General features: G+C 44.7%; 2 protein-coding genes and 2 long non-coding RNA genes across 11 annotated transcripts; 2 read left to right on the top strand and 2 right to left on the bottom strand.

Moving 5' to 3' along the window:
* Nucleotides 1-4427: 4427 nt before the first annotated feature.
* LOC121650974 lies at nt 4428-5732 on the bottom strand. The gene is made up of 2 exons (XR_006012371.1): nt 5660-5732; nt 4428-4530 (listed from the first exon to the last, which is right to left on the bottom strand). It is a non-coding gene; the product is annotated as an uncharacterized LOC121650974 (long non-coding RNA).
* Nucleotides 5733-15159: 9427 nt separating this feature from the next.
* On the top strand, nt 15160-19108 carry LOC121650973. The gene is made up of 3 exons (XR_006012370.1): nt 15160-15557; nt 15633-16374; nt 18318-19108. It is a non-coding gene; the product is annotated as an uncharacterized LOC121650973 (long non-coding RNA).
* A 13113-nt stretch (nt 19109-32221) lies between these two features.
* Nucleotides 32222-89794, bottom strand: LOC121651190 (tumor necrosis factor receptor superfamily member 14-like). Of its 8 annotated transcripts, none has more exons than XM_042003171.1 (10): nt 89647-89794; nt 86253-86368; nt 85415-85508; nt 85041-85166; nt 34753-34908; nt 34569-34656; nt 34294-34478; nt 34180-34211; nt 33987-34073; nt 32222-33844 (listed from the first exon to the last, which is right to left on the bottom strand). In XM_042003171.1, exons 2-9 carry the CDS (start codon nt 86292-86294, stop codon nt 34005-34007), a joined length of 792 nt encoding a protein of 263 aa, XP_041859105.1. In that variant the 5' UTR covers nt 86295-86368; nt 89647-89794; the 3' UTR covers nt 32222-33844; nt 33987-34004. The 8 variants fall into 8 exon arrangements, with proteins under 8 accessions (XP_041859105.1, XP_041859106.1, XP_041859107.1 ...); XM_042003172.1 differs by lacking the exons at nt 85041-85166; nt 85415-85508 and adding exons at nt 35097-35204; nt 35281-35374; XM_042003173.1 differs by lacking the exons at nt 85041-85166; nt 85415-85508; nt 86253-86368; nt 89647-89794 and adding exons at nt 35097-35204; nt 35281-35374; nt 36622-36710.
* LOC121651189 (interferon-induced protein 44-like) lies at nt 41745-44593 on the top strand. The gene is made up of 9 exons (XM_042003166.1): nt 41745-42014; nt 42308-42325; nt 42487-42513; nt 42622-42655; nt 42835-43033; nt 43247-43396; nt 43528-43699; nt 43834-43934; nt 44378-44593. Exons 1-9 carry the CDS (start codon nt 41894-41896, stop codon nt 44543-44545), a joined length of 990 nt encoding a protein of 329 aa, XP_041859100.1. The 5' UTR covers nt 41745-41893; the 3' UTR covers nt 44546-44593.
* Nucleotides 89795-130613: the final 40819 nt, after the last annotated feature.

The following is a 130613-nucleotide window of genomic DNA, read 5'->3' as shown; positions in this document are numbered from 1 at the left end:
ATCTGTTGGATTAATCTGTGATTCATATAATGTTTTATAGAAGCTTCTAAACGTGTCATTTATCTTGTCTGGGTCATGGCTGATGTTTCCGTCTTGATCTTTAACAGAGGAGATTGTTGTTTTCTCCTTGTTTGTTTTTAGTTGATTTGCTAAAAACTTTCCAGATTTGTTACTATGTTCAAAGTTCTCCAAGCGAAGTCTTTGCACTAAAAACTGTGTTTTTTTATCTATAATTTCTTTAAGCTGCAATTTAGTTTTCCTTATATTATTCATTGTGTGCTCTTCGGGGGAAATGCGGTAAGCCTCCTCCAATGATTTAATCCTGAGTTCTAATTCTAAAACTCTTGCTGTTTCCTTCTTCTTCTTATGTGAGGAGAAGGAAATTATTTTCCCTCGCATTACTGCTTTTCCTGCTTCCCAAAGAAGACACGCTGAAGTTTCAGGCATGTCATTTTTTTCTATATAAATTGACCATTCTTTTTTAAAATAATCAATAAACTCAGGATCTTTCAATAAAGAGGTGTTAAATCTCCAGCTTTTACCAATCGGTTTATTATTTTTGTTTCTCAGACTGAATGAAACTGGTGCGTGATCGCTGATGCTGCTTGGATGTATCTGAGTCTCTGAAATGTCGCCCATTAGTGAGTTACTATTTAAAATATAATCTATTCTAGAGAAGGAGTGGTGAACTGAAGAGAAGAAGGTGTATTCTCTTAGTTTAGGATGGTGAGAGCGCCAAGCATCGCAAAGACCAAAATCCTTCATGTACTGTTTGATAGTTTCTGACGACTGCCAGACTCGATGACTACCTGATGTGCTGCAGCGATCTTGTTCAGTCAAGACTACATTAAAATCACCAGCTAGCACTATTCTGTTATCTGAATAATTCTGGAGTGTAGCAAACAGGGAGTGGAAAAAGGAGGGATCATCTGCATTGGGGCCGTACACATTGGTAATACATAATTTGATATTACAAATAGATAATAAAGTTATCAGAAATCTGCCTTCCGGATCCACTACTGTGCTATCTATGTCAAAATTTAGTCTCTTATTAATAAGAGTAGCTACTCCTCTCTGCCTAGAATTATAACAAGCTGAGTAAACATGAGGAAACTGAACTGTTTGAAGAAGGTCTATGGTTGAGTTTGTTAAATGAGTCTCTTGTAGTAAGACAATGTCAGCCTGCAGCTCCTGTAATTTATTAAAGATCTTCAACCTCTTCTTCCTGGAACCGGCTCCATGTACATTCCAACAGACGATTTTTAACATGGTTATTGTGAACGGTTTAATGCTTCATGCGTGTTACTGACGCGTGTGTCTTTGTGCGCCCCTCTTGCGTATTCGCGCGTGTTTGCATGCAGCCTGATTGCGCGCGTTTGTCCGTATGTTAAATGTCCGTATATGTAGTCTACCTTAATGCGTGTTCTCTCATACATAAAACGCGAGTGTTTATATGTATCATGTATGGTGCGGCTGTGCGTCCTGACGGTGTTGCGTGCGCTGCTGATATTACGAGCTGGATTACAATTAACAGTGAAGACGTGAAATAGAAAGATAGTGAAAAGTGAAAAGTGAGAAGAGTGGTAAAACAGAAAAAAATACATCGATCTAGGTGTCGAGGCTGTGGTGAGACGAGCAGTGTGTTCTACTGTCAGTGATCTATAATGGCGAGTTAAGAGTGATCATTTGAAGAGATTGACTTACAGCACCTGGGATCAGAAGAGCCACGGAGTGATGTCCGGGTCGCGGTACAGTTGTCCATTAATAAACAGTTTATCCACCGCGATGACAGCGCGAGCGCCATTGGCGATCGATTTCCTCCTGATGGGAAACAGGACTCTCCGTCGGTCCAGAATCTCTCTCGGATATTGGTCGTTTACTCCGAAGTTGGTCCCCTTCAGTTCGCGGCCCTGGTTCTTCACCTGCTCCTTCTGTTTGAAGCTGACAAACTTCACTACTATGGGTCTTGGTCTGCTGGACCCGGGTTTCCTCCCGCCGAGCCGATGGACTCTGTGAAAGGAGATGTTTTTCACCGTTTCCTCCGGGAGCTTCAGGTGGGTTTTGATGAAGTTTTTCACCGTGGTCTCGGGGTCCTCCGCCGTCTGCTCTGGAATCCCTGCAAATACCAGGTTCTCTCTCATGCTCCGCGCCTGCAGATCGATCACCGTTTCCTTAATCTTCTTATTTTCATCCGAGAGACGGGTCAAGCCCTCGGTGAGGGATTTTACCGTCTCTCTGAGACCGGCATTTTCTGCAGCCAGACTTTCCACCTGCTTCTGGCTGAATTCTAATGATTCACGTAGCGCCTGGAACTCCTTGTGGAGAATTTCTACCAGACTCAAACGCGCATCAAAACTACTGAGTTTCTTATCTATAGAGATCAGAACATCTGTTGAGTCGTTCCCCGGTGGTGAAATAGCTCCAGGTGAATCCTCATTTCGCTGTCTCTTGGACTTGGATGAGGTGGAGGGGGTGGACGTGTTGTTCGGTTTCCCCATGACGATTCTGTCGTAACAACGATCTATAAAATCTGTCAGGCTGGCCAAATCCTCCCCGCTGTGCTCCAGAGTGTACCTTTTAAAGACACTATAGTCCTACTTTAAAGAATATTTTGATTAAGTTGGCACAAAATACAATCGAATGAAAGTAGAAATGTTTGGGCGCGCCTAGTTTGAATCTGCCGTCTCCCCCGGAACTACGTCACCTACAGCATTAGCGTCACTTACCTGCCACCTCAGCATTGTTTATTTAAGAGAGAGTTTTTTTTAAATCAGCTCTACAAACTAAAATCCAGTCATGCTTTTGACCATGGGTCTGTCTCTGGACAGACACCATAAATCAATGCATACCATGTCATGAATGGCGGGCGGCTGAGGTGGTGAGGACCCAAATGCAGGCAGTCAAGGCAGGAGGCAGAACTATGCTGGTGACAAGGTTTATTTTACAGAACACAGGACAGGGAACCACGCACGACAGGGGAATGAACCACATGTAAGGATCCGACAAGGAGTAACAGAAAACTAGGAGTACTTATACACAGAGGGAACAACAAGACACAGGTGAAGTGGATGACTAATCAGACCAGGTGAACTAACGAGGCAGGAACAGAAAACCACAGAACATCAGGGAAAAAACTAACTGAATATAACCAGAAAACCAAGAACATGAACATAACACACACCCACACCCAGAAACCGTGACATACCATGTGATTAGAGCACAAACTTGTTTGTTGTAAAAAAATTCAACAAAACAGTGAGACATTTTTACATATTAAGACTAAACATCATCAATATATTAAAACCTCTCAGGTGTCCATGTATGCATTTTCATCCTAATGTATGTTATACTTGTTAATTCTGAGTTAATCCTAGATTCATTATGGATTAGGTAAAAATATGAGATACATGTTTCTCTTATTACCGTTAAGAAGACTTTAATAAATTTTCTTCATGGTATCAAGATCATCCTTCATGTCCTCGGTGTTAATTAACCATGGACACATGCACTCTGCCATAAATCCTCCTTCCCTTCTCCTGGCCAGGAAGAGGATGGGATGCCTCTCCAAAAGCTGCAATTTATGAAGCTGAAAAAGAAGTTAACACAAAAAATAGAAGTTAAACTTTAGTTGTGAAAGTCTAGTATTTTAAAGAGTTTATGAACTGCAATGTGCTTGTCACCTTTGCCTAATAGAAACCTTTATACTATCACTTATTTAGCAAAGGCCTGAACTGTTGTGAGTGGGAATAATGCAAAAATAGAATTCTGTTATTGGTCAAGCAGATTTGTTTCTAGTTATTGTGAATACCACAGTATCATTAAATTTATATACTGTAAAAACTATCATTTTGTTATCACTGATTTATCTGCCATTTACTTCACCTGTTTAATATTGAACCAGTAGTTGAGGCAGTCAGCTGATATTACATGAAAACAAAACAATGTGGAAAAAATGGGAATATATGGGAGTAGACTTCTACCTACACCCTGTCCATCTTTGTTGTTACTGTTCCCTTTGTTGTGATTTGGTTTTAATTGTTTTTGTTTTTAGATGTTTTAAACAATCTTGAAAATACTAATTAAAAAAAGCCAAAGGAGGAGCAGGCCAGCATGTTTTTCTGCACTGTTCAAGTGATTCAGATCAATATAGCATAAAGTTTTTGTTTGTTTGTTTTCTAGGATAAATGCAGCATCACTTCAGCAGCAATGATGTTAAAAAAGATCTATTTTTACAATGAGGCAATTCTCTCTTGTCTGTTCATCATAAACAATTAATCTGTACTTCTGCAGGGATTATTAGATACTATTTTATGATAACCATTGGGTAGAGAAAAACGTACCAGCAAACTTGTTGAACCGTAGACTTTATTGACACTGCTGTTCTTCTTTTGACGCTCTTTCCATTCCTTGGAAAATTTTTCTTTTTGTTTTTGCAGCCTCTCTTTGTGGTGCTGTTTGCTGCCACAGTGTTGGCATGTTTTAGAAGCCACCCCAATCATCTTCTGGCACTCTGGCACTTTGAGTAGGCATCTGGAAAAGGAAACATGTGTGACACATTTTCTTACCATATACCCAGGATACAGAAAAGCTGTATTAACTGCAACTGATTAGATATCGCTGACTCGAATGGAGAATAAATGTTTATAATAGAAATCATTACATTAAATATGGATTCATTCTGAAAATGTGAATATAAAATATGTGCATCATCTGTTTTTAGCCATACTGCTTTTGGTCATCTAATATTAACCGTGCTGTCTACAGATTTCATCACATACTGACAATTGTGGATTACACAGGGGACAGACATATTTGTTTACCTACAAGGCTCACCTGTTATATTTCCTATAGCTCTCATAATGCCTTCATTTGGCATGATTTTTAAATACAAAAAGTACTTATCTAATGCTGTTCAGCTCTGCGGGCAATTTTTATTTTAATCATTTATTTATTTTTTATCGCATTATTGAGAATATGCAAAATGGCAACGTCACGGTCCATGAAATTAAAAACACCTGTTTTGTCTGTGTTCCCACACCTGTTTAATGTCATCTAAAATATATGTCTTTATGGAAAACAATTTTGTGTAATTTGAAGGGTATCAACTAAATTTGCGGTGCAAACGTCCCTGCACTAGCTAGCAAAAACGTTTTAGCACAATGTCATATACCAATACTTCTTGGCAAACATTAAATAAACAAAATTAGCATACATTTTACTAGGGAATATGACTTTAAATAATAAGAATACTTATCTAATTCTGTACAGCTGTATGATCAACATTTTCTCGATCTGTCATGTTATATTGAGGTGATAATTTGCAACATCGTGGTTGATGGAATTTAAAACACTGTCTGTCCCTTATTCTTTCCTGTTTGGGCAACCAAATGACGTCTTAGTGTCATGTAAAATTCCCGTCTTTATTGGAAAACCATTTTGTCTAATATGCAGGGTATAAACATTACGGTGCTAACATACCCGCACTAGCTAGCAAAAACTTTTTAGCATGATGTCATATACTGATACTCCATGGTGAACATTAAATAAGCAACATTTACATACACTGTACTAAGCTATTCTAAGTTAAACATCATTACACAATTAAATTGTCAAAATATTCTATGGTACACAAATTTAATCCTTTTTAGACACTACTTACCTTTTCTTGCTCATCTAAAATGCTTCCAAAAACCCACACGATGACACAAGGCGCCATGTTTGAGCGAAGTAAATAGTGACCTGGAATTAACAGGGACACAGCATTCGCCACTTCGTCAACCTCCGTAAATTTCCGATGAGTGACGAAAGACGAAGGGTCTCTCGGACTTTGCTTTAGCATACGTTCTTATGTGTCGTAATTTGGTGTATGAATTTACGACCTAATAGCTCGTATTGAATTGGAGGATATGTTGCATTTTTTATATAATACATTGTTAACTATGGGCTTTCATCCACAATTTGTTGAATGGATTAAGATAATATATACAAATCCTAAATCATGTGTCAGGGTTAATGGATGTTGTTCTGAGTTCTTTTATCTTGAGAGAGGTGTTTGTCAGGGTGACTGCCTTAGTCCCTTACTCTTTCCTATAAATATTGAACCTTTGGCAGCATCAATCAGGATGAATAATGACATTAAAGGTATTAGGGATGAAAATAAGAAGGAACACAAGATTTCACTTTTTGCGGATGACATTCTCACATACATCAGTAACCCTGTTACATCTGTACCTTCACTTATAGAAACTTTAGAAGAATATGGCAAACTCTCCGGCTATCAAATTAATCAATCAAAATCAGAAGCATTGTTATTAAATGGCAATTTACCCACGGATTTAACTGGTAGATTTAAACTTCGAATGACTAATCAGGGATTCAGATATCTGGGAATTATTGTGACCCCTCTGACATCACAGCTGTTTAAAGCTAATAATGGGAAGTTAATGGATGAGCTTAAAAAAGATCTTGCAAGATGGGAAATCCTACCTCTTTCACTTACAGGAAGAATAGAAACTATAAGAATGAACATTCTACCGAGATTGCTCTTTCTCTTCCAATCCTTACCTATAAAAATCCCCATGTCCACATTCACTATACTTAACAAATGGCTCTCAAAATTTATTTGGCATAACAAACGCCCGAGAATTAGATTGAAATCTCTTATGTGTCCTAAAGAGCTGGGGGGACTGAATATACCAAATTATTACTGGGCTGCTCAACTTAGGTCAGTGATCGCATGGATTTGCCAGGATGAAGATGCAGTTTGGTATAAGATGGAACAGGGTGATTGCCAAGAAACATTCCTTGATACTCTACCATTTGTAAACCAAGATATATGGTCCAAGAATAAAATGAATAATGAGTGGGTTAAAACTACTCTATCAGTTTGGTTAATAATCAGAAAGACACTGAAACTCCCCAGCTCTTTATGTAGAATAATTCAAATTAATCACAATGCTGAATTTCTTCCCGCTTCTGGATTTAATAATTGGATTGAAAACGGCTTAATTCTGTTAGGTCAGATGTTTGAAGATGGATATCTAATGTCCTTTCAGCAACTTCAACAAAAATATAATATCCCAACTCACGACTTCTTTAAATATCTGCAAGTGAGACATTATTTACATAAACATAAGGACTGGAACACTTTACAGAGGCCACCCTCTAACATGGAGCAATTTTTTCTCTCAGTAATAAAGGGGACGATAACTACTAGGTACGTATCTCATATTTATAAAATACTACAAGAGGAAGCAACAGAACATACAAAAGACATTAAGGAGAAATGGGAATTAGAAATGAATGTAATAATTAAGGATGAAGACTGGGAACGGTTGTTTCAGGAGGGACATAAAATATCAAGCAGTCCAACATTAAGGGAATTTGAGTGGAAAACTAAAATAAGATTCTTTAGGACCCCTTTTGTCACATCTAAGTTTGGTAGGACCTCTGATAAATGTTGGAGGGGCTGTGGCTCTATAGGGGACCATACTCATATATTTTGGGATTGCCCAAAATTACTGAACTATTTCAAAGACATACAAAGTGAAATTCTTACATGTCTGGGTATTAAAATTCCTTTAGAGCCATCTCTTATTATATTAGGAATTTTCCAAGACAAATTCCGAACTAACTGCCATTTTCATCTCTTAAAGATTTTACTTGTACTTGCTAAGAAAATGATTACAGTCTCCTGGCTGAAATCGCAACCCCCCCACAATCTCTCAATGGAAGAATAAGGTGAAGGAAGTGTATTATATGGAGCAAATTACAGCAAGATTGCAAATGAAAACTGATTCATTTATGAATAAATGGTCCCCCATCCAAACATATTTTTCAATTGATGAAGTCTTCGTGCAGTATTATTGTTACGCTGGCTAATGCTTCATTTGTTTCCTTTTCTCATACTGTATGGACAAATAATAGTTTACTATGTACATGGCTGTATCTGTACCGTAAGCATGATTATGATATTACATTTGTTAAATGTGATTTGCACTGATGATTCTGAATAAAAACAAGTTCCAAAAAAAAAAGAAAAATGAGTTCAGGATGAAACTGGATGAGAAGTTACTAAACCTGATTTAATGGCATGATGTGGACAGAATGGTAACAAGGATGAAAGCTAAGCAGCCTGTACAGAAACACCCGTTTTACTGTTGCTTCTTTTCACTTTGCTTTCTTTATTATGTCTTTTTGGTCTAACCAGCTCCATGTGACCTGAGATCCACAACAGATCTGTTTCTGTTTATTAAACAAAGAGGGAAGTTAGTGAGTCTCACTTCTGTGTTTGTACAGCAGATGGTTTTTAGTTTAGTTAATTAGCATCTTCTTACAGCAGGAGTAACCTGCTGAGTCATGGTTTGAATATCAGATAAACCATTTTCCTGCATCACATGCTTAGTCACCTCTGTAGACGTGGAGAATTTTACTACCCAAATTAAATTCCTAGGTGAATTTTCATCTCTAAAACTATAAACCCAGACACTGACTCATTAAAATAAAAACTCGTTTAGGTGGAGTCTGGTGCTGCCTGCCTTCCTTCCTCTGTAAACATCCCTTTATTTTATCTCCAGCCCGTCTTAGCTCCCGGCTCTGTTCAGATCGGCCCGTCTTGTTTCAGTGGTTAACTTTGTTTTCTGACTAGCTGACTGGAAAGTGTCTTCAGATATAAACTGATTTATTTCTGCTGTTTATTTAAATAAAACATATGAGATTTTAATCTCTTGACAAATAAACGAGCCTCTGCTCAGACGTCCTCACTGCAGCCATTTTGTTTGCTTCCTGGTTGCTCGCCTGCTTCACTTCTAGTTCTCAAACTCTTCCCTCTTTTCACAGAGCAGTGAATCTAAAATCATGAACGAAGGTAATAATTCTAAATCTCTTAATATCAGGAATGAATAAATTACTAAAAGAAAAGACGGTTCAGGGGTATTAGCTGTGTTTAGCTAACTGTCATGATATAAAAGCCAAGTTTGTACTTAAAGCAGCTTGAAAAGCTTTATGTGTATTTATGTTGTGGTTTTAGATGTAAAACCTCCAAGCTTTACTATAAGAGAAGTGACCACCTCCTCCTGGAGCAGAACCTGAGTTATACAGCTACATATCTGACTAATACATGAGAAACTATTTTAACAGAAGTCATGATGTGTGGGTTGAGGTGTGTTTTACTTTTTATACTGTGGTCTGTTTAGTTTCTACTCTGTCAACTCTGTCATTTTCTAAACCCTGTCCTGTTTTATTTGCTAGAGTTTTCCTCTTGTTTAGACGTGTTTAGAGACGGGACCCTGATGCAGGAGGTAGGCGGATGAAGGAATCCGTTTATTAATCCACAACAAAAGGCACTGCTGCAGCAGCTTACACCAACAAACCAAAAGAATAAACAGAAACGAAACCAGACGGAGGGAAAACTACAAGGTAAACAAAAGAAAGACGAAGCAACAATGATGATCTGGCAGTGACTAAAGGAAAACCAGGAAGCAGGAAACAGGAAGTAAAGCACAGAATACAGAAGAAAAACAGCTCTACAAAATAAACACTAGAAACTAAAAACACCCCAGAATAAGAACTAAACCTCCTAAACCCACAGATCATGGCAAGTAGAGAAGTTTTGTTATTACTTGTGGTTTCATCACAAATTAGGAAACATTTCATGTTTTTACTACGTGACGTTTTCATTTCATGTTCATCTATAACAGCAGACTGATGCTACATGATACTGGAAATTATTGTAATATGAAAAGAAATAATAAACTCGAGCCTAAACGGAGGGTAAAAAGAAAGAAAGACACATTCAGATGGGAGGGGGTGAAAGTTAAACTCATCACATTCAACATGAAAACGTGACATTTCTGTCCATAAAGTGTGACTTTGCACATCATGAGCAGGCACATATATATTAGTGCACGTAGTGCGGTCAAAAATATGGTTACTAGAAAATTGTTACGGTGAGTCCGACAGGCAAGGGCTTCTGGACCCACGGTGCAGACACTGAGCAACCAGGAGACAGAGGATGATCAATTAAGAAAGGGGTTTTAATGTTGACAAGAAAATTAACAGGATGATCCATGTTCCAAATCCAAGATCCTCAGAGGTTTGCTGCTGACTGGACTGGCAAGCAAGCTGGCAGAATCGGACGGGCGGTTGGTTGGAGCCAGAGACAAGGAAGTGGATTGTATGGAGGAAAATAGTCCAGGAGGTTGCAGGCAGACAGGACAGGCAGGATCCACGACACCAGGAGTCTAAACACAAGAATGACGTTATAGACATGAACTTGTTGAGACAGAGACGCAAGAAAGGCCACGATATACCAGATGGGTAACTGGACGATCCGGCGAGGAATGCAGAAAGGTCCGGTGTTTAAATACTGTGGTAGTTGATTGGTGGATGAGTTCCTGGTGTGATGATCTGCCCAGGTGGGATGATTGCTGCTGCTGAACTTCTCCAGGTAGAAAACAGACAGACAGAGGGAGCCAAAAGATAACTGAAAGTGTCCCAAAACCACGGGGTCAACGCCCACAGCGGCGAATACATCTGAATCAAAACAAAACTCAAAGAGATCACCTCAGGCAGGGATATAATGTCATGTCAAACTTTTATACTTAGCACTAAATCCCAAATCTCCAATCCACACAGGATATCAAAACAGTACACACAAGCGAAAGCTCCCAAACAGGAAATCTGTGTCCCACTGTCCACTGTGTCCCACTGTCCACAGCTGCCCCGAATGACGGGTGATCGTCTCTTTTGAGGTTGGCACTGCTTTCTAGTTGGACAGCTGATCCCGGAACTGGAGAAGTCGCTGGCCAATCAGCATGACGGAGAGGAAGAGTCCTGGAAAAATCCCTGCAGACAATCAATCTGCCAATAATTCAATCAGTCTGCAGGCTGAAAGGCCTGAGGGCCGTAACAACAACTATTTATCATATTACAGAAAAGATGAATTATTGGAGAGAGAGAACCCATGTATACGAGCGGGAAACATTCTGGAGTCTCTGCAAGAATTCAAAGCAATGCCAGATTTGCATTTTGCATTCACTGTAATGCACATTGCTTGAATTTAGTTCTTGTTGATGCTACAAAAGAAGTGCCTGAGGCTGTTGACTTTTTTGCACTTCTGCAGCAGCTGTATAACTTTGTATCTGGCTCCTATGTGCATCTGAAGTGAACTGCAAGCCTGCTCTTTGCCCAGGGAGCTACAGGCACTTACAGACACAAGGTGGGCATGCAGATACACAGCGTACCGTAATCTGAGAGACAGACTTCCAGCAGTTCTGTGACTATTGCAGGATCGTGCACTTGAAAGACATGGAGAAAGGTCAGTGGAGGCAAGAGGTCTTCTTTCTCAGATAGATTTACAGTTCATAGGGCTTTTGGTTACCTTTTGTAAAGTGCTTGGTGATGCCAAATGTCTTTCTGACATGCTCCAGTCCAGCACTCTTGATCTAGCAAGGGCTGTGGATCTAGTAGGTGCCCTTACAGACACTCTTCAGGACTACAGAACTGAGAATTACTTTGGTGAACTATGGAAAGAGGTTGAGGAGCTTGCTGAGCAGTGCAAAATTGGTGTACAAACACATTCTAAAATACATCCTAGAGTCAGCTCAAGATTTCTTGACTCTGGTGTTGAGCACTGTAGGACAGAGGAACTGTGATGATGAGGGCTTCCCCAGATCACTCTTTTATCAGGTGATTGACTGTCTCATAACTGAGCTGAAGAGGTGTTTTTCAAAGAAAAGTTGTGAGATCATGCAAGGTGTGCAGTCTCTAAACCAAAAGAGTGCAACTTTTTTAAATGAGGAGCCTCTTTTTGCCGTTGCACAGACTTTTGAATCAGATTTAGGTGACCTCAAACATGAGGTTCACCAAACCAATCGACTTCTTGACAGGAAAGTGAAAAGTGGATTAGACAGACCATCTACTTTGCTTGATTTTATTGTGTTTCTGTATTCTGTTTAATTTTGTAGCCATGCAATCGTATGACCACGCACAAACCATGGTGGTAAAAAAGCACACCTGAGTCTCATTGCCATGGTCCTCCAGCAGCTGCTATTTAAGGACAGGGCCTCCTCCTACACAGTAGAATCTAACAACACAGTATTACTTAATTGTGATGAAAATCAAATATGCTGTTGAAAAAATTTGTATTTTTTAAAGTTTATTTTAAAGTTTATTTTAAAAACAGGATTTTGTGGGTTAAAGAAAGCCCTCTACAGGGTAAAACCACATTAAGTTTTTCATGATAGAGAGGTTCTACATCACAAGAAAATTTAAAAAACCCCACAGCCAGGTGCAGGTAGGCGGGGCCTTGCCTTGCAGACAGAAAACCACGCCTACAAACGCATATGAAGGGATGTGAACTTATCTGGTGTAGATCTGCTAGTTTCAGACTGCTATTCTTTCACAGAGTTTCTGATAAAATGTTCCTGCATTGGGACAGATTTGTGCTTCTGTGGGTGTAAACGTAACACCGGAGTTTATTCTTTACCTGCTGATCCTCACCTGGCGACAGACAACTTCCAGCAGCTCTTCCTACAGCTGACACAACATGCCGCGAGTCTCCACAGCTTTCCAGAGCTGCTGACAGGCAGCTAACAGCGCTAACGGCTCAGATTGATACATGCAGGACCACCTGGTTCATGTGTAGCTGAGATTCAGGAGGGAAAGTCTTCCTCCTCAAAGATGCTCTGTGGCGTAGCTGCTTTGTGAATCTGGCTTTGCATCTTGCCAGTGAGCTGAGCTGCTGTCTGTCAATCATTTCTGCCTGTGTAAATTCAGGTTGTTAATATGGCATGTCTACTAACTTTGTTGTTTATACATTAACATGTTAAATGTGTGACTTTCATAGACCTTTTCAGTGTTTTTTAAATGCTGCATAAGCTAATCAGATGACTACACATTTTCTATGGAGGAGTAAAATAGCGTTAGCTACCAACTATCACAAACTATGAAAACCCAAGATTTTTTGGTAGCTTGTCTGTTTACATAATATCTATAAATAAATAAATAAATAAAAACTCTGATGTTACTTTTAAAGACAGACAACATTTTACTTTAAAAAGATCTTTTTAAGAAATGTTGCTCTTATCTAAGTAAAGTTATTGCTAGTTTTCTCTCCTCTCCTCTCCTCGGTCAAGTAGGCCAAAGTGGAAAAAGCTTTTATGTCAAGGTTGGTGTGACAGTGTAGTCTTTTGAAAACCAATGAGTCTAAGTATTAAAAATAAGTATTTTTGAATGAGAAATGCTGAAATAACTTATATTGTATCCATGATTTCTATCACAGAAAGTAGTAAAAACCAAGACCCAAGCACAGGTTCTGCCATGGAGACTGTAGGATATGGAAGGAAAAAAAAAACTGAATTTAATTAGTTGATTTGTTGTATGATATCCAAATGATGTGCGATGTCAACTTTACATACTTAGCATGGAAACGTGGCTGCAGGACAACATACCTGATGTCTGCATACAGCTGGAGGGGCTGATGTTCCAGGCGGACAGAGAGACAGTGGTGTACTATTACCTTGCTAGCCATCAGCCGGTGCTTACAGTTGGCAGTTTGTCATTGTAAAATGCCAGATTGTCTCTCTGCTGAGAAAATTCACCAATCACAGCTGTGTTTACACAACTGATGCTAAAGCTACTGACAATGAGGCACTTGGAGGGCTGCATGACACCACCAGTGAGTTTCTGACCAAACAACTGGACAGTTTTGTAGTGATTGCAGGGGATTCTGACCCCACCGGTTTACAGACTGTGCTCCCAAATTCAAGTGATGCATGGACTTTAAAACTTTAACGACACAGGAGGTAACTCTTTTCCAGAGCTGCTGAATATCAGAAAAAACCCTGCAGAGGATAGTTAGAAGACCTTTTCCAGAGCTGCTGCAAGGCAGGGCACCGAACATCAAGGATCCTTCACACCCTCTCCAGAAATTCTTTTAATTGTTGCCATCAGGAAAACCGCTTAAAAGCCTCCAGACTGTCCAATAACCTCCTCCCACAAGCTGTTAGAAGACTGAAATGTAAAGTACTACTCCCAGACTGAGTCTTTGGTCTTTAATTAGCATGTGTGTGGTAAAATAGTTTTAAACTTTTTGTTTTGATTGTTTTTGTTTGTTACATTTAGGACCCCTCAGAGACAGGAGAAGGTTTAACAAACTTTATTCAACAAGGAATAAGAGGAGTAATGGTCTCAATACTTGTAGACACGAAGCAGTAGACAGATCATCCTGGAGCCACGGCACTGGGAAGGGAAAGAGGACAAGTCCAAGCATGTGTAAATGAGGTCTAACAGGGAATGAGTGTGGTGCTGGAGTATAAGTAGCCGGGTGAGGACACACAGGTGTGGATGGTTAGTATGCCGGGGATAAATAGCTGGAAAGGGATTGGACAATCAGTAATCCAGAGCTGGTGTAACAGTGTTTACCCTCGAGAAACACCTTTGATTTTGCTGTCACTGTGGTTGATGTGCAGCATATTGACAATAAAGCTTGATTTGAAATGATGTTCAGTGCTGTTCATTATGTTTCACAACTTGGAATTTCTTCTTTCACAACCTGTTTTAACTACTTTATCTACTGAGTCACAAAATAAACTGAAGGCACCGCTGTGACGGGTTGAGAGGCAGAAACCAGGTTAGACGTGGGAGTGATGAAAAAGGCTGAGATCAAAGGGAAGAGCAGGAAGAAAGCTGGACAAAATTCAAACCAAAGAAAATATTTAAATAAATTCAACAGAAAACAAAGCAGCTGTGTTTGTGTTCATGTATGTAAAAACCAAATATAAGTTTATGGAACAACCACACCCTTTACACTTCTTCCTTTCCCGGTAAGAGTTAAATCTCCGGAAGAATCCTCCCTGTCCTCTTTTTCTTCAGTCTGTTATTAAGTGTGTGGCTGTGATTGCAGCAGTGATTACAGCTTCGTACACGTTTCCACTTGTTAGATTTCATCAGACGACGCTCACATTTCATTAACTCCAGTCTCATTGGAGAATGTAAAATTAGAGGAAACTAAAGTCACTGTAATGATGTGCAGAAATTCTTTGTAATCTGATCTCTCATGCTATGTGTGTGTGTGTATATAGAAACACACAGATTCACACACACTCACATTTAATAAAAGAAAGTATTTCCTCTGGCTCAGATTGCTTTGCACTGATTGCTAGTGCTCTCCACATGTGTTGCTCCCTGGATCAGCTGTAGTCTCTCTGCTGCTCACTACCAGATCATCAGAGTATTCTCTTGAATGTTTCCATCCATTCTCATTGGTCTGTTGACCTGTTTTCTTCCTTCCTGGAGTTTTTGTATCTGCCTGCGCCAGCCTGGTAACACGGGTTTTAAACTTCGGACTGTTATAACGGATTGGATTTGGATTCTGGACCAAACTTGTTATTTCCTTATTGGGTGGATTGACCACTTAACCTCCTGGAGATCCCTGTTTGGATCACAGTAACCGAGCCCTGTTAATCCTCTAGTTCTCATTGCAGCAATTTCCTGTTCAGCAGTTGCTCGCAGCTCCCTGGAGGAGATCCCTGATCAGGATCCCATCACCTCTGCTGGTACGTTATTTCATTGCCTGAGTCATTCTACTACGGTTGTTCATTTCGCAACTCTGTTCTCTTTTATATCCACAGAAGAACCGACTGCCAAGGACCGGATATAACTTTTCATTCACCTGAACACATTAAATTCTTATTCATCCCATCCTAAGGTCTCTGGTCTTTTGTGGGTCCTATCTGCTGAACCATTACACCTATCCCAGCCGCTTCAAACCTGGCTGCGAATTGCTCCAGTGAGAGCTGAAGATCATGACCCGATGAAGCCAGCAGAACCACATCATCTGCAAAGAGTAGAGACCCAATCCTGAGGCCACCAAACAGGATCCCCTCAAGACCTCGGCTGCACCTAGAAATTCTGACCATAAAAGTTATGAACAAAGTCCATAAAGCGCATATAGACTGGTTGGGTGAACTCCAATCGATTTCTCCTGTACAGAACGAACCATCACCCACCCGATCGCTGATGGGTAGGTGCATTCGCTCCAACCTGCCAGTAAATGAGGACTTAGTGAAGCAAAGTGCACACAAGTCGAAAAAGCAAAAGAGGAACAAACAGCTGTATGACCGAACGGCGAAACACCTGCCTAAGCTGAAGCCTGGAGACATGGTGCATCTCAGGGACATCTCTACGAGTACATGGAGGCGACAGGGCAGGTGGAGGAAGAAGTTGCTCCTCACTCCTACAGGATCCAGATGGAGAATGGATCGTCTTCGAGGAGGAACAACATTCATCTTCAACTACAGCAGACTGAAAAGGACCCAGCAGCTCAGGAGACGGTTCAGCAGGACTCGGCTGAATCTGCATCGCTACCTAACGGTGGGCCTGAACACACTGACTGTGGTCTGAGAGCAAGTCATGTTTCACCAGCTGCTGTCAGACTTTCCCAGCTGTTTAAATCACCAGCTGTTGAAAGACTGTCTACACTTAAGAGACATGTTCAGACACCTGATTGAGAGTTGCTAAACCCCAGTAGTACGATTACATTAATAGTATCAGACATAGACAAGATGGTCCATATAAAAATAATATCATATAATTCAAATGGTGGTATATCATTCATTTTTAAAGAAATCCAATTCTTTATGTCAAACCAAAAACGTTGTGAAATAGGACAAAGGAAAAAAGCTCCAGAGTTTACATTACAACATTACATTACAAAAAGAACACTGATCCATCTCAAAACTAAATCTTTTTTTGAGGAATTCAGCCAGAGGATAAATTTTGTTAATGACTTTAAAGTGTGTTTCTTTGACTTTGGTAAGGATAGGCCATTTATTAAATTTAGAGTAAACTTTGTCTAAAGTGTTGGGAAATAACACTTCCAGAAATATTGAAACTGTCTAATGTGTCCCAATGGAGGTATGTGAGTACGTCAAACAACCCTGCAAATCTAGCTTCCAGAGGTGTTAAAGTCCAGTCATTGATAAAGACAGACGCATGGCTCTGTGGTCCTGATTTTCTTTGTGAGCCTGAGAGCAGGTGGCCTGAGAACCCTGAGACTTTAGAAGACTATTACTGGAGATCCAGAGATCAAGGCTGTGGTGGTGAATGCCTCTCAAGTTAGCCAGGTGAATCCATTGGAGAAGTTTATTGAACCCCATGGTTCTGTCTTAAAAGGGCTGTTGGTTGGCTTCTCAAAACCTTCCTGCTGTCATTGGTACGTCACAGGAAGCAGCTGAGACATAACCATAACACTTCAGATCTGAGTGCTGAGCACCTTGAGAAGGAACTACAAGTCTGAATGAAAGACTTTAAAGCTGAAATGCCAAAGAGTTTTCTGTCTGTGGAGGATATAATTGTGGCAGAATCAGCTGTTATCCGTTTTTGTCAGAGAATGAGGTTTCCTGAAGAACTGGCCAACTTGGAAGGAGATAAGTGTAAGGAGACCAAGTCATCTTTACAAGCTAAACCCAATCCTGGATGGTGATCTTATTGGGGTTGGAGAGGCTTAGCAGAGCAGTTATGCCCATCGAGGCAAAACATCCAGTTATATTGGCTAAGGACTCACACATCTCTGGTTTGATTCTTCGTCATGTACATCAGGAAACAGGACGTGGTGGTCCATATTTTTTCTCACCTGCGTCAGAAATATTGGATTCCTGGTGATGTGGTGCTATCAGAAAGGCTTTGGCTAAATGCTTTACTTGTCAGAGACTGTCTGTCACACCGGGACATCAGAAACTGGCTGACCTTCCTCATAGTAGAATAACTCCTGATGAACCTCCTTTTAGTCGTGTTGGTTTGGATTGTTTTGGACCATTTGAGGTTAAGCGTGGAAGAGCTGTGGTCAAGAGGTATGGGCTCATATTAACATGTCTGGCGATATGAGCCATACATCTTGAAGTTTTATCATCCTTGGACACAGATTCCTTCATTAGTGGTCTCAGAAGATTTATTGCACAACGTGGTTAAGTCCTGGAAATCCATTTAGATAATTTGTGGGTGCTGAACGGGAATTAAGGGAAGCTGTTGAGAAGCTAAACTACAATTTCATAAATGACATGTTGCTACAAAAAAAAAGTGAAATGGCTTTTCAACCCTCCAGCAGCTTCACATCATGGAGGTGTTTGGAAGAGGTCGATTCGATCAGTCTGTAACGTCCTGAACTCTGTTCTGAAAACTCAGACCCTAGATGAAGAAGGTTTGAAGACATTATTATGTGAGGCTGAAGCAATCGTTAATAGCCGTCCAATAACAAAGTCATCCACAGATCCTCAAGATTTGGAGGCATTAACCCCTAACTATCTGCTTCTACATAGGTCCCAGCCATTGTTGCCACCTGAAGTGTTTGAGAAGGATGATGTCTACCCTCGTCGTCGTAGGAAACAAGTTCAATATATGTCTGTTTTGGAAGCGATAGGTGAAGGAATATTCCTGGTCTTCAGAAACTTTGTTGCAGGAGACCTCGTGATTCTTGTGGATGATATGGCCCTTCACGATTCTTGGATTACTGGAAGAATCATGGATACTGTTATGGACAAAAATGGACTAGTGTGTAGCGTGCGGATTAAAGCCAATCTTCCATGAAGATCCTTGGATATGTTCCATATGGACATGAACTTTGAACTTTTACTTTGTTTGGATGTTTACTTACAGGAACTGATTTGACTCTATTGGACTGGTTTTACAAAGCCTAATTTGAAGGACTTTTGGTGATGGTTCTATTGATTGTTGTTTGTGTATGTCTCCTACAAGGTAATGGTGGTGGTGAAATTATTTTATTGAAATAATTTGGGGTCGGAATTTCGGAGCCATATGTACATACGTGGTGACATCACCAGTGATTGTAGGTGGCGCCGTGGGTGTGTTGGCTTCATTAATGGGTACACTCACCTGTGTCGGGTTTGGTTCTGGAGCATGGAGGCAGGGTGAGCTTGGGGAGAAATTTTCTATTGCCCGTCATCTAAATGCATGGTTTTTATATATCTTTGCACACTTTGAAGATCATCAATCGAAGTTAAGTGCTTGCTTCTAAAGATTGTGATGTTGGATATAAAACAATAAAACATTGTGACATGTGCACTGGTTTAGAATGACGTGTCTTTGATGCAAATCCTCATGTCTTAGCCTGCTGTGGCGTTAGGTTTAAAATTTAGGTTGGTCTGCCACAATATGTAGAAAAATATATGGTTATACAGTTATTACCTTACTTACCTTTCATAGCCTACCTGTGGGGATAAATTGGTATACAGTTTCCTCTTCTTCAACTTTCGGTCGTACAAAGATTTGATTATTTTATAATAACTTGCCTTTGTTTCAATTACAGGAACAAGGAGATGGTGTAATAATAAATATCGGATATGTTTCTGTTGGTAAATGGATTGCATATATGACTCTATGCTGTGGTTTGAGTGAATGTCAATGATGTATTTTGGGATGATTGTTTGTCCACGTCTTTCTTTATTAAAGCGGGTTGCTATGGCAACGAAGACTTAGTTCTAGAAACCGGACAGTAAGCTGGTTTTGAACTCTTCTCGGGTTGCTGACCTTGGCAGGCACCGCTACTTCTGTCTGTCTCACTCCACCGTCTCTTGTTTGACATCGTCTCCCTTTTTCTCCTCCTCGCTCCCTCACTCCTCTGCCCCTCCCTTCACATTCTCTGCTGTGCATGCTGATGACTCTCTACCTCCTCCTGACCTACATGAGGATGTGTAACTGGACAAGGTTGCACCAGTGTTGTTTTCATCAACGATGACAATGACTAATTTATTTAGTTGACAAACCTTTTTTTCATGACGATAACAAGACGGTGACGATCTAAAAATGGCTCTCTGATGACAAAAACATGACGAGATGTTTGTGAGATTTTATTGCCAAGACGAAAATATGTTCAGGGTTTAGTGAAAATTCTAAGAAAATTCTCAGAAATAAAGCCACAGTTACCAAAGTAAGGCTGTTGTTGCTCTTTGCTTTTTTGGAGTAATTGATTCCACAGTTAGAACTTTATCTGTGCGATGCATAACCCTAAGTAGATCCAAAAATATCTGCTGTTGGTTGGAAAACTTTTAAGTCTAAAATTTTAAAACATTTTAATTTAGTAATTATTGATTAAAATAACCAAACAACAAGCTCACAATGTGTTGCTATATGTTGAACTTATAGAGCTGCTATTCTCTTGTGTGACATGTTTGTATGATGGCATGAAAAAGGTGAAATATAGAAATAAAGATTTCTGTCCAACAGCAGTTAAGTAAAACACGGCAGCATTTCATCCCTGTTGATGGGAAAGTCTCAACTAAAGCTATCAGTCTGGTAAAGGATCTGGTTATTATGTAAAAGCATTAAGGTTAACTTGTTTTATGAATTACTTGTTATAACCTGTCAACCTTGATTCCACTTTTTAATACATATTATTGACCTAAATTAATTTGTTACAAGACTAATACTTTTTTTTTTATTTGACTGAAACTAGACTAAAACCTTTTTGAGTTTTCTTCAACTAAAACTGGACTAAAACTATAAAACTTAGACATGACAAAAACTAATCAGCATTTTCGTCCTGAAGACTAAAAATGAGACTAAAACTGAGATCCCTGCCAAAAACAACACTGGGTTGCACCTCAGTCCTTTTCAGGTTCTCTCTGGCAGGCCTCCTGGTCTTGGAATTGGCTATTGGCCTCTACCTGAAATCTACATTGGTGAGGACTCAGTGGTGGTTTATGCTGAAACCTTGTCCCATGTGGTTTCTGAGGCTTTACAGGTAGTGACAGCAGCTCTCCCAAAACCAGCTAAGATGGGTTTTACACACTGAAGCAGGGTGATTGGATCATGGTGAAGAAACTCTGGAAAAAAACATTGGAAAGCTCAAAGGTTCACCGGTCCATACCAGATGCTCCTGACTACCAACACTACAGTTACAATTGCTGAGAGGGCTTCTTGGGTTCACGCCAGTCAGTGCAAATGTGTCCCAGCGGGAGATCGTGAATGTTCACCGCCCCCTCCATCTCCATCTCCTGGGGGAGATCTGGACTCATCTGGTTCACAGGGGTGAATCAACGTGGGTTTATTGTGTCCCCTTGTGGACGTTTGATGTTTAACAACAACCATGGCCGGCAGATGACTCCAGGAGATCAAATGCAGATGTTGTGGCTCATTCCTCATCGGGCTCATCTTTTCACTCATCATATTGTGGTTTTGCTGCCACATTCCCTATCCTAGGAGCAAGTGAAATGTCACCTAACAGACCAACACAACATCAATGATAATTTGTGGTATCAGAGGGCTAAGCACATTCCAGAGGCTCACACATTCCAGCTGTTACATCTGTCCCCTGATCTCCTTTGCTACACCTGAGTCGCCTCTGCTGCGACCTTGGCCAGCAGATGTGTTCAGCTGTTGTCAGTCACAACAGTGAACACTTCCTGAATCTGAGCATTATAAGGAGACATTTTCCAACACTCCATGATCTCTCATCCACTCCATCTCGTTCTCCTTCCAACTTCTTTGCACACACCAACAAGACTGTTTCTAGTAGTACCTACTTCACGCTCATTTCACACTCCTGAGGCTACAGTATGTTTCATCTTCCATGTGGAGCATCATCTGTTTACTACTTGGGGACTGTTTCACATTGTAATTATACTGTACCGGCATCTTGTGGTTTTGTTTGTGAAGAAAGGCTTCCTTTTAACATTTCTGTTCCACGTCCTGTGATGTCTAATTTAATTTTGAACAAATGGGTTTTTAAGGTCCTGGTTTACCATCAGCTTATTTGTTTACACACCTTCTCCTCAGGGTAATGGATGTCCTACCAGCATGGTGTTGGTTTGTGGACACAAATCCTACCTCTACCTGCCATAGAACTGGTGCAGTATATGCTATATGGCCTACCTCGTTCCTCATGTACGTGTGACCTCTACTTTAACTTTCTTTCCTCGCAGGCTCAGGTCGGCTCACTGGTCTAAGTTTCTAGGTGGTTTTTTACTCCTTATGGTACTGTTCATAATGCTATTAACATAGATCGATTAGCTGTGGAACTTGAGAATCTGACTGCATCAGTTTCATCTGGTTTTTAGTCCCTGAATCCTAAACTTAAAGTCCTGAGAGAACTATGTCCATCCAGAATAGGATGGAACTGGATTTCCTCCTGGCCAAAAGAGGAGAACCATATCAGGTATTTGGTACTGAGTGTTGAACTTGGGTTCCTGATGCTACTGATAATCTCACATCCGTCCAACATAATTTAAGGGAACTCCTTGAGAACATGACATCTCATGAGGTCCTGGGATTTGTGGTCTTGGATTTCATCAGGTCCCTGGTGGCTAATCCCTTTAAAGGCTTTCACTCTCCTGATCTCTATCTTGCTCCTCTTCTGTCTGTTTACATCATGTTTCCTCCCCTGCTTTGGGTCTCTGGTAACAAAGACTGTTTCTTCCTCTATGGTTTCTGTGTTTACTTTACCATCTTTCCCTCCCTCCCCGCCCCGTCTACTGAATCCCCCAGTTTGACTTTTACTATGATGATACTGGTTTACCTTTGGATTTCTCTAGTGATGAAGAAGACTGCTGTACCTTGGTGTGATATGTTATGGTATATACTGTATACATTTTATGAGTTTTTACTTTTGCTAAAACTTCATGGGTGTCTTTGCTTTTACAAAAACAGCAGCTCTTATTCTTTCTTTATTCCCACTTGTTTTGATGATGGGTTGTTTGAATCTGTGTGATTTGTTGCCCTTGAAGTGATTATAACTGTGGGTGGGCGGTCTTTTGTGTGAAGGTGTGATAATGAAATTTCTTTCTGTGATTAATAAAAAACATGATTTTGTTTTAATCAAAAGAGGGGAGTTGTGGTAGAAATTGTACTTATTATGCTTTATATAAATTATAATCACACCTGTAATAAATTTCCTTTTATTATTCATTATATTATTTATTCATTCATTTATTACTTGTATTCACTCTGATCCTATTTATACTTATTTTTCAACATCCTATCCATTTGTGCATGCAGTGTGTTTCTGATTTGATGCTGTCTTGTAAGAGAGACAGAGTGACCTTGTCTCCTCAGGCTTTTTATAGTGGCTACAGTCTGAGGGTGCCAGCCTTCAGACTCATGCATCCAACTTGAAGGTCTGTAGAGAGGAAACTCCACTCTGTCTGGGCCTTATCAGCTTAGGATGGCTTTCAAAGGTTAACAGAAAGGCATAAAACTCTTGTTTTTTTTCGTTTGTTTATTTCCCTTTGATAAACTTTTTTTTTTTTACACTTTTACTCATTCCAGATTCTTGGTAATTCATTTTTCTACAACACAAGCCATAATTTGAACCAAATCTAACAGGATTTATATACAAAAAGTTAAAAGCAAGGTCAACGGATGGTCATGTAGTGCCCCCTGCTGGACTACATGATTATTATTGTAGACCACACTCAGCTAAAACTACAGTTCATTAAAGAATATTGAAAAGGAACTGAAAGCTTCTTTCATCCTTTATCGGATGCCCGTGGCGTCTGTAGACTGGAACCTCAAATGTTCATAAACATCAGAACACATAAATAAATACAGAAATATAAAAATGTCTCAATAAAAATTGATTTGTCAATAAATTATTAAAAAATATCAAGAAAATAGTTGCCATAAATTTATATTGTCAGTTTCATCTGTTTCAAATTTCTTTTTATATTATTACTCCTATTTACGTTTCCATGTAATTCTCAGTTTTATTTGCTTTTGTTATTTATTTATGCCTGTATTATTTCCTTTTGCATTTTCTTATCCCCAAAATGATTTATTTCTATATTTTGTGCAGCATGGTGACAGCAAACCATAGCAGGTCTGACTATACAGTTTTTGTTAAATACAATATTTTTTTTTTCCATTTAGTCACTTTCAAGCTAATTTTGTTTCACGCTGGTTCTGAGGCTGTGCTGCTCAAAGGGATGAGGATGCAGGGCAGCGAGCCAGAGAGAAAAACTGAGGAAATTCAAACCGTTTCCTCCAACCGCTCTGATGAGTAATGTCAGATCACTAGCTCAGAAAATGGATGAGCTCGAGGTGCAAACAAGATCTCAAAAAACACATACAGAGTGCAGTTCTTTTGTGCTTCACCAAGACATGGCTGCATGAACACATCCCAGACTGTAATATGTCTGTACACTGCTTTAAGACTGTACGAACGTATCGTAGCAAGTCAGCAGAAAGCTAAAGGGAGGTGGAATTTCAGAGCTTTTTAACCACTGCAGGTGCCATCGTGGACATGTTAATGTAAAGGATAAGATCTGTACAAGGGACATCAAACTGTTAGCCATGAGTTTTCATCCATGTTTACCCAGAAAGGTTACCTGTGTTATTTTGCTAGTGGTTTATATCATACCTGGTACCACTGGAGACAAAGCTTGAAGAGACTGAACCTGAACAAGGCTGCAGGTCCAGATGGTTTCAGCTGCAGGATTCTGAAAACCTGCTCAGAACAACTGTGGTGGATTCTTCAGCACCTTTTCAACACCAGCCCGAGTCAGAAAAGACTTCCTGTGCTGTGGAAAACATCCTGCTTTGTTCCAGGACCTAAAAAATCACAACCATCTGAACCAAATAACAACAGACCAGTTGTTCTAAGATCTCACATTGTGAAAGTCCTGCAGAGACTGTTATTGGCTGACCTGAATAAGCAGGTCACCACCTTTCAGGACCTGTTATACTTTCCTTATCTTAATGTTTTTAGTGTTGAAGATGCCATCATCTACCTGCTTTATGCTCTTTGATATCTCAAGTCCATAAACACATGCAACAAGAAAAAAGCCGATCAGCTGATCAGCCATCATGATTCAGGAAACAATATGAGAGGAGACGGAGGCGGCAGCTGCTGCACAAACAGAGACGACCAGAGATCCTCTAGAGCAGCCATGTTGTGGGAAAAGTGTGGGTGTGGAATCCTCAAAGCAGAAAAGATTGGTTGTTAAAACACCCTCATATTCTATGGAAGCGATTTCCATGGGTTGCTCCATAAATGTTTTTATTACCAAATCTATTCATGGAGCCGGCCAATGTCATGCAGAAAAAAACAAGCCCAAGCAAACAGTCCAGGAAACAGAGTGCTGGAGGGTGGCCGGGAGGCCGCTACAACAAGATCTGAACCTCTGGGAGTCCAGCAGAATCCGCTCAAAGACAGGTCCTGGCCTTAAAGGTGGAGAAAGTCTCACCCGATCGGAGATGTGAACCACTGGAGACGGAGGAGCGTCCTGACCTGGGACCCCTGAGACCTCTCGGACATGGACTCAAGCTGGATGAGGAGTGTCCCATCCTGGGACCACCTCAGGAGACAGCGTGGACCTGGGCACCTGCGCTATGCATGCATATTCGCTATGTTCAATAACATAATGACTTATATAATGGGTGATGAATCAACTCATTTAAAGGAAGAAATCACAAACCTGATGGAATAATCTGACTTATCCTCTGAAACATATTACTGTATAGAGTTTAGTTTTCCAGGGTTTCCACCTTTGTCATGTTTTAGACAAAACTTTTCCATTTCCTCAAAGTTTAGCTCACTGCTGCATCAGAGACAGAAATAAAATCAGCTGTACATATCAACACTGAACTGGGTCCAGTTACAGAGTCAGACCTCCTCAGATCCCCCTATAAAGTTTTTTCCTGAAGATTTAAAAGCCACATCCCTCTGCCTACATTACAACAGGGGCTGGATATATTTCTGTACTCTGGATTTGTGGAAGTCATATATGCTCATTCTGTTCATGTTGTTTTTCTGTTCTGTGTTGAGAGTTCTTATATCCTTGACATGCTGGTTAGGTTCGCACAAGTGGTTTGGGTAAACATGTTGGTAAGGTCAATTATTTTATGCAGAGATGAAGTCTGGGAAAGTAAAGTGATAACAGGGATTGTCCATTTATGTCTGATTTAGGGGTTATCAGCTATAATGTAAAAGGGATAAATAATCATATAAAAAGAAAGAAGATTCTAACTCAGTTGAAAGAACTTAAGTGTTCAATAGAAATGTTGCAGGAGACTCATTTAAATGATGTAGAACATAAGAAATTAAGAAGAAAATGGGTCACACAGGTGTTTTATGCATATTGTTCAAATAGCAGAAAGAGGGGAGGAGCAACTTTGATTAATCATCAATTAGTTTGCATGTCAGAAGGAAGCAAGATAAAGAAGGTAGATACATACTTATTATAGGAGCTTTAGGTGGAACAGAATTAACCATAATGAATATTAATGCTCCCAATGAGGATGACCCTACTTTCTTTAAAGAAGTAGCGTGTGTGATGTTAAGGGAAGCCAGAGGAACCATAATTCAGGCAGGTGACTTTAACTGTGTTTTAAATGTGAAAACAGATAAATTTCTTTCTGATTATGGACCCCCTAGTAGGAAATCTAAAGCAGCAAAACACGTTAGAAGAATTAGGGCTGGTTGACAGTTGGAGAGCCAAAAATCCAACAACTAAAGATTTCACCTTTATGTCCACGGTGCATGGGTCTTATTCTAGGATTGATCTGATTTGCATTTCAAAACACAACCTGCACAAAATAAGGGAGTGTGTTACTGAACCAAGACTTTTATCTGATCATGGCCCTGTAAGGCTAAAATTAAACGTAAGCTTGAGCTGGTGCTTCAAATACTGGAGAATGAATATTTCATTGCTGACAGACCCAAGTATTAAAGATCAAATAAAGCAAACAATAACCGAATACTTCACGATTATGGATCAGTATCCACCTCAACTCTTTGGGATGGAGCAAAGGTGGTGCTGAGAGGGAAGTGTGTTGAGATTTCTGTCAAACTAAACAGAGGATGGAAAGGGAGAAACAGTTGGAGAATGATATAAAATGATTAGAACATGAATATAAAATGACCAGAGACAAGAGACAAATTGCAGAACCTCCTTAGACAAACATCTCACATGCACAGGCTGTGCAGAATTATTAGGCAAGTTGTATTTTTGAGGATTAATTTTATTATAGAACAACTACTATGTTCGCAATGAACACAAAAGACTCATAAATATCAAAGCTGAATATTTTTGAAAGTTGGCGTGGGGCTTTTTTAGTTTTAGTATCTTAGGAGGATATCTGTGTGTGCAGGTGACTATTACTGTGCATAATTATTAGGCAACTTAACAAAAACCAAATATATACCCATTTCACTTATTTATTTTCACCAGGGAAACCGATATAACAACTCAAAATTTACAAATATACATTTCTGGCATTCAAAAACAAAACAAAAACAAATCAGTGACCAATATAACCACCTTTCTTTGCGAGGACACTCAAAAGCCTGCCATCCATAGATTCTGTCAGTGTCTTGATCTGTTCACGATCAACATTGCGTGCAGCAGCAACCACAGCCTCCCAGACACTGTTCAGAGAGGTGTACTGTTTTCCCTCCCTGTAGATCTCACATTTGATGAGGGACCACAGGTTCTCTATGGGGTTAAGATCAGGTGAACAAGGAGGCCATGTCATTATTTTTCTTCTTTTAGACCTTTTCTGGCCAGCCACGCAGTGAGGTACTTGGATGCGTGTGATGGAGCATTGTCCTGCATGAAAATCATGTTTTTCTTGAACGATGCTGACTTCTTCCTGTACCACTGCGTGAAGAAGGTGTCTTCCAGAAATTGGCAGTGTCATGATCAGCAGGAGGACCCAAGGAGAGGAATACACGGTAGGTTAGTGATGAGTGTTTATTTACAGTAGTGAAATGTGCAGGCAGGTGAATCCAGTGTCAGGTGAGGCAGGCAGGCAGGCAGGCAGCACAAGTCCGGTGGTTGGTTCAGAGTGAAGAGCTTTGAACAGAACAAGATACCGGTTAATATACAGGATACGGGTTTTCAGGCTTGGATCTGTGCCGAGCTGGTTACCACATGAGAAGTACGATCCAGCGAAGACTAGATGTGATCCAGGAGTCTTTATGCTGTCATCTGTTAAACGGAATGAGCCTCAGCTGTGCAGCCTAGATTGAAGACGCCGCCTCTCCTCTGAATTAGGGAAGGAGCGGAAGCCTGGCAGGATGCTGACAGGCAGTAGGACTGGGAGTTGAGTATTACTCCATCCTCAACCCGAAAAGGTCCCACAAGCTCATCTTTGATGATACCAGCCCATACCAGTATCCCACCTCCACCTTGCTGGCGTCTGAGTCGGAGTGGAGCTCTCTGCCCTGTACTGATCCAGCCACGGGCCCATCCATCTGGCCCATCAAGACTCACTCTCATTTCATCAGTCCATAAAACCTTAGAAAAATCAGTCTTATGATATTTCTTGGCCCAGTCTTGATGTTTTATCTTGTGTGTCTTGTTCAGTGGTGGTCGTTTTTCAGCCTTCCTTACCTTGGCCATGTCCCTGAGTATTGCACACCTTGTGCTTCTTGGCACTCTAGTGATGTTGCAGCTCTGAAATACGGCAAAACTGGTGGCCAATGGCATCTTGGCAGCTTCACACTTGATTTTCCTCAGTTCATGGGCTGTTATTTTGCGCCTTGTTTTTTCAACACGCTTCTTGCGACCCTGTTGACTGTTTTGAATGAAACGCTATATTGTTCGATGATCACGCCTCAAAAGCTTGGCAATTTTAAGAGTGCTGCATCCCTCTGCAAGACATCTCACTATTTCTGACTTTTCAGAGTCCGTCAAATCTCTCTTCTGACCCATTTTTCCAAAGGAATGGAAGTTGCCTAAAAATTATGCACACCTAATATAGGGTGTTGATGTCATTAGACCACACCCCTTCTCATTACAGAGATGCACATCACCTGATATGCTTAATTGGTAGTAGGCTTTCAAGCCTGTACCGGTTGGAGTAGAACAACATGCATAAAGAGGATGATGTGATCAAAATACTCATTTGCCTAATAATTCTGCACACACTGTAAAGCTGAGGGAGCGCTTCGATATACAAGCCAGAGATACTATGAGATGGGAAACTGACCGAGTCGACTACTTGCCTTTCAGTTTAGAAAAGAACAGTCAAACTGTGTTGTTCCTAAAATAAAACATCCAACATCGTTGGCTGAGGTCTCACGCCCAGAAGAAGTAGCCAAAGCATTTCAAATTTTCTATAAAAAGCTTTATGACACACCAAAAGAAACACAAAGTAAGAAGAAACTGGAAGCTCTGATTAAGAATCTTAATTTAGCTAAACTCTCCAAGTCTGAAGCAAATGAATTAGTAGCACCAATTAGAGAAAGTGAGATACGAGATAATCCCCTGGCACAGATGGCATACCGGTGAATTCTATAAAACCTTTATGGAGGAGCTTGTCCCAAAACTTTGTCAGGTCTTCATTTATGTCTTACAGAAAAATGACCCACCACAAAGCTGGTCAGAAGCCATAATAGCGGTAATACATAAGGAAGAGAAGGATCCACTGGACTGTGGTGCCTATAGGCCAATCAGCCTGCTGGGGAATGACATAAAAATGATTTGTTCCATATTAGCAAATAGGATGCAGAGATAGTTGGGTAAATTGATTAACCCAGATCAGACCGGTTTTATACCAGGTCGTCTTGGAACAAACAATATAAGAAGAGCTTTAAATATTCAATCAATAGCAAGACATTCAACCCACCCGTCAATGCTTCTCAGTCTTGATGCTGAGAAAGCGTTTGACAAGGTGGCCTGGTCGTATTTGAACTATACTATAGAACAAACAGGATTCAATTTGACATTTATAAGATGGATTAAAACCCTAAACAAAGACCCAATATCAAGGGTTAGAGTCAACGGTTACTGCTCTAAATTTCTTGAGCTTAAAGGCGTCAGGCAGGGGACCCCGATCTCTCCTTCTCTGGTTGCTTTATCTATAGAGCCACTTGCAGAGTTAATAAGGAGAAATGACCAGATTGAAGGAATATTGGATGATGGAGGTGAAATGTATAAAATTTTGTTGTTCGCAGATGACATTCTTCTGTTTATAGGAAATCCACAGTCATCGATACCGGCTCTCATGTAATGCCCGGGAGATTATGGAAGGTTTCAGGTTTCAAGGTCAATGAGGGGAAATCAGAGGCAACGACGAAAACAGGATGCTGGCCTGTGTGCCTGGACAGACAGGGGAAATTCAAGTGGTCAAAAGGGGGCTTTAGATATCTAGGAGTCATTCTGACTCACACCTCCAATCCGTTATATAAAGTAAATTATGATAAACTTATTTCTCAAATTAAAAATGACACGGAAAGATGGGAGATGCTTCCTTTGTCTTTAATTGGCAGGATACAAAACTATTAAGATGAATGTTCTACCTAGACTGTAATTTCTCTTTAACACATTACATATCACTGTCCCTGTATCTACATTTAAATTCTTGGATAAACTCACTTCCAGATTCATATGGCAGAACAGAAGGCCTGGAGTAAGACTCTGTGCCTGCAAGGATAAGGGTGGATTAGCCTTACCGCAGTTTAGAAGCTACTACTGGGTAGCTCAACTTGGAAAATTGGTTTTACGGATGAGATTAGATTTAGACACAAAATGGGTGCATATAGAGCAGAGTATAGTAAAAACCCTCCCCTTTCTAAATAAAAAAACAACAACAAGGAAACTTAAGATATAAAACGAGTGGGTTAATTATATTTATCTCTGTCTTCATCTAGAGCGACAAAAATAGATACTGCCTGTGACTTCCTGCCAGGAAGAATGGACGGTGGTTTCACCAGACGGGTGGATATTTTCAAATTCAACACTACCTAATGACAAACAGAGTGGGATAAAATTAAAGACGTCCAATCCCATTTTGAACAATACTGGATTGAGATAGTTGAGAATAATATGAACACTAAAAACGCAGTATCTTGTATTTATTGTAGGATCCATAGGGATACATCCGTAGATAGACTGGAGGTTAAAGGCAAATGGGAATTGGAAGCTAATATAATTACTGATGAGGACTGGGAGAGTTCCTGGGTGCCCTGACAAAAATGTTTAAGCAGCCCAACCTGGAGTGAATTTAGCTGGAAGCTAAGAATGAGATATTTTAAAATGCCCTTAGTTATAGCTAAATGACATTAAACACTCCCCCCTTTGTTGGAGGTGGTGTGAAACGGTAGGGAATTTTTCTCACATCTTCTGGGAATGCCCTAACCTAATAGACTTTTGGGAAAATGTGAAGCGACAAATAAGACTCTGAAGGTAAATAGAGTAATTGAGCCACAGCAGCTCATTTTGGGCACCGTATCATTCACAGGTTTGGGGAAAAAAAGGAGTCATTGCTCAGAGTGCTATTGTGTATTGTACATAAAATGATCACAGTAAACTGGCTTAAACCCCATCCACCTGCGCTGGATCATCCACCTGCGCTGGATCATTCACCTGCACTGGATCTTTGGACTCAAAGGCTTTAAGATGTAAATTTAATGGAATGCATAACGTCAAACCTTCGACTCCAAACAGACCTGTATTTTAAAAAAATGGACACCTGTTATAATGTATTTAGAAAAGTGAGAATGTGAGATTATTATTTGTTCAAATGGGTCAGATTAATCTTCTTATATATATTTTTTTCTTCCTTTTTTAAATTACGATTGTGGAATTAAGCCATTCAAAGTGCATCTCCTAATCTTGATGCTATTTGATTGTTCTCATGTTTTGTCAGTCTGACATGAATCTGGGTTTTTTGTACCTGCCATATTATATAAGACTTTGTTCAAATAAAAGTAAAAAAAATAAAATAAAAATAATCTCCACCACCACATCTTCATCACCACACATACACTTGGATTAATATGTGGCCGAGCACAGAGGAGCCAGGTAAGGAAACACCATCACAGGAACCATCTGCACAAGGAGTCCACCGTACCACAGTGAGCAGGGCACCGACACGGGCACCAGCCAAAAGACCAATACCACGGAAGATGCCCCTGCAGGGTGTAAATATCCTCATTTATCAGTATCCTAGATGGGTTTAAAACTAAAACAAACAAAGTTCCTGAAAGCTACTTAACTCAATTTAGGAGAAGTTGTCAACACCCCCCAACTGCAGGAAGTGATGCCCCTCATTGGTCTGCAAGATGTAAATATCCTCATTTATCTGTATCTAAGAGGGGGTTAAAAAAAAAGGTTCCTGAAAGCAACTTCAGTTTTGTGTGCAGCTTCCACTGAGGAGAAGTTGTCGATAAGATTTATCAATCCCCAAAAAGCAAAAATAAATACAAAGAAAATCCTGCAAGGATACACAAAAGATAGTTTTTTGTTGTTTGTCCATCATGGAACTGCCCATCTCTTTAATGTCCATATTAAAAATCATCCTCTAGCACACACACAGATCTGTGGAAACAGGAACGAACAAACTTCCTGATGGTTGCTGACTTTAAACGCCTTTAAATCAGCTCCTCATTGGTAGTTAAAATAAAACAAACCATCCACTGATGAAAATATTGTGAACCAAAACTGTAAAAATGTCCAGTCTACGGTCGTGTTCAGTTCTCAGAGCTGCAGGAAGCAAGATATACAAACTATACATACTTCATACGCACACGGGACAACGTCAGAGACAAAACATACAAACCTCACATGAAAACATCCCATTCAGTCCATAAAATCTGTTTAGTCATTAAATTCTTTATACATTTATACAAATATTATTTTAAATGCTTGAATCATGTCCAGAGATCAACAGATCGACATCATTTTAAATGCAGCTGTAATGCGTGTCCCTCCTGATGTCCAGGTCGGTCTTTTCTCTTCATACAAGCCAAGCAGTCTGTGGTCTTTTGTCTCTCCGTCTGGATCTTGGAGCACGTTGCATGTCATGCTTTTACCAAACAGTTTTTACAGCCTGTAGTTTTTTCTCTCTGGTCTCTGGGACATTTTCTAACTGTGTGAATGGATTTTTCAAAACATCTGCTGAGCCATTAAAGGCTGTAGGAGACTGGGTCGCCATCTTTCTGTGGAACCTACATTGTTCTGCTGCTGTGAGATGCTTTAGCCATCTTTACTTTGTGTAGATGTCCTAGTAGCTTCCACACCTGAGTCTGCAGGTCCTGTGACAACGAATATCTCCCTGTTGCAGGTCTTCAGCTCCAACAAAGAGGCATCCCCATCTGTAAGTGGTTGTTGTAGCTCTTCTTCTTCTCCTCAAGTGCTGATGGGGGTCATCAAGTCCAACAACATCCAGCACCTCCTCAAGATATTCTGTGATGGTGCACTTCACCATAATTATGTTCATAAATAAAACAGGATTTAGGTCCTCTCATTGTCCTAAGTTCCATACTGCAGTGAAGGGTACGGTCTGTTCATTTAGGGAGGTGTGAATGTGCAACCAAACTGATGCAGATCAATAAAACGAACTCTTGTCTGCCTAAAAATGTTAAGTCTCACTTCACTTCAAGTCCATCAAATGCAGGAAGTTGTGCTGCATCAACCAATCGATGAGCAAGTTTTCTTCTTCATGGTTTTTGTCTTCTCCTTCAGTAATTCCTGATCCAGTGCCACTGCTGCCAAGAACATGCTTAAAGGTTTGTTTGACTGCAGTGTGACAGCAAACTGTGCTGACAGAGTAAAGCTGGATTCATCCTTGCGTGGTGCCTGCGTACGGTCGGGCCGGTCCAGCTGATGCTGGTGAAATGTGCTCTCACACTCGATGGCGTCGTGTTGAAGTTTCTCTTCGTGTTTAACACCCAGATTCAGAGAGAAGCTCCAGAAATCAGGAAACATGGAAACACAAACCGACCAATCACAAGGAAGTACTGTGTGTTAATGTGCTGCAGGCAGGTCTGGAAGACGTGCTCGTCCCCGTGGTGGAGATGGAAAAGCTGCTTCTGTGGTTCAGTTCTGTGCAGCACAAAGTACCAGCATCCAGCTGCAGTGTAACTGGATTCTGGAACACATGAACTCTGCAGTGAACAGACACGCTGGGTTTAAAAACATGCTGTTTAATCCTGTGGAAGGAAATAAACGGACTTCATAATGAAGCATTAGAAGATCTGCAGAGACGTCACAGCCTGACTGAGACAGTGAAGAACACACCTGACTCACCTGCTGGGGTCAAACGTTTCATCCATCCTCCCTGCTTTGAGATAATGACATCTCTGTTTGGTCTGTTGTCCCTCCAGGTCTTCTGTCCTGTTTGGTGACATTAAAAAGCAAAAAAAGCACAAAATTTAATTTAGAACTAGATGTTCCCATGAACAACTGTCACCATGAAAGTATAAAAAGTAAAAAATCATACGTCTCTGTGATTTGCTGCATTCCTTTGTTTACCTGTAAAGAGAAATAAAACAGTAAATAAACATCTTCATCATGTTCATAACTGTGTAAACAAACAAACATCCATTGTCCTCACCACTTATTAGAGATAATTTCTTCTTTCTGTGGAGAATTAAAAGTACAACTGTCGCTATTAATAATAAAACAACCAAGATGATCCCAACAACTGCTGCTGGTGTCAAACTGGAACTTTTTTCTCCACATTCAGCATCAGATGAAGACGTTCCTGCTTTTATCTGCTGAAGGTTTTTAGATTCACATCTGAAATGACAGAGGGAGATTTTTACAGAAGAATGTAGAAATACAACAGATTCCTGCTGTTCTTAGAGATGAAATGTGTTCATGTCTTACTGTGTGTGTGGCTGACAAGATGAAGATGCTCCATCTGAAAATGTTCCATCTCTGCAGTCGGAGCACTCAGTGTCTGAGGAGGATGTTCCTGCACACATACAAGGATACCATCAAGCTGCTTCATTCAGCTGCACAGAAACTTTCATCTAACTGGCCTCTAATGTGAACGTGGAGAAAAACTCACCGTTTGTACTGATGTACTGTCCTGGTTCACAGCTGCTGTGTGTCTGTGCTGCTGCACAGCTGCTCTTTGTAGAGTGGATACAGAAGAATCCCTCTACTGGTTCACACACAGTATCTGATGCTGCTGTACACGGCTGCTCCACCTTCAGACCACCACCTGTCAGCACCAGAGGTTACACTTTATTCTGTTATATGATGCAGAACAACATCATTTTATTTAACTTTAAACCTTTTAAACGAGAGAAACTCCAACAAAATAACTTATTTAACATGATTTAAAATTACCTTTATATTTCACACAGTTTACATTTGGTTTCCTCGTCGGAGAGAAAAAGTAAAATGTACCTGAATCACAGATACGACATGGAGAACATTGTTTAAGTCCATTAAGTTTGTCTGTATATGATCCATCTGTGCAGGGCAGACATGTGCAGCCAATTTCAACTCGACTTCCTGTTGAAAAAACAGATATTTAATTCCAGATATTCTTTTTTTACTGAAGGTAAATATATAGTTAATAGACTCTTACCAGCGGGACACATGGGACAGCATTCATTCCCTATTTTAATAGCAGATGGATGGCAGGTTAGAGTATGGACAGAAAAGGCTCTCATCACAATCACCTGTAAAAGTAAGAAAAGAAAATTCCTCAAAATGACAGAATTTCTATTAATGAAACCAGAATGTTCCACAGTTAAACACATGACACCATGCACTGATTGATAAAGTGTTTTTAATTTATTTTAATTAAACATCATACGCTGTTTGTGTTTATTATTCTCCTAAAGTTGTTGTTTTTAGGTCTACCGCCCCCGACCCTCATAGACCTTCTTGTTAAAGATGCTCCAGGTTGTCAACAAGGTTGAGGTCAGGAGATGATGGTGGCCACACCATCAGTTTTTCTCCTTTTATACCCACAGCAGCCAAAGATTCTGCAGGTATTCCTGCGTCATGGATGGAGCGCTGGCTTTACTGCAGCAGAAATGCTCCTCTGTTCCTACTGTCCGCTGGAAACTGCACATGTTTACCAGAGGTCATTCTGACACCCTCACACACCCTAGAGCAGTGGTCTCCAACCCTGGTCCTCCAGGACCACTATCCTGCAGGTCTTAGATGTCTCCCTGCTGCAACACACCCAATTCTAATTAAATGGACTCTGACAAGTTCTGCACAAGTCTGCTAATGACCATTAATAGTTTGAGTCAGGCGTGTTGCAGCAGGGAAACATTGAAAGTCTGCAGGACAACAGGCCTTAAGGACCAGAGTTGGGGATCTTTGTCCTAAAGGCTCCTAGCATCTCACTAACCATCATTCCAGCCCCAGAAGAATCCCTCCACCACCCCCTTGTTGACGTGGCAGCCTTGTTGGGACATAATGTCCATCCACCAACATCCAGACCTCCATCCATCTGGACCATCCAGAGTAGCGTTCATCAGTAAATAAAACTCTTTGGAAATGAGTCTTCTAGATTTATAGAAATTTATGGAAGCCTTTCTTAATGTGGACACCCTCCTTCACTAGTTCCCCTGGAAAACCATCGATCAGACCTGTTTGAGACTGTTATCAGTGATCTGAACAACCTTTCCTGCTCGCCTTCCTGCTGCTGGACCAGTCCTGTAAACATGAAGCAGCTCCATTTTTATTAATAAACTATAGAATATTTTTCTCTGAAAACTGAAACTTTTCCTCATCAGAGAGAATCAGAGAGAAAACTAAACTCAGAAGTGTTTGTTAGATTAATGATTCTGTCAAATACACAGTCTGTAATAAATATTTGACTCATCAGAGCAGGAAAAGCTCGGCTTGTATTAATAACATGGTCAGTGAGTGTTGCTGTGAGGAGGTTTATTTACTACAACAGATCTTTTACCAGCACAGATGCAGCTGCCTGAAGTTTTCCTCTTAAAATCATGTTGTAAAGCAGCTGGAAGGTCACGGAGATTTTGGGACGAGATGAATGTAAAATCCAAATTTTGCTGGTCGATGTCTGCAAACACACAGAAATGATCAGAGGAAGACGGTCACAGTAAATCTATTTCAGTACCGGTACTTCACTTCAGTGTTATGTTTGGGAAAGTACTTTTACTCTACTACATATGAAATACAATATAGTACTTTTGACTGCCAGTTTTTTTTTTATCATCACTACTGATTATTTTCTTTTTTAAACCCAAAAACAGCCGGTGTTTGTCTTTCTGTGCAGTTTCTGCTTGTTTTGGTTCATGTGACAGTGATGCTGTCGTACGTGAACGTCATGTCCACCAGGCTGAATGCAGAGGAAACATCTCTCAGATCAGGTAGTTCATGAAGAGCTGCTGTACAAGCATCATGTTTATAACAGAGAAAGATAACGTTCTCCATCACTGGTGGTCATCTTAACACCATGTTTGAGCCTTTTTAATGAAGAGTGATTAGTTGTGTTTTAAATATTTGCTGTGCACGTAGCTAAGAAAGAGTGGAGGTTTGTTTTATTCCTGATTTGACTCCCTGTGTGGCTGGTAGAGAGATTCTGATGCTACTTTAGAATAAAATACTTGTTTCCTCAGACCACCGTGTTCTTTATCCAACAGCATTAAGGTTCATTTATACTCGACACAGCAGACAGACAGTTGTGTCGTACGTCACCGCCCTCATACTTCTATGTGTCTTTTATGTTTCTATGGGTAATAAGTCAGTTCATCCACAAGGGGGCAGTGTCGAGTTCAGAGTTCATGTCCACATTTTGACCCTGGTTGGTAAAGTTGTTTCCAACAGCCCAACACGCCCTAAATACTCACATATAGTCTTTTTTAAAAAGTGTGTAAATTCTACAGATGTTGTCCTCGTCTTCATTCTTCTTCTGCTTTTTCTTCCCTTCCTCTTCCTCTTCTTCTTCTCTGGTTTGTTCCCTGGTCACATGTCAGCTATTCTGCTCAGCACAGCATTAGAGTGTGAAAGGTCTTCAGAACAAAATAAAACCTTTGGCCTTGTATTTACTGTTGTAAGTAATGAACTTGTGTACTTTGTTCACCATTAGAAATTATACACAAACTACATAAACCAGCAGAGGTTCTATTACTGCAAGTAAAAGTAAAATAATCTGGTTTACAGTCAGATTTCTGAGAGCAGTTTAAAGTGAAAACATGCAGCAGCAGCTTTTTACCTTTGACTTGCTTTCTTTAGAAAATCATTCAGCCATGAAGGTTGTAACTAACTGACCTGTTCACAGTTCACATTCATTTCACACAATCTGCTTCTTTTCATTCTAGTTTCCTACATCATCAACAGACTCTAAGACATGAGTTTAAGTTGTGTTAGTTCTTGTTACCATACATTATTTTAACAAGTCTGACCTTTGGAAAACCCCTTATCAAGTCAGGTTTGTTATCATGGAGGAAAAAACCTGCTGAGCAGATTTTTATGTTCCAACACGAAAGATCACAAGACTGGAGAATTATCTAGAAAACCAGGTCATTAAATACATGAACTGAAGGTTTTACAAAGCTGAACAGGCTGAAATTGAGAGAGCCCTCCCATTTTAAAAACACAAAAACTAAATCAAGTCAAACACACACACACACACACACACACACACACACACACACACACACACACAGAATCATAGTGTTTCTCTCCTTTTTGAACAGACTATCTTGCAGAGTAAAATATGTAAAAATGAAAACAATATTAATGCATTCTGCTGTCTTGTTGAAAAACGACTGATAGTTTTATGACCTTTGGCATCAGTAAAAGCAACGAGAGGCATGTTCTTCCTGTGGGTGGATTGTTGGTGGTCAGACTTAATTCTTTCACTTCTTCTCATTGACTGGATCTGAACTTATGTTCGTGACGCATCCCAACATGGTGGAACATTGTTTACACTATCAGCAGTAAGTACCGACACATTTATTCTGTTTGTTCGTACATGTTCAGTTCCAGAAAGGTTTTTTTTTTTTGTTTTTTTTTAACTTGTCCTGTCCAGCATCGTAGCAGCAAAATGATAATCTGGTTGCTGTATCGTGCTGAACAAATTTGCTCTACCAAGGGGAGGCCTATGGGTAAGGCTCCTCTTGATAATGTGATTAATTTATTTATTTATTTACTTTGAATCACAGAATCTATGTAATCTTGCTGGACCTGACCGGAGGGGACAGAAAAAGATGGAAAATAGCAAAAAAAGAGCAAAAGGGAAAGGAGAAAGGAGACAAAAAGATCACAGACAGAAGGAAACGACCCTTCAATCCACACCATCACCAGACAACAAACTGTTACACCTGTACATGAACACACCAGAAAATTTCCTACAACTTTTACAAAAGCAGAAACACACACACAGAAAAAAACAGAGCTGCTAGTCATTAAGAGTTTTTAAATAATAATCAAATCAAATCAAAAAGACATAACAGCGACCAGATACTAACTCAGAGGAAAAATACAATTTTTTTTTTTTTTTTTTTTTTTCCTTTCCTTTTAATAATTATCGCTTAATATTAAAAACCCACTGGACAACTCAGTGACTGTGTCAGCATGCAGAGCATGAGAAACAAGGAGTGATCAGTGATGAAGAGTGGCGAGTGAGATCATGCAAATGCGACCTCACCTCCACGGAGGCCAGAGGCAGACCAGGGCCTGGGCCGGGCCCTCAGCAGCAGACCCGGAGCACCAACCCAAGCCACCCCACCACGAAGACGACTCCAGCCCCACCCGAAGGGCGGCAGAGGAGAGCCCCAGCAAGAGCCCCCCACGGTCCTGGGGCACAGGCCCCAGTGGGCCAAGATCAGCAGCCGCCGGCCCCGCCAGGGACCGGCCCACCAAGGGCAGCCCAAGCAAAGGGCCCAGGGCCCCAGGAGCCCAGAGGCGGCTGCCCCAACCCCCAAAGGCAGAGGGCCCGCAACATGCCCAGGAGGACCAGGCCCCCCCAGACAGCCACCCGGCGTAGGCCAGCACACACCCCGATGTTCCAGCCGCACACCCCGGGAACCAGGGTGCTATCGGCCCCCTCCCCCCACTCCCCATCTACTTGCCTGCAACCTGCATCCCATATAACCCCACACTCACACCCTCCCCCGTGCCACACCCACAATCGCTCACCACCACACAATCACGCCACACCCAACCCTCCCACCATGCCCCGTGGGGGACACCCCAGGCGGACCAGCGGACAGCGGGCCCCAACCCCCATAGAGCCAGCAGCCCACCAGCGCAGCCATCCCAGGGCCCGGGGCAAACTTCCCTCTGGATGATGAGCCTTTAGTGGCATTAGGCACACCTGCTCCCCAGGAGGCCCCCAGGGCAAGACAGGCCAGGAGAGGCCGCCCCCCACGACCGGGGCATTCAGCCAGTGAGCCTCCACCCACCCCAGAAAGTTCCCACACCCCTAACGGGGAATGAGAGGATGGGGACAGCGGCAGACGTTACACTTACATGAAAGAATAAATAAATGAAATAAGATAAGCCGTATTTGTTTAGTTTTAGTTTGAGACTGGAGAGATTATTTGCCCTGGAGCGTCCAGCACTGGTGTTAGGGACAGTCAGCAAATGACTGGTTTTCTCTAACTTTTAAATTAACTGACCATATGACCCAGTGTCTCCAAAGAAAAGCAAATAACACATATTTTGGGAGCCAAATCTTTTTAATTGCTTCATATTATATTAGAAATTTATATAATACACTGGGAAAAAAATTTTAAAAATCGAGGTGTCCCTGAGCAAGACACCGAACCCCAAATTGCTTCTGATGGGTCGTGGTTGAACGCCTTGCATGGCAGCTTCCACCATCTGTGTGTGAATGTGTGTAAAAGTAGTTCTTGTCTTTTAAACAGGACACAAACCAGTTAATTACAGAGCCAGAAAGTCCAGCCCAGTTTAGACATCAGAACAGGTATTTAGTGTCAGGAAGTTGTGTAGCTGCTGGAAGACAGTTTTTCTAGAATCTGACTAAGAAAGGGGAGGTTTGATATCGGCCTGTAGTTGCTCATGAGGGACGAGTCCAGGTTTTTCTTTTTCAGTAGTGGCTTGATGACGTCTGTTTTTAGGTCTGAGGGAAGACACCTGAAAGCAGAGACGTGTTTACAACCTGGAAGATATCTAAGGCCATGCATCCTGAAACAGTCTTAAAAACCCGGTTGGCAGGGCGTCAAGATAGCAAGTGGTGGTTTTCAGATGGTCAATGATCTCATCCAGGTTTTTAGGACTGACTGGAGAAAAGTGTGTCATGGTGTTCATGTCTCTGAGAGGACACAGGGACATATGTCCTGCCCTGGCATGGAAGGACTGACTGTCTGGTTTTCTGAATTTAATCAGTTAGGAAAGAATCAAACTCACCCAGCCTGCCCCACACGTGGATGGAAAACTCGTTCTAGATGAACTTTGCTCGAACCACAAAATCTCTGCAGGAAGCATGAAGGTGTTTGAAATGCACCTTCATGTTTTTCTTTTATTAATATTTTCTGACAAGTTTAGCCTTTAAGGAAAACAATTACTGTAAATAAAACATGTAAAATGCTTAAATACAGACTTTATGTGAAAATGTTTTTCATTCAAACTATTATTTTATTAACCAAACATCACATTTGCAACTAATCATGTTACTTCGTCTTTACAGCAGTAAAAGAAAAGTTTTCTTTTTTGTTTCTGGTTTCATTTTAAACATCATTAAACATGTTCCTGTCTACACCAAAGTTAAACAGTTTTATGTTTTTATTTGTTCCATTAAAAGTAACGTACGTTATGACGTACCTTTACAGCCCTACATAATACGGTATAAACAGCAAATACCCAGAGCTCTGCTGTCCTGGTGTTAAATTACAACGAGTCTTTTGTTTGAGATAAAATGTCAGACGCGTGTGTGTGTGTGTGTGTGTGTGTGTGTGTGTGTGTGTGTGTGTGTGTGTGTGTGTATACACTACTCAGACAAAGTTGGGGATATTCGGCTGGTGAATGATGTCAGAATAAAAATAAAATGCACTAAAACCTTTACAGATTAACTTGATTAGCCTTTCTCTAAATGTCTGAATGCAGGTACAACTGTGTACTAATTGTATGACATGCAATTCTGCTACGTGGTGATGAACCACAAAAAGACCCAGAAGTGTTTGAACTATGAATCGAACACTAAATGTTATGATTCAGTTACAGCTTATATCTAAACAGTCCTCTTCATCATGCTGCTCTCATTAAGACGTCATCAGACCCAGACCAGACCGGACACATACGTTACTGAGACGTTGTCCTTTTCATGTGGTGGTTTACCCCCCAATGTACATTCATGGTATAATATTAAGTGTGAGTGTATGTTGTGTATGTGGGTATATGTGTGGCTCAGAGTATTATGGTCTGTAGGACTTGATGGGCAATGATGAGTTTTATTATTTTTTAAGCCCTTTTTGTTGTAATGAAAGAGTGATTTATAAATAAACTGAAGGATTATTTCATTTTCCTTCAGACTTCTTGGGATTCTTTTTTCTGTGTTTATGTTGCTTAAATACATACAAAAGTCAGTTGGATACTTTAAAAGGTAGAATATTATGTACAGTATGTTATTCATGGACCCTTACATGAACTTGTCTTTTCTACAGATATGGGAGGAAAATCATGTAAGTGCTGATTTATTTTAGATGTTTCTTTTCAAGATGATGAATGTTTGTTTCACCTTGTTCATTTCATTTTGTTCATACTGTAAATAACATACAAAGATGCTTTAAAAAAATTTTTATCTATACATTTAATGCAAATTTATGTCTAATTTACTCTTTAGCATTTTTACATTGGATGCAAAATCCAGGTAGGTCCTATTTTAAGACATATGCATATACCATCTTTTGTATTTTGACTGTAAATAATGTATGAAGATGATTTTAAACAGTTTTATATTTGTATTATTTTCTTTCAGCATTACTCAGTGAGCCATGGAGGAAATTACCAGAGTGAGTACAGACATGAACTCAGTGTGATGTCATTGTTGTTTCTGTGGATCTGCTTCAGTTGAAATGGGACGGTGTATTAGCTAAACATAAATATAATGCTGTACTGTCTTTCACTCTCAGCTATTATTATTATTATTATTATTATTGTTGTTGTTGTTATTATTATCTTTAATGGACAGGAACGATCAGGAAATTCTTGAGTTCATCAAATCATATAAACCTCGGAATGATCGTGCCGGCCATCTCAGAATCCTGCTTCATGGACCAGTCGGTGCTGGCAAATCCAGTTTCATTAACTCAGTGGAGAGTGTTGTACTGGGCAGAATATCTGGTCAGGTTATGACAGCTGCAGCTTCAGAATCCTGCTTTACTACAAAGGTATGAACATTTGTTAATTTCCAGGTAAATTGAGCTCATAAACGTCACATGTAACTTTTCTTTAAACCTCGGATGCTGAATGTTCAGACAGGACAGGCTAACTCCCACCTCCCCACCAAAACACATCCTGCTGCTTTATTAGAAGATTCCACCTCAGTTACATCTGTCATTGCAAATAATGTTGATGTAAATAACTCCACCCTCTTCCTTTAGTACAAAACATTCAGGATCTACAAGGATGAAAATAAAACACATTGCAGTTTTGTTTTCAACGACATGATGGGGTTGGAGCCACAGAAACAAGGTGTCCCTGAGGAAGATCTCAAACTTGCTCTGAGGGGACATATAGCAGAGGGTTACAAGGTCTGAACTTTCCTTACAATTAACACATTTACTTTTTTAAAATAAATGTACCATTTATGAAAATACTTTGTCATCATTAAAGCTGATTTTTAATGTTTGGTGGTGGTATCATCGTTTTAATTATTTTCTAGTTCATTCCTGGCCGCCCTTTGATGGAGGAGGATCCATTCTACAACAAACATCCTTCTCTGGATAATAAAATCCACGTTCTGGTTTCTGTTGTTTCTGCTACAACTCTAAATATAATAAATGATGAAGTAGTGGAGAAGATGAGAGAGGTCAGACTGGAAGCCAGCAGACTGGGTAGGAAAAGACATCAAACTAGTTTATGTAATACCTGGTATGGACAATCACATCCAATCTACCAGAAATATTTAGATAAATGAAAGCAAACGAAGAGTTTACTTCAAATACTGATGATGCTTCTGTATCAACAGAGATGCCTCAACTGACCATCATCACCCACGTTGATGAGGCTTGTTCTGAAGTAAAAAAAGATATCAAGAATATCTACAAGAGCACGTACCTGAAGAACCTGGTAAGTTTCTACCTGTAAAGTTTTATGTGTTTTTGGATTTCAAACCATTAAAGTTTATTTTGGTGTTTCAATAACTACTCAGTAATGAACAAAAGCCCCCTGTGGTCATAGAGGGAAAAACATCCCAACATTGTAATGTAATACATGGAGCGATTATTTAATTCTTATTTGTAAATTTTATTCCTTTTTTAACATCTAATCCAAAGCTGGACAAACTTATAATTAGACTTGCTGAGATTTTGTTTAGCTTAATGAAAAAATAATCAGTAGAGGGAAGTACACAAAGATAAATGTTAAGTTCTGTACTTTTTGTTTCCAGGGTAAATTTGTGTTCAGTTCATTTGTATAACATCTCAGTTAGTGAGTGTCTTCATCAGAGCAGCCTCTCTGTAACTTTGAGTAAGACACCCTTTGGCTCAACTCCATTAAATTTGTAATTTCAGGTTGAAAGATTCCACCAGGTGCTGGGCATCCCACTGAACTGCATCTTTCTTGTGAAGAACTACAGTTCAGAAGTAGAAACAAGTTCTGAAATGGATGTTCAGATCCTGCAACCACTGAAACAGATGATCCTCTTTGGAGAAGACTTCCTCAAAGACCAGGAAGATTAATCCTGCTGAGACAGTTTGAAAGACCACAGCATGAAAATCTGGACACGTTACTGAGCAGTTTGTTGTTATTCTCTGTCCTGTTATTGTCCTGGAAATATACCTTTCTGCTTGTTACCTTACTTAATGTGGAATGTAAAAAGGGTAAATGTTTTACAATGGGTCATTTCTGTTGTCATCTTTCATGAAAATGCTTTTGTTGGTCTTCCAGACAAATGGGAAGGACCCCTATGTCACATATTTTATGGAAAATATGGTGTGTATTTGTGTTTAATCCCCCTCAGGTGTGTAGCACTAAATTCTGGGCCCTATGTACAAACCATCTTGGTGGGCTTCTATGTGGACTTGATCGATAGTTCTCATACATATTTCACCATGGTATAAGACTAAGATAATAAATTTAATCTTTGTTTAACCTTTAAACGGCTTCTCTGGCCATTTTCCTGGTTCATCTGGCAGAACCAGCCTCTCACTGTCTTCCTGTTCCTCTCCTCACTACCTTCAGAATAACCTTCAGAATAACCTTCAATTCCCATTTCTTCACTTACATTCTCTATCTCTCTTTCTCTGCCACAAGGAGGACAGACTCCATATAAGCTAGAAATATACCAGATTATCTTAACCTGCTTATAGCATGAAATACAGTAGAATAAAAGCTACTTGATGTTGTTGTTTTAAAGATTCTTTCATCTGAACCAGCTGCAGATTGTAAACCAAATAACTTTCCTGCCTCCATGAGCTCATCTTGTCTCACATCTTCAGGGATCATCTGGACATGATGATGATCCTGCTGCTGTGTCTGGAGGACCATGTGGTTCACGATGTTCAGCTTTACTAATACTGCTCTTACAATGTTAAAATGGTGCTGGAAGGTTCCATTTAGCCTGTATATGATTGTTGTGTAATAAACCATTTGCTAGGCTACATTGACAAACATGGGTCATGTTTTGTATTGTATCTCCAATAGATGGTGATATAATAATCAGACTCTGAGTTATTCTTCAGTCATTGTGGCTTTAAAGTTGGACAATTCTGCTCTTTTATTTTATTATTTTAAAAGATGATGGTGATAATTTCTTATAATCATTACAGACATCTGGGTGCATTCAGTTTATCAGACGATTTGATGCCATGTGGCATTTTCACAATCCTGAAATTACAAGAAATTTATTGATACCAAATATGTCATGACTGATCACTGGAAAAGGACTAAAACATGGACACAAAGTGGAACTGGTTTTTATCGCGAGGTCTGTAAACAAACAACTTTCATGAATTTCTGATAGTAATCAATCTTCATTTTTCTCTCCTTTTTCTGGTATCCAGACTTCACTTTCTTTAAGAAATAAATGACTTTCTCTTCTGGCTGTCTGGCTGTGATCAGTGTTTAACTGGGTTGAACCAACGGGTGTTGGTGTGGATTAAACCATTCACCTCAATTCTAAACAGGTGATCGGGCCCTCAAAGAACATCCATCATTACTCAAATTCAGTCTCTCTGCACCTTTGTAGTGGACTACTTGAAGCAGGCAATGTGGAAAAATAGCTGAGATGTAAAAAAAAAAAAAAAGCTACAGACACCAACTTGATGTAAAATAAAAAGATGCTTTATTACAAAAAGTGGCATCTTAAACAGATCTGCAGCTCTGTGAAGTATCTTAAAGCCAGACATGGAATATTATATCTACTTTCATTTCTTGCAAACGATTAAAAATGTTTAACCTCTTTTTCCTTGTGCCAGCTCCACGCACATTCCAAGTGACAAATGTGAGTTCGTTCATGAACAAACCATAGAAATGAGGCTAAATGCATATTACTGAAGCGTGTGTGCGTGCATCCCACTGCTTCTCCACGTGCATGTGTATCTGCCGGCTTGTTGTGACAGGGATGTATGTGCGCTTGTGCTGTTCTGTGTGTGTTCCTGTGAATCATTAAAAGTGCTGATGTGTATATAATATAATGACAAGTGTTACCGTTAACCGTTAAAGGGTCGGAGAGAAGAAGTGTAAAGAGTGAAAAGAGCGACAGTGCCAAAGGAAAAAAGTAATTTTAAAAACTCACCTGTGCTGAGAACAGTGTAGTGGAGACGGGCAGTGGATTTACTGTTAACTAAATGATCTTTTATGGCAGTTTTATGGATATAACATGATCTAGTGAGAAAACAGGAAAATTAAAGCACATACCAAGTCAGTGGAGCCACGGAGTGATGTCCGGGTCGCGGTACAGCTGTCCATTAATAAATAATTTATCCACCGCGATGACAGCGTGAGCGCCTTCAGTGATGGATTTCCTCCTGATGGGAAACAGGACTCTCCGTCAGTCCAGGATCTCTCTCGGATATTGGTCGTTTACTCCAAAGTTCGTTCCCTTTAGTTCGCGGCCCTGGTTCTTCACCTGCTCCTTCTGTTTGAAGCTGACGAACTTCACTACAATAGGTCTTGGTCTGCTGGACCCGGGTTTCCTCCCGCCGAGCCGATGGACTCTGTGAAAGGAGATGTTTTTCACCGTTTCTTCTGGGAGCTTCAGGTGGGTTTTGATGAAGTTTTTCACCGTGGTCTCGGGGTCCTCCTCCGTCTGCTCTGGAATCCCTGCAAATACCAGGTTCTCTCTCATACTCCGCACCTGCAGATCGATCACCGTTTCCTTCATCTTCTTATTTTCCTCCGAGAGACGGGTCAAGCCCTCGGTGAGGGATTTTACCGACTCTCTGAGACCAGCATTTTCTACAGCCAGACTTTCCACCTGCTTCTGGCTGAATTCTAATGATTCACGTAGCGCCTGGAACTCCTTGTGGAGAATTTCTACTAGGCTCAAACGTGCATCAAAACTACTGAGTTTCTTATCTATAGAGATCAGAACATCCGTTTAGTCATTCCCCGGTGGTGAAATAGCTCCAGGTGAATCCTCATTTCGCTGTCTCTTGGCCTTGGATGAGGTGGAGGGGGTGGACGTGTTGTTTGGTTTCCCCATGACGATTCTGTCGTAACAACAATCTATAAAATCTGTCAGGCTGGCCAAATCCTCCCCGCTGTGCTCCAGAGTGTACCTTTTAAAGACACAATTTTCCTACTTTAAAGAATATTTTGATTAGGCTGGCACAAAATACAACTGAATGAAAGCATTAATGTTTGGGCGCGCCTAGTTTGACTCTGCTGTCTCCCCAGAACTACGTCACGTACAGCATTAGCGTCACTTACCTGCCTCCCGTCACTTATCTGCAGCGTCTCCCCTAGTTTTACCAGTTTCAATGTTAATGTAACATAATGATAAATATAGTTGTAACATGTTGGCTATATTTCCTTTGTATAAAATGTAAAAGCGTAAAAGACCATGTTAAAATGTTTATGAAGTACACAGAACAGAGATACATAGCAAAAGCACTCTGAATAGAGATTGTTAGGATTTACTAATTGTATTTTGTTTATCTTGTAGCTCTTACGGTGTGTTTACATACACGGTTGTTCAATAAAAATTGTGAACCATCAGTTTGAGAGACCATCTTACCAATCGGGGATGCTACACTCCCAGAGGCTGAGAGTAGGACCGCATCTGGGAAAATTCCCCAGGCAAATAATATGGTCTGAGTCCAGCAGCACAGAGTACAATGTCCAGTCCACAGCTTTACTCTTTGATGGTCATGTGGGCGGGGTTACACCACCGGTTATTGAAAAGAACAGCAAGCCCCCCTCCTCTCTGCTTTCTGCTCGTGGTGCAGTTTGTCGGCCTGGACAGTGTGAAAGCCTGCGATGGAAACGTCATCAGGAATATTCTGATGCAGAATATTCTGTACGGGTCCCCACAGGGCTGTATGATGAGCTTCTGTACACCCTCTATACCCACGACTGCACCCACATCCACGCAAACAACACAATAATTAAGTTTGCGGACGACACCATTTTTGCAGGACTCATCCCAGTAGGAGATGAGTCGGCATACAAGGAGGTCGTGGACAGGTTGTAAACATGGTGCTCTACGAACAACCTCATCCTCAACACCTCCAAGACAAAGGAGCTGGTTATTGATTCCAGGAGGAAGAAACCAGACATTCAGCCCATTTTCATGAAAGGGGTGTAGGTGGAGAGGGTCTCTGGTTTCAGGTTCCTGGGAAAGTACATGGAGGAGGAAAATTAACTTAAAACTTCCTAAAAACTCATCAGCTGTTCGCTTCCTTCTCTTGAGGACATTTACAACACAAGCAGCCTCAGGAGAGACCACAGTATCCTCAGAGACTCCTCCCACTCTGGTAACCATCTTGCCCTGTGTTGCCCTCAGGGCGGTGTTTTAGAGCCATAAAAACAAAAACAAACAGACTGAAAAACAGCTTTTATCCCAGAGCTTCACATCCCTGAACTCTGCTTCCATGAAGCTCTGAGTCATTTCTGTCAAATAGAGCCTGAGCATTAATTCTTGCTGTCTGTGAAATGTTACATGTATTTTATTTATTTTATTCTATTATTATTTTATCAGGAGTGTGTGTGTGTTTTATTGTGTTGCATATTGCTTTTATTTTATTTTTATTTTATTATGTTAATGTTGATTTAACTTATGATCAACTCATGTTTGACAACAGATTAAATAAGTGTAACCAGCACAATAATTTCATTTTTGGAGGGAAATATTCATCTCAACCAACAAGTTAGCATTTATTAAAGATCAGACATGATGGTCCTCATTAGCCTCTATATTTCTTATTGATAACCGTCCTTATAATTCACTTTAGTAAGGTTAAATGGTCAACTTGTTAGGGCTTACTTTCATCTATTAAAGCCAGCATGTGGTAGCAGGTAATGTCCCAGCAGTTTGGACTTAGAGTCAAAGACACAATGAAGACAACACTGAAGATCCTCTGCAGACAGAACTCTGTCTCTCAGCTGCTTTTCAGTGGGTTGTACTTAAAAGACCAAATTTCCCTCTTTATGGCAGCATCCATTACAACTATATGTACCAGGCTGGTTATGCTAATTAGATGATGATGTCATTAGCTACTTTTCTCATTGGGGAGTTGGCAGCAGTGGCAGGACTAATTCCTTTAGTTTTGCTTAAAAGTAAATTAAAAGACTTGATTCCACCCAAAGATTGTATGTTGTAGCCTAACTCAGAAAAATTACATGCATAAGCAGATGTTCATTAAGAACTCAGCTCAGGTGAAGTTTCACACAGGTGCTGCCAGACTGGAGCATCTGTACAATCATTCAGAGGTTTCCACAAACTGTCAGCCTGGGACGGTTTCACTCAGTGTAACAGTACAGTTTTTAATTTAATTTGTTTCTTATATTGACACACAACATTGAATAATACATTCTAGTTGCAGTAAGACCTTTTGTGCAAAAATTGAGCACAAAAAGTCTGAATGTGTTCAATCGTGATGCATGACTGTGTTACATCACTGTTACACAACAGCAGATCTCAGCTTGAAACACAGAAGCGAAGGTCTGCAGGTTTTATAGCAGGCGGTACGATTACAGACAGGATGCTGGAGGTTCAGAAAATGTGAAATGTCAATGCTGGAGCATCGACTTCTACATTTAAGTAGAATCGTATGATGGTAAGTCCTTCATCCCAAACTATTTATTGAAACAAATTCTAGCAGTAGTGGTTTTCTCTGGTTAGGGTCAGATGATGTGTTAATTTGAAGATGATGATGAAGAGGACTGTTTAGACACCAGTCATTGAACCAGAACATGTTGTGCTTTATTCATAGTTCAGATGCTTTTTAATTTAATTTAATTTAATTTTTTGTGTAGTTAATCATCTTGTTATTGTACAGCATGTTCTGCAGTAAATACTTCAACACTGAACAGTTAGACATGTGCATTCAGGAGTTTAGACAAAGTCTCATAAAGTCCACCTGTAAAGGTAAAAGTGGGTTTTAGGTTCATTCTGACATACAAGAAGCAGAATATCTAACTTTATGTGAGTAGTGTAGAGTCAGCGACAGGGGCGTTTCCTGGACCTGGGAACATTTAGGGGCTAAGCCCACACCCTCAAAAAGAAATCTCAGTAAACCAGCGCAGTAAAAACAGCTTTTTATTTAAGCTTTCTTGAGCATTGTGTCACCTTGTTTAAAGCCAAATACTGTAATATGTTCTTCGATATGTATTTATTTTCAATCTTAAACGTGACCATGTAAACAAGATCTCTAAAATCAGTATTAAACTTTTACTTTTCCAGAAAGAAGGAAGAGACAGATGAGACATCATCTCATCTGTCTCTTCCTTCTTTCCCTACAGGCTTCATCACTTGTTTTCCTTCCAACATTTCCCTTTTTTCCTTCTTTCACTTGCTGTTTTCCATCTTTACCATTACTACTTTTTCAGTAGTATAGCCGAGTTTAAACTAGTGGTATACTCTGGTTTTTCCTCCCAGTCTCGAACACGCCTGTCCTGGAGCAACACACACATACAAGAACCACCAACCTCATTAATACATAAAGTGAACACACACACAAAGGTGAGACCATGAAAGATTGGTTTTATATTCCAAAAATAAATGTATAATAAGCAACATAAAATGTAAAACACTCTTTAAAACTCTTTAACTACTGACCAGCCAGTAACCTGGAGGTGAACAAAAACATTAGCAAATAAATTTATAATAAAGCTGTTCTTAATTTATCTATATTTAAACTAAAGCAGCATCTAGAAACCAAACATCCAACACTAATGGGAAAGCCGTTTCCATCCATTACAACACAAACGCATGCACACACTCACACCTGTGGGTAAACCAGCGAAATACGTAAACGTAAAATGTGTAGAACAGAAAAGGGCAGGGCTAATGGTTGAGTACAGCTAGCTCAACCTTCGAAGTACCAAGTACTGTCATGAATGATCTGCCTAACGTTCATTTAATTTTAAGACAAACAGGGTTTTAATTATTTGTGGTTTACCTGTTTCGTGTGTTGGCCAGAGTCTTGCTGCCCATCGGCAGCGACCACAACTGAAGAGTTTCTGTCTTTTTGAAATAAAAAAAACCCTCTGATGTCCATTGTTGACCGCTAATAATGATGCTCGAAATAACACCAGAGTTCAGATTGGGGATAAAACGCTGGGCTGTTTACCAACACGGAGGATTCCCGCTTCCATAAAATTCCTTTGTGATTGGTCATATTGTACCTGTGTTGCATTCACATAAGCCAGGAAATTACAAAACTACCATCTTCTTTAATGTCATAAGGCGGCTGAGAGAATGTAAACTTATTCCTTCTGTGATGAAAAAACATTCGGGGCTTGATGTGAAATGTTCGGGGCTAGAGCCAGGAACGCCCAGGCCAGCAAGTTCTTCAACCATGGATCTGATCAGCTGCTGCAGAAGCTTCTCCTGGTCTCTCCTTGGAAGGTCTTAGGGAAACTGTCATGTTTTGGTTGTGTTGATTTCTCACTTGGCTTTGCTAGAAGATGGAGAGGAGGACAGATACAAGCTGAGAAACAGCTGAACTGGTCACATAACAGAAAAACTAGTGAAAACATAGTTTGGAACAGTTATGGTTGTTGACATTGGCCTAGAGGGGATTTTTTTTTTTTTGTTAATTTTGGAATTTAACCTTAACAATAGGCCTAAAACACACAAAATACTAAAAGTCTCTTTCCATTACCTCTCACCCAAAAAGTCCCAAACATCCATATTAAAGCAAACATAATAATTAGGATTAATAGAAATTCTTATTTGATGAGAAGTTTTCCTTTAAATGCGCCTTACAGTAAAATGTCTACTTTCCTCATTCGTTCTCATTCAGATGTAACTTCCTAAACCACGTGAACCATCTGGAGATGTTTGGTGATGGATCAGATTTTATCCTTTCACTGTGTGATGGCTGCATCTACAGCCACACAGGAGTGGTAATTTGCAGTAGACAGTACTACACACACATTTAAATATTTCATATTAGATTTGATTTACAGAGCAGTATAGGATTTGGTTGGACATTAGTTTAATTTCATAAGTGACAGCACGTATATTCTAGAACTGGCGCGCAGTCTTGATTATGTTGTGGTGTTACAATTTATGTTCTTTAGTTGTTTCAGTGGCTCCAGTCCTTTGGCATGGGAACCAGCAGGTGGCCACAGGGTGGAGCCAACTAATTGGACCAGATCACACACCAGCATCAAGAGGGGGGGAAATTGGGTTTTCCTTTGTTAGCTTAGTTAGGTTTTTGTGTGTTACCCCTTCTGTGTCTTTTGTTTGGGCTGATCAGCCACTTTAAGTTTACCCTTGTGTCTCAGTTGTCAGGTCAGTTTGTTACATTTGTTTGGTCGGTTTGTTTGAGTTATTTTTGCGACAAGTTCTTTAAGTAGAGTTATGTTATGTTGACCTCTTTTATGGGTTAGATTATTCATTGATTTAATAATTGTTTGGATGACTTTTTTTTGGGGTGAAAATAAAACCCTCTTTTTTTGAACTTTAAATCTGTGCCTGATTGTCCTTCACTGCTCGGTCCATCACACACTGTCTGTAGTCTTGCATGTATTCTTGTCTCTAACTTTCTTCTTCCACATCTTGCAGATCCTCTCCCTCTTTATTTACTTCACCACTGTGGTCTACCTCCTCCTCCTCCTGCCCTTCATCACCTGTCCTTGCATTATCTAACTGTCACATTTTTGTTGCTCTTCTTTCTCTCTATCAGTTGTTTTTGTCTGATTCTCTCACATTACTCTGGTGACAACCTATAAATCATATTAGCTTTTCTACCTTAGAGAAACCTAACTTTAGACCTACTGTTTGGCCTCATGTACAGGCAGGGAAGTATCAGTCTTTTTGGTCTACTCTAAATCTGCATCACAAATATAAACATGAGAACCGAGCTGTCTTTATTATTTCATTTCTTACTATTATGTAGTTATCTGGTGTTACCTCCTTCTTCCATACTGCTGCCTCCTGTCCTTGCAGTTCCCTCCTCTCAGGTTCAAAACAAAGCTGTTTCAGGTGCTGTCACGTTACCTTGTGCTGCTTTTAATGCAAACATCAGATTTATGCTCATAAATGTCAGATTTGGCATAATTATAATTCAGTGCTGACAGCTGGGGTGGCAAGGCTTTGATTTAGTGTAGCAATTGGTACCCTGTGCCACCCCAGTAGATCCTCCCATGCTGTCATTTCTTCTACATTTTGCCTCCCCTGACTCACACCATGTGTGCACATGCTGTATCCTGCAACCTGAGAACAATATTTTCAAACCTCATTTCATAAAACAAGTAAATTGGTAATAAATTGAGACGTATAATTTATATTTCTCTGAAACCTACAGCTTGGAAGCCAGAAAACATCCCTAGTTCCTGATAATACACAGACCTGGCAACCTCCAACCCCTCACAAAGTCACATGAGGGAACGTCGCAGGGAGTAAAACTGCTGTTTAGACTGATAATTTATACTTAAATGTATTGCATCTATATATGGCAATAAAGTGTCATGTTATATAGTACACTTTAAAAACTAAAGCCACAGCAACAATTACCTTTAGCCACCGATTACCGAGACTAAACATGTGAAAGCTCCGGAGGAAGAAATCTGAGAAGAGTTAGACACCAGGAAGAAAAACCAGAAAAAGAGAGACTGTGGAAAGAGATGTGGATTGTCAGCGGTCACAAAAACAGCAACAGCTGAACTAAAAACATGCATGTCCTGCATGAGTTAATAACACCAAATTTCTGGCAGTTTGACACATTTTCCTTTAAAAAAATGTAAATATCCTCATTTATCCAAGATGGTGAAAAAAAAGTTTCTGAATTTAACATCAGTTCTGTACACAACCTTCTTTGGTGAGAGGTTGTTTGAATATTTGTTATCCACAATTAAAAATGAAAAAACTTTACAAAGACATACAAAGACATCTTATTCAGACATTCTTGAGGTCCAGCCATGGAACTGCATGCCAGCACGTCATCAGTAAAAATCAGTCCGTAAGGTACACACTGAAACTATCAACTAGATCAGTATGTACAGAAAAACACTGGATTCCTGATGTCTGTTTCTTTTAGGATGGTCCTGTCCTGTCTGTAAATCAACTTCTTATTGGTGGTTTTAATAAACTCATTTACTGCTCATAATACTGCAACCTGAAACATCCTGTATCATAGAGTGAACATTTTCTGTTTTCATTTATTCTCACAAAGCTGCAGGGAGAGAAAAATGCATGTTATACACATTCTGTCACAAAGTCAAGATGGCGGACCCAAAAGAGCAGATCAAGGACTGGAGCTGAGAAGAAAAAGGATTTATTAGATGAGCAATAGTCGTGGTGAGCTGATGAACGGGCAGATGGATGAGAGTGGAATCCGAGGCAGCGATGTGCTGGTGGGGACTCTGGAGCGGAAGTGGTGGTCTGTCCAACTGGCCTGAAACTGAGAGAAACCAGATTCTCTGGAAGGACAATGCAGGTTAACCTGGAGCATGAGCAAGACGGGATTCTTTGACAAATACAAAGGCCAAATACCGCGTGTAGAAAGACCAACGCTCTGGTTCCAAACAAAGAAAAGAATGTGGGGCAGCTGCAACTCATGAACCTGTCAGGAGAAAACAACTATGCCCACACACACACACACACACACACACACACACACACACAGAGGAAGAGTCCAGAGTCCCATGACACATTTAGCTTGAAGAAGTGCAGGACGTGTCTAGACTGCAAAAACATTTATATATAAAAACATCAGACTACTACAGCTGGTACGTGATCTCCATTCGTTCTGTAACACCACCTCATTCATCCTGCCTCCTACCTCTTGTTCTCGTGTGTCCGCAGACTACTGACCGAATGAGAGACCAGAACGCATATCTCATATATTCGCTTTGTAAAATAAAGATCTTTATACCTATCCCTGGGATTCTGATTATTTTATGAGTCCACATTCCTGGTACATGACACGGACTACATCAACTTCTCGCTGGACGTAGTCTCCCCCAGTAAGACTGTCCGTTGTTATTCAAATAACAAATGTTGGATAACACAAGATGTCAAAGCTGCCCTCAACAGGAAGAAGGTGGCTTTCATGAACCATGACAGGGAGGCAATGCAATTAGATAGATAGATAGATAGATAGATAGATAGATAGATAGATAGATAGATAGATAGATAGATAGATAGATAGATAGATAGATAGATAGATAGATAGATAGATAGATAGATAGATAGATAGATAGAAGTACTTTATTCATCCCAAGCTGGGAAATTTGGGTGTTGCAGCGGTACAGTCATTGAGCAGTTGTGCTTCTAAAGGTAGTAAAATAAAAAACAGTATAAAAAATTTCATTTAGCACAGCGGGGGTTAAAACAATGCCTGAAGGTGGCGAGGGACACCTACAGAAGGAAGGTGGATAAACTAAGTGAGAGCCATATGAAGGAGGTCTGGGATGGTGTCAACACCATCACAGGCTTCAGATCAAAGGCCATAACGGCGGCGGGGAAGGGGGGGGGGGGGTTTGTGGAAGATGCAAACAGGCTTACCATTTTCTTTCATCTGCTTTGACCAGCCCACGGTCCCCCCTCCCCCACTGCAGTACACATCCTCCCTGACTTCATCCCATGTGCAGCCCCCCTGCCAACCTTTACCCCTCCCCCCATCTAAACACCCTCCACACATAACAGCAGAACAGGTGAGGGGAGAATTGACGAAGCTCCACCCATGGAAAGCAGCTGGCCCTGACGGAGTGCCTCCTCGTCTGCTTAGGACCTGTGCTGCTGAACTGGGGGAACCACTCCAGCATGTCTTCAACCACAGTCTACAGCTGGGGAAAGTGCCTACCCTGTGGAAAACATCCTGTATTGTTCCAGTTCCAAAGAAAAACCACCTTGGTGAATTGAACGATTACAGACCGGTGGCACTTACATCCCAGCTGATGAAGACGATGGAGCGGCTCATCCTCAATCTCCTCAAGCCCCAAGTGCAACAGGCCCAGGACCCCCTACAGTTTGCCTATTGCATAGGTTTGGGTGTGGAGGATGCTATTCTCTACCTCCTACACCGTGTCCAAGTACATCTGGATAAGGGGAGGGGCACAGTGAGGATCCTCTTCTTGGATTTTTCAAGTGCCTTCAACACAATCCAGCCCCTGATGCTTCTGGACAAACTGAAGGAGATGCTTGGTGTCCTGGATTGGTAACTACCTCACAGAGAGACCGTAGTATGTCAGGCTAAAGGACATCACATCTGACACTGTTATTAGCAGCACAGGAGCACCCCAGGGGACGGTGCTGGTCCCCCTCCTCTTCACACTCTACACCTCAGACTTCTGTTACAACTCAGAGCTGTGTCACATCCAGAAGTTAGCAGATGACACAGCCATCGTGGGGTGTATCAGGGATGATGGAGAGGACGAGTACAGGAATCTGGTCAGTGACTTTTTCACCTGGAGTCAGATGAACCATCTCCAGCTTAACACCTCAAAGACTAAGGAGCTTGTTATTGATTTCAGGAAGTCCAGCCCACAACCACGTCCAGTGACCATCAGGGACGACAAGGGGTACCTCGGGTTGTGGCTGGATAACAAGCTGGACTGGACATGCTGTACAGATCACCTGTACAAGAAGGGCCAAAGCCGTCTGTACTTCCTGCGAAGACTGAGATCTTTTAACATCTGCAGGAAACTCCTGTGGATGTTCTATCAGTCTGTGGTGGCTAGTACGCTTTTTTATGCTGTTGTCTGCTGGGGGGGTAACATGACAAAAAGGTGTGCTAACAGGCTGGAAAAACTCATCCGGGTGGGCGGGCCCTGTGGTTGGCATGAAGCTGGACTCCCTGGTGACAGTGGCAGAGAGGAGAACACTAAAAAAAACTACTGGCTATTGTGAATGATGCCAGTCACCCTCTGCACACTGTCATCAGTGCACAGAGAAGCCTGACCAGTAACAGGCTGCTCCTCCCCAAGAGTAGGACCAACCGGATCAGAGACTCCTTTGTCCCCCGAGCCATCAAACTGTACAACTCTGCATTAGGCAGGAGGGGGAGAAGGAGGGGGGAGAGGAAGGTGTGCAGTCCGCCTGATACATCCATCCATCCATCCATCCATCCATTTTTTTCCGCTTATCTGGAGTCGGGTCGCAAGGGCAGCTGCCTAAGCAGGGAAACCCAGACTTCCCTCTCCCCGGCCACATTCACTAGCTCATCCGAAGGGATCCCAAGGCGTTCCCAGGCCAGCCGAGAGATGTAGTCTGTCCAGCGTGTCCTGGGTCTGCCCCGGGGCCTCCTTCCGGTGGGACGTGCCCAGAACACCTCACCAGGGAGGCATCCAGGAGGCATCCTAACCAGATGCCCGAGCCACCTCATCTGGCTCCTCTCGATGTGGAGGAGAAGCGGCTCTACTCTGAGCCCCTCCCGGATCACCGAGCTTCTCACCCTATCTCTAAGGGAGAGCCCGGCCACCCTACGGAGGAAACTCATTTCGGCTGCTTGTATTCGAGATCTCGTTCTTTCGACCCACAGCTCATGACCATAGGTGAGGGTAGGAACGTAGATCGACAGGTAAATCGAGAGCTTTGCCTTTTGGCTCAGCTCTCTCTTCACCACGACAGACCGATGCAGAGCCCGCATCACTGCAGACGCCGCACCGATCCGCCTGTCTCCCTTTCGGGCTGAGCCCGACCAGGCCCCATGGGCCTCCCGGCCACCAGGCGCTCGCCTCCGTGCCCCACCTCCAGGCCTGGGTCCAGAGGGGGGCCCGGTGACCCACGTCCGGCAAGGGAAACCTTGGTCCTTGTTTTTTCATCATCATAAGGGTTGTGTGAGCCACGCTTCGTCTGGTCCCTCCTCTAGACACCTGTTTGCCATGGGTGACCCTACCAGTGTCATGGCCCATGCTCATCTTCAATCAGTGCTTCCTGTTGCCCATATTCGGACTGCCAATTGACACCGCTGTTAGGACGGCGCAGCTGGAGGAGATCAGATCATCACCTCAAACCCCCCTAGCGCCTACGGGGTCGGAACGCCGTCCACGTCCCTATACCTTTGACTGGGGAAAAAGTGCCGTTTTCGGCCGTTTTCGGGAGCCCTGCGCGGGCTCCCCCGGAGACGCACGGCGGCGTGCCTGGTATCCACGCGTTCGTCCGGGTCTCCTCTACGCTACGGGAAGGCAGGGCGCGCGTACCCCCGGGCGGTGACCCCGAAATAAATCCTCAAAGAGGGGAACGCAAACGCAGTTGCGCGCTGCGTCCACCGGAGGGCGGGATTCCCAACACCCATTCAGCCCGGAAAGTGGGTTTCCCCTGAACTGGCGTGTGTGAAATTCACAGGACGGGTTCTTTGGACGGGTCAGAACCGGTCCGGAGAGTTTCGTGTCTGTGGGGCAACGCCGTTCTTAGAACCGAGCTTTTAAGTACCGTGTCCTCGGTCCTATACCTGAACATGGGCCGGACGTACCGAGCCGCGGACAGCGGCCTCTGGCGGGGCCGTTTCGGAACCGATCGGGCCGAAACTCGCAGGACACGTGCGGGGGTCCTCTGCGCACACGCCCTGTAAATTTCAGCCCTCTAGAGCAAGGCGTTCGCCAGTAATGGTCCGAAAACCTCTCGGCGGCCATCTTGAAAAGTTCGGCCGTTCCGAGACATTGACGGAAGGAAAGGGGCTATGGCGAGCTCATTTCTGGACAGATTGGTCTGAAATCAGTGTGGCCGTGTGACTGGACCTCCTGGACCCCGTGTGTGGAGTTTCAGCTTTCTACGTGACCGCAGGACTACGCTAGGTCCGTGTACACGAAGTGGACCTAAGGCTGCCATTGTAAAGTCTCAGCCGTGGACACCAGTTTCTGTTGGACATAACGGTGGACATATGTGAACGGATCGATCTGAAATTAAAGTCACACAAGCACGGGGGGATGCTGAACACATATCTGGAGTTTCATCCATTTCTGTCCGGGAGAAATTTATTTATTTGCTCCAACGTGACGGCCGCCATCTTGCGTCAAAGTCATCTCCAAAGTGCATTTAGCGATCTTTTTCTACAGGTCTGATCCTCACCAAACTTCACACACCTGTTTGGAATAGTTCAAGGACCCCAAATATTAATTCCCATCCATTTCGGAGCATATTTGGGGAAGTTATGACCTCTTGTACACGGGTGAGACTTGACATTAAAAAGCCAGGTCGACTTCGTGGACAGCGGCTATAACTCGGTAATTTCTGGACAGATCGGTATGAAATCAGTGTGGCCGTGTGAGTGGACCTCCAGGAGTCTGAATCTGGAGTTTCAGCTTTCTACGTGCACGTACGGCCGAGTTATAATCGTGTCCTTGAACTCGACCTGAGTTTGAATGGCAAGTATCAGACGTGTACACCTGTTTCAAAGTGTCATAACCGGACTGTACTTTGTCCGATTTGTTTCAAACTTGGAGCACTTGTTTGGCCTTCAACAAGGACCTTAAATATTAATTCCCATCCATTTCGGAGCATATTTGGGGAAGTTATGACCTCTTGTACACGGGTGAGACTTGACATTAAAAAGCCAGGTCGACTTCGTGGACAGCGGCTATAACTCGGTAATTTCTGGACAGATCGGTATGAAATCAGTGTGGCCGTGTGAGTGGACCTCCAGGAGTCTGAATCTGGAGTTTCAGCTTTCTACGTGCACGTACGGCCGAGTTATAATCGTGTCCTTGAACTCGACCTGAGTTTGAATGGCAAGTATCAGACGTGTACACCTGTTTCAAAGTGTCATAACTGGACTGTACTTTGTCCGATTTGTTTCAAACTTGGAGCACTTGTTTGGCCTTCAACAAGGACCTTAAATATGAATTCCCATCCATTTTGGAGCATATTTGGGGAAGTTATGGCCTCTTGTACACGAGTAGGAATTTATTATGGGGCCGTCAGTTGCGGTTCGTGGACAGAGGCTGTTACTCGGTCATTTCTGGACAGATCGGTATGAAATCGGTGTGACAGACTCTTTCGAGGTTGGGAAAGATCTGTGAATTTTTTCAGAATTTTCTGGCAAGCTTTTTTGCCGTTACAAGCCCCAGTTGTTAGACCGGGGACCAGCGGAAAACGCTGGCCGGCATCAGAGCACTGTGCAGCGGGTAGAAGGCTGAGTAACGTCGGGGCCGCGTCCGGAGGCCACAGCGCAGGCATTTCTGCACGGATCGAGCTGAAATCGGTGTGACAGACTCTTTGGATGTTGGGAAAGATCTGTGAATTTTTTCATAATTTTCTGTCCAGAGGTTTTGCCGTTACAAGCCCCAGTTGTTAGACCGGGGACCAGCGGAAGACGCTGCCCGGGATAGTAGCGCTCTGCAGCGGGTAGAAGGCTGAGTAACGTCGGGACCGCGTCCGGAGGCCACAGCGCAGGCATTTCCGAACGGATCGAGCTGAAATCGGTGTGACAGACTCTTTGGATGTTGGGAAAGATCTGTGAATTTTTTCATAATTTTCCGGCCAGCGGTTTTGCCGTTACAAGCCCCAGTTGTTAGACCGGGGACCAGCAGAAAACGCTGGCCGGCATCAGAGCACTGTGCAGCGGGTAGAAGGCTGAGTAACGTCGGGGCCGCGTCCGGAGGCCACAGCGCAGGCATTTCTGCACGGATCGAGCTGAAATCGGTGTGACAGACTCTTTGGATGTTGGGAAAGATCTGTGAATTTTTTCACAATTTTCTGGCCAGCGGTTTTTCCGTTATTAGCCCGAGTTGTTAGACCGGGGACCAGCGGAAAACGCAGCCCGGAACGGCAGCGCTGAGCTGGGTGTAGAAGGCTGAGTAACGTCGGGGCCGCGTCCGGAGGCCACAGCGCAGGCATTTCTGCACGGATCGAGCTGGAATCGGTGTGACAGACTCGTTGGATGTTGGGGAACATGTGTAAATTTTTTCAGAATTTTCTGACTGGCGGTTTTTCCGTTATTAGCCCGACTTGGTCGACCGGGGACCAGCGGAAGACGCTGGCCGGCATCAGAGCACTGTGCAGCGGGTAGAAGGCTTAGGAACGTCCGGGCCCGCTTCAGAGGCCACAGCGCAGGCATTTCTGCACGGATCGAGCTGAAATCGGTGTGACAGACTCTTTGGATGTTGGGAAAGATCTGTGAATTTTTTCACAATTTTCTGGCCAGCGGTTTTTCCGTTATTAGCCCGAGTTGTTAGACCGGGGACCAGCGGAAAACGCAGCCCGGAACGGCAGCGCTGAGCTGTGTGTAGAAGGCTGAGTAACGTCGGGGCCGCGTCCGGAGGCCACAGCGCAGGCATTTCTGCACGGATCGAGCTGGAATCGGTGTGACAGACTCGTTGGATGTTGGGGAACATGTGTAAATTTTTTCAGAATTTTCTGACTGGCGGTTTTTCCGTTATTAGCCCGACTTGGTCGACCGGGGACCAGCGGAAGACGCTGGCCGGCATCAGAGCACTGTGCAGCGGGTAGAAGGCTTAGGAACGTCCGGGCCCGCTTCAGAGGCCACAGCGCAGGCATTTCTGCATGGATCGAGCTGAGAATCGCAGGGTCTACTTTTGGGACATTTGGGGACATGTGTTATACTTCTCAGCCCGGTCCCGTCCACCAAATTGGAGAAAAGCACCGGGGGAAGTCCGTGACGGACACGCGGCCAGAACCGGCTCATATCTCCACGGATCGAGCTGAAATCAGTGTCACACAAGCACGGGGGGTTTGGGAACATAAATCTGGAGTTTCATCCATTTCTGTCCAGTATAAGTCCAGTTCTGAGCTCAAACGTGACGGACACCATGTTTAAATAAAGACATGTTCCAAAGTGCATTTAACGATCTTTTTCTGCTGGTCTGATCCTCACCAAACTTCACACACCTGTTGGGAATAGTTCAAGGACCCCAAATATTAATTTTCATCCATTTTGGTTAAGATTTGGGGAAGTTATGGCCTCTTGTACACGAGTAGGAATTTATTATGGGGCCGTCAGGTGAGGTTTGTGGACAGAGGCTGTAACTAAGTCATTTTTAGAGATAGCGATGTGATATTGATAACACACACTCAGGGGGCCCTTCTGAGCTAGCCTATCAAGTTTCAGCAATCTAGGACCAAGTATGACCAAGTTACAGCCCGCGTCCACCACCTGGAACTGGACATTGGGTCCCGGTTCCAGGTGGTGGACGCGGGCTGTAACTGGGTCCAACGTGGTCCTGGTGGGCTGAAACTCGCTAGGTGGACTCGGGGGAGTCCACTGAGTGTGTGGTATCAGTTTCAGCACGATATCTTAAGAAATGACCGAGTTATAGCCCGTGTCCACGTCCTGGAATTGGACATTGGGTCCCGGTTCCAGGACGTGGACACGGGCTGTAACTTGGTGATTTATGGTCCCAGGAGGCTGAAACTCGCTGGGGGGGCTCATGTACGTCCCCTGGGTGTGTGGTGTGAGTTTCAGCCCGATATCTTCATAAATGACCAAGTTACAGCCTGCGTCCACGTCTAATACTTTCCATTATAAGTCAGGTGCAGTTCGTGGACAGAGGCTGTAACTTGGTCATTTTTAGAGATATCGATGTGATATTGATAACACACACTCAGGGACCTTGTCTGAGTCAGCCTATCAAGTTTCAGCCCTCTAGGACAAAGTATGACTAAGTTACAGCCTGCGTCCACGAACCCCACCTGAAATCGAATGCAAAGTATTAGACGTGGACAGAGGCTGTAACTTGGTCAAACAAGGTCCCAGGAGGCTGAAACTCACTAGGTGGACTCAGGGGAGTCCACTGAGTGTGTGGTATGAGTTTCAGCGCGATATCTTCATGTTTGACCAAGTTAGAGCCTGCGTCCACGAACCCCACCTGACCATACAATGGAAAGTATTAGACGTGGACAGAAGCTGTAACTTGGTCATTTTTGGACAGATCGACCTGATATTGATATCACACACTCAGGGGGCTCATCTGAGACAACCCTGCGAGTTTCAGGCCTCTAGGACAAAGTATGACCAAGTTACAGCCTGCGTCCACGAGCTGGAACTGCAACCCAATGTGCAGTTCCAGGACGTGGACAGAAGCTGTAACTCGGTCATTTTTAGAGATATCGATGTGATATTGATAACACACACTCAGGGACCTAGTCTGAGTCAGCCTACCAAGTTTCAGGCCTCTAGGACATAGTATGACTAAGATACAGCCTGCGTCCACGAACCCCACTTCACCATACAATACAAAGTATTAGACGTGGACAGAAGCTGTAACTTGGTCATTTTTAGAGATATCAATCTGGGAATGATATCACACACTCAGGGGGCCCTTCTGAGTCAGCCTACCAAGTTTCAGGTTTCTAGGACAAAGTATGACCAAGTTACAGCCTGCGTCCACGTCTAATACTTTCCATTATAAGTCAGGTGAGGTTCGTGGACACGGGCTGTAACTTGGTCAAACAAGGTCCCAGGAGGCTGAAACTCACTAGGTGGACTCAGGGGAGTCCCCTGAGTGTGTGGTATCAGTTTCAGCCCGATATCTCCATGTTTGACCGAGTTACAGCCCGTGTCCACGTCCTGGAACTGTAACACAATGTCCAATTCCAGGTCGTGGACACGGGCTGTAACTCGGTCAAACATGGTCTCAGGGGGCTGAAACTCGCTGGGTGGACTCAGGGGAGTCCCCTGAGTGTGTGGTATGAGTTTCAGCCCGATATCTTAAAAGATGACCGAGTTACAGCCCGTGTCCACGAACCCCACCTGACCATACAATGGAAAGTATTAGACGTGGACAGAAGCTGTAACTTGGTCATTTCTGGACAGATCGACCTGATATTGATATCACACACTCAGGGGACTCATCTGAGACAACCCTGCGAGTTTCAGGCCTCTAGGACAAAGTATGACCAAGTTAGAGCCTGCGTCCACGTCTAATACTTTCCATTGTAAGTCAGGTGCAGTTCGTGGACAGAGGCTGTAACTTGGTCAAACAAGGTCCCAGGAGGCTGAAACTCACTAGGTGGACTCAGGGGAGTCCCCTGAGTGTGTGGTATGAGTTTCAGCCCGATATCTCCATGTTTGACCAAGTTATAGCCCGTGTCCACGAACCCCACCTGAAATCGAATGCAAAGTATTAGACGTGGACAGAGGCTGTAACTCGGTCATTTTTAGAGATATTGATGTGATATTGATAACACACACTCAGGGGGCCCTTCTGAGTCAGCCTACCAAGTTTCAGCCCTCTAGGACCAAGTATGACCAAGTTACAGCCTCTGTCCACGTCTAATACTTTCCATTATAAGTCAGGTGCGGTTCGTGGACAGAGGCTGTAACTCGGTCATTTTTAGAGATATCGATCTGGGAATGATATCACAGACTCAGGGACCTAGTCTGAGTCAGCCTACCAAGTTTCAGCCCTCTAGGACCAAGTATGACCAAGTTACAGCCTCTGTCCACGTCTAATACTTTCCATTATAAGTCAGGTGGGGTTCGTGGACACGGGCTGTAACTTGGTCAAACAAGGTCCCAGGAGGCTGAAACTCGCTGGGTGGACTCAGGGGAGTCCCCTGAGTGTGTGGTATCAGTTTCAGCCCGATATCTCCATGTTTGACCGAGTTATAGCCCGTGTCCACGTCCTGGAACTGTAACACAATGTCCAATTCCAGGTCGTGGACACGGGCTGTAACTCGGTCAAACATGGTCCCAGGAGGCTGAAACTCGCTGGGTGGACTCAGGGGAGTCCCCTGAGTGTGTGGTATGAGTCTCAGCCCGATATCTCCATGTTTGACCGAGTTATAGCCCGTGTCCACGTCCTGGAACTGTAACACAATGTCCAATTCCAGGTCGTGGACACGGGCTGTAACTCGGTCAAACATAGTCCCAGGAGGCTGAAACTCGCTGGGTGGACTCAGGGGAGTCCCCTGAGTGTGTGGTATCAGTTTCAGCCCGATATCTTCATGTTTGACCAAGTTACAGCCTGCGTCCACGAACCCCACCTGAAATCGAATGCAAAGTATTAGACGTGGACAGAGGCTGTAACTCTGTCATTTTTAGAGATATTGATGTGATATTGATAACACACACTCAGGGGGCCCTTCTGAGTCAGCCTACCAAGTTTCAGCCCTCTAGGACCAAGTATGACCAAGTTACAGCCTTCGTCCACGTCTAATACTTTCCATTATAAGTCAGGTGAGGTTCGTGGACAGAGGCTGTAACTCGGTCATTTTTAGAGATATCGATCTGGGAATGATATCACAGACTCAGGGACCTAGTCTGAGTCAGCCTACCAAGTTTCAGGCCTCTAGGACCAAGTATGACTAAGTTACAGCCTGCGTCCACGAACTCCACCTGAGTCCCAATGTCAAGGTATTAGTCGTGGACGCACATTTTCAAACTGGCCTAGCTCGGTCATTTTTAATGCTAGAGACCTGGGATTTCAATGAGGGGTTCCTGGGGGCCTTGGGAACAGGTGGGTGGTGATGAAACAAAGTCAAAGTGTTTTAAAACTTGGAACACTTTGAGGTCAGTTTCCATTGGCGGCCATGTTGTTTACATGTGTGTAGAAGCCTGTCGCGTTGCGCACGCACGAGTTAGCTTCACCCTCCCAACGCACACTCGTAGGGCATGTCCTTAGGGATTACTGACCCGAGTTTGGGGTCTCCAGACCCTTCCCGGGCCCAGATATTTAGATGTGTGTTTCCTCCCATACTTTAACATGGAGGCCTATGGAGGCCTGTTTTCTGCAGTGCTGGCGTTCGGCGCACGAACGAGTTAGCTTCACCCTCCCAACGCACCCTTGTAGGGCATGTCCCTGGGGATTACTGACCCGAGTTTGGGGTCTCCAGACCCTTCCCGGGCCCAGATATTTAGATGTGTGTTTCCCCCATACTTTAACATGGAGGCCTGTTTTCTGCAGTGAGAAACGGGCTGGCCTTCGGCACAGGAACGATTTGGCGTCACCCTCCCAACGCACCCTTGTAGAGCATGTCCTTGGGGATTACTGACCCGAGTTTGGGGTCTCCAGACCCTTCCCAGGCCCAGATATTTAGATGTGTGTTTCCTCCCATACTGTAACATGGAGGCCTAAGGAGGCCATTTTTCTGCAGTGAGAAACGGGCCGGCGTTCGGCGCAGGAACGATTTGGCGCCACCCTCCCAACGCACCCTCGTAGGGCGTGACCTCAGTTTGCACCGACCCGAGTTTGGGGTCTCTAGCCCCTTCCCGGGCCGCGTACGGCCCCAAAAGGGAGCTCGACCTCTCTGACCCACAGTTTAACATGGAGGCCGGGTCCGGGAGTATAAAACGGGGTGGCTTTTCGCACAGGAATAACCTATCGCCACCGTTCCACTTGGCCCCGGTAGAGCTCCACCTCAGTTAGGACTGATGCGATTTTGGTGTCTGTAGCCCGTTCGGGGGCCGCGTGGTACCCCGACGCAGAAGCGACCGTAGTCGTCTATAGGGTTTTCATGGAGCGCTTTCGGGGGTCCTGCGCGGCCCCCGAGGGTCCGAGAGGCCCCAGATTCGGCGTGGGCGTGCGCCTGGGCCTCCTCTACAATTCTTGAAAGTTTCAGGGCGGGCAGCGCCCCCGAAAAAATTTCCCCCCCCTTTTCACCCCAAAAAACCTCAGGGCTTCTTCCGCTCTAAGAGTCTGAGAGGATTTTTTGGAAAGTTTTTGAGAGGGGGGCAAAAACTTTTCGGCGCGTCGCGCTGCGACGCGGGCACGATATGTTGTTCGGGGGGCCACCCCGCACGCGTTCCAGGCGTCCCCGGGCCGCTGCGACGCACGGCGTGCCCGCGGGAGGCCGTCCACGTGTCTATAATAATGAATGGGTGTTGTCGGTAGGGTACCGTCAATGGGAAATGCATTGGACGTGGACGCTGGTTTTTTTGGACAAATTTTGTGCAATTTTCACCAAATTTGGACCGCTGGCCCTTTCTCCAAGTCCCCTGTCAGAATCCCAGAGCTGGGGGCCCCAAACCCTCCCCGAGGCTACTTCCTTTTCCGAGCGTGCTAGCGTCGCCGCGGCAACGGTGGCCCGCTCGGCACGTCCCCCCGATGACCCCTGTCCGGTCTGACCCCGATGGGACCCAGAACCAAAAAGTTATGGCCTTAATTTGTATGTAGGTCACAGGTCAAATCAATTAAGCATTGGAAAATGCTGTGAATCTTGCTTTGGGGGCATTTTTGAAGATATTTGACCCCTCGTATTTCGGACCCCGAGGGTCCGATCCGTCCCAGATCGCCAGGGGACGTCGTGTGGGACTCGGGACACACCCCCCTTAGGGCTTTACGGTCGGCACCGCGTACGCGAGCCTATACCTGACAATGGGGCGATTTTGCCGTTTTTGGGCCATTTTCGGGCGCACTTTCCCGAGCCCCCCGCGGTCGCAGAGCGGCGTGCCTGGCATCCACGCGTACGTCAGGGTCTCCTCTACGCTACGGGAGGTCAGGGCACGCGTACCCCCAGGCGGTGACCCCGAAATAAATCGTCAAAGTGGGGAACGCAAACGCAGTTGCGCGCCTCGTCCGCCAGAGGGCAGGCTTCCGGACCGCCATGCATCCCGGAAAGTGGGTTTCCCCTGGACAGGGGGGGCTGAAATTCACAGGACTCGCTCTTGGGACGCCCACGAACCGGGCCGGCGAGTTTCGTGTCCGTGGGAACACGCGGGGCTCGGAAGCGGACCCTCAAAGTTCGAGTACTCCACCCTATAACGGAACATGGGCCGAGTGTTCCGAGCCGCGGACGGCGGCCTCTGGCGGGGCCGTTTCGGAACCGATCGGGCCGAAACTCGCAGGACACGTGCGGGGGATCTCGCCGGACCTGCCCTGTGATTTTCAGCCCCCTAGAGCAAGGCGTTCGCCAGTAATGGTCCGAAAACCTCTCGGCGGCCATCTTGAAAAGTTCGGCCGTTCCGAGACATTGACGGAAGGAAAGGGGCTATGGCGAGCTCATTTCTGGACAGATTGGTCTGAAATCAGTGTGGCCGTGTGACTGGACCTCCTGGACCCCGTGTGTGGAGTTTCAGCTTTCTACGTGACCGCAGGACTACGCTAGGTCCGTGTACACGAAGTGGACCTAAGGCTGCCATTGTAAAGTCTCAGCCGTGGACACCAGTTTCTGTTGGACATAACGGTGGACATATGTGAACGGATCGATCTGAAATTAAAGTCACACAAGCACGGGGGGATGCTGAACACATATCTGGAGTTTCATCCATTTCTGTCCGGGAGAAATTTATTTATTTGCTCCAACGTGACGGCCGCCATCTTGCGTCAAAGTCATCTCCAAAGTGCATTTAGCGATCTTTTTCTACAGGTCTGATCCTCACCAAACTTCACACACCTGTTGGGAATGGTTCAAGGACCCCAAATATTAATTCCCATCCATTTCGGATCATGTTTGGGGAAGTTATGACCTCTTGTACACGGGTGGGACTTTACATTTAAACGTCAGGTCGAGTTGGTGGACAGCGGCTATAACTCGGTCATTTCTGGACAGATCGGTATGAAATCAGTGTGGCCGTGTGAGTGGACCTCCAGGAGTCTGAATCTGGAGTTTCAGCTTTCTACGTGCACGTACGGCCGAGTTATAATCGTGTCCTTGAACTCGACCTGAGTTTGAATGGCAAGTATCAGACGTGTACACCTGTTTCAAAGTGTCATAACTGGACTGTACTTTGTCCGATTTGTTTCAAACTTGGAGCACTTGTTTGGCCTTCAACGAGGACCTTAAATATTAATTCCCATCCATTTCGGAGCATATTTGGGGAAGTTATGGCCTCTTGTACACGAGTAGGAATTTATTATGGGGCCGTCAGTTGCGGTTCGTGGACAGAGGCTGTTACTCGGTCATTTCTGGACAGATCGGTATGAAATCGGTGTGACAGAGTCTTTGGATGTTGGGAAAGATCTGTGAATTTTTTCATAATTTTCTGGCCAGAGGTTTTGCCGTTACAAGCCCCAGTTGTTAGACCGGGGACCAGCGGAAGACGCTGCCCGGGATAGTAGCGCTCTGCAGCGGGTAGAAGGCTGAGTAACGTCGGGACCGCGTCCGGAGGCCACAGCGCAGGCATTTCCGAACGGATCGAGCTGAAATCGGTGTGACAGACTCTTTGGATGTTGGGAAAGATCTGTGAATTTTGTCACAATTTTCTGGCCAGCGGTTTTGCCGTTACAAGCCCCAGTTGTTAGACCGGGGACCAGCGGAAGACGCTGGCCGGCATCTGAACGCTCTGCAGCGGGTAGAAGGCTGAGGAACACTCGGGCCCGCTTCAGAGACCACAGCGCAGGCATTTCTGCACGGATCGAGCTGAAATCGGTGTGACAGACTCTTTGGATGTTGGGGAAGGCCTGTCATTTTTGTCATAATTTTCTGACTGGCGGTTTTGCCGTTACAAGCCCGACTTGGTCGACCGGGGACCAGCGGAGGAGGCTGGCCGGCATCAGAGCACTGTGCAGCGGGTAGAAGGCTGAGGAACGCTCGGGCCCGCTTCAGAGACCACAGCGCAGGCATTTCTGCACGGATCGAGCTGAAATCGGTGTGACAGACTCTTTGGATGTTGGGGAAGGCCTGTCATTTTTGTCATAATTTTCTGACCGGCGGTTTTGCCGTTACAAGCCCGACTTGGTCGACCGGGGACCAGCGGAGGAGGCTGGCCGGCATCAGAGCACTGTGCAGCGGGTAGAAGGCTGAGGAACGCTCGGGCCCGCTTCAGAGACCACAGCGCAGGCATTTCTGCACGGATCGAGCTGATATTGATATCACACACTCAGGGGTCTCAACTGAGTCAGCCTATCAAGTTTCAGCCTCCTGGGACCATGTTTGACCAAGTTACAGCCCGTGTCCACCACCTGGAATTGGAACCCAATGTGCAGTTCCAGGTGGAGGACACGGGCTGTAACTTGGTCAAACATGGTCCCAGGAGGCTGAAACTCGTTAGGTGGGCTCGGGGGAGCCCACTGAGTGTGTGGTATCAGTTTCAGCACGATATCTTAAGAAATGACCCAGTTACAGCCCGTGTCCACCACCTGGAACTGTAACCCAATGTGCAGTTCCAGGTGGAGGACACGGGCCAGAACCGGCTCATATCTCCACGGATCGAGCTGAAATCAGTGTCACACAAGCACGGGGGGTTTGGGAACATAAATCTGGAGTTTCATCCATTTCTGTCCAGTATAAGTCCAGTTCTGAGCTCAAACGTGACGGACACCATGTTTAAATAAAGACAAGTTCCAAAGTACAGTTTGGCGATCTTTTTCTGCTTGTCTGATCGAGCCCCCGAGGCACACACTTGTTGGGAATGGTACAAGGACCCCGAATATTAATTTCCATCCATTTTGGTTCAGATTTGGGGAAGTTATGGCCTATTGAAGTCAATGTGTACTCTGCTAATACTTTAACATTGAGGTCCGGTTCCAGGTGGAGGACAGAGGCCAGAACTGGGTCCAACGTGGTCCTGGTGGGCTGAAACTCGCTAGGTGGACTCAGGGGAGTCCACTGAGTGTGTGGTATGAGTTTCAGCACGATATCTTCATAAATGACCGAGTTACAGCCCGTGTCCTCCACCTGGAACTGTAAGCCAATGTGCAGTTCCAGGTGGAGGACACGGGCCAGAACCGGCTCATTTCTCCACGGATCGAGCTGAAATCAGTGTGACACAAGCACGGGGGGTTTGGGAACATAAATCTGGAGTTTCATCCATTTCTGTCCAGGAGAAATTTATTTATTTGATCGAACGTGACGGCCTCCATCTTGCATTAAAGTCATCTCCAAAGTGCATTTAACGATCTTTTTCTGCTGGTCTGATCCTCACCAAACTTCACACACTTGTTGGGAATAGTTCAAGGACCCCCAATATTAATTTTCATCCATTTTGGTTCAGATTTGGGGAAGTTATGGCCTTTTGAAGTCAACGTGTACTCTGCTAATACTTTAACATTGAGGTCCGGTTCCAGGTGGAGGACAGAGGCCAGAACTGGGTCCAACGTGGTCCTGGTGGGCTGAAACTCGCTAGGTGGACTCAGGGGAGTCCACTGAGTGTGTGGTATGAGTTTCAGCACGATATCTTCATAAATGACCGAGTTACAGCCCGTGTCCACCACCTGGAACTGGACATTGGGTTCCAATTCCAGGTGGTGGACACGGGCTGTAACTCGGTCACACATGGTCCCAGGAGGCTGAAACTTGCTGGGGGGGCTCATGTACGTCCCCTGAGTGTGTGGTATGAGTTTCAGCCCGATATCTTCATAAATAACCGAGTTACAGCCCGTGTCCACCACCTGGAACTGAACATTGGGTTCCAATTCCAGGTGGTGGACACGGGCTGTAACTTGGTCACACATGGTCCCAGGAGGCTGAAACTCGCTAGGTCGACTCAGGAGAGTCCACTGAGTGTGTGGTATGAGTTTCAGCCCGATATCTTCATAAATGACCGAGTTACAGCCCGTGTCCACCACCTGGAACTGAACATTGGGTTCCAATTCCAGGTGGTGGACACGGGCTGTAACTTGGTCACACATGGTCCCAGGAGGCTGAAACTCGCTAGGTGGACTCAGGGGAGTCCACTGAGTGTGTGGTATGAGTTTCAGCTCGATATCTTAAAAGATGACCGAGTTACAGCCCGTGTCCACCACCTGGAACTGAACATTGGGTTCCAATTCCAGGTGGTGGACACGGGCTATAACTCGGTCACACATGGTCCCAGGAGGCTGAAACTTGCTGGGGGGGCTCATGTACGTCCCCTGAGTGTGTGGTATGAGTTTCAGCCCGATATCTTCATAAATGACCGAATTACAGCCCGTGTCCACCACCTGGAACTGGACATTGGGTTCCAATTCCAGGTGGTGGACACGGGCTATAACTCGGTCAAACATGGTCCCAGGAGGCTGAAACTCGCTGGGGGGGCTCATCTACGTCCCCTGAGTGTGTGGTATGAGTTTCAGCCCGATATCTTAAAAGATGACCGAGTTACAGCCCGTGTCCACCACCTGGAACTGGACATTGGGTTCCAATTCCAGGTGGTGGACACGGGCTGTAACTTGGTCACACATGGTCCCAGGAGGCTGAAACTCGCTGGGTGGACTCAGGGGAGTCCCCTGAGCGTGTGGTATGAGTTTCAGCCCGATATCTTCATAAATGCCCCAGTTATAGCCCCTGTACTCGACCTGCACCTGAGTCCCAATGTCAAGGTATTAGTCGTGGACGCAGATTTTCAAACTGGCCTAGCTCGGTCATTTTTAATGCTAGAGACCTGGGATTTCAATGAGGGGTTCCTGGGGGCCTTGGGAACACGTGGGTGGTGATGAAACAAAGTCAAAGTGTTTTAAAACTTGCAACACTTTGAGGTCAGTTTCCATTGGCGGCCATGTTGTTTACATGTGTGTGGAAGCCTGGCGCGTTGCGCACGCACGAGTTAGCTTCACCCTCCCAACGCACACTCGTACGGCATGTCCTTAGGGATTAGTGACCCGAGTTTGGGGTCTCCAGACCCTTCCTGGGCCCAGATATTTAGATGTGTGTTTCCTCCCATACTTTAACATGGAGGCCTGTTTTCTGCAGTGAGAAACGGGCTGGCGTTCGGCGCACGAATGATTTGGCGTCACCCTCCCAACGCACCCTCGTAGGGCATGTCCTTAGGTATTACTGACCCGAGTTTGGGGTCTCCAGACCCTTCCCGGGCCCAGATATTTAGATGTGTGTTTTTCCTCCCATACTTTAACATGGAGGCCTGAGGCCTGTTTTCTGCAGTGAGAAACGGGCTGGCGTTCGGCGCACGCACGAGTTAGCTTCACCCTCCCAACGCACCCTTGTAGGGCATGTCCCCAGGGATTACTGACCCGAGTTTGGGGTCTCCAGACCCTTCCCAGGCCCAGATATTTAGATGTGTGTTTCCTAACATGGAGGCCTAAGGCCTGTTTTCTGCAGTGAGAAACGGGCTGGCGTTCGGCGCACAAACGATTTGGCGTCACCCTCCCAACGCACCCTTGTAGGGCATGTCCCCGGGGATTAGTGACCCAAGTTTGGGGTCTCTAGCCCCTTCCCGGGCCCAGATATTTAGATGTGTGTTTCCTGCCATACTTTAACATGGAGGCCTGAGGCCTGTTTTCTGGAGTGAGAAACAGGCTGGCGCTCGGCGCACGCACGAGTTAGCTTCACCCTCCCAACGCACAGTCGTAGGGCATGTCCTTAGGGATTACTGACCCGAGTTTGGGGTCTCTAGCCCCTTCGAGGGCCGCGTACGACCCCGGCACGGGGGCGACCCTAGTCGTCCATGGGATTACAATGGAGCGGTTTCGGGGGTCCTGCGCGGCCCCCGAGGGTCCGAGAGGCCCCAGATTCGGCGTGGGCGTGCGCCTGGGCCTCCTCTACAAGTCCTGAAAGTTTCGGGGCGCGCAGCGCCCCCGAAAAAATTTCCCCCCCCTTTTCACCCCAAAAAACCTCAGGGCTTCTTCCGCTCTAAGAGTCTGAGAGGATTTTTTGGAAAGTTTTTGAGAGGGGGGCAAAAATTTTTCGGCGCGTCGCGCTGCGACGCGGGCTCGATATGTTGTTCGGGGGGCCGCCCCGCACGCGTTCCAGGCGTCCCCGGGCCGCTGCGATGCACGGCGTGCCCGCGGGAGGCCGTCCACGTGTCTATAATAATGAATGGGCGTTGTCGGTAGGGTACCGTCAATGGGAAATGCATTGGACGTGGACGCTTATTTTTTTGGACAAATTTTGTCCAATTTTGACCAAATTTGGACCGCTGGCCCTTTCTCCAAGTCCCCTGTCAGAATCCCAGAGCTGGGGGCCCCAAACCCTCCCCGGGGCTACTTCCTTTTCCGAGCGTGCTAGCGTCGCCGCGGCAACGTCAGCCCGCTCGGCACGCCCCCCCGATGCCCCCCGTCCGGCCTGACCCCGATCGGACCGAGAACCGAAAAGTTATGGCCTTAATTGTTAAGTAGGTGAAAGGTCAAATCAATTAAACAGTGCAAGCTGCATTGAATCTGTGATTAGGAGGGGATTCGGAGGGGCAGATTTTTGACGCCCCCCATCTCGGGCCCCGAGGGTCGAAACCACCCCAAATCGCCTGGGGACCTCGGGACGACAGATGCGCACTGGTTGGCGCATTTTTGGCTCGGGGTGCCCCGGGGTGCCCCTTTGCCCCGCATTTTTTTTGGGCTCCAAAGGGCCTCCCGGTGGTAGCAGGAGCCCGTGTCAAGCGATCTGAGGTGGTTCCAGACGTCTGGGACCGAGGGGCCCCGAAATACGCAGGTTCAAAGCTTCGTTTCCCTTACTAAATGCATTGCTCGCGTACGCCTTTTCTCTTCTTCCGACGACCGTTTCTCCGGTTGAGAAGGTCCGGGGGGGCTGGCGTTTGGTAGGCAGCATCGGGGGGGTGGCCCGAACAGGAATCCCAGGTCAAACGGGACCCCGGACCACTTTTGGCCAAAAGTTGCTCGGATCGAGCTGCCGTCGCTAGGGGGCGCTCTCAGCGTTCCCCGGAGGGTGCCCTGCGAACGCCGGCCCGATCGGAGCACTTTTGGGCAAAATGTCACCTCGCGTACACAAATTCCAGTTCGTGGACAGCCGGACCCCTCCCGCCCACAACCGAGGGTCCCGGGCAACAGTTCCAGTTCGTGGACAGAAATTCCAGTTCGCGGACAGAAATTCCAGTTCGTGGACACCCGGACCCCTCCCCGTGGACAACCGAGGGTCCCGGGCAACAGTTCCAGTTCGTGGACAGAAATTCCAGTTCGCGGACAGAAATTCCAGTTCGTGGACACCCGGACCCCTCCCCGTGGACAACCGAGGGTCCCGGGCAACAGTTCCAGTTCGCGGACAGAAATTCCAGTTCGTGGACACCCGGACCCCTCCCCGTGGACAACCGAGGGTCCCGGGCAACAGTTCCAGTTCGTGGACAGAAATTCCAGTTCGCGGACAGAAATTCCAGTTCGCGGACACCCGGACCCCTCCCCGTGGACAACCGAGGGTCCTGGGCTACAGTTCCAGTTCGCGGACAGAAATTCCAGTTCGCGTACACAAATTCCAGTTCGCGGACACCCGGACCCCTCCCCCGTGGACAACCGAGGGTCCTGGGCTACAGTTCCAGTTCGCGGACAGAAATTCCAGTTCGCGTACACAAATTCCAGTTCGCGGACACCCGGACCCCTCCCCCGTGGACAACCGAGGGTCCTGGGCTACAGTTCCAGTTCGCGGACAGAAATTCCAGTTCGCGTACACAAATTCCAGTTCGCGGACACCCGGACCCCTCCCCGCACCTCCCCGGGACCCCTCCCATCAAAAGCCGGGGGTCCCGGGCTACCGTTACAGTTCGCGTACACAAATTCCAGTTCGTGGACACCCGGACCCCTCCCCGGGGCCCCTCCCATCAAAAGCCGGGGGTCTGGGGTCTCGATTACAGGTCGTGTACGCATATTCCACATCGGGGACATGAAATCATTGCACGTGTACACAAATTCCAGTTCGTGGACACCCGGACCCCTCCCCGGGACCCCTCCCATCAAAAGCCGGGGGTCTGGGGTCTCGATTACAGGTCGTGTACGCATATTCCACATCGGGGACATGAAATCATTGCACGTGTACACAAACTCCAGTTCGTGGACACCCTGATCAAAAGCCAGGGGTCTGGGGTCTCCATTACAGGTCGTGTACGCATATTCCACACCGGGGACATGAAATCATTGCACGTGTACACTAATTCCAGTTCGTGGACCCCCTGATCAAAAGCCAGGGGTCTGGGGTCTCCATTACAGGTCGTGTACGCATATTCCACATCGGGGACACGAAATCATTGCTCGTGTACGCGTATTGCAGTTCGAGGACGCTCGGGGGTCTCGGGTCATTGACCGTGGACACAAACTCCAGTCCAGGGACAGGAATCATTGACCGCGTACACAAATTCCAGTTCGCGTCACCGTGGAGCTCTGTCGCCCCCTATTGATCTGTCCACGAGTCAGGGACGTGTCCCGAAAACGCAGAAAAGTGTACACGAGCACGATGACAAATCGATTTGTCTCCGTTCCGTGGACAAACCCGTACACGGCTTGGAAAAGTCCATTCATTTTATAAGGGAAAGTGCCAAAAACGGCCTAAATTCCCTTACCTCCATATAACCACCACACGGACATCCAGTCATCGCTGGATTATACTGCTCATCGTGGTAACCAGTCGTGCACGTTATCTGATCCTGTCGTGTTAAACTGATACTAACCTGTTGACATCTCTCTCCCAAGAACCTGTCCGTACCTCGCCTGCATCCCGGAAAGTCCTGTCTGCCCGCTCCAGCCCGTCCGTTCAGCGAACCCTGCAATCTCCTCTGCACATTCAATAAACTGTTCTTTATCATTCTCCATAAGCTTCACTCCTTGGATCCATACACCACCCCCTGACAACCAGAGGCATACGCCCCCGACAACATAGCTGCTAGGATCGTCAGGACACACAAACTCCTCCACCACGATAAGGTGGTGGCTCATGGAGGATACATCACATGCACAATAACCCATACAAACAGTTGCAATAACTTATACGTGCAATAGTGAACTGGGAATCTGTACCACCTCTACTGTGTGCAATGCTTGTATATATTGTTTTATTTAACTTATCTTATTGTTATTTATTGCATTCTATTTGTGCTTTTCTTGCACCTTGTTGCCTCTGTTTTGCTTTGTACCTGTATATATTGTGTCTTGTGCTTGTCCTGCTTTACTGTTGGTGTTGTATTGCTGCTGGTACCCAAATTTCCCCGAGGACTCTCCAAAGGGATTATTAAAGTATTTCTATTCTATTCTATTCTATTCTATTCTATTCTATTCTAAAAGTATTTCAGTATTTACAAAAATAAACACACAATAGGATAAAATTCCGGAGTATTCTTGGTTCTGGTTGTCTGATGGCAGCAGTTTCATGCTGCAGCTGAAGGCAGTCTCATCCAGAAATTTAGACTTATTCACAGGTAAAAGTCCAGTTTCTCCAGTCAGTACCAAAGATTAATGCTCTTTTTCCCTGTTATATTCAGCACAACTAAGTCATCAGGAAAATGCAGCCAGGTAGATTCATGCAGGAAGCCGAGATGGTGTGATGTGGCCAAGTGTCCAGGAAAAAAGCAAAAGAAATCTCTGGAATTATCCTTTCCATGTCATCTCTGGGAGGTTGGTATCCCTCATCAGCTTGCATGTCCCTTCTAAACAGAAGCTGTGTTGGAAGAAAGGCAAGCTTTTCTTCATAGAGGTTCATGAAGTGTTGCTTATATACATATAAAATCACACACATTTATGGTTTTGTGAACAATTTGAAAGCATAACTTAACATGTGAACATCGAGGTGAATTGGTGACGTGGTCTTGACTGGTCTGGGTGGGTCTTAGTTGGGGGTGGGTAATGTAAGGATTCTTAAATTTAATACCAAATAAACATATGAAGAAAAAAGACAAAGACGCCAGTGGGTGCTCAGTTTAGAGAAACAAAAGGAAAAATTGGGAGAAATGGTTAAAGGATAAAAGGTATACAGATATGTCCTCTCGATGAGTATTGTGACGCCCGCCGGCTTATCAGCCAGCCAGGAGGGAATTGCTGGAGACGCTGACAGTGGAGAACGCCCAGCACCCGCCTCCCCTGATCCCTGATTGGCCGCCTTACCCCTCGTAATGGGGGATGTAACATAGTGGGGGCTCGTCCGGGAGTTTTTTTTTGTAATATTATATATTATTGTATATCACTTTATTAGATAAGTGTGTGTGGCGCGTGGTTTGAGTACCCATCGTGGTGCGAGTGGTTGCTCTTAATGCTGCGTGTTTGTGTGGCTCTTTTCAGGAATGGTAGGTAATTTTGAACTCAGTTTTGTTGGCATTGTAGAGGTAAGGTTAATTGTAAATTTGTGACATGGCTATGCAGCGCGCTCCGTTCGATCTGGATCAGTTCATAGCAGCACAGACTCTGGATTGTCTGGAGGCGTGTCGGAAGGAGGATTTAGCCTTAGTAGCTGACCACTACGACATTCCAAGGCCGAAACAAATGCGGAAAAAGGAGTTAATGTCATTAGTGGTGGCAGGCTTGGTGGAACGGCAGGTGCTTCAGGTGCCTGCAGTTGCTGGGAAATCGGAGGATTCTCCTGATGAGGCTGTTCCCTCCACCAGTGGGGGTGGAGAGGAAGCTGAGCAGAAAACTCAGCTGGATCTGGTTGATATGGAAGAGGATAGTGAGGACGGTGATAGGCCTGCGACACGTGTCACGCTTCCCCGTTTTGAGTCTCTTCCACTCGACAGCAGCTCTGGTGCTTCCCCCGTTGGGGACACGGCACAGGCTTAAGCTGGCCAGACTTTGCATGGAAGCCCAGGAGAAGGCCCAGCAGCGGCAATTCCAGTTTGAGATCAGAAAGCTGGAAATTGAAACCGACAAAGCTGTGCGCTTGCGGCAGGTTGAGCTGGATGCCCAGGCCAAAGCCACCGCGCGGTGGATCTCTGCTGCACCAGGGTCTCAGAGTCCCGCGGCCCCCTATGACATAGCGAAGTTTATTCCTTTTGTTCCGGTGTTTGGTGAGTCAGATGTGGACTGCTATTTTCCGGTGTTTGAGCGCATTGCGCTTGCGCTGCGGTGGCCGAAAGAATGCTGGTCATTATTGGTACAATGCCGGTTGACTGGTAAAGCTCAGGAGGTTGTAGCAGCGCTCCCTCTTGCAGCCAGCCAGAATTATGATATTGTGAAAGCCACAGTTCTGAAAGTGTATGCGCTAGTTCGGGAGGCATACCGACAGAAGTTTCGCGCCCACAAGAAGGAATCTTCTCAAACTTTTCTTGAATATGCGTGAGAGAAGAGCACGGTCTTCAATCGCTGGTGTGCTTCTTGTGATGTGACGACTTTTGAAAAGCTTAGAGAACTCATACTGGTTAAAGAGTTTAAGAACCGCTTACCAGAAGGGTTGGTGGTACACCTTAATGAGCACCGAGTGGACAACATAACTTCTGCGGCCACGTTAGCCGATGAATACGTGCTCACTCACAAAGTGGTGTTTTCGGCTCCAGCCAAACCCACATTTAGAAAAACAACTGATAATGTGAAAGTGAGAAAACCTGACGACAGAAAATGTTTTTACTGTCAGAAGCCTGGTCATTTAATAGGCAACTGTCGAATGTTGGCTCAGAAAGAACAAAACCCAGTTGTACAGAAAGAAGTTGGTTTTATAAAACAAGCTGAATCAGTGGTGAAAAGAGGGAGTAATCACATAGATCCTTGTTTTAAGCCATTTGTAATGGCCAGAAAACTCTCACTGAATGGCAGGAGCAAGGAGGAGAAAAAAGTGCAGGTGTTGCGTGATACTGGAGCATCACAAACCCTCATTTTGGCGAGTGCTTTGCCCTTTTCTGAAGCCTCATCCGAAGGCTATTGTGTTATGCTGAGAGGTGTGGAAATGGGTTATGTTCCCCGTGAAGTGCACTGAGTACATTTGAGTACTGATCTAATCAGCGGAGTTTTCCCCATGGCAGTGTGTGATGAACTTCCCGTTGCTAATGTGACATTGCTTTTAGGGAATGACATTGCAGGTGGACAAGTGATGCCTTCCCTGGAAGTGATCAGCAATCCAGGGGAAATTAATGCCGTAACGGAGGAAGCACCGACTGGTGTGGTAACCAGTGCACAAGCGAGAAAATTACGTAAGAAACTTAACCATCATGATGATGAAAATCATCTCGCTGACAGTTTTCTTGTTCCGACAGATACGGATGAAGCCGTGACAGAACCAGTGGAGGAGAGCAGGGACCCCAACATAAAAGCTCGGAAAGCCCTGATCTCCCCTGCTGTCCCTCTGTTGCCGCTCTCTCGTGATCGGCTGGGGACCGCGCAGGAGGAGGATTCCACACTGCGCCCGTACTACTCAAAGGTGGTGAGTGCTGAGAGTGCTGAGGCGGACACTGTTTCCTTTTACGTGCATGAAGGAATATTAATGAGACGGTGGTGTCCTGTTGTGCTTCCTGGTGCGGACTGGAATGTAGAAACACAGATTGTGATTCCGCAGGCGTATCGGCAACGTGTTTTGCAGTTAGCTCATGATGAACTATGGTCAGGGCATTTAGGCATCCGTAAGACCCATCAGAAGGTTTTGAAGCATTTCTTCTGGCCGGGCATGAAGGCAGATGTAGTGCGATTTATAAACAGCTGTCACCTCTGTCAGGTGGCAGGTAAACCTAATCAGCCAGTTCCTCGAGCTCCATTGCACCCGATTCCGGCGATAGGAGAGCCGTTTGAAAGACTGATAATCGACTGTGTGGGGTCATTGCCAAAAATACGCTCTGGGAATGTTTTCCTGTTGACACTGATGTGTACAGCAACGCGATATCCGGAAGCCATCCCACTACGCCGAATAACTGCTAGATCAGTGACTAAAGCTTTGGTAAAGTTCTTTTCATCATTTGGGCTCCCGCGTGTAATCCAGACCGACCAGGGGACTAATTTCACGTCTAAAGTGTTTGCTCAGGTGCTGCATGAGCTAAACATTTGTCACGTAACCTCTAGTGCATACCACCCGCAGAGCCAGGGAGCTCTGGAGAGGTGGCATCACACATTAAAGGCGATGTTACGTAAATATTGTTGTGCCGACAACAAACATTGGGATGAAGGAGTCCCATACGCATTATTCGCCGCTCGTCAGGCCCAGCAGGAATCTTTAGGGTTCAGTCCTGCCGAGTTAGTTTTCGGGCACAGCCTTCGTGGACCCCTCAAACTCCTCAAGGAGGAGTTGTTGGACCTACGAACGACTCCGAACCCTAACGTTCTAGACTTTGTGACAACCTTCCGCAATCGTCTTATTCACGCTCGTGAATTCGCAGCAGCTACCCTGAAAGAGTCACAAAGTACCATGAAATGCAAGTATGATAAAACAGCTGTCACTAAACATTTTAGAGAAGCAGAGAAGGTTTTGGCGTTGCTCCCTCTCTCCAGTACTGCCCTGTCTGCTCGCTTTTCAGGGCCGTATGTTATTCGCAAGCAGCTAAGTGACACTGATTACATAATAGCGACTCCCGATCGGCAACGGAAGACGAGAGTCTGCCATGTCAACATTCTTAAACCGTACAGGTCCTGTGAAACAGAAGTGGTGAGCGAACAAAACTCTGGTGATATTTCGGATAGTGTTGCCTTAGTGGTAACCGGTTCAACTAAAACGGATGCTGGACTCCCCCCCGTGAGTAGAGGCCGTGTTAACACCTCGTCTGCCAAATTCCCAGATGCTGAAAGCCTTGCCGGCAGTGCTGCAGCATCTGTCTAAAGAACAAAGGGCCGATGTGTTAAGTCTAGTTTCTAACTACTCGGGTTTGTTCAATGACGTGCCAACACAAACCACCATTGTCAAACACGACATTGATGTGCAAGGGGCTGTCCCCATCAAGCAACATCTGTACCGTGCCAATCCAACCAAACGCGCATTAATGAAAAATGAAACTGAGTATTTGTTAAGACACGGTTTGGCGAAGCGCAGTCATAGCGCTTGGAGTTCCCCCTGTTTAGTAGAGATGAAGCCCAATGGATCACCCCGGTTCATCAAGGATTACCGTAAAGTGAACTCGGTAACCGTACCTGACGCGTACCCCCTTCCGCGGGTAGATGATTGTATTGATGCTGTAGGTTCAGCACAATTTGTGAGTAAGTTAGATTTACTGAAGGGTAATTGGCAGGTTCCCCTTACAGACAGGGCATCGGCGATATCTGCCTTCGTGACCCCGGATCAGTTTCTTCAGTACACTGTGATGGCGTTCGGTATGTGCAACGCCCCAGCCACCTTTCAGCGTTTACTTGACACCCTATTTGGAGATGTTCCCCATTGAAGTGCTTATTTAGACGACGTGGTCGTTCATACGGATACCTGGTAGGAACATATGGCTACGCTGACTGACATATTTTCACAGTTACAAGATGTGTCTTTGACCCTGAATTTAGCTAAATGTGAATTTGGAAAAGCCACTGTCACATATTTGGGTCGCCAGGTGGGACAGGGGGAAGTCGCAAAAATAGCAGCTATGGCAGCTTACCCTGTCCCTGACTCTCGTAAAGCATTGCGCAGGTTTTTGGGTGTCACCGGGTATTACCGCTCGTTTTGCAGAAATTACGCCACAGTAATTGATCCGTTAACAACGCTGATGAGTCCCAAACACAAATTCCAGTGGGCTCCAGAATGCCAACATGCGTTCGAAAGTGTAAAGGCTTTATTAGCACACGCTCCTGTGTTAAGGGCGCCGGATTTGGGCTGGCCCTTCAAGTTAGATGTAGATGCTAGTGCTGTGGGGGCGGGTGCCGTGCTTCTGCAGACCGGTCCTGATGGCATTGACCATCCCGTGAGTTACTACTCGAGGAAGTTCAACCGGCACCAGCTCCATTATTCTACCATAGAGAAGGAGACGTTGTCATTGGTGTTGGCGCTTCAGCACTTCGAGGTTTATGTGGGCTCTTCTCCTGTGCCCGTCCGCGTGTTCTCCGATCACAACCCGCTTACCTTCCTGAGTCGCATGTACAATCACAACCAGCGGCGGATGCGCTGGGCACTGATCGTGCAAGAATACAACATTGAGATTCATCACAAAAAGGGAGCAGAGAATCTCTTTGCTGATGCCCTCTCCAGGGTTTAGAGCACATATGTCAAACTGGTCCAGCAAAGGTGTGGCTGCAGGTTTTTGTTCCAACCAAGCAGCAGCACACCAGATTTGACTGATTCAATCAACTGATCTAAGTCTTCAGACAGCTGATTGGTCAAACTGTGTGCTCTTGGCTGGCTGGAACAAAAACCTGCAGCCACACGGCCCTTTGCTGGACCAGTTTGACATGCCTGGTTTAGAGAAATGTGAATATGTGTGATTTAAACTTTGCATTGTGTGAAAAATGGTGTATGCAGGTGGTGAAGACTGACATGTCTAAGAAGTCATGTCTTAAGGGGGGGGGGAGCGTGACGCCCGCCGGCTTATTAGCCAGCCAGGAGAGAGTTGCTGGAGACGCTGACAGTGGAGAACGCCCAGCACCCGCCTCCCCTGATCCCTGATTGGCCGCCTTACCCCTCACTCCCCAAACAAGCTGTCCAATCCGGAGAAGAGGCCTCCTTTAAGACAGCATCATCACCATCATTTGTGGCAGCTGTGGACTGTGGGACACATGCCTGCCAGTTTGAGAAGGATTGTGGATTGTGTGGTTTAGAGACTTTTCTGTGCGAGTTAGAGATTTGGTTTAGTGATAAATACCTTTTTGTATTCTGAGCTTTAGTACCGTCACTGCCTGAAAGAAGGAGGTTTTTGTGTTTAGTTTGTTAGGAGTTTGGTTTTGTTTTGATAGAAGTCTGTCTGAGAGCGGGTGTTTATTTTGTTTGTTAATTAGTCCGCCTGTGAGCGTGTGTAGCCCGTTTTGGAGACATTTTTGGTTTGTGTGTTTCTTTTGTTACGAAGTAGAATTAAGAATAATTGTTAAATACCCGACAGGGACACTTTGAGTTTGTTTGTTTTGTATTATTTGCCGGTTAAGGGTTGTTTGTGTTTTGGAACCCATTTTTGTTAATAAACATTATTGTATTTCATTTACCCTTGGTCCGGCCATTCCTGTGTTATAGTCCTTTTGACCCCTGGACGTAAAGGGGGACGTAACAAGTATTAACATTGTAATGAAACAGGCTAATGTGAATTACTTTATATATATACTACTTACATGTAGAACTAAATTAGTTTCTTGGCACAATGCCTCAAATGCACACTGAAATAATCTCTAATGTTATGTTGTAATGTTATGTTCATTGATACATACATGTCATATTTTAATGTAGATTCAGGGGTACTGAAATATTTCGGAGCACCCTCTGATACTAGCATCTGATACAACATCCACTGTCCTCACCACATATTAGGGATATTTTCTTCTTTCTGTAGAGAATTAAAAGTCTAACCATCGCTAGTAATATTGAAACAGCCACAATGATCCCAACAACTACTTTTGTCAAACTGGAACTTTTTTTCTCCACATTCAGCATCAGATGAAGACGTTCCTGCTTTTATCTGCTGAAGGTTTTTAGATTCACATCTGAAATGACAGAGGGAGATTTTTACAGAAGAATGTAGAAATACAACAGATTCCTGCTGTTCTTAGAGATGAAATGTGTTCATGTCTTACTGTGTGTGTGGCTGACAAGATGAAGATGCTCCATCTGAAAATGTTCCATCTCTGCAGTCGGAGCACTCAGTGTCTGAGGAGGATGTTCCTGCACACATACAATGATACCATCAAGCTGCTTCATTCAGCTGCACAGAAACTTTCATCTAACTGGCCTCTAATGTGAACGTGGAGAAAAACTCACCGCTTGTACTGATGTACTGTCCTGGTTCACAGCTGCTGTGTTTCTGTGCTGCTGCACAGCTGCTCTTTGTAGAGTGGATACAGAAGAATCCCTCTACTGGTTTACACACAGTATCTGATGCTACTGTACACGGCTGCTCCATCTTCAGACCACCACCTGTCAGCACCAGAGGTTACACTTTATTCTGTTATATGATGCAGAACAACATGATTTTATTTAACTTTAAACATTTTAAACGAGGGAAACTCCAACAAAATAACTTATTTAACATGATTTAAAATTACCTTTATATTTCACACAGTTTACATTTGGTTTCCTCGTTGGAGCGAAAAAGTAAAGTATCAAGTAAAATGTACCTAAATCACAGATACGACATGGAGAACATTGTTTAAGTCCATTGGGTTTATCCATATATGATCCAGCTGTGCAGGACAGACATGACGTACTTCTGAACCTTGTGCAGTCACTTTTAACTCGAGTTCCTGTTGGAAAAACAGATATTTAATTCCTGATATTCTTATTTCATTGGAGCTAAATATATAGTATTAAAGTTTTGGTTCACAAGCTCTACTGTCCAACATACAATCATGTTTATTTCTAACTTTATGATTTCAAGTTCAAATGTACAGTTTCTAAAAGCCAGCTGTACATAAGCAGCAGCAGCAGGAGTGTGAGAGCTGGAGCATACATGCACCATCCACAGTGAAAGAGCTGGTTAATGGACTCTTACCAGGGGGACACATGGGACAGCATTCATTCCCTATTTCATACTCAGATGGATGGCAGTTTAGAGTATGGACAGAAAAGGCTCTCATCACAATAACCTGTAAAAGTAAGAAAAGAAAATTCCTCAAAATGACAGAATTACTATTAATGAAGCCAGAATATTCCACATTTTTCATTTTAATTAAAACATCATACGCTGTTTGTGTTTATTATTCTCCTAAAGTTGTTGTTTTTAGGTCTACCGCCCCCGACCCTCATAGACCTTCTTGTTAAAGATGCTCCAGGTTGTCAACAAGGTTGAGGTCAGGAGATGATGGTGGCCACACCATCAGTTTTTCTCCTTTTATACCCACAGCAGCCAAAGATTCTGCAGGTATTCCTGCATCATGGATGGAGCGCTGGCTTTACTGCAGCAGAAATGCTCCTCTGTTCCTACTGTCCGCTGGAAACTGCATGTTTACCAGAGGTCATTCTGACACCCTCACACACCCTAGAGCAGTGGTCTCCAACCCTGGTCCTCCAGGACCACTATCCTGCAGGTCTTAGATGTCTCCCTGCTGCAACACACCCGATTCTAATTAAATGGACTCTGACAAGTTCTGCACAAGTCTGCTAATGACCCATTAATAGTCAGGTGTGCTGAAAACTGAAACTTTTCTTAATCAGAGAGAATCAGAGGAAAAACAAAACTCAGAAGTGTTTGTTAGATTAATGATTCTGTCAAATACACAGTCTGTAATAAATATTTGACTCATCAGAGCAGGAAAAGCTCGGCTTGTATTAATAACATGGTCAGTGAGTGTTGCTGTGAGGAGGTTTATTTACTACAACAGATCTTTTACCAGCACAGATGCAGCCGCCTGAAGTTTTCCTCTTAAAATCATGTTGTAAAGCAGCTGGAAGGTCACGGAGATTTTGGGACGAGATGAATGTAAAATCCAACGTTGCTGGTCGATGTCTGCAAACACACAGAAATGATCAGAGGAAGACGGTCACAGTAAATCTATTTCAGTACCAGTACTTCACTTCAGTGTTATGTTTGGGAAAGTACTTTTACTCTACTACATATGAAATACAATATAGTACTTTTGACTGCCAGTTTTTTATCATCACTACTGATTATTTTTCTTTTTTAAACCCAAAAACAGCCAGTGTTTGTCTTTTTGTGCAGTTTCTGCTTGTTTTGGTTCATGTGACAGTGATGCTGTCGTACGTGAACGTCATGTCCACCAGGCTGAATGCAGAGGAAACATCTCTCAGATCAGGTAGTTCATGAAGAGCTGCTGTACTAGCATCATGTTTATAACAGAGAAAGATAACGTTCTCCATCACTGGTGGTCATCTTAACACCATGTTTGAGCCTTTTTAATGAAGAGTGATTAGTTGTGGTTTAAATATTTGCTGTGCACGTAGCTAAGAAAGAGTGGAGGTTTGTTTTATTCCTGATTTGACTCCCTGTGTGGCTGGTAGAGAGATTCTGATGCTACTTTAGAATAAAATACTTGTTTCCTCAGACCACCGTGTTCTTTATCCAACAGCATTAAGGCTCATTTATACTCGACACAGCAGACAGACAGTTGTGTCGTACGTCACCGCCCTCATACTTCTATGTGTCTTTATGTTTCTATGGGTAATAAGTCAGTTCATCCACAAGGGGGCAGTGCAGAGTTCAGAGTTTATATCCACGTTTTGACCCTGGTTGGTGGCGGTAATGCGTCTCTATAAAGTTGTTTCCAACAGCCCAACACGCCCTAAATACTCACATATAGTCTTTCTTAAGAAGTGTGTAAATTCTGCATAGTCGCTCTCCGTGGTGCTGAAACTTGTAAGCCTGCATGTGTATGTTGTAAGATGATGTTTTGTTTTTGTTTTTTTTAACCTGTCCTGTCCAGCATCAAAGCAAGCAAAATGATAATCTGGTTCCTGTATTGTAAAATGATGTTATTACGAGCTTTATTATTTTGGTTTAAAGGGCCCGGTCATTTGCCCGCCCCGGCCCGGCTAGAAGCTAGTGCTTCTATGTGTCTTTATGTTTCTATGGGTAATAAGTCAGTTCATCCACAAGGGGGCAGTGTCAAGTTAAGAGTTCATGTCCACGTTTTGACCCTGGTTGACGGCGGTAATGCGTCTCTATAAACAGCCTAACACGCCCTAAATACTCACATATAGTCTTTCTTAAAAAGTGTGTAAATTCTACAGATGTTGTCCTTGTCTTCATTCTTCTTCTGCTTTTTATTCCCTTCCTCTTCCTCTTCTTCTTCTCTGGTTTGTTCTTTCCCAGCATTAAAGTAAAAGGTCTTCAGAACAAAATAAAACCTTTGGCCTTGTATTTACTGTTGTAGGTAATGAACTTGTGTACTTTGTTCACCATTAGAAATTATACACAAACCAGCAGAGGTTCTATTACTGAAAGTAAAAGTAAAATAATCTGGTTTACAGTCAGATTTCTGAGAGCAGTTTAAAGTGAAAACATGCAGCAGCAGCTTTTTACCTTTGACTTGCTTTCTTTAGAAAATCATTCAGCCATGAAGGTTGTAACTAACTGACCTGTTCACAGTTCACATTCATTTCACACAATCTGCTTCTTTTCATTCTAGTTTCCTACATCATCAACAGACTGTAAGACATGAGTTTAAGTTGTGTTAGTTCTTGTTACCATACATTATTTTAACAAGTCTGACCTCTGGAAAACCCCTTATCAAGTCAGGTTTGTTATCATGGAGAAAAAAACCTGCTGAGCAGATTTTTATGTTGCAACACGACAGATCACAAGACTGGAGAATTATCTGGAAAACCAGGTCATTAAATACATGAACTGAAAGTTTTACAAAGCTGAACAGGCTGAAATTGAGAGAGCTCTCCCATTTTAAAAACACATAAACTAAATCAGGTCAAACACACACACACACACACACACGTCTGACATTTTATCTCAAACAAAAGACTCGTTGTAATTTAACACCAGGACAGCAGAGCTCTGGGTATTTGCTGTTTATACCGTATTATGTAGGGCTGTAAAGGTACGTCATAACGTACGTTACTTTTAATGGAACAAATAAAAACATAAAACTGTTTAACTTTGGTGTAGACAGGAACATGTTTAATGATGTTTAAAATGAAACCAGAAACAAAAAAGAAAACTTTTCTTTTACTGCTGTAAAGATGAAGTAACATGATTAGTTACAAATGTGATGTTTGGTTAATAAAATAATAGTTTGAATGAACAACATTTTCACATAAAGTCTGTATTTAAGCATTTTACATGTTTTATTTACAGTAATTGTTTTCCTTAAAGGCTAAACTTGTCAGAAAATATTAATAATAGGACATATGTCCCTGTGTCCACTCAGAGACATGAACACTATGACACACTTTTCTCCAGTCAGTTCTAAAAACCTGGATGAGATCATCGGCCATCTGGAAACCACCACTTGCTGTCTTGACGCCCTGCCAACCGGGTTTTTAAGAATGTTTCAGGATGCATGGCCTTAGATATCTTCCAGGTTGTAAACACGTCTCAGCTTTCAGGCGTCTTCCCTCAAACCTAAAAACAGCCGTCATCAAGCCACTACTGAAAAAGAAAAACCTGGACTCGTCCCTCATGAGCAGCTACAGGCCGATATCAAATCTCCCCTTTCTTAGTCAGATTCTAGAAAAAGCTGTCTTCCAGCAGCTACACAACTTCCTGACACTAAATAACTGTTCTGATGTCTAAACTGGGCTGGACTTTCTGGCTCTGTAATTAACTGGTTTGAGTCCTGTTTAAAAGACAGGGACTACTTTTAAACACATTCACACACAGATGGTGGAAGCTGCCATGCAAGGCGTTCAACCACAACCCATCAGAAGCAATTTGGGGTTCGGTGTCTTGCTCAGGGACACCTCGATTTTTAATTTGTTTTCCCCAGTGTATTATATAAATTTCTAATATAATATGAAGCAATTCAAAAGATTTGGCTCCCAAAATATGTGTTATTTGCTTTTCTTTGGAGACACTGGGTCATATGGTCAGTTAATTTAAAAGTTAGAGAAAACCAGTCATTTGTTGACTGTCCCTAACACCAGTGCTGGACGCTCCAGGGCAAATAATCTAACGTTTAACATTCATGTTTAAAAAGAAATAAAAAAGCACAGCTGCTGTTGATAAAACAACCAGTTCTCATCTTGATCATAATGTGTTAACCTTTCTGGAACTGAACATGTACGAACAAACAGAATAAATATGTCGGTACTTACTGTTGATAGTTTAAACGATGTTCCACTATGTTAGATTTCTGCGTCACGTTCAAGTCGACTCAGAAACATGAAGGACTGCAAGAAAAATACTAAATAAATCAAACATTTTTCAGACGAGCAACATAAGTTCCGATCCAGTCAATAAGAAGAAGTGAAAGAATTAAGTCTGTTCACCAACGATCCACCCACAGGAAGAACATGCCTCTCGTTACATTTACTGATGCCAAAGGTCATAAAACTATCAGTCGTGTGTGTGTGTGTGTGTGTGTGTGTGTGTGTGTGTGTGTGTGTGTGTGTGTGTGTGTATCAACTGTACAACATATTACAAAACATGCTAAAAGAATCTGGTTGTAGTTTTGTAAATAGTGACCCTGCAAGATTCACAGTGTTTGTAACATCTCAGTCTGAGAGTAAAAACTCTAAACACTGGTTTTTAGATGCCAGCAGATGTGAGCTGATAGTTTTCTAAGAGTCTTTTTCAAATCTTTTCAAAGTCTTCTGATGTAAACCCACCATTTTACTTATCGTCCTCCTCCAACCCCTCCCACAAGAAGTTAGGTTGTTACTAAGGGGAATTTTGCATTTGCTTCTTTCAGGTTTACCTCTGAGACTAGCTTTTCTTTTCAGTCTTAGTGTGTTAATCTACTTATCTAGAGGGTCTATAAACTCAGTAAAATGTTTTCTGACAGTCAGCATTGATGTAGAAAAACCAGATTTTAATAATAAGATAACGAGATGTGAAAAGTTTTAAATGTGTTAAAAGGCCTGCAGGTGTAGGATGTAATGATAGCACAGATGTGCTTCATGAGGGTTGGTAATACAGAAATAAACTACAGCAGCACTCTAGAGACGCTCTCTAAAAGTCTTATAAAAAGAACACGTGTACATTTTCAGATAGTTCTGGTTTTATGTTTATCTGATTTATTTATTCTTTAGCTCAGAAAGATGGAAATAAATTATACTCATCTGTGATGAAAACTAATGTGAGAGGTGGCTAAAGTTGTCCAACACTTTAATTATTACAATCAAATAAAAAAGAGACAAAATACATTATTAATATATTACACACACACACACACACACACACACATATATATATATAAACATAGTTGTTGTTAAATTCAGCTGCTTTGTACAATAACCGTTAAAAATGACTAAATGTCTAACTGCAGCATTTATTCTACATCTTCTTCTACAAGAACATCTATGACAGTTGTCTGTTTACAAAAAGGAGAATTTGTCAGTGACTTAATAAAACTATAAAACCGAGCCTATAAAACCGAGCCTATAATCAGAATATAACTACATCACATTTCATGTACAAGACAATTCAAAGTGCTTTACATACAACATTAAAATCATTACAGATGGTGCAAAGAAAGCATTAAAAGTAGTAAAAGGCAGCAACAAATAACAAAATAAAATCCTAAATTAAATTAAAATGATTAAAATCTAGATAAGGTAAAAGTTAGCGTACAGATTTCATGCATAGGTACACGAGAAAAGAAGACACTTTTCTCATGTGTCCTGAAGACATGACGGTGGCATCGGCCATTTTTTATGGAGCCAAAGATCCCAGAGAGAAGCCACACATGTACGAGCAGAAGATCCAAACGCCACACAGAAATATCCCGGCTGAGATTTGGACCAGGAAGCTTCTTACTGGAAGGCAGCTGAGCTAACCACCACACCACTGAGCAGCCAAGAAAAATGTTTTCTACATAATTTATGTTTCAGAAATGGATGATGCTAATTTCTTGGGAGACTGTGAAGCGTCACCGATACAATCAGTGGTGGTGATGGCAGCAGTTTAATCCAATGTGGGATTTTTCTAGAAAACAACTAAATGATGAACCTTCAATTAAAATGAGTTCAGGATGAAACTGGATGAGAAGTTACTAAACCTGATTTAATGACATGATGTGGACAGAATGGTAACAAGGATGAAAGCTAAGCAGCCTGTACAGAAACACCCGTTTTCCTGTTGCTTCTTTTCACTTTGCTTTCTTTATTATGTCTTTTTGGTCTAACCAGTTCCATGTGACCTGAGATCCACAACAGATCTGTTTCTGTTCATTAAATAAAGAGGGAAGTTAGTGAGTCTCACTTCTGTGTTTATACAGCAGATGGTTTCTAGTTAGTTCGGCCTGTCAGACATTAATTAGCATCTTCTTACAGCAGGAGTAACCTGCTGAGTCATGGTTTGAATTTCAGATAAACCATTTTCCTGCATCACATGCTTAGTCACCTCTGTAGACGTGCAGAATTTTACTACCCACATTAAATTCCTAGGTGAATTTTCATCTCTAAAACTATAGACCCAGACACTGACTCATTAAAATAGAAACTCTTTGTAGGTGGAGTCTGGTGCTGCCTGCCTGCCTTCCTCTGTAAACATCCCTTTATTTTATCTCCAGCCCGTCTTAGCCGCCGGCTCTGTTCAGATCGGCCCGTCTTGTTTCAGTGGTTAACTTTGTTTTCTGACTAGCTGACTGGAGAGTGTCTTCAGATATAAACTGATTTATTTCTGCTGTTTATTTAAATAAAACATATGAGAGAGCTTGTTTAACATTTTAATCTCTTGACAAATAAACAAGCCTCTGCTCAGACGTCCTCACTGCAGCCATTTTGTTTGCTTCCTGGTTGCTCGTCTTCTTCACTTCTAGTTCTCAAACTCTTCCCTCTATTCACAGAGCAGTGAATCTAAAATCATGAACGAAGGTAATAATTCTAAATCTCTTAATATCAGGAATGAATAAATTACTAAAAGAAAAGACGGTTCAGGGGTATTAGCTGTGTTTAGCTAACTGTCCTGGTATAAAAGCCAAGTTTGTACTTAAAGCAGCTTGAATAGCTTTATGTGTATTTATGTTGTGGTTTTAAATGTTGAACCTCCAATCTTTACTATAAGAGAAGTGATCACCTCCTCCTGGAGCAGAACCTGAGTTATACACAGACATATCTGACTAATACATGAGAAACTATTTTAACAGAAGTCATGATGTGTGGGTTGAGGTGTGTTTTACTTCTTATTCTGTGGTCTGTTTAGTTTTTTAAACCCTGTCCTGTTTTATTTGCTAGAGTTTTCCTCTTGTTTAGACGTGTTTAGAGACGGGACCCTGATGCAGGAGGTAGGCGGATGAAGGAATCCGTTTATTAATCCACAACAAAAGGCACTGCTGCAGCAGCTTACACCAACAAACTAAAAGTATAAACAGAAACGAAACCAGACGGAGGGAAAAACTACCAGGTTAACAAAAGAAAGATGAAGCAACAATGATGATCTGGCAATGACTAAAGGAAAACCAGGAAGCAGGAAACAGGAAGTAAAGCACAGAATACAGAAGGGAAACAGCTCTACAAAATAAACACTAGAAACTAAAAACACCCCAGAATAAGAACTAAACCTCCTAAACCCACAGATCATGGCAAGTAGAGAAGTTTTTTTATTACTTGTGGTTTCATCACAAATTAGGAAACATTTCATGTTTTTACTATGTGCTGATTTCATTTTATGTTCATCTATAACAGCAGACTGATGCTACATGATACTGGAAATTATTGTAATATGAAAAGAAACTCGAGGCTAAACGGAGGGTAAAAAGAAAGAAAGACACATTCAGATGGGAGGAGGTGAAAGTTAAACACATCACATTAAACATGAGAACGTGACTTTTCTGTCCATAAAAGCCTCACAGAGAAACAAACCTGTGATGAACTGATGCTGAAACAAGTGTTTGGAAGGTAAAGCTGCTTCCTGACTGTCAGCTTTGATACTAAACACACAAGACGCTCAATGTCATGCAAAATGATGAAAAGTGGACTTTACAGATTTAGATGTTGTATTCCTTGATGTAGATTATTGATTAACAACATTTATGAATAAAGGGATTTAAACTCCAGCTGCTCATGAAGCTGCGGAAGACAGGAAAAGGACCAGGGAGCATAAAAAGTTTGTCTAGAAGAACATCAATCAAACGTCTCATTTTTACCAGATTTTTTATTCTTGTTTCTCAGAATAAATTGAATGAATGAAACAGTGCTACATTTAGAGTGACAGCTAACAGCCTGTTTTCTAATAAAAAGACATATTTATCTCCTAACATGGATATTAACATGTATTTTCCTGGTTTTGTGTTTCATACTTTGCACTGTGAGATGATGAGACTCCATCCTGTGTTTTTACCCGAGTCCTGAATATTTTTTTTTTTTACCCTGTCCTGTCCAGCGTCCCAACATACAGAACGGTGGTCTGTGTGCCATATTTTGCTTGACAGATTTGCTCTACCAAGGTAGACATGTTATATACATGGCTGCCCTTGATATTTTTATTATTTTTATTGTAATCTTATTTTCTTTAGTCTTATATGTCAGTGCCGAACCTGACAGGGAGATAGAGGAAGACAGAGAGAAAAAAAAGGGAGAAAAGGACAGGATTAAAATGTGGAAATAACAGTTGTCTATGCTGCCCAGAACATATCACAAAAAAAACAACAACATAAACTACCACAGTACTACATGATACCGAAATAAAGATAGAATGATGATGATATAAAACATTACAATAGTCATCAAACGTACCTGCAGATAAACGTACCAACACACAAACATCAGCTACATCTAGTGAGAAGCGGATGGAGAAACGAGCACGTTTGTGAGCATGCACGTGTTAATATGCATGTGTAGCCATGCAACAAGGACGAAATGTGTACCTGCAAGGGGGCCGCAATCCCGCCGCACCCCGAAGCATCAGCGAAGGACGGGGGGAGCCCGAGGCCCCAAAGGCCAAGCAGATCCACAGAGTACCAAGCCCGGGACAGCCAAAGCAGACAGAGCAGCGGCCCACCTGGACCAGAGCAGAGGGGCCCCCAGACCGGAACCCCCGGCGCGACGGGGCAGGGGCACCGGGCAGCCCAGGGCGATGGCGAGCAGGCCCAGCGGGCGCCGGGCGCTGCGGCGCGGGCCGCACGGAGGGCAGGTGCCCCACAGGCCCAAGGGCCACCCTTTCCCCCCAGCAGAGCCCCACCCAGGAACCCGACAGGGCCCGACCGCCCCAGGCAAAACCACCGTGGGCCACGCCAACCCAACACCAAGGCTAGGCACCCCAGGGACAAGAACATGTCCGCAGGTCCCCCGCCCCTCCCAACCCTTACCCATTCATCCCCCACCCCTCCCCACCCCCGCCCCCACCAGGGGCAGCCCAGGGAGTCTAGGGCCTGGTGAACCCCAGATCCGACCCTCTCCACATACACACACCCACACAACCACATACATTCTCCCTGGGGTCTCACCAGCCCCCTGATGCTGCACCGAGGGCAGCCCCCAGTGCAGATGGCGCCCAGTAGCACCTCGCACAGGACTCCAGGCAGGCACCGAACCTCCACCCCCCGCAGCCCCGAGTGCATCCCGGGACATGAGGGCTTAGGAAGACCCCGGCCCCCCTGCCCCCCAGCCTGAGTTGTGTGTGCATGAGTATGGGCTATTTATAATGCAATTAAAAACTGGAAGGAGCCATGAGATGGTGATGGGTCCCACTGCTGCCAGGCAGCAGGACCCCCTCAGGACTCCCTCAGTGTGTGTGAGTGTGTGTTATGTGTGTAGTGCAGTACTGTTAAATGTGGTAGTGTCTAACATGTAAATAAAATCGGGGGGAGAGAGGTCATAAAGGGAGGGGAGGAGAGGGGCTCGGGGAGGGGCACAATTGGGAGAGAGATCCCCGTCCCAGCCGGGCCCAGGGAGGGGCACAACTGGGAGAGGAGCCCCCGGCGGGAGGGGAGAGAGGGAGAAGGAGAGCAGTCTCCACCCCCATGAGCCTTAATCCTCCCCACTGCCCACCAGGACTCCCGCCGCCCCCCTTCCCCCTACCCCTCCCTTAGACCCAACAGACACATTGTAATCCCAAGGGTACCTGCCCTGCATCGGATCAGCCCGACCCCGATGGCATGCCCAGGGCGACCAAGCCCCCCCGAGGCCCAGGAAGGGCCCACCGAGCTGGAGGGAGGCAGCCCTCAGACCTCGGGGCACCCCCCCCCCCCTGGCCCTACAACAGCAACCCGGCCGCCCAGCCCCAGGCCAGCCCCCCAACCACCCCGGACCCCCAGTCGCCCCCCGGCCCACCCCCAGTGAGCACCAGCCCCCAGGCCCCCAAGGCCCCGGATCAAGTCAGCCATACCGTCCCCTACCCAATGGCCCCCCCCCCGACCACGGACCCAGAGAAACGGCCAGGGCCGATGGAGCCCGAAGACCCCCAGCCAGCCCCACCCCCGACCCCCACAGAACGACTAGAGCCCTGCACCCCTTCCCACTACGTGATGTGACTAATCAGCAGGGTCCAGGAAGACTGAGAGTTAACTGATTGGTGTTTAATGGATGCCGATACAGTCTCTAGACTGATGTGATCCAACAGGAGATTTCTGTACTGGTTAATATTTAGATTGTTTTTAGACTTCCAGTTCACTAGAATAGTTTTCTTTGCAATACATAAGGCCGTGAGGACCATATGTGCTTTGTTAGTGTCTATATTAATGTCACTTAGGTCACCCAGTAAACAAAGTTTTGGACATGCAGGAATGTTACATCTAACCCATGTTGATAAATCCTCACAAACCTTATTCCAGAACTTCTGGACAGGTGCACAAAGCCATAAAGCGTAATCATCTGCTGTGTTACCTGTGCACTGTGTGCAGATATCGGAGTGATTAAGACCCATCTTGAACAACCTTTGTCCTGTATAATGCGTTCTATGGAGGACTATGTATGTTATGAGTTGTAAATTTGGGCTGTCTGTCATATTAAAGGCATTAAGACATATTTGTAGCCAAAATGGTTGACTAGGATTGATGGATAAATCTATCTCCCATTTTGAAGCAGGTAGGGAATTTGAGTCATCTATTTTTAACATTAATCTGTATATTTTTTAAAGTAATTTGGGGGTACAGAGGTCCATAAAATCTGCTACTATTGTGGAAGTTCCAGATCTGTTCGGTGAAGGGGAATTTTGTGTGTATTACGGTTTTGAGCTGATATTCTAAGAATCTGTTGATGTTAATCCCATATTGTGATGAGAGTGTATTAAAAGATAAAATGTTTCTGTTATGGATAATATGTTCAAAGTATTTAATTCCTTTGTTAATCCATTGGTTAAAGTTTAGCATATTTTTTAGTAGAATATCAGGATTGTTCCAGATGGGTGTGAGTTTACATGGTATTATTGAGGAGTTGTTTTTTTTTTTTTTTTTTTTTTTTTTTTTTTTAACTTGTCCTGTCCAGCATCATAGCAAGCAAAATGATAATCTGGTTGCTATATCGTGCTGAACAAATTTGCTCTGCCAAGGGGAGGCCTATGGGTAAGGCTCCTCTTGATAATGTGATTAATTTATTTATTTATTTACTTTGAATCACGGAATCTATGTAATCTTGCTGGACCTAACCGGAGGGGACAGAAAAAGATGGAAAATAGCAAAAAAGAGCAAAAGGGAAAGAAGAAAGGAGACAAAAAGATCACAGACAGAAGGAAAACGGCCCTTCAATCCACACCATCACCAGACAACAAACTGTTACACCTGTACATGAACACACCAGAACATTTCCTACAACTTTTACAAAAGCAGAAACACACACACAGAAAAAAAACAGACAAAAAAAAAAAAAAAAAAAAAACAGGGCTGCCAGTCATTAAGAGTTTTTAAATAATAACCAAATCAAATCAAAAAGACATAACAGCGACCAGATACTAACTCACAGGAAAAATACAAAAAATGTTGTTTTTTTTTATAATTATGGCTTAGTATTAAAAATCCAGTAGACAATTCAGTGACTGTGTCAGCATGCAGGGCATGAGAAACAAGGTGTAATCAGTGATGAAGAGTGGTGAGTGAGATCATGCAAATGCGACCTCGCCTCCACAGAGGCCAGAGGCAGACCAGGGCCTGGGCCGGGCCCTCAGCAGCAGACCCGGAGCACCAACCCATGCCACCCCACCACAAAGACAACTCCAGCCCCACCCGAAGGGCGGCAGAGGAGAGCCCCAGCAAGAGCCCCCCACGGTCCAGGGGCACAGGCCCCAGTAGGCCAAGATCAGCAGCCGCCGGCCCTGCCAGGGACCGGCCCACCCAGGGCAGCCCAAGCGAAGGGCCCAGGGCCCCAGGAGCCCAGAGGCGGCCGCCCCACCCCCCAAAGGCAGAGGGCCCGCAACATGCCTAGGAGGACCAGGCCCCCCCAGACAGCCACCCGGTGTAGGCCAGCACACACCCCGATGTTCCATCCGCACACCCCGGGAACCAGGGTGCTATCGGCCCCCTCCCCCTACTCCCCATCTACTTCAACCTGCACCCCATATAACCCCACACTCACACCCTCCCCCGTGCCGCACCCACAATCACTCACCACCACACAATCACGCCACACACAACCCTCCCACAATGCCCCGTGGGGGACACCCCAGACCAGCGGACAGCGAGCCCCAACCCCCATAGAGCCAGCAGCCCACCAGCGCACCCCCCCCCCCCCCCCATCCCTCTGGATGATGAGCCTTTAGTGGCATTAGGCACCCCTGCTCCCCAGGAGGCCCCCCAGGGCAAGTCAGGCCAGGAGAGGCCGCCCCCCACGACCGGGCCACTCAGGGACCGCAGCCAGTGAGCCACCACCCACCCCAGAAAGTTCCCACCCTCCCACACCCCTAACGGGGAATGAGAGGATGGGGACAGCGGCAGACCCACGGCCCACCACCCCCAGGCCCGCCCAGGCCCCCCCCCACAAGTGCACTTAACCCCGCCCCAACCACATACAGAAACACATGCACACACCTATTTCCTTGCACACTCCCGCTCATCCTAACTCATAAATGCCCTCTCAGCCCCACCCAAAAGATATAAACACTCGCACAGCATCCAACCCTCCCACTCTCACTCCCCAGACACTCATCCTAACACATGCATACGCACGCACACAAACATACCCCCCCATTCACACAAACATCTGAAGTATAGACACACACACACAACATACAAGCATCCCTGTCTCACACCCCAGCACCTCCCCCTATAATCCCCCGAATCCCACTCAGCCCTCCTTCAAACCCCTACACCCCCCCTGCCCCCGGGCCATACCCTGGGTCCCAGGGTGTCAACCAGACACCAGGGCATGCACCAACCCACACCACTGCAGCACATCCGGGCAGGCCCAGACCCCAGGCACATACGGAGCCCACCACCCCGGAGGGAGGAGGACCACCCCCGGGCACCAGAGCCCAGAACCCCTACCCAGCCCGCCCCAGAATAGCCCGGCCACCCGGCTCAGGACCGACGTCCACCAACCCAGGCACCACCAGTGGCCTCCCCCTCCGCCACGAGGCGACTCCAACTGCTGGCCCCCACAGCCCCCGACGGGGCCAGACTCAGAGCCACCCCCACCGCAGAGCAGCCCTGTCCCGCATCACGGGCAACCACAAAGAACCCGCAACCACCAGTCACTCCCGGCCATTTCTCAAACCCCCATAACAACGAGGTCACAGTCCTCCACCTACACTAAGTGATGGAACTAAGCACAGGGGGCCAGAAGGAATGAGATTCAGCCGAATAGTTCTTTAAGGAGGCAGACATTGTCTCATTACTGATGTGGTCAACTAAGAGATTCCTAAACTGCTGAATACACAGATTATTTTTGTTTTTCCAGTTCACAAGGATAGTTTTCTTTGCGATGCATAATGCTGTGCGTATCATGTGTGCAGAGTTAATTGCCATATTAATGTCACCCAAGTCACCTAGTAGACATAGTGCGGGGATTGTAGGAATATTATATTTAAACCATGTTGACATGTCCACACATACCTGAAGCCAGAACCTGCAGACAGGTGTGCAGGACCACAAGGCATGGAGGTAGTTATCTGGTGTGTTTTCATTGCAGTGTGTGCAGATGTTTGATTGTGACAGACCCATCCTGAACATCCTTTGTCCTGTATAATGAGTTCTATGCAGAATTTTGAATTGTATTAGTTGCATATTTGAATTTTTAGTCATTTTAAAGGTGTTTAAACATATTTGTGACCATTTATCTTTATTAAAGTTACTGGATAAGTCACCCTCCCATTTTGAAGTTGGAAGACAGATTGAGTCTTCTAGTTTAGATAATAGTCTATATGTTTTTAATAACAGCTTTGGGGCATTGAGATTCATGAATTCTGCCACCCTAATAGGTAGCTGTAAGTTTAATTGATTAATGGTATATTTTTTACATATAATAGATTTAAGCTGGTAATATTCTAAAAATGTTTTGCTACTGATTCCATATTGTGAAGTGAGAATATTAAATGATAAGAAGTTTCCATTTTCTATTATATGTTCTAACTGTTTTATTCCTTTATTTTTCCATTGAGTAAAATTGATAAGCTTTTTGTTTTGCAGGATATCAGGGTTGTTCCAGTGGGGTGTAAACTTACATGGAAAAAGTGAGGATTTGGTTATTTTTAGAAAATCCCACCAAGCCACTAAGGAGGAACTGATATTGATGCTTTTAAAACACTTATGTGTTTTGATGGTTAAGCTGATGAATGGCAGGTCAGAGATAAACACATCCTCACACAATGCTTGCTCTACATCTAACCATGTTTCATCCAGACTGCTAGGTTTAAGCCATTTGGAGATATACTACAGCTTGTTGCCTAAGAAAACATGATTAAAGTCGGGTAGCTCCAATCCGCCTCTATCTTTAGTCTGTTGTAAAGTTTTTAGACTGCTACGTGATGGCTTATTTTTCCATAAAAATTTAGATATATGTGAGTCCAGTGACTTAAACCAATTGGAGGATGGTTTAGTGGGTATCATTGAAAACAGGTAGTTTACTTTAGATAGAACCATCATTTTAACTGTGGCAACCCTCCCCATGAGTGATATGGGCAAGCGCCTCCACCGTGAGAGATCATCCTCTATTGCTTTAAGTAGTAGTAGTAGGAGTTGGTTTTTTTGAGAAATTCCTACCAGGCTGTCAGAGAAGTGCTGATGTTGACACTTTTAAAGCACTTTTGCTTTTTTATACTTAAGCTGAAAAAAGGAAGATCAGAAATTTCCAAATTGTCACAAAATGTTTGTTCTATGTCTATGGATCAGCCCTCAAGGATGCCCCACTATCATCAGGTGGCAGAGACTGTGAGGGAGAACTGGGGCAAAGTTCATATGCTCTCTTCTACGCACACACACGCACCACACTCAAGTACACCACTACAGATACACCTCCCCGTTATTCACTGCCTTGCTGTCCTTCCACCTCCCTCCACTCCCGGGCAGTGGGTTCATTGGACGCGCTCTGAGAATGTAGCTGCGCCTGCACTTGCTGCGATGGGAGACCCCCCCTCCCCTCCCCGCCACGTGTTTCTGATGTTGTGATTGTCTGAGTTATGTTCTTTATGTACTGAGGAGTGTTTTTGTATCTCAACAATGGGCCCTTAGGCCCAGTGTGGAGATGCCTTTTTTATCCTCTCCAGCTACATCTTACTCCCCCTAATGTTACCTTTCACCTATATCTAAGACAAGGAGCGCTGTAGAAATGGCTGCTCCGTCAGTATGCCTGTTCTGTTTGTGTCATCATATGTTGTTTTGTCTAGTCTTGGATGGGTTGTACTGAAAACATGAATTTCCCTGCAAAGGGATTAATAAAGTATTTTTCATTCATTTTTCATTCATTTCATTCATTCATCCACAGGTCATCTAGTGGACTAGGTTTGAGCCATTTTAGGACATATTGCAATCTATTAGCTAGGAAGTAATGTTGAAAGTTAGGCAAGTCTAATCCTCCTCTATCTTTCAGCTTCTGTAAAGTTTTTAAACTGATCCGGGGTGGTTTATTTTTCCAGAGAAATCGGGAGATGTGTGATTCAAACAATTTAAACCAGGTAGAGGGGGGCTTCATGGGAATCATAGAAAACAAATAGTTGATTTTGGGTAGAACCATCATTTTTATGGTGGCAACTCTCCCCATGAGTGAAATGAGTAGAGATTTCCAGCGAGCAAGATCATCTTCTATAGTCTTAAGAAGGTGAGTGTGATTAAGTTTTGTTAGTTCTGAGAGCCTGGAGGGAATATTTACACCCAGGTATCTAATGTTACCTGATTTTAAGGTGATGCTGGGTAGATTTTGAAAGCTACAATTGATGGGTAGAACTGTACTCTTAGACCAGTTAACGGAGTAGTCTGACAGTGATGAGAATTTATTAATTAGTGAGATTGTTTCAGATAGAGAGGTTTGTGAGTTCTGGAGGAATAGTAAGATGTCATCAGCATAAAGACTTATTTTATGAAATATATTTTTGGACTGAATGCCTTTAATAGCTTTCTTTTGTCTAATTGCAGCGGCTAGCGGTTCAATAAATATAGCAAAAAGTGAGGGAGATAGTGGACAACCTTGTCTGGTACCCCTTTGTAGATTAAAACTTGGAGAGGTTTGGTCATTTGTTCTAACACCCGCATTAGGACAACTGTATAAGATTTTAATCCAGTTAATGAAAGATGGGCCAAAGCCGAATCTGTTTAAAGTAGCTAGTAAATATTTCCAGTTAACACGATCAAAAGCTTTCTCTGCATCTAAAGAAACTATTATTGTTTCCAGGTTATTGATGGTAGAATAATCTATTATATTAATTAATCTCCGCATGTTAACAGAGGAATATCTGCCCTTTATAAAGCCTGTTTGATCAGGGTGTATAATGAGAGGAGTTACTTTCTCTAACCTTCCAGCTAATGCTTTGCAAATAATTTTAAGGTCCGCATTTATCAGTGATATGAGTCTGTAGCTAGATGGTATTGTGGGGTCTTTACCTGGTTTTAATAGTACAGTAATGGTGGCAGAGTTTATGTTTGGGGGTAAGTAACCATTTTCCTTTATTTGTGTCACCATTTTGAAAAATGATGGGGCCAGTATTGACCAGAATTCTTTATAGAACTCTGCTGGGAAGCCATCCGGACCTGGGGCTTTTTTACAGGGCATATGTTTAAGGGCTTCATGTAGCTCCTCCACTGTGAGGGGGGAATCTAAGGCCGTGACTTGTTCCTGCTGTAAACCTGGAAGATCTATGTTGTTAAGAAAATGATGGATATCATTGTCTGATGGATCTAAGTGTGATGTATACAGAGTTTTATAGAAATCTCTAAAGATGTTGTTTATTGCATCTGGGTCATGCGTAATATTACCTATTGAATCTTTAACAGCCGATATGGTAGACTTTTCCTTATTTATTTTTAACTGGTTAGCTAAAATCTTCCGGATTTATTACTGTGTTCAAATGTCTCCAAGCGTAATCTTTGCACCAGAAATTCTGTTCTCTTGTTGATTGTTTCATTGAATTCCAGTCTAGCTTCCTTATTTGGTTCATCATTGGTTCATCTGGTGAAGCACTGTAGGCGTCCTCTAATGATTTTTTCTTAATTATAATATAATATATATAATTCTTATTTCTAATTCTAATATTTTTGAGTTTTTGTTCTTTTTTTTATGTGACGCAAAAGAGATGATTTTGCCTCGCATTACCGCTTTCCCTGCTTCCCACAGAACACATGCTGAGACTCCTGGTTTGTCATTGTTTTCTAAGTATATAGTCCATTCTTTTGTGAAGTAGCTGATAAAGTCGGGATCTTTAAGCAACGCTGTATTAACCCTTGTGCTCTCTTCCCTCATTTCAATGTATACCACAGGCTTTTGGTTTATCTCATACTTTATTTGGTTTGATTTTCTTTCTTTTTTCTTTTTCTTTTTCTTGCCTTTGGGATCGTGTTAGCTCTCTGACCTCTTTTTTTTTTTTTTTTTTTTTTTTTTTTGGAGTTCATCCCTTTTTTTTTTTTTTTTCTGTACTTTTATTTATTTATTTATTTTTTTTTGCTGTCAGTCAGGAAACCCAAAAGAACACAAGGACCATGATTTTGTTGCAATGATTTATTGTGTTTCTCTTTTATTTTTATTCTTTTTAACATTTATTTTTTTTTCTCTGGTCTCCCGCTACGACCGCTCCCGCTGAAGTTTCCGCATCTGCGTTACAGCAAGACGGACAGTACATGACCGCTCGGGTTCTGCACACATATCTCTTACACGCGTAGCACACATTTACCGTTTTACAATCTTTTTTCCAGGGACATATCTGACATCGTTTCCTTTTGCTTTTTTGTTTTTTGTTTGCCGCTGGCAACGCTGTGGCGGGGGACGTGTTTGCATCATCATCGGCGGAGACAGCGGCGTCCTCCTCCTCCTCCTGCTCCTGCTCCTCCTGCTCCTCCTCGACGTGAACAACGTTGGCATCTGAGCACAAGGATGAGGATGTTGTAGTAGGTGCGATGTTGTTGTTGTTCGGATACTCTTCCGGGTCTCTCGTAGTCTCCCCAACACAAGACGCTCGTCCTCGTCCTCGTCCTCGTATTCCTCCTCGTCCTCGTCCTGGTATTCGTCCTCCTCGTCCTCGTCCTCTTTCTTGTTCTCGTTCTCGTTCTCGTTCTTGTTCTCGTTCTTGTTGTGATGCTGCTGCTGCTGCTGCTGCTGCTGCTGTTGCTGCTGCTGCTGCTGCTGCTGATGATGATGCCGATGCTGATGCTGCTGCTCCTGTGGCTGCTGCTCCTGTGGCTGCTGCTCCTGTGGCTGCCGACGCTGCTGCCGATGCCCTCCTAGGCTCGACAAGCGTTCTGGTTTTCTTGGTTGAGGCGGAGGCAGAGTTGTTGTTTTTGTTGTTGTTGTTGTTGTTGTCGGAGGCAGAGGCGGCGGCGACGACGACGATGGAAGCTGAAGCCGGAGCCCCGCGGGGCATGTGGGTCCTGCGTCGGATCAAAGGGTCCACGAGCGCTAGTCCCAGCTGCTCCAGAAACAGCCTTCTCTTGTTGCGCTTGCGCTGTAACCAATCCGGATTGATTTCTCGCCACAGCACGAAGGCGTTGTAGCAAGACACGTCGATGATGTTGTGGAAAACGGCCACGGGCCAGCGAGAGGTCATCCTCCGGCAGCTGTACGTGGCTACGCATTTGTCAAGGTTGTCTACGCCTCCCTTGTTGCGATTGTAGCTAAGGATGATCTCGGGCTTTTGGACTCGTTGTTGTTGTTGTTGTTGTTGTTGTTGTTGTTGCTTTCCTCCTCTTCTTTCTCTTCTTGCGCTTCCCTCTTTGCCTCTTGCTGCTGCTGCTGCTGCTGCTGCTGCTGCTGCTGCTGCTGCATCCTCCTCATCCTCCTCCTCCTCAGAAGAAGAAGAAGAATCACGCCCACCACCTGCGCTCCAGCGGCGGCTGCTGCTGCTGCTGCGGCGGTGTTCGGGGCGCGTGCTGAGCAGCACCACCGCTCTGTTCTTTTTAGCTACGTGAGAAACGAGCGCGGCTCGGCTCGTGAACGCGTGCAGGGAAGAAAAGATTTGCCTGCCCTTGACCGCGAGCAAGGCGGCCGGGATCTCCGGTCTGTTCTTTCGAAGCGTACCGACCAAGGTGTTGTTGCGGTCCGCCGGAGAGAGGAGTTTCATAGCGAGATCGTAGGACGTGAAGAAATTATCACACGTGATGTTGCGGTCCCTGAGTCCCTCGGTCACTTCGAGCACGACTCTGGTGCCCAGGTTTTTCTCAGCAGCAGCAGCGGCAGCAGCGGCAGCAGCGGCATCGGCAACAGTCACAGGAGCAGCAGCCACAGTTGTTGTTGTTGCCTCCGTTGTTTGTTTTTGTTTTTGTCTTTTCCCTGTGTAGATTTGCATCTTCCACGCGTAGCTGGACCTGGCGTCGCACGCTACCCACGATTTGATTCCATATTTGGCTGGTTTGTTGGGCATGTACTGGCGGAATGGACAACGACCTGGTGTTGTGAGAGGTGGCGTTGGTGGTGATGGTGATGGTGATGGTGGTGGTGATGGTGATGGTGATGGTGATGATGGTGGTGATGGTGATGATGATGGTGATGGTGGTGGTGATGGTGGTGGTGGTGGTGGTGATGGTGGTGATGGTGGTCATTGAAGAGAAAAAGGCGGAAAAAACGATGTCCAAGAACAACAACAAAAAAAAAAGAAAGAAAAAAGAAAAAAGAAAAATGAAAAGGACACAGACGATAAAAAAAATAGTTATTATCATCATCATCATCATCATCATCATCATCATAACACTCATTCATTCATTCATTCATTCATTCATTCATTCATTCATTCACTCCACTCCACTCCACTCCACTCACCTCGGAACGGAACCAGCTGCTCGTCCACCGTTACTTCGGAGCCGGGCTCGTAGAGGAGAGAGAGTCGCTCCGTCCACATGTCCCACAGTTCCCTGACGGGCGCGAGCTTGTCCGTGGCGCGTCTCTCCGCTCTGGTACTTTGATCGTCAAAACGCAGCGCCGCCGAGTACGAGTAGAACACTTTGAGCGGCATGGTTGCGCGAAAGACAGGGCGTCCGCTCTTTGCGTGCCACAGGCTGGCCGCGGCCTCTCCTCGAGAGCGATACACACCCGCCAGAATGAGCAGGCCCACGTACGCTCGCAGATCCACCGCGTCCATCTCTCTCCAGCTGCTGCTGCTGCTGCTGCTTCTGCCGCTGCTGCTGCTGCTTCTGCCGCTGCTACTGCCACCTCCGCCGCCACCACCACGCGGACCTCGCTTTTCTTTTTCATGTTCTTCTTGGTTTCCATCATCATCATCATCATCATCATCATCATCATCATCTTGTTCTTGTTCTTGTTCTTGTTTGTCTTGTTCAACTTCTTCTTCATCATCAACTTCTTCTTCTTCTTCTTCTTCTTCTTCTTCTTCTTCTTCTTCTTCTTCTTCTTCTTCTTCTTGATGTTGTTCGTGTCGTTTGTCTTGTTCTTTGTCCTGGTCTACTGCCGCTGCGCCCGCGAGGAGTCTCGGTCTCTTCACGGTCCTCCCGTTTTGTCTTTGTATGCCGTATTTTCGCAGACCCGCGGCGTTTGTGCTGTCTAGTATAAGCCGTTCCATGTCATACGTTAGAAAGAGGCGAAAGGCCGAAACCGTGTCCCGAATGCGAGCTCTTGCGTACTCTGTGGGTCCCTGTTGTTGTTGTTGTTGTTGTTGTTGGTGGTGGTGGTGCTGTTTTTTCCTTTGTCTTTGGTGGTCATCACCATCACCATCAGCATCAGCAGCAGCAGCAGCAGCAGCAGCAGCAGCAGCAGCATCATCATCATCATCATCACTATCGTCACGGAGACCACCGTGACTCTCCTCGCAGCCACTGTACCGGTCGGCCTGCAACGGAGACGTGTACCATGTTATTTGTCCATTTCTCGAGACGAGCGTTTGTTGTTGTTGTTGTTGTTGTTGTTGTTGTTGTTGTTCCTCCTCTTCCTCCACCTCATCCTCCTCATCCTCCTCATCCTCTTCATCCTCTTCATCCTCCTCATCCTCTTCTTCTTCTTCTTCTTCTTCTTCTTCTTCTTCTTCTTCTTCTTCTTCTTCCTTGCTTTGATGCTCAACCTTATCCTCTTTGTTAGGGTCCAGGACCGTCTTTGGTCCTCTAGTTCTGCTCATAGCTCTAGTAGTAGTAGTAGTAGTAGTAGTAGTAGTAGTAGTAGTAGTTTGGGAATCCAGGTGCAATTAGTACGAGCACGAAAACAACAAAGACTTGGTGGTGGTGGTGGTGTTGTTGTTGGTGGTGGTGGTGGTGGTGGTTGTGGGCACGTTAACTTTATTTGAAATACCCCAAAAACAAAAATCTTTCACAACAACAACAACAACAACATTTCAAGTTTTATTTTTTACTTATTTATTTTTTTTCTGTCTTTCAGATCCGTTGTTTCCTTCAGCACCATGAACATCAACCTGCTGTCATCTTACCACAAAAAACCTGCCCACATAACAGAAGGGGGAGGGCGGGCTTACATGTAGATACTTAAAGGACACAGCTTACATAGAAGGCCCCCACAGTTGAGTTTTTGTCCCAGTAGTACACATAATGGCTTCTTGTTCTTCTTCTTCTTCTTCTTCTTCTTCTTCTTCTTCTTCTTCTTCTTCTTCCTCCTCGTCATGCATTGTCGGAGGCAAAGAGAGCGTAAAAAGGTATATGCTGGAAAACTTTCAGTATAAGATTCCCGATCACTACGTAACTCTAACACCCGACATAATAATGTACACGTGGGCCAGCGTGTTTGGACGTCCTCTGCCAGCGGGCAGAGCGGGAGAGAAACATGACTATGTTTCTAAAATAAGGCACCAATCCAAGACCATGCTCGACTACGTGCACGTGTTGTTCTACTCCCGATGGCGCATGACCAACGAGCGTGAAATGCTCCGGCAGGTCCGAGGAGAAAATCTGCTCGCCGTATGCCTGGAAGACCTACCCGAACTTTATCCTCCGGAGACGTACGAGCGGATACCTGCCGAATACAACGAGGTATACTTCATGGACTACCTGAGGCAAATGGCTATGTACGAGGCTGCCCGATTCAAAGAGGTCGTGAGAGGCATGTGTACCCCCGAGCGTGCTTCGGTTCTGACCGGCAACGCTCTGATGTACGTGGACATGGACGTTACGTTTTACAGGCCGCCCAAGGAGTGGATCTCCCCCGAAGGCGTGCTGACGTTTGTTCTCGTCCAGGACAACGACATAAGGAGGCTGTGTAGACGCAGCAACGGCAACGTGGATTCTTTGGGACGTGACATGCTGGAACAGGCTACCGAATATATGATGGGCGAGAACTGTATGGTCGTGGTCGGTTACAAATACGGGAAGAGGTTTAAGCGTTACGTTCCGCGTCCCATGTTGCGGTACGACCTCCTAATGGAGGGTAGGCACAGTACCGTGGAAAACTTGATTATGTGCTTTTACCAACAGGCCCGTTGCCTCTTTCATGAAAATCACGCGAGCCACAGCAGGTGGCCGTCTGATTGCTTGAAGTGAATGTAAAAAGAATATATATATATATATATATATATATATATGTGTGTGTATATGTGTGTATATGTGTGTGTGCATTTAAATTTATAGTACAATGCATTTTTCTTATTCAGCTAACTGTCCTGCACAATGATCTCTGTACTCCCAAATTGAAGGTATGTGCTGGAAAGAGTAATAAAAATCTACCTTCCTTGAAAACTGTAAAAGTAGCATTTTTTTTTTTTTTCACTTGTCCTCATTCTATAATAACATTACACTTTGAAATGAAATAGGTGGTTGGTTGGTTGGTGGTGGGGACGTTTTGACCCATGGGGACGTTTTGACCCGGTGGTTGGTTGGTTGGTTGGTGGTGGGGACGTTTTGACCCATGGGGACGTTTTGACCCGGTGGTTGTTGTTGGTGGTGGTGGTGGGGACGTTTTGACCCGGTGGTTGGTTGGTTGGTTGGTGGTGGGGACGTTTTGACCCAGTGCTTGGTGGTTGGTGTTGGGGACGTTTTGACCCAGTGGTTGGTTGGTGGTGGGGACGTTTTGACCCTGGGGTGGGACGTTTTGACCCGGTGGTTGGTTGGTTGGTAGGTTGGTTGTTGGTGGTGGGGACGTTTTGACCCAGTGGTTGGTGGTGGTGGGGACGTTTTGACCCAGTGGTTGTTGTTGTTGTTGTTGGTGGTGGTGGGGACGTTTTGACCCAGTGCTTGGTGGGTGGTGGGGACGTTTTGACCCTGGGGTGGGACGTTTTGACCCAGTGCTTGGTGGTTGGTGGTGGTGGTGGGGACGTTTTGACCCAGTGGTTGGTGGTGGTGGGGACGTTTTGACCCAGTGGTTGTTGTTGTTGTTGTTGGTGGTGGTGGGGACGTTTTGACCCAGTGCTTGGTGGGTGGTGGGGACATTTTGACCCTGGGGTGGGACGTTTTGACCCAGTGCTTGGTGGTTGGTGATGGTGGTGGGGACGTTTTGACCCAGTGGTTGGTGGTGGTGGGGACGTTTTGACCCTGGGGTGGGACGTTTTGACCCAGTGGTTGTTGTTGTTGGTGGTGGTGGGGACGTTTTGACCCAGTGGTTGGTGGTGGTGGGGACGTTTTGACCCAGTGCTTGGTGGTTGGTGGTGGTGGTGGTGGTGGTGGGGACGTTTTGACCCAGTGGTTGGTGCTTGGTGGTTGGTGGTGGTGGTGGGGACGTTTTGACCCAGTGGTTGTTGTTGTTGTTGTTGTTGGTGGTGGTGGTGGGGACGTTTTGACCCAGTGGTTGGTGGTGGGGACGTTTTGACCCTGGGGTGGGACGTTTTGACCCAGTGCTTGGTGGTTGGTGGTGGTGGTGGTGGTGGTGGGGACGTTTTGACCCGGTTGTGCTTGGTGGTTGGTGGTGGTGGTGGTGGGGACGTTTTGACCCAGTGCTTGGTGGTTGGTGGTGGTGGTGGGGACGTTTTGACCCAGGCGGAGAAGAGAAACCAGGGGCGTTTTGACCCAGGTGCGAGCCAGGAGAGCGCAAGGGATAATGGAGCAACAGCTACATCTGCTGGACAAGTGGAGTAAAACCTGCCCGAAAAAGTATCACAAAACGTAGCAAAACACCACGCTGCTTACCCGCGTGGTGCGAGCTCATAATCTGCGTCTGCAACACACGAAAATCATAATCTGAGTTTGCAACACACGAAAACAATTAAAAAAAAAAAAAAGAAAAAAAAAACCTCCGTTGGCCTGTGCTGTACACAGAGCTAGATGTATACACGTAGAGAACCGTGTTGAACACTCGAGTACTGGTCATTTCATTTTTCTCTCTGTCAGCTTTTAGTACAAATAACTTTGGAAAAAGGAACTTTGTTGCAATATTTCTATTTGTTTTGGCACATGACCCAGTCTAATATCTTGTTTCAATGAACGGTATCTGAACCGTATAGACACACATAAAACAAAAAAGAAAACACCTAAACACCACGTTTGGAAGTATGGTTTTACATTCTTTATTGGTATACACATTTTTCAAATATGTACCGAGGGTTGATGAATACAGGAAGACCACACATAGCTCACAGTGCTAGATGGTATAGCAGAGCCAGGTGGATCCAAGCACTGATACAAGAGAGCTTAACATAAGGGAAACACACACGATCCCAAGTAGGGCCTCATAGGTGTATCCGTCTCTTCGCTCACACTGTGGTCATAAAGAGAAAGCACGATCGCTTGTCATCCGGTACACACATTCCCCCCACCCTTGCTCAGACTGTGATGTGAAAGATCTGCTCTGTTCTCACAGGTCCTTGGAATTTGAGTTGTGCTCAGATTCTGCAGTGGAATACAGACTCTGATGTGAGAGACCTGCTCTGTTCTCAGGGGTCCTTGGAATTTGAGTTTTGCTCAGATGCTGCAATGGCATACTTGCTTGCATCTCATGTACGCAACACCGATTTGCTCTCTCATGTACGCAACACCGATCTGCTCTCTCATGTACGCAACACCGATCTGCTCTCTCAGACTCTGGCCTGGCAAAACTTGTGACTTCCCATCGATCGAAGGTACTTGCGTCTTGCTCAAACTTGGTCCTGTAAAGAACTGTTTGTATCTCAGTGATACATGGCTTGTTCGTGCTTAGCATATTCCTCTCCTTCTTCTGTGTCTTCTTGATCAGACCGTGACCTGGGAGACCTGTCAGATTCCTCTCCCTCTTCTGTGTCTTCTTGATCAGACCGTGGCCTGGGAGACCTGTTCGTTTCTTGGACCTCTTACTCACAGGACATGATTGTTTATTCTTTGTCTTCTTGCTCTGGCTCGGGGCCGAAAGGGCTGTTCGTATTTTCTTGGCAGAGGGTTTCTTCTTCTTCTCCTTGCTCTGGCTCGGGGCCGAAAGGGCTGTTCGTATTTTGTTGGCAGAGTGTTTCTTGTTCTTGCGCTGACTCTTGGAGACTCGGAGTGTTGTTTTTTTCTTGGTGCAGGGCGCCTTTTCCTTGCCTTGACCATGGCCTTGTAGCGTTGAGGTTTTTCTTTCCTTGGTACCAGACATTTTTTCATTGCTGGACCCAAGCTTCAAGGACCCATTGTTTTGTTTCAGATTTTGTAACCTGCCTTTTTTTCTCATGGTAAATATGTAAAATACTGAATGTATAACATATGGGTAATGATGAATAAAACACAATACACAAACCGAATAGCCGCAGCTTACTTTCTTTTTTTTTTCTTTTTTTTTTCAAGTTGCTCCTTGTCTTTCCTATATATATATATGTACGGAAAATAAGTATCTGCAAAGACTTCAATAAACGTAGCCTTGCACATTGGTACACAGAATCACCATGGACTGGTGTGGAGAGTTGAAACGGTACGCTGACGCCACAGGATATATTGTGGAGTATGAACAGGCTTTGGAGGTTGGACCACGACACAGTGCTACGTTCAAAGTCTGGGTTATAGCCCATTCTGATGACGGTCTGTCCTTGAGGGCAAAGGGCTGTGGTAAGCGTAAGAAGACAGCAAAAACACAAGCGGCTCGAGCGCTATTGTTTCGAATGATGCCTTTGCACCGTGTGGGGCTTGAAAACACAGTCCGCTGCAAGGCTGGGCAGGAGAAAGAAAAGGCTGAGAAGGAGACCAACAAAGAGGTAGATGTGATGAAGGAACAAGTAGAGGATAGCAATAAGACTGGTGAAGCTGAGGTGGATGAAGATGCTAAAGAGGACTTGATCCAGGGGGGATCCTGTGAGAAGGGAAGACGGTCATATCGCATTCGGTTCAAGGAACCCCTTACTCAAATATACCCGATATGCATGTCCAAAGAGTCCAAGGAAGCACGTTCAAACTTTTTGGTGACCATTGACGCCATACGGTTTCGGGACAGGATATTGTGTACAGAGAAGGAGCTATCTAGATGCTTTGAAGAGGACCACCGTATGCGTATGAGAGCCTACATAGATGGTCAGAATGTACCTTAGGATCTTTCACTGAGTTGCTCTCCACAGAAATGATTTCTCACGCCTATGTCTGTCTGTCTGTCTGTCTGTCTGTCTGTCTGTCTGTCTGTCTCTGTATTTGCTGACAATCTGACCAACACTGAAAGAGTAGATACTCACGGATGGAAGGTGAGTGAAGATGTTACACTAAATACCACTCCACAAACTGTAGTGTGGCTACCCTCACGGCTCACGGATATCGATGAGATCATGGATGTTGCGTGGTACAACTGCCTCCATTTGAAGAACAGACATTTGACGCAGCACGAAAAGGAAATCCTCGCTGCTGCAGAAATGCAATGTGTCCGTCACTCTGAAACAGATGATACGATAGGACCTAAAGATAGTCCTATGGATAGACCCTTGTACGTGGAGTCGAGACACCACCACCACCACCACATAAATGCCTTGTTAGGCTTGATCGCATGCTATATCTTTCCTAATGTGAAAAGCGTTAGCTCTTATCCTATGAGGAGCATTGACATCGGAGCTGCTCAAAGCCCTCTTATGCTCTACGTGGAGCCCAACGAAGATACAAGCGCAAGTGGGGAACAAAACCACCATTGATGACGTTGGTTTAGTTTGTTTTGTTTTTGACTTTTTATTTTTCTCTCGTGTATGTGTTTGTATGTATGGCTTATACGTGTTTCGAAAGAGCGATATCTGAACTGTACTTTTGTGTAACAGAACCAGTCATCACAGCACACATGGTCTGGATACAAAGCAGAAAATGAAGGCTGGTGGGGAGAGTCAGACACAAAGTAGCATACAGTATCAGGAAAAACACACGGAACTGTTATGCATCTGCTGTCTGTGTTTGGTTGTACATGCCTTTTTCTGAAATAAACAGTGCATTCAAACGGTTTTGTCTGATGTCAATATCTTTTATTGGTATTTCATTTTTATCAGACAAAAGAAAAGACGTAAAAATACGAATACAGAAAGTGTCACAAGGGTGCTTGAGTTTACGATCTCTGAACCCTATCAAGTTCTGTTGTCTGTGAACGTTATGTTCCCGTAGCTGTCTGTGGACAAGATCTTGAGCATATCCCGCCAGTTGTAGTAATATGTAGGTTTGTAGCTACCTACAGAGCCTTGAAAGTTGACAAGATAGCCCTGAAAGCCGTCTATGCGGGCTTCAGGTACGGGAACGTCAGGGCACAATTTTACGTTGAAGTAATACACGGGTCCGCTCGGATGGGGCTCGAGGTACAGCCTTTCCGAGCTGAGCATTTGTGTTATGGCAGCAGACTGGTTGAACAGGAGACAAAGAATGCATCTACACGGGCTCACGTGCTGTTGCACATCTCCGGTTGTCTCTCTGGCCGATGCAAACAGTTTGTACGATTGGGGTGCTATCAACGAGGGCAAAGGTCTAGGATGGCTCTGGACCACCATCATGCCTTTACAAGATTGTCCGTTCACGCATAAGGGCAGGTCCTTGTCATTGAGCATGCTTATCAAAAGGGCTCTGTCGTAGACATTTCGAGCCAGGGCCCTGCCTGGTATAGCACGTTCTGCAAAGGAAGCCAGCAGGGGAGCGGGATTCTTGGCCAGTAGCTGCATCACAGTGAGCACAGGTGTGCAGCTGGCACACATGGGGTTTTTCTCTGTGCTTGACTCGCTGCACGTGCACAATTGAGGTGCAAAGCATTCACAGAACAGATTGCGAATATCAGCAGCTGACAAATGTCTCAACTGCGTGATCCTGGCAAATGTGCGCAACCTGATCAGCTCTCGGTATGCAGCTATGTTCTCCTCCTCCTCGTGGTGCATTGGATCACTTTCAAGTCCTGCGTCTACCTCGTACTGCTGATGCTCTTCATCCTCCTCCTCCTCCTCCTCCTCCTCCTCCTCCTCCTCCTCCTGCATGCTCGCATCGCACCACAACTTCAGGGTCTTGCTTGGGGTGCAATGCTCCGTGACCTTGGAACACTTTGAGCATGTATTGCCCTGTTGTTTGACATTTGAGGAGCATGTGGGACACATCCAGACGCAGCAGAGCTTTTCCTTTATGCGATCAAACAGGGAGCATATTTCACAAATGAACTCACGTATGGTAGGGCAACTTGTGTAGTGGGGCTCGGTCAGGTACCACACAGGGTTTCTTCTTAGGCAAGTGGTGCACAGTCTAACGTTGCATTTGCAACGCAGTTTAACCCCCGCCCTCTTCGTATCCTTGCTGCTTTTAACCAGGGTGATCAGGCACACGATACATTTAGCCTCAGAAGCTTTCGTGTGTTTGATTTGTGCAGGGTTTCTGTACGTGACCGAAGAGACTCTCCTGTAGAGGTTAGTGGCTTTCCGGACTGCGCTCACTACTGTTTTTGTGCGTGTCTTTGCGCAATCGCCCAGCAGACTCTCCGGGACCTCACCGGTGAAAAACGCAGTCCCCTCCATGGAGCCCTCAATGGAACCGCCTGGGAGCCGAGTATGTTGTTTGCTGTCTAAAGCACTCACCCTGGATCCTGTTCCTGTTGTGGGAGACGCGATCTATGTGCCAGGAGCAGAGGGTCTTTGCTTACATGAGCTGACCAATATAGAGAATGAGACTTTGTTTACACCTTGTCCTGCTCACAGATTCAACTTCAAGCACACGGTCAAGATGTTACTGAGTAGAGCATCCGGGGATACACTGTGTCAGTGCGAGCACTCAGTCCCTAGTGGAGGCCGTGGCAGTAGAATGTCAGGGGTACGGAGGGTTGCTCCTTATGTACCGAATGATAAGCCCACAAAAACTCCTACGACTCCTGGGAGGCGTGGTAGGGATAGAGACAGTTCCTGTCACAGAGGAACCCTGTGGGCCTATGAAATGGACAATGTTGTCATGGCCTACAGGTGGCTGATGCACAATCGAAACCTGAGGTACTCCAAGTGCTCTGATGCCGTGATCGTGTATCAACTGAAAAAGTCTCGCAGTCTCCCACCTGGCCTATATGTTTACAAGAATTGTCCGTCTCATTTCGGCTGCACAGCTGTGAGACCTTTGACTGTGGTGGATCAATTCAACTTTGTTGTGAGCGAGGGAGAAGCGATAGATCTGCCAGAGAACGAAGAACGGGATCAAGCGAAAGATCAACAAGTAGGAAAGGAAGAACAAGTAGACAAAGACAAAGAAAAAGAAGAAGAAGAAGAAGAAGAAGAAGAAGAGCAGGGGCGAAGGGGAAGAGTTCGAGGAAGGGAACTACTACGAGGACCAGCACTACCGAGCGCGCTCGTGATTGAATTGTTCCCGGGTCGTGATAATTTCAGCGCTCTTTATGTAATTGGGCGCAAGTTATCCATCACCGTGCCAGAATATGGCAATAGGATATTCGGAGAAGCAATGGCTTTGGGTATCATAGATCCCTGCTCTCTTACGAACGCAAGGTCCTGCGAACACCACGAAGTAGCAATGCGCACAGAGCGTGCGTGTGTGATCGATTTACGGTGGAAGGGATTCGCAACTAAGACTGCATGCATACAGTCCATACCCAAGATGCGTGGCATGCAGGCCGTGATTTGGTCTAACCACAAAGGCGATGTGCAGGAGATCGAGTGTAAAGTTCTCACGTGGCTCTTGGGCCTTTCTAACCAACTGCCAAAGGAGGTGCAGATGATAGACTACAAGCGTGAAACGCTCGGAATCAGATACATACTGATGGACATTAAGAGATTCAAGGGCATTCTGCCGGAGTCTCCGTGCAGAGGGAACGAGTCTTTATTCATCCACACGTACTTTAGTGGAGACCTCGCACTAGCGGAATGCGCGATCGGTCAGGTCCCCGGGCACCGCAGTAGAATGGGTTCCCCGTGTTCATCCTTTGACGTTTGGTACAGGTTGTCATCCTTGGGTTTCCATCAACCGACACCGTTTAGTTCTGGGGTGAGACATGGATACGCGTCTGACCTCAAGGATGATTTGAAAAGTTCACTGTTGGAATGGACTCTTGAGCAAGATGGCACAAGTTGCCTCGCAATCGCTGTGCAGCACACCCTGTATTATCACGTGGAGGCTATGGAATACAAGATGATGATATCTCACACTGTCATGGACAATGACACAACGTTGGACATATTCAAACTCTGAATGTTATCTCTGTGGACGCGCACACGCACGCGCACACAAACGCACACATACCCACACACCTTAGTGTAGTAGTGGCACTTTGAGGCTTTAACTTGTATTTCTGGTCCTGTATATTTATACATCTCTCCATTGTATGCTATATAAAGAAATAAACAGCGTGGTTCCATTATTCTCCCTTAACCGTGTCTTCTTCTTCACTTTTCATCATTGTGTGTTGTTTTGTACACGTGTGATACACTTGTACTTTTTGGCAGCATCTGCTGACACGACAAAGAAAGGCAACAAAACAAAACAAAAAAAAAAAAAAAGACAAAACAAATATGGATTACTCAGTGGATGATGATTATGTAGGTATGGATTACTCAGTGGATGGTGATCATGATGATGATGATGATGTAGGAAGGTGGAAAACTATCGCTGGAGCTCTACATCGGGGAGCGTTAAACCACTGCGGGACATTTGAAACTACAGCCCAGGCCATAAACTACCTCCTTGCTTACCCAGACGGTGATGAACCTTGTACGAGCGCGGTAACCGCAGTCTCGCGCCGGCATCATGATTTCTACTACCATCCTGAAAACCTTCCCGGACCTGTAGGGCTGAGTAGGTTTTTTCAGTCAGGGGTTGCTGATCGGTGCACACTGTGCACTCGTATTAGGATAAGAATAGATGCAGGCGAGATCACATACAAGGCAGTGGTCACAATGGGAAAAGAGGTCCGAAACAATATTTCTGATGAAGATTTGGATCTAATGCGCTTGGAGCACCTGGCAATCATGCACACGCCTTTCTTCGCAATGCTCTTCGTAGAGCTGGTACATGACAAACATTACATGTTTCACATCAGCGAGAAGTCCATGCACAGCATCGCAAGTTACATATACGAACGCTTGAAAGAAGATAGCGAGAGCACGTTTGGCCACGGGGAGGATTCGTTTAGGTTTCTGAAACTTTGGTGGAGGTATCAAGACAGACGTAGCTCCAGGGACATGACTGTATCTATACCTTCCTACATGTGGTTGCATTTGGAGAAATGGAGCCCGAGATCGGATGCTTTCCTGAACAGGAAACCCGAGCCCTTGTACTCTTTTCTGCAGAGGCAGTGTTTGTGTCACGAAATATGGTCTGATGAAGAGACTGATGAACCGAACTGTCTGTTGAAACATGTGTCTTCTCCCAGGTTGACTGTGATACCAAACAGTCAAGCCTCCACTTTTGTGCTGAGCGTTTTTACCCCCCGGCTGCACACCGAGGATATTCTGCACTCCGCTGCGAGGGCGTGTAATGTCAGACGGGCCTCGCTTCAGAATCTGACAAGTTCAATAAGGTGCAGCAACCTCTTGGCACCGAGGCTTGACTCTCTGGTCTACGAGGACGTTGGACATGCGAAGGGGGTGATGATGCACGTTGTTACGACACTGGGCTTACACTGGCAGCCTTTAAGCTCCTGGATCGCGAGCGTGAAAAGTGGAGCCCTCTATGAGCAGCTAGAACACACCGTAGCCAAGGTCTTCCTGGGCGTGATGGGCTCTCTAAGAGACATGTGCTTGTCAGACAGAAGACCCCAGAGACAGTTGTATACAGAGACAGGACGAGACCGAGACTCCAAGTTAGCCCTTACGTTTTTTGTCCACAGGGAAACGAAAGATGTGCTTTCCCTTCTGCCCTACATTTCTATGCCTAGGATCTATCGGTCCTCCAGCTCGCCCAGGGACGAAGATGATTTTCGCTTTGCATGTGCGGAGCTTGCACTGCGTATCCTGTATTGTAATGCAGAAGGTGCAGACCGTGATTACACAGTACTCCACGGGAAACTTGGAGAGCTAAGGGCACTGTGGGCGGGTGGAAGACAGACTAGAGGTTCCACGACTTCCTCCTGTGAGCCACCCCAAAGCCCGGGTGCATACTACGGTCACACCGGTGTGCAGTGCAATACGGGACACTGGGTCACAAAGATTTACAACTTTTGCAAGTCTGGACTTGTGCCCAGAAACGCGTGGCTTGCGCTGATTCGGAACGCCGACGATGGAGTCAGAGACATGCGTGCGCTCGATGTGAGCAGTGTATGGTTAGGGGAGAGCAAGAGGTCGCCCACAGATGTTATGGCTACATTACTCGCTACAGGCTTGCGAGCACCTCTACGTGTCTGCGTCTTGGAAGTGCTCAAGACAGAGGAGGCTGCGGACTTGCGGGAAAAACAGCAAGGTACGACCACCCCTAAACCCGAACACTACCAGGGACTGCTGAGTATGGTGATAGGCAACAGAAGGAGTCCGAGCTGGAGCGATAGCAAGACCGCCTGGTCTGTGATGAACACGGATGTAAGCAAGCCCAAAGTTAGGGTGCGCAGTCAGAAGCGACACAGTGACTGTAGCCAAGGCAGGCCGGAGGCTGCAGAGAACAATAGTCCTCTCAATATCACCGATGCTGCACTCGGAAACATGAGAAGACTGGCCGAAGCCTTACAGGAGGAGCTAGCCAGGACCAGCTCATCATTAGATGCATCAAGTAAAGGAGACGGGACCACACACAAGGCACACCTGCAAATATCCGGCTCCAACGCATTCTCACCAGAGATCAAACGGGTTCGAGGAGAGGAATCGAACAACACAGACATGGCTCTGTTGTACACCAAGACCCTGTCCACTTATTCCTCTTCTACGGACCTGCCTTCCATGGACCTGGCTTCAATGATGTTCAACTGCTTCAAAGAGCGGTTCAAAGACAATCTTGAGACATTGATGGATCTCATATCTAGATTAGTGGGGAGTGATGTCCACAGTGTGCCACCCAGTCAGCACCACGATCGAATGGATTCCAATGACCTAGCCCAGCAACAGGCTGGCACAAACCAGCAATCAATGCACTCCGCTTCAGCGTCTCACTTACAACAGACCGCTGTCCAGTCATGTTCCACATGCACATGCATTTCTTGTTGGTCAGCTACCACTGGTGACTTTGGAAGGCAACATGCCGAGGATGACGAAGATGTAGAGGGTGAGATGGATAAAAAGGACATCGAGGGCGATGAGGGTGAGGCTGATGAGGATGATTACGATGGTGAAGAGGGGCAGGGGGCGCGGGAGGAGGACAACGATGAGAATGAGCACGAAGAAGAGGAAAAAGAGGAGGACACAATGGTGCAGAACTCGGGAGAAAGTGGGAACCCTACTGAGGAGGAGATACAAGAGAACTCAGGAGAAAGTGGGAACCCTACTGAGGAGGAGACACAAGCAACAGATATGGAAAAGGCGTTTGTGAGGTGTAGCTCACGATGGAGATCGCAAGGGTTCAACCCACAGCACCTGGTTGAGAATCTTAGATGGACCCCGTACGAGAAGATGACATACGTGACACAGCACCAGGGGCTTCAGCCCTACATGCTTAAACTCGAGCACAAGGGGAACTCTACGATACCCATAACAGATCCATGTGCTGGTCTGCCTGAGCCACTGCAACGCAGTGTTTGGGTTAAGCCCAAGAACTGTGCGTTACCCTCAACTGACATGGTTATGGTGCGTACAGATCTGGAGAAACAGCGTGAGTGTTGGTTGCTTGGCATAGAATCGTTCAAGCCAGTTCATAACCCTCTGCTTGACCCTGGGCAACTGGTATACGAGAGACGTATTCCTTGTAGCACACTGAGCTGCGAGAAAGAGCCGCAGACGTACCGCACCATGAACCTGACAGCATTCCCAGCTCGTGGCTTCAAACATGTGGAGCTCAAAATCTCAGACTACCCAACCCTGATGTGCAAGGACTTAAAGGGACTCTTGAGGGTCACAAACGCGAACTACAAATGCCTAGGCGTGGTCTCCACTTTCACAGATGTAAGTGGGTTGTTAGTACACAAGCTGTATGGCAGCGGGAAACTTCTACGAGACATCTTGGACATGCACACCTCGCTGCAGGTGCACCCCTTCATTTCCAGGACATTTGCTTTGCACCTGATGGAGACCCCGTTCGCGAAGGGGCCGATCGCAGGTTGTTTCGTAGGGGAAGCTGCTGGGGAATGGCAATTGTGCGCTCTGCATGGCATGCAAGCTTTGAAGGACACAAAGGCGTTTATCCTAGCCTACCACGTTATGCAATGTCTCCTGAGAACACAAATAGTATCTGTCAGGATTCTTGGTTTTGCCATGAAGTGCATACAACCGGCACGCATCTGGAGATGGCGTGCTGGCTTCAGAACAGACTTCCTCGCCTGCCTAGCCGATACTATGCACGTGTGGCGAGACACCGATCCCGTTTGGGGAGGCAAGGCCGGTCTGTTTACCGTATATGAGACCATGAAGAAACTGGGCTTGATCAAGTACCTGCCAGCTACAGTGACCTGTGTTCTAGCAGAACACCACGCAAGCTTCCAACAGGAGATGAACGCAAGCTTCCAACGGGAGATGCAAAAACGCAGGACAGCGGGTTGTCGGTGCCAGACCAGGAAGGGGCTTGACCGAGAACCTACAGACGAGTCCTTACTGTACGAGATGTACAACTTGTGTGCCTTTACGGACCGCGAGATTTCGAGGCAAAGCGATTTGGAAACCATACTAGGTCCTGGTCAGTATGAAGAGATCACACTGAGCACAGTCTCAATGGATATTGACCCGTATGGACCCTTCTTCATACAGCCACGAAATCAGCTCTTCAAGTGGAATGTGGCTACAATTGTTGAGCCCATTCTAAGCACACCTCCAGAGCTGCCCCGTGTCAGGCTCGGTCGCTCTAGAATGAATGCGACAGACAGTGAGCACAGACACGAGACGGAGGAGGTGATTGTCGTCGAGGGAGCTCACCCTGGGGTTAATGATCATGAACACAACATAGCTCGCGACTCATTACATTGTCGCACTGTACCGGTGTCAGAGCACAGCATGTATATGATTTTGTGATTGGTGTACTAGCCGAAAACATGAACATTACAAAGTACAACTGCTTGTGTGAAGCACATGATAGCTGGTAACTGGAATATGGTCCTACTGTAGAATTTTGTCACTTGGATTTGTTTATTATAGCTATACATGTCCCAGTTCTACATACCTAGAAAAACATGTAAATGTGTGTATTAGGCTCCTGACTTTTTCTGGCCAAAGTGAAAGCATCCTTTTCATACAGTTGTCTGTGAGGTGCATGCAGCTGCCCATTGGGCCTGATTTGAGATGTGTGCCTTTTACAAACTTGTGATACCGGGTGTAAAACTGAAAAAGAAATAAAAACAACACTCAAACAACAAAGTGTATGTGTCAAAGGGTAATTTATTTTACACACATAAAAAAAAAAAACACAGACCTAGATGAATCGCTTTTTCACTGTATGTGACTCAGAATCCTTTTACCTTTGTAAATGTGAGTGATTCTTCTGGTAAACATGATAAAAGAGAAAATCCTTAGGCCCAGAACTTGCGTCCACCTTCACAGATATCTCACGAGACAATATGCAGCAACCAAACTAGGAAGTAGTAAGAGAACAGCCTCCTTCTCAGTCTCATTTATGCTCCCATTTTCCTTTTCCATCTCCATTCTGCAAAACACCATGACACATGCTCTACCGGACCCGCAGTACCTCAGCCGGATCGAGGAGTTTCTGTCTGGCTACTTCGATGGGTTTCGGTTAGACCCGAGCTACCAACAGCTCTCTACGAATCTCGTGTTCTACACGTGGGTCGCCGTGTGGAGAGTTGGAATCCCGGACGGCACGCGGCCGTTCAACGGCAAGCTCCTGGACTACGTGTCCAAGATCAAGCGACAGGCGGTCATGCTGGAAGCTCAACGCATCCCAAGCGCGATCGTCTACTCTCGGCTGCAGCTCCCGCGCAAAGAGGAGAGGGCTCTCTTGGCGAACTTTGCCGATGAGGGGAACATCGTGCTGCTGTGCCTCGAGGACATAACAGACTCCATACCGCCAAGCTCCTACGTTGCGTACTACACGGCCGAGTTGAACTTGATGGACCACTTGCGTCTGGCCGTGATCAAGCACGCTCCCGCAGTGCTGAAGGAGCTGCGACGCAAGGCCTTGTGCGAGTGCAAGGAGCGGTACGTCTCGTTCCTGGACGGGAACGGCGGAAACGCTATCATGTACACGGACATGGATATCGTGTTCACCGCGGACAGGGTGCCCGTGGTGTGCGCAAAGAACGGCATGTGCTCCTACCCGGAGCTCTACAACCTCTTCACTCGCGAGAACCTGCCGCGCGAGAGCCTCAGTCCAGAGCTCGTGAAGAAGATAACGGATCACTCCTGCGTGTTTGAGAGGGGCTGGGAAGCCGTTGCCGAGTACATCATGCACGGGAAGGCGTACGACGTGGCCAACGCAATCACGAGCGAGCTGGGAGAAGAGTACAAGCCTTGTGTCGCGCATGGGGAGAACTGCATGCTGCTGGTGGCGTACTCGTCAATACCCCTGTTCAGGACGCTGGTGAAGGACGAGGCTCTAATCGTCGACCTGCACAGGTTGAACACGGAGTTCTATCGGGAGAACCACACTCTGATATACTTGCAGCTGATACCGTACATGAAACACACGAGGGATCACACCTGGGTGTTATATAAGCCTCATGAAGGCTGTTAGGGGTTCGGAGAAAAATATAAAAACACGCAAACCTAAGAACGTACATTATCATCGACCAATATGTTTGTGTCAAAGAAAAACATTATTTTTCTCTACGGATTACCATCGGCTGTAGTTTCGCACACAGGCACACACACACACAGCTACAGAGGCAACACAGGCTCGTAATGGGGTATGAGTTTTCTGTAATCCTCCCCGGTATTTTACCATGTGCTCTGAGCACAAGGCAAACTTCGTCTGTGCGGGGCTCATGAAGGCTGTTAGGGGTTCGGAGAAAAATATAAAAACACGCAAACCTAAGAACGTACATTATTTACTTGTACGTATGGATAGTGCTTGTTAGTTATAGTTATCTATAAAAGGAAAGAAATATCTATGATAAGGTACTGGTCCTGTCAAGAGAATAGACAGTCTTCCCCAACAGGAGCTACTCTCCAACACACACTCTCACTCAAGCATGCTCTGTGTCCCATGTATCCATGTAGTGTCAATAAACAACCATGAGAAGAAAATGTTTAACGATTGGTTTTATTCATCCATTCACCTGAAACACTGATTCAGCAATGAATATCAAATAAAGTACTCTCACACAAAGTGAAGAAACACTGTTCCCATACACTATGCAGAGAGATCGCTTCCTGGCTCCGTGCACAAATGATAGTATGAAAAAACGAATAGATGAAACAGGATTAGCTGTGAAGTCTTCCAGAACTCTTGACAGTGAGTTTTCACCTCACTCATAACATTCCTCATCTCCGGGGAGCATGTTTCGCTGTGCGTGAATATATTCTCAAATTCAAAATCCTGATTCAGAGTTGTGGTTAAAGTTATCTTGAAATCCCGGTCTGCACTAGACCGAAGGATTGGCTTCCCGAGAGCGGCCCGAGAGGTTTTCATGATTTCTTCACCTTGCTTAAACACGTTATTCATCGCCCTCACATAGCTCCGGAGCATGACAAGTCCAAGCTCCAGGTCCTGGACCGATCTTTTCACTCGGTTGTTACCTTCAGTTTTGAAGGAGAAGTCTGTACTCAGATCCATTGAGCATGTAAAGGTGAAGATGATCTTGAAGGGACCGTCTGCCTTAGCAAGCTCGAGAATTCGATCAAACACCTGATCCACGTTTATGTCCATCTTGGACAAAGTCGAGGTCTTGCTCCTTTATTGTGTAACGATGAGAGACGTCTTGGTTGTGAGTGGTTTTTTGTCTTTGGTGTTCAAAACGACTTGGCTCTGTCTAGAACCCTTCCTGAGCCTGACTGTTTATATCATAACTGCACTGTGAGCTTTTTGCTCCTCTGGAAAGTCACTCCCACTCTTTCCATAACACATCTGGCTCTCAATGTTTTACTGTTTGAAACCATACTCATTCCTAGGTGAATCCCTAACTGTTTTTGTTCTGTCAATGTTTATGTTTGAAACCTCCATACACGCAAGATGTAATAAGGAATTAAATGAGACATCACCGACCAATATGTTTGTGTCAAAGAAAAACATTATTTTTCTCTACGGATTACCATCGGCTGTAGTTTCGCACACAGGCACACACACACACACACACACACACACACACAGCTACAGAGGCACACACAGCTACAGAGGCAACACAGGCTCGTAATGGTGTCCTTTAATCAGGAATACACTAAACTTAGGATCGTAAATGGGGTATGAGTTTTCTGTAATCATCCCCGATATTTTACCATGTGCTCTGAGCACAAGGCAAACTTCGTCTACGCTCAACCACCTATCGGTCTGCGTGAGTAGCCCTATCACGTCCTCGCAAGTTTTGAGTTTGTTAAATTCTAGGAATGCCCTTATCCCATCATCATGCCTATTCTCCATCATGTAACGGGCTGTGGTAGAAACCAGATCGTTTCTGACCTTTCTCTCGCAAGAACCGTTGCCACCCAACAACACAGCTATTGTATGAAACCCGCAGTAGTTGTCGGAAGACACTTCGATCACTCTTAGACCATTGAGTCTTGTGTAAGCATGTAATGTGCCAGTGTGATAGCATGCTTTAGTGCTCTTTTCTCTGGGCAATGAGATATGCGTATCGCAAGTGTCGGCAAATATCTGCCAGCCACCGTTCGTGTAGCACACAGACCCTGGGGCCCACACTCCCTGGTAGTGTTTGTTCACTATGTGATAGTCAAACCCGTTTGCGCTAAGCTCCACATTAAGGCCAAACAGGCCCCCTGCGATGGCAGCTATAGGCACAAACTCATGCTCCATATGGCACGGTTTCACACACATGGCCTGTATGTCATTGCAGATTCCGAGCACATCGCTGGTTCCGTGGAAACCTTTGACGGCTAGGTGAATCATTACTATCAAAGCTTCAGGCGTTGAAGGTTCCTCAAGTGATCGTGTGACATTCCCTGATGCCTCCAATGTTGTCTCTGACTTTGACACACTCTTTATCCTCTTGTGCATGAAGAGGACCCACAAGGCTTCCACCAGCGTGTCAAAGTATCTGGCACATGGACTCCTATGTATTGTAGCCTGTGGTATTTTCATGTATACAGTGGAGGCAATGTTCCTCATGCAAGGGCTTTTGATGTGTGGGACCGGCTCACGCACTATCCGGCTGGCCTCGGGATTCCTCTTGGCCATGGTTAGGAACTTGTGTTTGGCACTGAAACCAAGTTCATTCTCCTTTACCACCACAAGCCCGGTGCATACAAACCCCATCCTACCGTTTTCGAGGGGGAGTGTTGTCGGTTGAGTAGCAGTGATGGTGTCAGGGACATTACCCCTGTGATCATCATCATCATCATCATCATCATCATCATCTGGGATGCCCGCCTGGTATCCGCTGCAGCCTAAGTCATGGTACATCTCACATACATTTTGTTGTTGAACGTTCAGACGTAAGCAGGCAGGCAGCCACCCCGGGCTCACTACACCACAGCTCAGGACAGCGAGTTCAGCTCAGTGTACTTGCAACGGGCTAGGGTTTGCCTTGTCGTAGATAAATTCTTTATAAAAAGGGCTTGCTGATATTAAGAGTCTGCAGACAGAGGTCTTAATGATCTTCCTTTATTCGGCCGAACAGGGGGACACCCCTCCAGGATCAAAAGACCACGTTCATCCATTTCCCCAGGCTTATATAGTCTCCCTGACTCTATTTCTGTACACACACACAGCCTTTTAGGGCTGACTGGTTGACATCATTTTGATATCATGTTATAATGTCATACTATTAATATTCTGCTTACCAAGGACAGTACACCTGTTGTTTTTCATTGCAACGCTGATGTATTAATACTTCCACATTTCCCCCTTTTAAATATTTCAGAGTAATCGGCCCTAAGACGATACTCTGAAACTTACAATAGGGAAAACTTTTTATGCACACTTGTCCACACACCCAGGTCTCAAGCATAACATAGGAGCCGATCTGAACCTCCCGTACGAGGGCGAAAAAACCCCGAAGGGAGAAAAAATTCCCCCGTGCCCCCCCTCTGGGCGAGCACCGGTAACTTTTGATCTTACTTGACACTCAGGCACGGGTAGGCCAGTGAACCCCTGCAGGAGACCTTCTAAGTACTATGACAGAAATTAATCATAAACACACAACAAAGAAATTCCATTACAATCCGTTTTCACAAGGATAACCTATTACAGAAGATTACTGACTACAAAAACCACACGTGAATAACACAATATAGAGTCTTTTTCCGGTCCGGAGGCAAACAGGAGCATTGGGTCACCAGCCTTCCCTTGTCTAGCTACCGCCCCTTCGTCCAACCGACTGCAGTTTTATTGAGACGTCACAGGTCCAATTCAGTACGGACCAATTGGGCAGCCATGATGAAGGATGTCTGTTTCTTGAGACTCATACTCCACGCTTTCCTCAGGGCGGGAACGATGCACATGCCAAACAAGAAAAGAAGGATCAGAACCAAAGCTGACCCAACTCCCACCTTTATCAACACATTTTTCCAGTCAGCCATTAACTGGTCCAACCAATTAAGAGACCAGTCGCTCTTCCCAGCATGCTCTCGCACCTCCCTCCCCACCCGTATTATCTCGTCCTCGTATCTCGTCCAGGGCAGATGTAAAGGAACCATCTGGCGCTGTGTTAGCTGGAATAAAAGTGCAACATCTGTCTGAAATACCGACGAATTCGCGCTGTGGGGGTGACAATACCTTTTCGAATGTTATTTTGCGAGCATATCTCGCACCGATTTAGCGCATCCGTCACCAATGCCTGCAGGTACGGCGCCCAATAACCCTGTTGTTGTACCCGATGCACCACCTCATCTCGCCCACAGTGGTCTGGTTTATGACACTCTGGAATCAACAGAGACAAAAGTGAGATTGGAGCGACAATCAGGCCGGTATGTGACCGCCATAACCCTCGCCCATCTTTTGTAGCACCCCTTTTTTCCCACATGTTTTGTTCACTTGCGCTGGCATGCGCTTGCATTAGTGTGATATCGTCGGGTGTGACAGATGATTCCAACTCCACAGCTGGGGCCAAGACGGCGACTTTGCAACCTGAAGCTGTGGAAGTATTAATACATCAGAGTTGAAAAACAACAGGTGCAGTGGCCCTGGTCAGCAAAATATTAATAGATTGACATTATAACATGATATCAAAATGATGTCAACCAGTCAGCCCTAAAAGGCTGTGTGTGTATACAGAAATAGAATCAGAGAGACTATATAAGCTTGGAGAAATGAATGTACGTGGTCTTTGATCCTGAAGGGGTGTCGCCCTGTTCGGCCGAATAAAGGAAGATCATTGAGACCTCTGTCTGCAGACTCTTAATATCAGCAGCCCTTTTGATAAAGAATTTATCTACGACATTTGGCGAGCCAGCCAGTTAACCACTGGGGCCGGACGTGTGGACCGCTTTGACTCACCGCTTAAGGAGGTAAGCCCCATTTTGAATCCTTCTGTGTGGAGTGAGCCGAAGCGGAGGGCCGTCCTGGCTACAAGTTGAACTTAGTAATACAGCTGCTGTGACTCTGCTGACAGATAAATTTGTGTGCACACAAATAAAGTAGTTTATGAGGGCCTTACCAGAAGTAGCTGGGAGGAAGGTCAGTATAAGGAGATTAAGTAGTTTATGAGGGCCTTACCAGAAGTAGCTGGGAGGAAGGTCAGTATAAGGCGATATTGGGTAGTTTATGAGGGCCTTACCAGAAGTAGCTGGGAGGAAGGTCAGTATAAGGCGATATTGGGTAGTTTATGAGGGCCTTACCAGAAGTAGCTGGGAGGAAGGTCAGTATAAGGCGATATTGGGTAGTTTATGAGGGCCTTACCAGAAGTAGCTGGGAGGAAGGTCAGTTTTAAGGAGAGATTAAGTAGTTTATGAAGGACCCCACCAATTAGTGGGAGGGGGGTCAGTTTTAAGGCGAATTACACAGGGCTCACAAGATTGCGAGCTTTAGGCTGGTCTTAAGGGGAGTCAGTTTCAGTGGGTGTGTAATATTTCAGGGCTCTATCATAGCTCGGGAGTGGGCTGGACGCAGACCTCCTAGAGTTTTGAGAGGAGAGTCAGATAGTGGTGAAGAAGTTAATTGGCAACAAAAATAGTAGTGAAAGAGTAAAGTAAAAGTGAAAGTGATGAAAATGCACCGATCGATCTGTTTCGAGTTCCAAATTTAGTAAAGAGTTATTATACAGGGCCCGCAAGATTGCGATGCTATAGGCTGGTCTTGTACAGGGGGTCAGTTAAGTGGGTTTGAGTAGCTTACGGCTAGGATCGTGAGGAAAAGGGTGCAATGATCGATCAAAAATCTGATCCTAAATTAAACAGAGCCAGTAGTGAAAGGTTTAAGCTCTGTTAACCCGGGAAATCTGCGTAAAAAGGGGCTTAGCGCAGTGCAGCTGTGAAAAAAAAACCTTGTTGCAATATTAAATGACAAAGAAAAAAGACTTTAAAAACTGACTTTTGACATATCCCTCCCTTTGACTGTTCTTCTATTCTCAATAAGAGTGATATGACAGCTGATGCCTTCTGTGTGTGTGTGTGTGTGAAGCGGATAGTGTGTGTGAAGCGGATAGGAATGGGTGTCTGAGTGAGCTGAAAATTGTCTTTTGACTGCTTTACCCCTCTAACTGAGAGTAAACTCATGACTTCTATGTGAAAAATAAGGGAAAAGTTTAAACTGTTTGTTGACTGTTACTTCCCTTCTTACTAAGGGTAATATGACAGCGGATGACTTCTCTGTGTGTGTGGGTGTAAAAGCATAGTATGTGATGCAATGGGAAAGCAATGTGTGACTGCCGACAGTGTGTGTAAACCGCCAAGTGTGTGTGTAAGGCGCGTCTGAGCGAAACTTGAGACGAGTGTGTGTGTATGTGTAAGTGAGCTAAAAGTAAAAAGGACCAGTGTAATTGGAGATCGAAGCAGCTGCTGAGGATACTGAAAAACTTATGCATGAGCATGAAACAGGGGCCTCTGTTTGCAGTAAAATGCATGGTGTTGTGAAGAGATATAGCATGAACTGAAGTGCATAAATTGACTTGTTCCCCCAACTCACAAGATAGTGGTCTGGTGAAATCTGACACTAAGCTACTTGCTGACGCGCATAGACACAAGCACTGACAAAAATAAAATACAACAAGGATGTAGCTGTTCTATTCTTACGCCTGTTAAAATAAAACCGCTGAACTCCTTTGGTTTCTTTCCAACAGAACACGACTCCTCCCATTGGGTTGACACCAAGAAACAGGACACGGAGTTGCAGCACACCCAAGTGGATTCCATTTGAGTTGCATGATTATCATATTGTATTAAAGCAGGGTTGACTGAATAGGATAATGATGAGTACGCCCGAAGCTACTGTTTGTATCCGTTACCCCCACAGGATGAAAGAGGTTCAACATATGTCCCAGAAATGGCATAAAAGAACAAAAAACCTTAAAGACCCGTGGCCTCCTACAGGAACCTTCGATAGAAATATTTGTGAATTGATGCAACATCGCATTGAGGATTACAAAGCTGGAAATAATTCTAAGAAACGACAAAAGAAGCGAGAGCTTGAGTTGGAAATTTTAAACTTATTTAAAATTAGCAAGCCAATTAAAAGAAATGTCAAAACAATTGTGTCTTTTACAGATAATCCAGGGGAAACTGAAAACCTTACTGATGCTGAACTCTTCCCAAACTTAACAGGAACAATAAAGATAGATGGAAACTTTAATCTTGATGACCAGCAAAGCCTTCCAGGGGTACCAGCTAATGCTGACATGTCGGGAACCGTAAGCAACATTCATGACAAGTCATCTGTTGCTTCAAGGGTCGCTGAGGTGGCACTTCCTGGTCCAGACCCACTCAACTCCAGACAGAGGAGCCTGTCTTTACCACCAAACACTGGAGAAGCCCAGGCCCAGGTCAGACAGCGTCCGGCCTCTGCCCATTCTCCTCAAAGGCAGGAAACTCCTCCCCACATGACAATCCCAAAACATTGTAGCACGCAGCGACGTCAGTCTGGAATTATTAATTGTTATCAAGATCGAACCGAATTGGTTCGAAAGGGCAAGGCTGAGGACAGTTTTTGGTTAAACTTAGGGCCCCGTCAACAAGATTTACATCGTGA

Source organism: Melanotaenia boesemani, chromosome 13, assembly GCF_017639745.1.
Source record: "Melanotaenia boesemani isolate fMelBoe1 chromosome 13, fMelBoe1.pri, whole genome shotgun sequence".
In the NCBI taxonomy this organism is placed as follows: Eukaryota; Metazoa; Chordata; class Actinopteri; order Atheriniformes; family Melanotaeniidae; genus Melanotaenia; species Melanotaenia boesemani.
Note: the sequence above shows the minus strand (reverse complement) of the source record. Positions and strands in the feature narration are given on the sequence as shown.

Coding starts and splice junctions, on each gene's coding strand:
- LOC121651190 (XM_042003169.1), bottom strand. CDS start 35,455: ATGTGTTTAACTGTGGAACATTCTGGTTTCATTAATAGAAATTCTGTC. Junction 34,909..35,096: donor ATGTCGTATCTGTGATTCAG/GTACATTTTACT, acceptor TGGTGCTGACAG/GTGGTGGTCTGAAGGTGGAG. Junction 34,657..34,752: donor ACAGTACATCAGTACAAACG/GTGAGTTTTTCT, acceptor GTATGTGTGCAG/GAACATCCTCCTCAGACACT.
- LOC121651189 (XM_042003166.1), top strand. CDS start 41,894: ATGCTGCTCTCATTAAGACGTCATCAGACCCAGACCAGACCGGACACA. Junction 43,034..43,246: donor AATCCTGCTTTACTACAAAG/GTATGAACATTT, acceptor CTCTTCCTTTAG/TACAAAACATTCAGGATCTA. Junction 43,397..43,527: donor ATATAGCAGAGGGTTACAAG/GTCTGAACTTTC, acceptor ATTATTTTCTAG/TTCATTCCTGGCCGCCCTTT.